Below are 115,045 nucleotides of genomic sequence, written 5' to 3'. Positions count from 1 at the left end.
TATTTCATGAATACAATTACAGGGCTGAGGAAGCCAATGATGGCTTGCCCATTGCGCGCACACACACACACACACACACACACACACTATCCTGGGGATATAGGTCAACCCGTTTGCACTGGAGCCAGCTTTCTAGACCTTCTCTCTCATGAGACTGACTGCCTCATCTCTCTCCATTGTCCATCAATTACTAGAAACCAGTTTTACCCAAATGGGCACATAAAACCCTTGATTGTTACAGCACATAAGTTACTGTAGCAGCTCCTGGGGCCAGGGGCCTTTGTGAGCCTTCGAAACGCAATACATATCTTTAATTATCGAGCTTACACTATCTCTCCCCGTCCCTCATAACAGTAAAACACAATTCACAAACGCAAACAGTAGCATCTGCTTCATAGAATAACAAAACATGCCTTGAAGCTAGCTACCCCTCAGCACAGCACAAATATGTCAGCTCATTATGATGCGCACACACACACACAAACACACACACAGGGGCTCTCTTTGGCAGCCGTCCCCCCTGTAATCTCCCCACAACGTGCCCCCCTCTCTCCCGCTTCACTGTTCTGTGTGATAGAATATCGATCGCTCGCCTCGGCGCGTCATTGAGGGGGGGAAAAGGGAGGGTATGGTCAGACATGCTCCAAGGTTGTTTCCTTGGCAACAGGAGGATGGGTCACAGTGTTGCCATGGCTCCTAGGTCGCCGGGGTCAGGTGGTGGGGGAGGGGTCAGTGGGTCGGCCAAATCTGTTTGGGTGTTAGTTAATGGGTAAGGGAGGTTGGGGTTGGGGAGAGCTCCTGCAATATTGCAGTGTTGGTAATGAATGTGTGGATACAGGGTGTGACACCGTCATGTACATATTACAGTGTAGGCACACACACACACACACACACACACACACACACACACACACACACACACACACACACACACACACACACAAACACAGGAAAATATAAACAGGATATGGATATGTCTGATTACATAGTTCAAAGTAGTCTGACGCATACAGATGTGGGATCTTAATTTGAGCCAGTTCGCTACAGCTGGAACATTTACCTGCAGCAACAGGAAGTTGCAATGGCCACACGTGATTTACAGTAAAAGCTTTGAGAGCAAGCATCGGAACAGTATACAAATATCCGTTTTTATTTTCACAATGTAGTATTACAATCTCATTTGCATGCACAAAGACTGAACCCCCCCCCCCCCCCTCCCGTCACTTTCGATGTTATGGTGCTGTTAATGAAGTATAAGGGACTCTCACTCTCACTTCTCGTCGCTGTGGATTTTGGCTGAAGAGCTCTCATCAGTGTATGAGGACCATTTTCAGACACAAATGTGAAAGTTCACCGTCTTCACTGTGACTTCTTCTATTTCTAAAAGGATGGTCCCGCTCCGTTCTATAGAGAGCACAGCACAGCGCAACCACTGCAAAATGGGATCCAAGTAAGGGTAACTGTTTGAGGATGTGAAAGAGACAAGAGACACAGATCAGATGTGGATACTCAAAGTGGTTTAATCCTGATATGTAATAAGGGTGTGTACAAATATTTTGTAGGTTTACAAAATCAGGATTGTGGTTTGTCTTATGAGTACGAAAGGACATTAAATGGCACAAGGTGGAACCCCTCATTTGGACAGTAGGTATAGCTGCACAATTATGTGCCCTCAATAATGACCCTGAGGATGGAAAAAAATGAATGTAAAAAAATAGCTATTTCTCTAAAGCTTTGATCATATACATACATAAGGTATAATTTGCTTAGACACAGCAGAGTTGAGGTTTTAGCATACCAACACGCGTGGAGATAAATTCTCTGAAAACGTATTCCATCCTAAAATGGTTAAAAAATAAATAATGTCAAATGCAACAGACAGAACCCTGGACAGCTACATTTTCTCGGATGACATCTAAGATTGAAGGGTGCTTTTTGTAGACTTTTAACGGAGGGGATAAATGAAAGCGCTCACTAATGTTGCCAGCCGTATGGGGTAAGTGAACCTACGAAATAGGACGATAAAGAAAGATAATTCATTCCATGCGTGAGGGAAAATGACAATCCATCTGTCGTCATACAATTAAACCCCGAACCATAGCAGTTCATAACTAGGACCTTATTCATTTAAAAAACAAGAACAGGTAACAAGTCGTGAAAAGTGTCCAGTTTCTCCAGCATCCTAAAGATCACGATGCCAAGCATCGACGCAGTTAGATTCGTCCAGTCAGATTGCAGAGAGGGTCTGCAGCCAGAAGAGGGCACTGACAGTCCTAATCCCAAACCTCCTCTTGCTTTGAGACTCCGAGTAAGAACCTTGAACATCACCTGTTCATTCTCAGTCCCCCCCCAAAAAGGCAGCGCTTTACATGATTCATTTTTCCAGGATAATAACAGAGGAGTCATTGATGGAACTACATCGTAACAAGTGAAAGTAGCGAGTTATATAGTAGGAAACGAACGGCTGTTCATTCCAAATGTAGGCTATAAGAGCTGCATAGTCGCTATTTAAATCATTGCACAAATATTGTTTTATTACCGAGAAATTATACAAGGTGTTCCTCTGATAGACTTACTATCAGACCCTACATTTTTATATACAAACCTGAATCGTATACGAAGTACATTCTAATCGCTTCTCCACAAATCAAGATAGAAACTAAATAAGATTAACCGTTCAAAACCAAGGTAATTTGAGCCTTGAAAGCAACAAAGCAAGTTTTATATTTTTTATAATAAACGTATTTAAGTTGTATAGCCTACCCAACAATAGTCATAATTCATTCATTGGTCGCGTTCCCCTGCTCAGACGTTGAATGCATCAACCAATGGATGCATGCCACATCATCGACTGTGTCATCAACTGACAGATTACTAAAGCATATGATAAGGTTAGCTGATATGTCAAATACCTATCTAGGCGTTGTAAGATCTGGCAGGCATCTGCCATGCCTGGGCAGAGGAACCCACCCATTGTTATCAATGCAGATATTGGGCATGTTCCTCTGACAAGGCGTTGCTTACGCATGCCAGATCTTACATCGCCTGGATAAGTATTTTACATATCATCTAGCCACATCATATGTTATAGCAATCAGGTGTCCGATGGCACAGTCAATGACATGGCACGCAACCATTGGCTGAGGCATACAAAGTCTGAGCAGGGGAACACGACCAATACCTGGCTGATTGCTCCAGATATGGTGATAGGATGTATATTTGAATGTCTCGAGCGCGCGGAGTGTCTCTTGAGCAACTTTTGCAAGGTGTCTGACTGCTGGACGTTGGTTCGTCGGGACAAAGTTTCTTCATTCAAAAAACGAGAAGAAAGGTAACATTGCCACAGATTTAACTTTCTTTGTGTTGTTAGACAATTGTTCATGACAGTTTGCCAAATGAATCACCAAACAATTTTACGTTTTCCCACCTCGGCAATCGCAGGCAATCTGTTCTACCAAAAGCTTAGTTTCCCCCTCAATTGACACCACAGACCAATTCAGATATATTTGACTTTTCTCTCAGTTGTGATGGTAGCCCAGCCCAAAATAATTTTCTGTCTCCATTTCAAATTGTGTTCCGTATTTCTGTCTGTAGGTATGCTCCTAATCAGGCTATCACAGGTGTAGTAGTCTACAGGTAATTGCACCACCATCTAACACTACATACTGTATATATACCACCATCTAACACTACATACTGTATATATACCACCATCTAACACTACATACTGTATATATACCACCATCTAACACTACATACTGTATATATACCACCATCTAACACTACATACTGTATATATACCACCATCTAACACTACATACTGTATATATACCACCATCTAACACTACATACTGTATATATACCACCATCTAACACTACATACTGTATATATACCACCATCTAACACTACATACTGTATATATACCACCATCAAACCATACATACTGTATATATACCACCATCAAACCATACATACTGTATATACCACCATCAAACCATACATACTGTATATATACCACCATCTAACCATACATACTGTATATATACCACCATCTAACCCTACACACTGTATATATGCTACCATCTAACCTTACACACTGTATATATACCACCATCTAACCCTACATATTGTATATATACCACCATCTAACCATACACACTGTATATATACCACCATCTAACACTACATACTGTATATATACCACCATCTAACCCTACATACTGTATATATACCACCATCTAACCATACATACTGTATATATACCACCATCTAACCATACATACTGTATATATACTACCATCTAACCCTACACACTGTATATATACCACCATCTAACCCTACACTATCCCCAACACACCCCACCACCCCTTCCCACTACTTTGGCCCTAAGAGATCCTAAACCAGGTCATTGGTCATCGGCCTGGGAGTCTGGAACCACTCCTCTAAACCCCCCTGTAGTTCATCCAAAAACTTTGCTGCTGCTGCTACCCATTCAATCCCCTGGGATTTCCTTTCCATCTGTGCAGTACAATTAATGACCTTGTTAATGAACGCCAAGAAGCCAACGTTACTAACGCACAAACTGTTCGGGTCACTCTGTACTGGTCTACTAATCACAGGGACCCTCTCAGGCTCCCTCACACTTAGCCCACCATCCTCTACTTTCCTAACTGTCTCAGCATATGACACTTTCTGTCACGCCCTGATCTGTTTCACCTATCTTTGTGATTGTCTCCACACCCTCCAGGTGTTGCTGATTTTCCCCAGTGTATTTATCCCTGTGTTTCCTGTCTCTCTATGCAAGTTTGTCTTGTATGTTTCCAAGTCAACCAGCGGTTTTCCCGTTCTCCTGCTATTTGCATTTTCCTTTTTCTAGTCCTCCCGGTTTGACTCGTGCCTTTCTGGATTTTGTACCCGCCTGCCTGACCATTCTGCCTGCCTGACCATTCTGCCTGCCTGACCATTCTGCCTGCCTTGACTACGAGGGTGTCTGCCACTCTGTACCTCCTAGACTCTGATCTGGTTTTGACCTTTTTGCTTGTCCACGACCATTCTCTTGCCTACCCCTTTGGATTAATAAACATTGTAAGACTCCAACCATCTGCTTCCTGTGTCTGCATCTGGGTCTCGCCTTGTGCCTTGAGAACTTTCTGCACTGTTCTTACTGTGGAAACTTCAATCTCTCTCACTCGCACAGGACATTTCTGATCCCCAGCATCTCCAGGTGTTGTGGAGGAGAGCTCACGACTCCTAACCGTGGCCCATCAGTCCGTTCGGGTTGAGCGACACTGTCTCTTACCACACCCACAACTGAAATAAAGCTACACACCTTTTCCCCCCATGCCCTCCTGCACACCTCAGAATCTCCCTCCTACATACTGCTGCAACATGACCATAAACTTGGCACCTGAAACACTGTAGTGGGTTAGGAACAAAAGCTCTCACAGGATAACGTATATTCCCTAACATGACCTTATCCAGCAAACACTCTGCATCAAAACTCAGGACAGACAGGTCTCCTCAGTCTCGCACTCGCCACTGGGTCTGCATCTTCAGTTGCTTCCTCAACTTCAGTTGCTCCAACTCAACACTACCCTAGTTATCACTCCTTTCAGTGGTGCTCTGCTCCGGAGAGCAATGCAGGACACAGCTCTCGTCCCGAGCGACGAAACGTGTAGCGCCTGAGGCTAGCCTTCACACAAGAATTTGGTTCTGGGGTTCGAGAAGATCACAGGTGTATCCTAGGGAAGGTTATCTACTGAGCTGAAACGTCTGTTTTTCATATAGTTTCTCTCGTGAACCTGGACATGGCAGAAATTAACAATCTATAAAATATGCATTTGGCTATAGTTTAACCTACCTAGGCTATTTCCTATCGCAGGCTTCATACTCCATTTTCAGTGGGCCTACCCCATCTTTTTGACGTTGAATTTCTGAAATGAAAAATAAACAATGTGTGAATGTCATATATTCAATTGGTACTGTCTCATATTCAATGCTGTAATAATTTGCTTATCTGGTTAAATGAATTCAAAGTAAATAAATAAAAAGTACTGTATTGACATTCACATTATATTCTAGTCTTGAACTTTCATTATCCAAGAACAATGCATGGTTATTGTTGAATGAAACCTTACTTTAAAGCTTAGGCCCACGTAATGGTTGGGTCATGAGCTGATGACCATCACCTGCTGCCCCGGCTTTAATCTCCCTCTGTCCACACACACACACACACACACACACACACGTGCCCCCTTTCCCCCTTTCTCTCTGCAGAGCCGGCAACTCAGTCGTCATGGAAACAGCCAAGATGCCGAGTAAGAGCGAGAGGGAGGACGAGGGCGAGATGGAGTACAAGAGCTGAAGTACATGTATATAATGTTTTTTTGAAGGCTACTTATGTATCTGGTGGTCCCTTTTAACCCACCGGATCTTAAACTGTGGCTGTTCAATGAAACTGCCTCAGTGGCTGTGCCCCCCTCACACACACACAGCAAAACTCAACTTTCCTACATCTGCTTTTCCCTCAAGGCTGCTTCTTTCTCTCTCAAACCCCTTCCACACTTTTGCACTGCTGTCTTATGTATTAGTTTCACCACTTTCCTCTCTCACCTGCTTTCTCTCTCTCTCTTTCTCTTTCTCTCTCTGAAAAAGCCAGATGGACAGAGGCCCTTTTATTCACAAGGGGCCTCATGCACGTGCCTCGGATAGAACACCTTAAAGCGTTTAATTCATGAGACAGCCCCCCCTCCTTCCTTCCTTACAAGAGAGGCCCCAAACATCCTCCCTCACTCTAACTCTCTTACACACTCTCTCCCTCTCCTTTGACAGTGCAAAAGGCTAGACCAATCACTGATTCGCCATGCTGTTAGCTGGGAGAGGAGGGTGGCCCGTGTGTGTGTAGGGGTTCTAGATGTATCCCTCCCACCAACATTGAATTGCAATCTGGCTATCTAAAAACTAAAAGTGAAGTTACTAGCTATATATACTCCCTCCCAAAGTGGAGCTCATATTTTACACCGTTGTACTGGAATAACTTCTTAATAACTTAGCTTTTTACTCTTTTTAACCTATTTGTAAGATTGTGCATTTTAACATTTTCATGAAGAGGTATTCCAAATACTGTTTGTTTTGTCTTTGTAGACCTATGTGGTGGTTGTATCAATCCATGTATTCACACAGCTCAGTTTCTGTGTGTACTTTACAAGGATTCAGGTTTTATATTATAAGATGAAGGTTAGCTACCACATAGCAAACTATGGTGAATGAAAAAGAACAGAATGCTCTCCTGTATTTGTTATGGATTCGATTTTATAGACTTTCAGGGGCGTCCAGTTGAATATAGAGACCTTCTCTGAAAATTGAAAGATCTATCAATAGGAGCATGTAGTTAGAAAACATATATCTTTTAGACCGTATGAAATAGGCTACACGTACAAGGTTCAGTTACTAGAACATTCCATTCCTATAACACAGAAAATGCTTGATAATGTCATCATTATCAACTGCTATCCATCAATATTGCAAAGAAGACCGACAATACGACAGAAGACCATGAGATATAAATGAGTTACCGCTATTTAGCTCAATGTGTATGCCTTTCTAACTATATATTTATCCTCATGCCACTCTGAGCTGACTTGTGACCTATGGCAACGCACAGAAGATGGTCAGTCAGACATAATGTTGGGGGTAAACTGCCGCTGTAGGCCACTCATTTGGACACTGCCCACGCCATAGGTTCTGACCTGCAGGTGATCCATGCCACCATGGAGAGAGCACATTCCTCCCTACATCAACAAGGTTTTGTAAAGCTTGACATTTCACGAGGAAGGCTACCTACATAATCGAAATGTATTCGATTGAAATAGATGCGGTTTTACTGGTAGAGAGAAGCTATTTAATGATGCCTCAAAGTCGCACTGACGGTCGAGGTGCCTTTGTCCGGGAAATTGGATTATTTACTGCCATTGAGACGTAATTGTTATCGAATGTGGCCAATATTTATTCGGGAGCACTCCAGATGACTTCGGTAAACATGAAAATAATAAGGCTCAACGAGCGGACCGGTGTGTTCGCGGATATCCAAGGCCGATACGCTGTCATGGGAAAATCAATGAACACACTGAGTTAATTATGAGAAATCAATTAAGAGGAGGGAATTGTCCCTTTAAAACAGCCGCAGCCATTTATACATTGACAAAGACAGAGGAGAGGAAGCGACTCACTTGGCTCGTCTGTCCGCATGCAGTTCAAAGCTCCTATATCCTTCTCACCCGCGCGTCTACTGTACGTTCTCTCGGCTAAGTGAAGCACAATGGGAGGAACATGGGAATCCTGTGTCTCTGTTGTATGACACTTGGCAGTTGATTGAAACCTAATTAAACTTGTTCATGGTATTATTTAATGTCAATTGTTTCGTGTTCATTTGTTGGCAATGTGAACGCCATTATATTCTCTCTATGTCTCTCACACACACACACACACGATCACATGCACAGTCATTACATTGTCGTAGGACTTGCATATTATCACGACAGCTGTGATGTCAGAGAGACTAACACATATCATCTGAAATGTGCAGTGACCATAAGCCACTACTGTGTGTTCTAACACAGGTAGAACACACAGTAGTGGCTTGTGGTCACTACACATTTCAGAATAATCTCATTTCAAGCAGAAGCTATAGGCGGATAATAAAATGGAAATCCTATCGGCCAAGGGTGTGCCCCACAAGGGCAATTGGATTTCACCCCTAATTAGAAACGGGGTAAATGTTTGCAGGGTTAACATAGCCAGAAACACATTAGCACTTTTCATTTTACTCGCAAAAAACAATGCAAAGATTGAAGTCACTAATTCACAAATTCTTCAGGCTGTTTTTGTTTCTATTATTATAATTATTGTTATTATTATTGTTATTAATACTACATGCCAAACATGTTTTATTTTAAAGGCCCATACATAAAGCATTATACCTTCAGGCTTTAATAAAGTAAAGAGTTACCATTATTAGTATTAACTTTTAACTCGTGTAAAAGCTACATGGTTGTAGATTAATTAACTGTGGACCTAATTTACATCCTTTGCTTCGATCTCAGTTTTATCCGGTTTCATCCATAGTCGGTGACGAGTTTGCGCCGCTATTCTATAGAAATTTGAAAAAGCTGACGTAAGTACACTTGGTTGGATATCAGTTATAGAAATACAAATAAACCCAATGTGAGCGTTTTTTTTAACCGACCCTATTGAAAGTTAGCCTGCTTCATGTATTTCGGCTGCTAAATTCATATTTGATAAACACATTTCAATGTTTCTGCATTTAAAATGTCTCAAGTAGATATGCCAAATTATGTTAATCTTCATATTCATATTGTAGGCTACCGAAGTGTGCATATGCTCACATGCAATTCATCTTAGTAGCCCTATGAATTCATTATTAAAGTTCTCTATAGCCAAGTATAAAGGCAATGCGGTTTTATTTAAACTATTATTCATTGTATGAAGTGGGCTCTATTTTATTATCTCCGATTCTTTTTTTTATTCCAGTAAATTGAAGATTCATTCTAAATAATATTGAATTAAAATGCAACGCAGTGTAGCTGTAGGCAACGGGCTATTTGTCATCGTGTATTCGTTCTGATCAATGAATAGACGATTTGAATAAACTTGTCATGCACTTGGAAATGCGCCTTCATTGGTCAAGAGTTTGGCTCATGCCTATGAACGAGAATGTCCTTCATGACTCAGTTAGACGGATATAGAAAGAGAATGAGCATGCTTCTCTTTTTACAAAGCAACACATGTAGTTAGTTGCTTCATGTTTTAACATTAATTTTGACACGGTTACATGTGGGAAAAGGTCAAACCTCATTGGATTTAGTTGGAAATGACTGTCAAAAAGCATTTTCGAATTTTGTTTACATTGCTAATTATTTGCATATGAATATTGCCTCTGAATTATGTGTATTAATATTCTGTGTAGGTATGGTCGTTACTTTTGTCTTCTTCTTCAGTGTTGTAACGGTCGGAATGAAATGACAGACTGTTTCATCATTCTGCTGGAAATATATGATTTTCCAATCCACAACTGTGTCAAATGCATATAAACCAATTAGTAATATATATAATAATAACAATCACCATATTAATAGTCATCATAATATACATATAATAATTAAAGAATAATATAATACTGTTATTTGAATGATCATATTGATGCGTTACGGACATTTCATTTATAGCTTTAACATGCATGAAAATAACGTGCGTGCCCTTTATACAAGCTGTGAACCAACATGTTCGTATCTTGAAGTAGCCTTGAAGTACTTCAAGTAGCCTTCCCACTGCAATAGAACTGCAGAAATAATGGGCCGACATGTACACAAGAAAACATCAAAACCAAACCGGTAAATCATTTCTGAAACTATTTTTCTCGATTGACAAGAATCTTTAAGCTTGCAGGAACCCACTAAATATCTAACTTGTCATGGTAGACGTGTTGTTATTCCCGAAAGAGGGTGTTTTTTATGAGTATTGCCTGCTTCATACATGTTGGGAGAGCGTCTGTCACCTACCGCAGCCAGACCCAGCCCATTAGAGGGACCCGGTGTCAAAGGGCAGGTGGTCACTCTCGCGATTGACGACAGACCGCAACTGCAACGTAGGCAGGCAGCCTCTATCGCGTCCCCATTGTGCTATAACGACGCTTTGTGCTATGTGGACACTATACATTTTTGTATGGATTTTGTATTGTAGATATATGGTAGTTGAGTCGTGGCCTGAGGGAACACATCATGTAATATTTGAAAATGTTTATAACTGCCTTAATGTTGCTGGACCCCAGGAAGATTAGCTGTTGCGGATCCTTAGTAAATACAAATGTAATTACTATCGGCACCACTAACGACTATAAATATTGACCTTGTTCAAGTTTATTTTACACGTAAATAAAATATTTGGGGAAAGCTATTGCTCTTCAGTAAAGGAATATCATACTGGAATAGTCAGCAAATGGGCAGCTTTTCCCAAAAGTATATGTTCGCCTACAAGGTAAATGTGTTTTGCTTTTATACATACACAAACTCTGCAGAATTTGAATCTTTGACATTTATTTTATACCATTTCATAATTTTATTTCTCATATACGCAAGGACTTATGTTTGATACGGGAGTTGTTATGTTTAATACGGGAGTTATCATGTTTAATAAGGGAGTTATCATGTTTAATAAGGGAGTGCTTTTGTTTAATAAGGGAGTTATTATGTTTAATACGGAGTCATTTTGTTTAAGGGAGTTATTACGTTTAATACGGGAGTTATTATGTTTAATACGGGAGTGATTTTGTTTAATAAGGGAGTTATTACGTTTAAAAATGAGTTATTATGCGTATAAACTCCCTAATAAACAGCTACATATAGCCTTAATTCTCGGCAGCATCCATATACTCAATGATTCTACAGTCGCTAGTGTTACTCGTTGAATCGTGGAAACACTATCAAGAGCAAAGTCAGATAAATGTTAATAACCCGATGGAAAGATTTTGACATGGGCATTGGTTGTCAGACCACGAGTGGACTGGACGTGAGATAGTAAGCCACATTGAGTAGTCAATGTCCCTATGTCATGACTATTAGTATTAGTAACCAGGGGGAAATAGTGAAGCACCAGATATGACTTCTGACCAAAGAAAATGGCTGCCGCTGATAATCCACAGTGAGGAAATAATTCCGAATGAGAAATGGAAAGTCAATATTGTGTTAAACATCGATTTTAACAAGTAGCCCCATCTATACAAAGTGGTGAATAAATAATGTAGTATCTTGTACACACACACTATCTCAAACCCATAGCCACCACTGTCTGCAGGGTTCATTGTCCAGGTGATCGGGATGCAAGCAGGCGATCAAGCAGAGAGGGGGGGGGGGGTCAAGGTTCAATTTCATCCCAGACGGCTGGCCTCATTCGACTGAGGCTGACCCCTGTGGTCAAGCTGCCGCTGGCAGGGGATGTGGAGTAGAGAGGGAGAGAGAGGGAGGAGGAAAGGGGTGAATATCTAACTTGCTCCCCCTGGACTGCTCCTGTAGCTCAGCCACTGGGGTGGTGGTCACCACTTCCTCTCCCTCCCTCATTCAGTCCTCTCCATACTACATCCCTCGATCCCTTTCTGTGTGGCGAATTAACACTTGACCTTGACTGGTGTACCCCGGCCTACTCCCTCAACCCCTGACCCTCCTCGCACCCCATACACCCTGTCTGAGAGAGCCTCAGCCCCTGACCCTTCTCACACTCCTTTTTTTAACATTTGAATCATTTAGCAGACGCTCTTATCAAGAATGACTTACAGTACATTTTTGTACCTTTTCACACTCCACACACTCTTCATCCCTCAGCCCCTGACCCTCCTCACTCCACACACTCCTCATCCCTCAGCCCCTGACCCTCCTCACTCCACACACTCCTCATCCCTCAGCCCCTGACCCTCCTCACTCCACATACTCCTCATCCCTCAGCCCCTGACCCTCCTCACTCCACATACTCCTCATCCCTCAGCCCCTGACCCTTCTCACTCCCCACACTCCTCAGCCCATGACCTTCCTCACTCCACACACTCCTCATCCCTCAGCCCCTGACCCTCCTCACGCCACACACTCCTCATCCCTCAGCCCCTGACCCTCCTCACTCCACACACTCCTCATCCCTCAGCCCCTGACCCTCCTCACTCCACACACTTCTCATCCCTCAGACCCTGACCCTTCTCACTCCACACACTCCTCAGCCCCTGACCCTCCTCACTCCACACACTCCTCACCCCTCAGCCCCTGACCCTCCTCACTCCACACACTCCTCAGTCCCTGACCCTCCTCACTCCACATACTCCTCATCCCTCAGCCCCTGACCCTCCTCACTCCACATACTCCTCATCCCTCAGCCCATGACCCTTCTCACTCCACATACTCCTCATCCCTCAGCCCCTGACCCTCCTCCCTCCACATACTCCTCATCCCTCAGCCCCTGACCCTCCTCACTCCACATACTCCTCAGCCCCTGACCCTCCTCACTCCACACACTCCTCATCTCTCAGCCCCTGACCCTCCTCACTCCACACACTCCTCATCCCTCAGCCCCTGACCCTCCTCACTCCACACACTCCTCATCCCTCAGCCCCTGACCCTCCTCACTCCACATACTCCTCAGCCCCTGACCCTCCTCACTCCACACACTCCTCATCTCTCAGCCCCTGACCCTCCTCACTCCACACACTTCTCATCCCTCAGACCCTGACCCTCCTCACTCCACACACTCATCATCCCTCAGCCCCTGACCCTTCTCCCTCCACACACTCCTCATCCCTCAGCCCCTGACCCTTCTCACTCCACACACTCCTCAGCCCCCGACCCTCCTCACTCCACACACTCCTCATCCCTCCGCCCCTGACCCTCCTCACTCCACACACTCCTCATCCCTCAGCCCATGACCCTTCTCACTCCACATACTCCTCATCCCTCAGCCCCTGACCCTCCTCACTCCACATACTCCTCATCCCTCAGCCCCTGACCCTCCTCACTCCACACACTCCTCATCCCTCAGCCCCTGACCCTTCTCACTCCACACACTCCTCAGCCCCTGACCCTCCTCACTCCACATACTCCTCATCCCTCAGCCCCTGACCCTCCTCACACACCCCACATCCCGCAGCCCCTGACCCACCTCACACCCCACATCCCTCAGTCCCTGACCCTCCTCACAACCCACACCCCTCATTCCTCAGCCCCTGACTCTCCTCACACCCCTCAGGCCCTGACCCTCCTCACACACCACACCCCTCATCCCTGACCCTCCTCACACCCCACACCCCCTCATCCCCTACTGCTTTAACACATTAATTCCATCTTTATGACACATGTTCACTCTGCAGTAAAACACACTCACATACACACACAGACACTTTTCAGACTGTTTTGATTCTGTGGCGATAATTGAATAGTGTAAAAACTCACAATTTTGCTAAACTCACAATTCTATTGGTTGCTCACTGTTGTTATATTATCCTTTCAAAATACTTTAAAAAATTTAAAAAATGTAAATTCACAATTACTCCCTTTACTGAAAAACTGTTAAGATTGAGCTGTTGAACACGTGCCCTGAGTCGAACACGTGCCCTCTAGACCCCCTTTGACACACCCACATCTCTGTAGTATACTAGTGGGGAGTCCCCTCCCAGTCACACCACTGGATGTAGAGGTTTTCCATTGTCGACACAGAAGGCCCAGACTCGTTTGTCTGTCAAAAGAGTTGACAAAGCCAGGATATTTTTGGGGGGCTGATTCCCTTGGCACGGGGACTGCAGTGCAGTGAGAGACCACCGTCAAATGGATGGCGCCAGCGAGCGCCTGCCTCTCTCTCTTAACGTCCCCACCAATCTCACCAGCCCAGGGGTTCAAATAGAAAGGTAAAGGGGGGGCGGTTTTGGAGGGGCGAGCCAATGATGAAAGGAGGGTGGAAATACGCCTCACGAAGCACTTGTCTCGATATCCCCCCCCCTCCCTCCCAAAACACCCCTCTCTCTTTTTCTACCTCAATTCTGACTAGAATCCCTTCCTACTCCCCTGCAAATGTTCCTTAATCCCAAATGTGTAGGACCCCCAGTCTCCCTTCTTTGTGCCTGTAATTCCGTAACCTCCCTTGATTCCTCTCTGGGCTGGACTCTGGCTCTCTCTCTTATCACTGCCCAACACTCTCAGCAAGTCCTGTCCATGCCTCTCCCCATTCCTCACAGCACCTCGTCATCTCTGCTTTTTTTTAAAATCTCTCTTTCTCTGACAAATGTCAGTTTCCTTCCATTTCTCTCTCACGCTGTTGTCGTTCTCTCTCGACGTTTTTGCGGTTGCTAGAACACGTTTGTACGCGCTGGTTCATGGTCGCACACACACACACACACACACACACACACACACACACTTTATCCCTCCCCTGTGCTTTCCTATTGTCGAACAGAATTCCCATAGCTTTTGTCAAGCGATGCTCGAACACGCTAAGTCATGTTATTTTAAAGCCCCTTGTCAATGGATTTACTTGGAAAGTATCTCGCCCTATCAAAGGAGAAAAGAAAATAACCGAATAAGCACCATAAATCTAAACATTTGTATTGTATACCGTTCCCTATACCCGGTTGGTGTACTGCCTCTCACCAACACTCTTAAAATACCTGCTTGCGTTCTAATTAATTATCCTCGTCCAAAAACAAATGAAGATGCTACGGTGCCTCAGCAGGGCCATTAAGTCCTGTGAGTGGATGTCTCTTAATCCGACGTACAGACATAATGTTCTGAGACTACCAGTCTGAGGTAGAAGCAATTGCACCCCATTTTCTCTCTGAACAGGGTGTTCGATGCTGAGTGCATTTATTTCTCCAGTGGAATGCTGACAGTGGAGATGCACTGGACGCTGGCCCTCTTCCGTTTTTTATAGCCGAAAATGATGTGCCCCTATGTTTGTCTATTATACATGCATTAATAGACATGAATAACAAGCAATATACATTTTACAAGTTGTATTCAAATAATACAGGTATAATACGCTATGGTGCGGTTATTATAGTGCGCTGTAAGACTTAATAATCCCATATAATGTTTTATTCATCTCCTAATGATCTTGACTAAATAACAACTATTTTGAATCTGTTGAAAATGTCATTTGACAACCATATTATAAACAATATAAAAGGTTTAACTAAGTGAATTTTATTGAACTGGCTTTTTTTATTGAAATGTTCTGGCCATTGGCGGTTAGTTGTCAATATCAGGATTCCATATAACACGTAAAACATTTTTTTTAACTAAGTGAATACATTCTAAACAGGCTGAACTCAATTTATGTCATTCGTATTACTCTTTAAAAAAAAATCTGAAATAGACTGTTTAGTCTGCACAAGGTGCAGTGTTTCCATGAAATTATGTATATAGTTGTTATTGAACCTTTTGCTCATGTGTTTGTGTTTGTATTTAGGCCTTTATTCGGTCTTTCTCTGTCTGTGTCTGTCTCTCTCTGTGTCTGTGTCTCTGTCTGTGTCTCTGTCTGTGTCTCTGTCTGTGTCTCTGTCTGTGTCTCTGTCTCTGGCTGTGTCTCTGTCTGTGTCTCTGTCTGTGTCTCTGTCTCTGGCTGTGTCTCTGTCTCTGTGTCTGTGTCTCTGTCTGTGTCTCTGTCTCTCTCTGTGTCTCTCTCTGTGTCTCTCTCTGTGTCTCTCTCTGTGTCTCTCTCTGTGTCTCTGTCTGTGTCTGTCTCTGTCTGTGTCTGTCTCTCTCTGTGTCTGTGTCTCTCTCTGTGTCTATGTCTGTGTCTCTGTCTGTGTCTCTGTCTGTGTCTCTGTCTCTGGCTGTGTCTCTGTGTCTCTGTCTCTGTGTCTGTGTCTCTGTCTGTGTCTCTGTCTCTCTCTGTGTCTCTCTCTGTGTCTCTCTCTGTGTCTCTCTCTGTGTCTCTCTCTGTGTCTCTGTCTGTGTCTCTCTCTGTGTCTCTGCCTGTGTCTCTCTCTGTGTCTCTCTCTGTGTCTCTCTCTGTGTCTCTGTCTGTGTCTCTGTCTGTGTCTCTGTCTGTGTCTATGTCTGTGTCTCTGTCTCTGGCTGTGTCTCTGTGTCTCTGTCTCTGTGTCTGTGTCTCTGTCTGTGTCTCTGTCTCTCTCTGTGTCTCTCTCTGTGTCTCTCTCTGTGTCTCTCTCTGTGTCTCTGCCTGTGTCTCTCTCTGTATCTCTCTCTGTGTCTCTCTCTGTGTCTCTGTCTGTGTCTCTCTCTGTGTCTCTCTCTGTGTCTCTGCCTGTGTCTCTGGCTCTGTCTTCTTTTCTCGCTTACTCTTTTCCTCTTTCTCTCTGTGTGTGGATCTGATTAAAATACCTATGGGTTCAGCTAGGTATCAGGGTATGGATGTGATTATGCAAGTGTGTGTGTGTGTGTATGGGGGCGAGTGTCATATCGATAGGTTAATAGCCCCAGTGTCAGATTCAATAACTCCCTGATTAGTTGTCAGTTCACTAATCCACCAACAAGTGAGGAGTTATTGGTCTCACCATTGATTTTTGCACCACAAGTAATGCCAGGGAAAGCTGGGGTTCGGCGAGGGGGTGTAACTATTGATTGACCCCAAATAAACCCTGCACGCCCCCCTCTCACCCACCCCGCGGCACCTCTCTCTACTTTCCTGATTGGATACTAGTAGATACTATGGCGGAAAGCCGGAACCCTATTGGTTGGTCATAGCGTTTGGGGTGTAATAACTGATGATGTATTAGTTGGACGTGTTGATTGACAGGTGGACTCACATGGTCACACATGGATGAGTGACCCTTTATTTGGCCATCTGATGGACCGTTGAGCCAACTGGCCATGCTGACCAAGCAACACTCAGCAGGCAGACGCCACTTTAATCACACAGTGACCGTTAATTAAAGGAGTGAACGACCACCATTTTGTTTTTGTTTTCTCTGAAGATCCCCTTGAGCAGCGGTACGCCATTTTTTTTTGTTTTCATTTGAGAGCCCAACGACTGCTACATGTTGTGAAACAACTTGAGTAAATTTAATCTCTCAGTCCTTAAAAGACGTCTCTTTTATGGACAATGTCCTCGTTTCTCTCATATGGATACTTCTGTTCTTCTCACCACCTATCTATTCTGTTCTTCTCACTACCTCTCTATTCTGTTCTTCTCTCCACCTCTCTTCTGTTCTTCTCACCATCTCTCCATTCTGTTCTTCTCACCACCTCTCTATTCTGTTCTTCTCACCATTCTCCATTCTGTTCTTCTCACCACCTCTCTATTCTGTTCTTCTCACTACCTCTCTATTCTGTTCTTCTCACTACCTCTCTATTCTGTTCTTCTCATTACCTCTCAATTCTGTTCTTCTCTCCACCTCTCTTCTGTTCTTCTCACCATCTCTCTTCTGTTCTTCTCTTCTCTCCATCTCTCTATTCTGTTCTTCTCTCCATCTCTCTATACTGTTCTTCTCACCATCTCGCTTCTGTTCTTCTCTTCTCTCCATCTCTCTATTCTGTTCTTCTCTCCATCTCTCTATTCTGTTCTTCTCACCACCTCTCTATACTGTTCTTCTCACCACCTCTCTTCTGTTCTTCTCACCACCTCTCTATTCTGTTCTTCTCACCACCTCTCTTCTGTTCTTCTCACCACCTCTCTATTCTGTTCTTCTCACCACCTCTCTATACTGTTCTTCTCACCACCTCTCTATTCTATTCTTCTCACCATTTCTCCAATCTGTTCTTCTCACCATTTCTCCAATCTGTTCTTCTCACCACCTCTCTATTCTGTTCTTCTCTCCATCTCTCTATTCTGTTCTTCTCACCACCTCTCTATTCTGTTCTTCTCTCCACCTCTCTATTCTGTTCTTCTCTCCACCTCTCTATTCTGTTCTTCTCTCCACCTCTCTATTCTGTTCTTCTCTCCATCTCTCTATTCTGTTCTTCTCACCACCTCTCTATACTGTTCTTCTCACCACCTCTCTATTCTGTTCTTCTCACCATCTCTCTATTCTGTTCTTCTCACCATCTCTCCATTCTGTTCTTCTCACCACCTCTCTATACTGTTCTTCTCACCACCTCTCTATTCTGTTCTTCTCACCACCTCTCTATTCTGTTCTTCTCACCACCTCTCTTCTGTTCTTCTCACCACTTCTCTATTCTGTTCTTCTCACCACCTCTCTATACTGTTCTTCTCACCACCTCTCTATTCTGTTCTTCTCACCATTTCTCCAATCTGTTCTTTTCACCATTTCTCCAATCTGTTCTTCTCACCACCTCTCTATTCTGTTCTTCTCTCCATCTCTCTATTCTGTTCTTCTCACCACCTCTCTATTCTGTTCTTTTCTCCACCTCTCTATTCTGTTCTTCTCTCCACCTCTCTATTCTGTTCTTCTCTCCACCTCTCTATTCTGTTCTTCTCTCCACCTCTCTATTCTGTTCTTCTCACCATCTCTCTATTCTGTTCTTCTCACCATCTCTCCATTCTGTTCTTCCCACCACCTCTCCATTCCGTTCTTCCCACCACCTCTCTATTCTGTTCTTCCCAACACCTCTCTATTCTGTTCTTCTCTCGATCTCTATTCTGTTCTTCTCACCACCTCTCTATTCTGTTCTTCTCACCACCTCTCTATTCTGTTCTTCTCACCACCTCTCTATTCTGTTCTTCTCACCACCTCTCTATTCTGTTCTTCTCTCCATCTCTCTATTCTGTTCTTTTCACCACCTCTCTATTCTGTTCTTCTCACCATCTCTCCATTCTGTTCTTCCCACCACCTCTCCATTCCGTTCTTCCCACCACCTCTCTATTCTGTTCTTCCCACCACCTCTCTATTCTGTTCTTCTCTCGATCTCTATTCTGTTCTTCTCACCACCTCTCTATTCTGTTCTTCTCACCACCTCTCTATTCTGTTCTTCTCACCACCTCTCTATTCTGTTCTTCTCACCACCTCTCTATTCTGTTCTTCTCTCCATCTCTCTATTCTGTTCTTCTCACCACCTCTCTATTCTGTTCTTCTCATCACCTCTCTATTCTGTTCTTCTCACCACCTCTCTATTCTGTTCTTCTCACCACCTCTCTATTCTGTTCTTCTCACCACCTCTCTATTCTGTTCTTCTCACCACCTCTCTATTCTGTTCTTCTCACCACCTCTCTATTCTGTTCTTCTCACCACCTCTCTATTATGTTCTTCTCACCATCTCTCTATTCTGTTCTTCTCTCCACCTCTCTATTCTGTTCTTCTCTCCACCTCTATTCTGTTCTTCTCTCCATCTCTCTATTCTGTTCTTCTCTCCATCTCTCTATTCTGTTCTTCTCTCTATTCTGTTCTTCTCTCCATTTCTCTATTATGTGCTTCTCTCCATCTCTCTATTCCCCCTCCTTCATTCCTCACTCAACATGTCCTTCCTCTCTCCTTTCACTCTAACAGATTCCCAACAGTACTCTCATCTTATCTCTCTCCCCCCTCGCTCTGTGTAAGCAAGAGAGAGGTTGTTAAACATTTTTCTTCTCTCTTAATTGTTTTGACTTGTGCCACTGGCATCCCGATTAGGGCTCATTGATTTCCCAGTGCTAAGTGCATTGATTCCTACATTTCTTATTGATCCTGGTTCTAAATCTACCCACACACACAGTCTCAGTGCACATGGCCACAGCACAGAGTGAATGAGAGTGAATGAGAGAGAGAGTGACAGAGAGAGAGAGAGAGAGAGTGAAACAGAGGGAGTGCAAGTGATAGAGGAGAGAGGTTAGAGAGAGTAGGTGACCCGATTACATACAGTAGAATGAAAATAACTTGTCTGTGTTTAAAGGAGATTCATGTTAAGAGTTTCAGATTTCAGAGGAAAATACCACACACACACACTTTCGCCCATAGCTACGGTCTCAGACCAGATTGAGCAATAGTGTCTCTAATGCCCTTATGCCCTATTTGGACCCCCGGCTCACAGGACTCGGCACAGGCTCCGGCAGCATAAAGGCTCCACCAGGTGTGGCCACAAAAAGTCCCTTTTGCATGTCTTCAATCCATTACACCCCAACACAGGGATGAAAAAGGATGCGGAATATGTGTGAAATGTAGACTGGGGTGGAGGGAAGCGTGAGAGAAAACAGGCTCAATAAGAATAAGAATGTGTGTGTGACTGTGAAATACGGATGTGCTCAGAATATGTATGAAATTACTTGGACAGTTAAGTTGGACAGTTTAAATTAAGGACAAGAACAGCAGGCTATGTGTGAAAGGAAGGCCGAGCCAAAGCCCACATTTGACACACATCCTTACTATGACTTTGCCATGTATTCCATTGCATCAGCTGAGCTTGCAACCTGTCAGTATGGGTGCTGGTGTGCTCATGGCGTTGCTGCGGCGATGGTCATGCTACTTGTCCCGTATTGACTGCTAACATTTTACGGCCATGTTTATTTTGTCTTCCCGCCGGTGTAGGTATAATAACGGACGCGTAGGGTGACTATTGGCAGGGGCCGGATGGGCTATTGACAACGTGTCAGCATTGATCATTTAGTCAAAGCTGCAAGGACAGCGAGACGGAGAGAGCGAGAGAGAGGGAGCGAGAGAGAGAGACAGCGAGGGAGCGAGATCCTGGTAGATAAAATGTCAAAAAGGACAGATAAGAAGGAAATGACGAGAGCTTGAGATGTATAATTGAATTGTTTTACTTAGAAACTGTGCGTGTGTGTGTGAGTCAGGGACAATAGAGCTCTGTTTCTCTGTGTTAGGGGCTTGTTAGAGTAGCGAACGATGTGGTGATATAATTGTAAGCTGGTATTGATTGGGGGCGCCTTGTTATTGATGAGAGAGAATTTAATTCGGCCAACTCGTTTGTCAACATGACATTGCCATTTAATAATGAACTCTCTCTCTCACACACAGGCATGAGGGGTGTGTGGGCCAAATCACTGGGGAAGCCAAGCCCCACAAAAAAAGCCATATTGCAACCTATATGCTGTGATAATTGTGTTGTTTTCTCTATAACCTGTTAGTTCATATGTCACGTGACCGTGATATATAGGCCTAAAGGCCGAGACAATAAGAAGACACAGTGGCAGAATAAATTCAACCACACCTTTGTTTCGTCACAAAACCGGAGAGCAACATCTGTCCAGTGAAGTCCACAAAGCATGTTGCCTGTAACAAACATGACCTACAGCACGGTCAAGTAAGTTAACGTTTCCCACATTTTCGGACTAATAAACAACTATTGATTTAGAACCACGGAGACTTACCACAAGTCGCAAAGTCAACAGGAGCTGCTTCCACTATTCCAGCACCATTTCAACTTCAACATCGTCAAATCACCTCATGCTTAATCTAATACAATTTTGTCCAATCAATGTAGGCTAAATATGATGCTAAATATGATGTGTGGGTGTGTGTGTGAGCAAGTAGAAAAAACATGTTGACTCACCCTACTTGTAGAGAAACGTCAACGCCATCCTCATCGATTTCATGTTGACGAAATGGTCTATCTCTGTCATAAAGTACACACTTTTATTTTTTGTTGTCTTAACAATGTAGGAATTAATGGTTGGAACAGAATCCACGTTATAATCAGTGGCCAGTACAGAGAATGAAGTAAAACCACAAGTCCAAATCCTTGTCTCCATCCATGGCTTATTTAGGAAAGGGACTATTTTAGCTAGCTAGCCACCGGAGGACAACAACACAACGAGATGCAACAATTCAAGTTGTTTCTGTCAATTATCTATTTCTCTTGATGCAATGTGATAGGAGTGAAGCCAAATCCAAACTGGCTTCCCTTGACACTGTTTTTTTGGTGCGCCAGGACCATTCACAGTTGAACTCACTCAGTCTCGCTCAGCTCAATACTGATGGGCTATTATGCCAAATGCTCGATGGCTTCCCTTGCGTTCAATGCTACGGGCGGGCTACAACGTCAACATATTTATGACCAGACAGCATCTGATAGATGGCCTACACATACAGAGGGGCTCTGTTTCGCTCGCTCGGATGCTTTCTCCGGTGAAATACATTTAGCCTCTTGCAAATTGATGGAAAACTATGAAAACACAGAGAGATGAAAGATATATTATTGGAGTGTTTTTCTTTCTTTCTTGGGGAAACTTGGCTTCCCCTGGCTTCACTTGCGTACGCACACACGCGTGCGCGCGCACACACACACACACACACACACACACACACACACACACACACACACATCGTCATTACATTCTCACAAGACTAACAAATATACAATTAACGTATATAAAATAGCTGCAAAAAGAGTAGCAAGTTTTTCTATGTGCCAAAATATTCATTCACAGATTTTTATATATTTTTTCATTTTAGTCATTTAGCAGACGCTCTTATCCAGAGCGACTTACAGGAGCAATTAGGGGGGAGTGCCTTGCTCAAAGGCACATTGACAGAGCCTTGGAATTCGAACCAGCAACCTTTCAGTTACTGGTCCAACGCTCTAACTGCTAGGCTACCTGCCGCCTATAATAAACATATATATTTTTTAATAATTTAAACCAGAATACTTATCATTGCATATTGGGATTCAGTGTCATATATCATATTGATATGATTTCAAATAAATAGATTATGGAGAAGAAGAGTCACATGGTGGTGATGAAGATGATGATTATGATGATAGGCTACACATGCCTATATGTTCACTCACCTTATACAATAGCATGCATTGTCTGCATTTCCCAAGTTCTTTCTTCCATGATGTGAAAATTATCTGGCACAAAAGCAGACGGTTTCCCCTGTGAGCAACCAGCGTTTACTGAGCCTGGGCCAGCTAGCCGACTCCGGGAGTGTGAAAGAGAAGGCTGAAGGCAGGCAACATACTGTGGTCTACTACTCTGCTGTAGCCTGTGTGTGTGTGTGTGTCTAGTTCAACCTGCTTTAGTTTGTATGATATTGATAGACCGTCAGTAGACAGGATTGTGTGTTACGTTTCATATGGTATGTATTGTATTATGTATTAATCCATCATCCATTTCGTATGACATGTTACAAATGACAATTTGTATGATATGTTACGAATGGCAATATGTACAATACAGTGCCTTCAGAAATTATTCATACCCCTTGACTTATTCCACATTTTGTTGTGTTACATTCTAAATGGATTAAATGGACTTTTGTCTACCCCATAATGACAAAGTGAAAACATGTTTTTAGAAATGTTTACAAATTGCTTGAAATACAGAAATATATAATTATGTTCACCCCTGAGTCAATACTTGCTAGAATCACCTTTGGCAGCGATTACAGCTTTGAACAACTGGATTGTACAATATTTGCACATTCTTCTTCTTAAAATTCTTCATGATCTCTCAAGTTGGTTGTGGATCATTGCTAGACAGCCATTTTCAAGTCTTGTTATAGATTTTCAAGCCGATTTAAGTCAAAATTGTAACTATGCCACTCAGGAACATTCAATGTTGTCTTGGTAAGCAACTCTTTTTGGCCTTTGTTTTAGATTATTGTCTTGCTGAAAGGTGAATTGTCTCCCAGTGTCCGTTGGAAAGTAGACTAAACCAGGTTTCCCTCTAGGATTTTTTTTGTGTGCTTAACTCTATCACGTTTCTTTTTATCTACAAAAAAAACTCCCTAGCATAACCAAAACATGATGCTGCCACCACCATGCTTAAAAATGATACGGTTGGTACTCAGTGATGTGTTGTTTTGGATTTGCCCTAAACATAACGCTTTGTATTCTGGACATAAAGTTCATTTCTTTGCCAATTTTGTTTGCAGTTTTACGTTAGTACCTTCTTCAAAACGTGCCTCCTGTTTGCAATAAGAAAAAACAAAGCTGTACTGGCTTCTTTCTTTTCAATATGTCATTTAGGTTAGCGTTGTGGAGTAACTACAATGTTGTTGATCTATCCTCAGTTTTATCCCGTCACATCCATTCAACTCTGTAACTGTTTTGAAGTTGCTATTGGCCTCATGGTGAAATCCCGAGCGGTTTCCTTCCTCTCCGGCAACTGAGTTAGGAAGGACGCCTGTATCTTTGTAGTGACTGGGTGTATTGATACACTATCCAAAGTATAATTAACAACTTCATCATGTTCAAAGGGATATTCAATGTATGCTTTTTTTTTACCAGTAGGTGATCTTCTTTGCGAGGCATTGGAAAATGTACCTGGTCTTCGTGGTCGAATCTGTGTTTGAATTTCACTGCTCGACTGAGGGACCTTACAGATATTTTTATGTGTTGGGGTACAGAGATGAGCTAGTCAAAAATTCAAAAATCATGTTAAACACTATTATTGCATACAGAAAGATTCCATGCAACTTATTATGTGACTTGTTAAGCACATTTCTACCCCTGGACTTATTTAGACTTACTAAAAAAAGGGGTTGAATATTTATTGATTCAAGATGTTTGAGCATTTCATTTTTATATTAAAAAATAAAAATAAAAACATAATTCCACGTTGACATCATGGGGTGTTGTGTATGCCAGTGATACATCTCAATGTCATCCATTTTAAATTCAGGCTGTGAATGTGGAAAAAGTCAAGGGGTGTGAATATTTTCCGAAGGTACTGTACGTTACGAATTGCATTTTGTACAATATGTTTACGAATATGTCAAATGTACAATATGTTACAAATTTGCTAAATTTATGATATGTTACAAATTCCAATTTCTTGTGGCTAATGCTAGTTAGGTGGCTAATGCTAATGTTCGTGTTAAGGTTTGGAGTTAGGTTTAAGGTTTGGGTTAGGGGAAGGGTTAGGCCACGGTTTCCCAAACTCGGTTCTCGGGACCCAACGAGGTGCACGTTTTGTTTTTTGCCCTAGCACTACATAGCTGATTCAAATCATCAAAGCTTGATGATTAGTTGATTATTTGAATCAGCTGTGTAGTACTAGGGCAAAAAACTAAACATTCCCCACTTGGGGTCCCGAGGACTGAGTTTGGGGAAACACTGCTTAGGGGAAGGGTTAGCTAACATGCTAGGTAGTTGCCAATTAGCTAAAATGCTAAAGTTGTCCAAGGAGATTCAAAAACGCAACCTTTGGATTTGCTAGACTTCGTGTTATATGCCCACCAATCCACCCTTCTTTAGTTTTTTTCCTAAAGTAACCTATCTTATGTAACCATTCCAAACATGACATATCATACTAATTTGAGTGTTTCGGTTTCAAGTTAACTATGTTATGTCTAGTCTGAGACCAGTCTGTTCAGGCCTGTGTGTGGGGGATGTTCTCTGTTATCAAATCAAATCAAATGTATTTGTCACATGTGCAGAATACAACAGGTTTAGACCTTACAGTGAAATGCTTACTTACAAGCCCTTCATCAACAATGTCGTTTTAAGAACACACCTAAAAAATAGAAAAAGTAAGAGTTAAGAATAACAAATCATTAAAGAGCAGCAATAAATAACAATAGCGGGGCTATATACAGGGGGTACCAGTACAGAGTCAATGTGCGGAGGCACCAGTGTCGAGGTAATAGAGGTAATACGTAGAGTTATTAAAGTGACTATGCATAGATAACAGTAGCGTAGAAGGGGAGGCAATGAAAATAGTCTGGGTAGCCATTTGATTAGATGTTCAGGAGTCTTATGACTTGGGGGTAAAAGCTGTCCAAGAAGCCTCTTGGACCTAGACTTGGCGCTCCGGTACCGCTTGCCATTCGGTAGCAGAGAGGACAGACTATGACTGGGGTGGCTGGAGTCTTTGACAATTTTTAGGGACTTCCTCTGACACTGCCTGGTATAGAGGTCCTGGATGGCAGGAAGCTTGGTCCCGGTAATGTACTGGGCCGTACGCACTACCCTCTGTAGTGCCTTGCGGTCGGAGCCCGAGCAGTTGCCATAACAGGCAGTGATGCAACCAGCTGAAAAACATTTTGAGAATCTGAGGACCCATGCCAAATCTTTTCAGTCTCCTGAGGGGGAATAGGTTTTGTCGTGCCCTCTTCACGACTGTCTTGGGGTGCTTGGACCATGTTAGTTTTTAGTGATGTGGACACCAAGGAACTTGAAGCTCTCATCCTGCTCCACTACAGCCCCTTCGATGAGAATGGGGGCGTGCTCGGTCCTCCTTTTCCCGTAGTCCACAGTCATCTCCTTTGTCTTGATCATGTTGAGTGAGAGGTTGTTGTCCTTGCACCACATGGTCAGCTCTCCGACCTCTTCCCTATAGGCTGTCTTTGGTCATGCAGTCATGAGTGAACAGGGAGTTCACATGTTTGGGACTGTTCACGCACCCCTGGGGGCCCCCGTGTTGAGGATCGTGTGGCAGATGTGTCAGGATGTCCAGGATCCAGTTGCAGAGGGAGGTGTTTAGTCCCAGGGTCCTTAGCTTAGTGATGCGCTTTGAGGGCACTATGGTGTTGAACGCTCAGCTGTAGTCAATGAATAGCATTCTCACATAGGTGTTCCTTTAGTCCATAGAGATTGCATAATCTGTGGATCTTTTGGGGCTGTATGCAAATTGGAGTGGGTCTTGGGTTTCTGGGATAATGGTGTTGATGTGAACCATGACCAGCCTTTCAAAGCATTTCATGGCTACAGACGGGAGTGCTACGGGTTGGTGGTCATTTAGGCAGGTTACCTTAGTGTTCTTGTGCACAGGGACTATGGTGGTCTGCTTGAAACATGTTGGTATTACAGACTCAAACAGGGAGAGGTTGAAAATGTCAGTGAAGACACTTGCCAGTTGGTCAGTGCATGCTCAGAGTACACGTCCTGGTAATCCGTCTGGCCCTGCGGCCTTGTGGCTATGGAGTGCGTGATCACACAGTCGTCCGGAACAGCTGATGCTCTCATGCATGTTTCAGTGTTACTTGGCTCGAAGTGATCATAGAAGTTATTTAGCTCGTCTGGTTGGCTTGTTCAACTGGGCAGCTCCTGGCTGTGCTTCCCTTTGTAATCTGTAATAGTTTGCAAGCCCTGCCACATCCGACGAGCGTCGGAGCCGGTGTAGTATGATTCTATCTTCGTCCAGTTTCTTAGTCCTGTATTATGTGCGCCAATGTTTGCCTTGGTAATGTTTGTGTAGCCTATGTTTGGCCATTGTTTCATTGGTGATTATGGCCAGGAGACTAAGATGGTGGCAAACCACATGCATGTTAAACAATGGTTATAACATTTCAGAAAATTAAAGGAATCCCTTGATGGGTCTACCAAAATGTTCCTCTCCTCTCCTTCAAATCCACACTCCTTCCTTACGCAGACGCACAAAACATACTATATTCTACCAGAAATAATTGCTTTTGTCTGGAAGGAGTTTGGTTGGGGGACCGGGGTTCTCAGCGCGTGCCCTCTCTGCAAGGGGGGTTCGTGAAGGACAACTAGTCGCTTCTTTTTTTCTCCCTCTCCCTTGTTCGTTGGACATGCGGATGTCATCTGTCAAATGGAGAGGGGCGTAAACGGGGGAGAGGGGGAGAACGGGGACAATAAACCTCACCGCACCATTGTGGTGTCTATGCGGAGATGAAATCAAAAGCACGTCCAGAACAGATCCCCGTCTCCATTCTTAGGCTTGATAACGATATATATAAAACTAGGAAATAGTAATTACGCTTTATCCACAACCGAGGTGATATACATTTTATGACTTTTTCACCCTCCAGTTTGGTTATTAGCATTGGCAATTCCTCAGGCTTTTTATGATATAGGCCCATAATTGATCGATAACTCATTAACAACAGCTCCCACCACAGAAGCACTGCGAGGGAGAGGGAGGGAGAGGGAGAGAGAGCGGGGGAAAGAGAGATCAGGCTCAGCGCTTTCGATTTTCCCGTATTGACTGCGATGTTTAGCGTATAGATTTTTCTATTTAAAAAAATCTATGTCGGCAATAATCTTGAGTGTAAGTGCGCGGCACAGATTGTGGTTTTATAAATGACAGCATACAATGTATCGGCGGAGGGATGGGAGGGGGTGTGGCTGTGGGAATGGATGCCTATCCTCGGATGTACACGCTGGGCTACAGCTGTAGAAGTTCACCATTAAACTGACCAAAACACATGCAGTCCCCCCGCCCCCCCCCCCCCCCCACCCCTAATTTAGCATCTCTATATCTCTAGTTCAATTACTCATACCATAACACGGTGTTGCTATGCTGGCAATGCTGACCGTAACCTTGCATTGCGTAGATATAGCATACGTACATGTCTGAGAAGTGCGAGAGAGAAAAAAAAATCACCTGCTGAAAAATATATCAAACACCAACTCAGTATACGTGTCTATTGTGTAACCTAATCGATTAGGTGACCACCACGATTATCGCCGTCCGTATGATGAAGTGTAATCAAGAGATCAATACAGAGAATAAGAAGTCGTATATGGGGTTACTAAGAAAAGGGAGAGAGCAGGGGTAGAAGGGAGCGGGGGGAGGAGAAGAGAGAGGGGGAGAGAAAGAGGGGTGGGGGAGTGTAGGCTGTACGGCGGGTGCTCTCTCGCCTCAATGTAGCGAGCAGCGGTGTCAGAGCGCTTTCAGACTGGAGAGAGTCGGACCGAACGAACTGGGGTTCCCAAATAACGGGAACATAGAGACAGACACACAGACGGATGGCGGGACAGAGCCAAAGAAAATATACCGCATAACGGGTACCGTGTTTGTTTTTCGTTCAGCTTTCGTTTAGTAAAAAAAAAGAAGAAGAAGGTTTATGTATTTATGTTTTATTTATCGATTGATTGCGTTTTAATTACCGACCTGTGAAATAGAGAGGGGGAGGAGCAAAAGCCAGATGGGGGTCCCTGTGTAGCCTTACTTATTATTTAATTATTTAAATGTATCAAATAATTTAATTGTAGGCTATATTTTATCATAATGCTGCTTTGTGTGCATGTATTCGTGAGCTGACCGATAGCAAGACTGCTAATAACCAAATATAAAGAACCCCAAATAACAACTTCACACTGAACAGTTGTTAAGCCTTTCTATTCCGACAATACACCTGCTATAACAGTAAGTTAAAAAAATAGTTTTTTAATGAAAGTAAAACTGGAGAGATATTTATTTAGAAGCTTAAACCAAAGCAAAGCCGATCGAGGAAAAGGAGGCCGCACACCTGTCTTGATAAGCAAAACATATGGAAATACCTTCAAGAATATAAGAAAATAAAATTCGATACAGTTGATATCTAGGATGTTTTGTAGCTACATACAGACCGAACTTTTACCAATGAGAAAATACCAGCGTTAGAGAGTCACACTACGTATTCTGTCAATGACTATCAACAGAAGCCTATTTTACATATAGCTGGCCTGGTGTCCCGACTGTCCGTCTGTGTGTTATTCTCAAGTGATGACCGTTGTCAGATCTATGAAGGGACCATACATCCACATCGATATGACAGAGGCACAAAACCAAAAATGTGAATGTAGCATAGGCTAGATACCAACTCAACCAAATATTCGTACCGCTAAACATATTTTGAAACGTCTACCTGGAAAGCATACGAAGAAAAGCAAAGAAGAACAGAAGACAAGCGCAATTCGAAGAAAACTGCAAATAAAAACCAAGACGACAGCGGATCATGTTTGTTCCCTTGCCGGTGCCGTTCGTCTTTCAGAGAACTGCTTCCGACTTCAGCGCCTGGCGTCTCAAGTCACCGCTGGCTCTACGCTCCAGCTCCGGTAAGACCTTTGCTTATTCCGCTATAGCTGTTTCATTGGCCATGCTCCTCTACATTCCACATGCATGAAAAAAACTGAGTCAGGAAATACCTGTCCACTGAACTAGCAAGTCCTTTAGATCACCTCTTGAATAATCAACAAGGATGAGAACATTTGGCTTGAATTGTTTATTCTCTCCGATTCGAATCACCCGCACTCCCCCCACCCAAAAGACGTTCGAATGTTTGTATAAAAATCCAAAGTGCAAAAAAACATATTATTCCCCAAAAAATTTCAAGGAAATGTGGTTCATTATTTACATCCTTTAAACAGTTGCCTATGTGAGGTGTCCCACGCTGTTCCAAGACCCTTTTCTCTCCCCACTTCCATCCCCATCTGTCTTCTCCGCTCCGTCTGCCTCTGTCTATGCACCCGTCTCTCCCGTTTTCGTCTCTTGGACGGTTAAGGGATTATTCATGTTAATTTATCGATCTGGCGGAGATCGATCCCAGGCCCGCGGAAAAAAAGAGGGACAGATGGTGAGAAATCTTGCGACAAGGCTGGGAGTGGAAAAGATTGAACGAATTACAGGCCATTCTACTTCAATTCTCATATTCTGCGTGAAGTTGATAGTCCTAGTCAACATATGTTATCAATTAATACAATTAGGATTTTTTTTGTTGTTGACTGTTTTGTTGTTGCAACAACATGTGGAGTATAATAACTATCTTGTCTTGAAGCATCTTTGACACTTTTTGGTGGTGGTGGTTCTATCTAACGACGAGAGCGAGGGAAGGGGGGCGGGAAGGTGATGCTGTCCCCGTCTCCATCCAAGTGGAAATTTCAAATGACAGATGGGACCGATTATATGCACTTCTCCCGGGTTGTGATGATCATGCAGGCTATCTCCTTAACTACATGTCACCAGGAGAAAAACGGTTGACATTTTTAATGAGTGCTGGTGGTGGAGGATGGCTTGACAGGTGCCCTGTATGTCCATTGCTTTTGCTGTGACCGAGAGGGGTGGGAAGAGGGGGACAGCCATCATAGGTCATTATTAAATTAAAGGAAAAGGTATAGGTTAGGAGGGAATAATAATGGACACATTTTGGAAGATGTTTAAAATTGAATAAAACAAATGGTGACATTAGTGATGCAGTTGAGGGGAGTTTGCATCTTTTTATTTTGTGAAAAGGGGTTATCCACTGATGATGCGAGATAATAATTGTATCCGCTTATGGGTTTACCCACGTATTTACCCCTAATGTTCAAGGTTGACCCACACATCCCTGGGTAACACGTTTCATAGCTTATTCCAGTATAGAGGTGTGAGTAGCATATAAAGTGAACATACTCCCATATGCATACTTGAATAGAAGGGTATAAGTCAATACTCATCTAAAACATGAGGGCTAGAAAAGTGAATATACCCCCTCTTTTTCTTCTGTCTTCTTTCATTCCTCCAAGTCCCATGAGGAAATGGGTAAAAACATAACACAAAGATGGTCGGTCAGCTAGTAAAGAGCATCTCTCTCTCTCGCTCTCTCTCTCTCTCTCTCTCTCTCTCTCTCTCTCTCTCTCTCGCTCTCTCTCTCACACACTCTCTCTCTCTCTTTCTCGCTCTCGCTCTCTCTCTCACACACTCTCTCGCTCTCTCTCGCTCTCTCTCGCTCTCTCTCGCTCTCTCTCGCTCTCTCTCTTACACACTCTCACACACTCTCTCGCTCTCTCTCGCTCTCTCTCAATCTCTCTCTCGCTCTCTCTCAATCTCTCTCTCGCTCTCTCTTGCTCTCTCTCAATCTCTCTCTCGCTCTCTCTGGCTCTCGGTCGAGTTGCCTGGCCTTCTGATCTAAAGATCAGATGATGGAGAGAGAGGGGGCTGCTGGGGGTTCAATCCCAGCATGCTTAGGGAGAGAGAGAGAGATGCCAAAGTGGGGGTGTTAAGGAGTGAAATAACTGGAGAAAGAGGGAGAGAGATTGGGCTACCAAGTGTATCTAAGCTAAGAACTCATGGGTTGCGTTGAATGCTGTATTTATGGCAAACCCACTAACCCCATAAAAGGGTTTTTCCGGACACCATTTCGACGGCAGTTTGTATTATCGTGGTGTTTTTGTTCGGATTTGCATGTCCAGTCAGAAAACACCGCATTAGGCAAAATGAGATTGGCTCAGATTTGGAGTTCAGATTTGGTTTGAAATGCATTTGGAATTGGTTTAAGGGTCAGTTTGCAAGTTTAGAAGAAGCTGAAGTATAGTATCAGAGGTATATGTGTAGAAGTAATAACATAGTAATACCCTATTAATAGTAATAGCATATGTTATTATATCCATAGAAAGATGAGGGAAATGTTACCGAAGTCTAATTGCAATAGATGGTTTTGGCAGAAATAAGTCAGGTACTTGACCTGCCATTACCCCGTTAGTGCCTTAGGCTTTGACGTTGGTCGAAGCCAGAACAAAGAAAACAAAATGCTTTTTTATTTAGCTTTAAAAGTTCCAGAGTTCTTTTTGCCCATGAAAAGCCATCAAATTCAGAGTGAGTCTGTCTGTCTGGTGAGAAACTGTGAATGTTTTGCAGCAGTGGTGATTCTTGCAGTCATCGAGTAAACTCCATGTTTTGACTGTCCAGGCAAATTTTCATCGAAATGACGTGGAAACAACGTTGGTTAAACCAGTGTGCGCCCAGTGGGTAGAGTTTATTTGAAGAGTTCACAGTTGCAGAGGCATAATATCTAACAGGATACATTTCTGCTCCAGCTATCCGACCACTCCACCACACACTGTTACCTCCATGCTGCTATAGAACTGCCTCCAGCCCACACCCCAACTCCTCACCTCTCTCTGTCCAGGAGGAGGCTGTGCACCTGGGCTTGGCGAGGGGAGAGAGGGGGGTGGATGGGTGAAGGCTTGGAGGCCTGCATTAACTGGTTAGTATTTGTGTGTGTGTGACAGCTCGGGTCTGCGAGAGAGGACGGACAGGTTGTGTACTTGATAACCTCACATTGAGGGAAATTATAGAGTTGTTTTATCTGAACCAGTAAGAATTCACAGTTTTTTTTAACCTTGCTCTGCTATTGATCAGGCTTCATTGACTACTCACTGTGTGTGTGTGTGTGTGTGTGTGTGTGTGTGTGTGTGTGTGTGTGTGTATAGATCGGATTTAAGCGGAACTTCAGCGAGTCCCAGTGCTAACATGATTGCGAATGACAATATGTCCACCAGGGTTTGTTAGGGACATAATGGGGAATCAATAAACACAACAGAGATGTCAATACAACATGCTTTATTGCATTAAGCCACCTCTCCCATCTCTGCCCCTAACACCGACCCACTCTATTTGTCTCTAGCTGCCTCTCTCTTAAACACACAGTCACACACACACTTGATTTTTTTACATTTTTTTTTAGGTCTGACGATAATGAACTCACTGCAGACCACTGATGTAGACTAGCTGTAGAGATGAGAAATATAAACGGACCTCTAGATCAGTGTTTCCCGACCCTGGTCCTCGAGTATCTCCATCATTACACATCTTCGTTGTAGCCCTGGACAAACACCCTATTGAGGGCTTGATGGTTAGTTAACAAGTTGAATCAGGTGTGCTTGTCCAGGGTTACAATACAAATGTGTGCTGTTGGGGATACTGGAGGACCAGGGTTGGGGAACACTGCTCTAGATATGGGAGGTAGATTTCGGCTCCCTAGCTTGGCTCCTACTGCCCATGTTACCATGGATACATTCATAGGCCATTAGATACATATAGTAATAAAGGTGAACACTGTCTCTCTTCTCTCTCTCCCTCCTCCACTCAGCTTCCCTTCAGAGCCTTGATGGTCACAAAGACCATTAGGAGCCAAATTGGCCTTATTCAGGACACAATGCTATATTTGACTAGCCTGAGTGAATTTGTGTACCGGTGTGTGCACGTCCTTGTACATCTTTGTGTGTGTCTATGTGTGTCTCCATGCAAGTGTCTTTGTGCATCTTTGCGTGCGTGTGTGGAATCTTTTGAGAGTGTGTGAGTGCCAGTGTCCATCGCACATTACCCAAAGGATCGGCAAGCACAGCAGGGCCTCCTTTTTCAATGCATAAACCTCTCAGTGTTCAATGGTCAGTGTCTGTACGCCCGTGGAATGGAACTCATTCTCAACCCTTAATCGAATGCACTTGGTCACAGGCCCCCTTTTCTCAAACAAACAAATAGCGTACAGCGTACAAGCAGGCACGTTGTAGTAAGTCATGTTTGTGCCCACATCTCATTCTACACTCCCCTCTCCCTCCCACAATACATTGCCTTGGCCCTGCAATAGTACTGGAGATGAATAGACTAGCGAGCTAGCCCGCCGACTACGCCATAGTAAAAAACCTGCAGGCTTTTCTGCTGATTAGCGGCTGATCTGGGGTCAGGGTTAGCCACCTCTTAATTAAACAGAATAATTTGGTTTCACACTGTACAGCAACATAACACTGGGAGAGAGGAGGGCGGTGCTTCGGCCCTTTGTGACACACGCCAGGCTGTTATCCCATCCCCTCTTGTGTGCTTCTCAATGAGGCCTGGAATGAAAAGAGGGAAAAGTGCCCTGAAGGAAAAAAGGGCCTGCTCTTTTGATTCCCGGGGGCTTATCATAACGAGGAAGAATGTGGGACTTTTTTCTGTTTTAGGAAGCGAATAGCGCCGGGGCTAAAGCACCTTGCTGATGAATTCAACTTTAGTTAGGGTGAGATTAAAAGGAAAAGAGAAGGATGCACAGTGTGTGTGTGTGTGTGTGTGTGTGTGTGTGTGTGTAGTGTAGCTCCACTCCTCTGCACACATGTTGGCAACAACAAACCGTATAGTTGGATTGAATAGACCCCAGAAACGTATCCTTTGTGTGGCCGGTTCATGTGTTTGTGTGGCCGGTTCATGTGTTTGTGTGGCCGGTTCATGTGTTTGTGTGGCCGGTTCATGTGCTTGTGTGGCCGGTTCATGTGCTTGTGTGGCCGGTTCATGTTTTTGTGTGGCCGGTTCATGTGCTTGTGTGGCCGGTTCATGTGCTTGTGTGGCCGGTTCATGTGCTTGTGTGGCCGGTTCATGTGCTTGTGTGGCCGGTTCATGTGCTTGTGTGGCCGGTTCATGTGCTTGTGTGGCCGGTTCATGTGCTTGTGTGGCCGGTTCATGTGCTTGTGTGGCCGGTTCATGTGCTTGTGTGGCCGGTTCATGTGCTTGTGTGGCCGGTTCATGTGCTTGTGTGGCCGGTTCATGTGCTTGTGTGGCCGGTTCATGTGTTTGTGTGGCCGGTTCATGTGTTTGTGTGGCCGGTTCATGTGTTTGTGTGCCTTGGCGGACAGACTGTTGCGCCGGTTGATACTTTTAGGTGATTAAAAGGGACTTGGTCCTGTTTGATTGAATGCCACCCCCCTCCCCCATTCCCCTCCACTGGTTAGGGCCGTTTTGGGAGAGATTTAGGCCCCCCCCCAATTTAATTTAGCGGATGGGAGTTATGATAATGAACGGATGGAAGAGGGGGGGGGGGGGGGGGGGGGTTGGAGGGATGGATGGATGGAGGGGGGGAAGGAGGGAGGGGAGGGTTCCCTTATTTACCTCAGGGACACTCTGTCCTTCCTTCCTCCCTCCTGCCGTTGCGAGTGCAAGGGGTGACTGCCAGGGGTTTGAGTGAAAAATGTAATATCATGCACCCACAAATGTATGCGTGCAGCAGACAGAAGTAACGTGACAACAATGGAGCGGAGGCTCTGCGTCCAGCTTTTAATAAATCGGAGTGGTCGGGCGCTTCAAACTCTTCTGCTGTGGGCTTTCACATCCCCCACCCCCCCATCCAACCCCACCCCAGCCCCTCCCATTCTCAAATGCAGATGCACTTTAGATACACGGCACACTCACATGTTTCCACTCACACATGCAGTATGTATGTCTGTACATACACAGGAATGTATTAACACTTGGTTGGACCAGAGTACCTGGAGGCTGTAGACAAGAGTACAGATACACAGATGCTACAGACACACCAAACTCATGCTCGTGTATGAACAATCAGATACCAATAGGCCATTGAGGAGTTTTAGTGTCTACTGAGTGTGCTCACAAAGGGTAGTCGGCCTTTAATACGGACACACATTTGCTTATCGGAAGGAAAAAGTCCTTTCCTCTGTTCCGTGCCCGCCGCCTTATCACAGTCCCCCTCTGTTCTTTTTCATCCTCTCGTTTTGCTCCAGGAGAGGAGTGCTCCGTCCTGAAATGAAATGAATCTGTTGTAGTACACCGCCACCTCCTCTCCCCCTAGCTCCCTCTCTCTCTCTCCCCCCTCTTTCCCCCTACCCCCAGCTCAATGTCATTCTCTCTTTACAGTATGGGGAGGGTTGAAGTCGTCACTTTAACCTCTCCATATTGGATATGAATCTTTTAGCCAGCCTCACTCTCGCAGTAATACTCCGAGAGCCCTAATCCACACACACATTTACACTTGCATGTTCTCACACACACACACACACACACGCACGCACGCACGCACACACACACACACACACACACACACACACACACACACACACACACACACACACACACACACACACACACACACACACACACACACACACACACACACACACACACACACACACACACACACACACACACACAAACCATCCTCTGGCCTTTTCTCCGGGGGGCTTCAATCAAACACATGGTTATAAATCTGTGTGCCTCACCAATGCAGCAGCAGCAACACTTTTTAAAGGCTACATCATTTTGAAGGCCCCTAGTGTGACAATAGGTATTTAGAGGCCTCTTTCCAGCCTTTCTTCTCCTCACAGCATATTGTTGTAGCCTATTTGGGCTGTGGCCTTGGTTGAAGCTACCCTTTATTAGGAGGAGTGTATTGAATGAGGAGGAGCCTGCATTGCAGAAAGAAGATAGAGAGCTACTTCTCCCTTCTCCCTAATTGCACCCCTCAGGGATTTGGGAGTGAAAGCATGCATGCATAGTGCTGAAGTAGGATAGGTAAAGCTGAAACCCCCATCACTACTCCACCGTATGAATATGGTAAATCTCCCGTCCGCTCGTGGCATAATTCTCTATAGAAAATGGGTCCTAGTATACCGGTATTCCTAAGGGGGATTTCCTAAGAAGATTCTGTTATTTAGGCTAGCTCTCCCTTCTCCTTTTTCTGGGGGGGGGGGGGGGGGTTAAAAGGCTAGCTAGCTGCTGCCCAATCCAACTATCACAGTGTCGCACACAGACCAGAACTGCTGTTGTAGACCCAATGTTCACTCACTAGCCCTATCGCTATCTTCTTCAGTCCGCGCATGGCTTTTTGCAGTCGTCGTTCCCCATCCCTACGCCTCTGTGTAGCTAGCTAGCCGGAGCAAGGTACATTTAGTCGCTGCCCTAAGGTAGTACAGACCGTGGTCAGGCACTGATGATTTTAAACAGATCATTTGCATTCTTAACATTTCCACTGGAATTAGCTTAGAGTTATTGCCTACTCCCCGTTGACCTTTAATAGATGGGCGAATCTGTGCTAGACTAAACGGGTCAATTCGAAGATGTCTCAATATAATGCATAATGAGTCTGACTATCTGTTTACGAATTCATATTTTATTGTGCCAAACATGCTAAATATTGAATGGAGAAATAACGTGTGTTGTCCGTACAGACGTCCCCTAAATAGGCTTCAATCCCCATGTCCCCCTGCTAGATATGCACAAATATTAGCGTTTGAATTTAGCCATGCTAAAATATGAATGCTAGTATCCTCAGATGCTACGTGCCTCAATCACGTGAGCTGAGGCGTGAGTATGCTTTTAGATGAAATGGGCTAAGTGTGTGTGTTTACCAGCCCCCCTCTTGGAGCAAAGTCTGTGGCCCTAACCCCTCTGCCCTCTTTTGTTTCGCTGTGAGGGGTGCAGGGGGGGTCCGGTGGGCTGACCTCTGACCTTTTTCCCCTCCTCACTGCCCCTCCCTCTGTTCTCCCTCCTTCTGCTAATTCATATGCAGCCGTCCCATCAACCCCCATTCTATTCTCCTCTTTCATCTGTCCACGCCTGGCCTATCTGTTGTGTCACGTCTCAAGTTCAAGGCCCGGAGCTTCGCAGTAGTTGGGCTATGCTGGCCATGACATTGAGTGAATTAGCTGTCTACTCTTTACATTAAAGACACCGATGAAGATATTTAGACATTGGGGTTAGAAGTGATTTTTTTATAAAGGGGGCTTGAAATGAAGAAATGGTGTTACATTTTTGTTATGGACTCAAAGTGCAATATAAGTGGAACGGATGTTGGAAAGGCTTTCTGAGCAGATAGAGAATGAGCAGATGGGATCCAGATTAGTTGGATATCCACTGAGACTAGTTTGTTTTGTGATACAATTCTTAGTCAGATCGTTAGTTTGATATTTTCTTTGTTACATTTGCTAGTGTTTCACGTACAGGCTTTCCAGTCCCGTGTGGCTCAGTTGGTAGAGCATGGCGCTTGCAACACCAAGGGTTGTGGATTTGATTCCCACGCGGGACCAGTATGAAGAAATAAAAAAGTTGGAAAATATATGCTCTCACTCTGCATAAAGAGCATTTGCTAAATGACAAAAATATAAACTCATGTGCACACACACACTGTTTGTGCAAATGCACACACTCCATTGCCAATGCTAGTACTTCTATGGTTCTCATTGACATTGAACATAACATGAGGACCAAATGTAAAATCACTATGAGAAAATGTCTCTATTGTGGACCCACACTGGAAGAAAAAGCCAAATGATCGCAATGAATGAAAATGGCCATTGGGTAAAACCCACATTCTGCGTTCTTTGTGGAAATTGCAGCTACACATCTCCCAAGGATGCCCGTCTGAATGCATTGTGGGAAGCAATTTGTGGCACCTCCGAGTGTTAGCAAATGACTGTGCTCATGGTATTCCTGGTCATAATGGAGCGCCGAGTAGCATAATTGAATGATTATTAAGGTGAACTCCAGGTGGTGCTCCTTTTTCACATTTTTTACTCTTTTTTTTTTTTAATGGTTCGTTGTAAACTATTTAAAGGGGGTGAGCGAGAGCAGTAGAGAAAGAAGGCGTAAGCAGGGATCAAACCCCCGCCGGCTGGGGGGCATATACAGTCCAGGGTCGGCAGCACTAATACCGTACGAGCCCCCGGCACTATACGACTGTATTTCAGGCACAAAGACCCTGTATTTCCCCGTAGTTTACCCTGTATTTCATCACATAGGAGAATATGATACTCTTTAGGTAACCTGTCAAATCTTTCTTTATGTCATGGCTTGGTAACAGCTGAGCCCCGCCCAGAGGAACTACTACGTAGGGGACCGGGAACTCTTGGCAGTCAAGAAGGCTCTGAAGGCGTAGAGGCACTGGCTGGAGGGGTCCAAGCACCCTTCCTGGTGTGGACGGACCACCGCAACCTGGAGTACATCAGGGCAGCGAAGAGGCTAAACCCGAGACAGGCCAGTTGGGCACTATTCTTCGCCAGGTTCCAATTCACGATTTCCTATAGGCCAGTCTCGAAGAATGTGAAGAAGGACGCCCTGTCTCGCCTCTATGACGCAGAGGAGAGGCAGGGAGAGAAGAACCCCATCATCCCTCCGTTCCGCATCATCACGCCAGTGGTATGGGATGTGGACGCCGACATACGGCAGGCCCTGCGTACAGAACCCGCACCTGTACAGTGCCCGGAGAACTGCGCCTACGTGCCCACAGGTGTGCTGGACCGCCTCCTTTCCTGTGTCGGGCCATCCTGGGATAGGCTGTACCATCGCCTGCCTGACAGAGAAGTACTGGTGGCCCACCTGGCTAGGGACGTCCAGGTTTACGTCTCTTCCTGCTCCATCAGTGCTCAGTCACGCAGACACCTCCTTTATGGAAAGCTCCTTCCCCTGCCGGTTCCACAACGACCCTGGTCTAACCTCTCGTGGACATTGTCACTAACATTTCCACCTCCCAGGGGAACACCACCTTTCTCGTCATTGTGGACCAATTTTCCAAAGCTTGTCGCCTCCGTCCTCTGCCTGGGCTTCCGTCGGCCATGCAAACCGTGCAGGCTCTTTTCACGCATGTCTTCTGGCACTATGGGATCCCAAAGAATATTGTGTCAGATCGTGGCCCTCAGTTCACCTCAGGGTATGGAAGGCGTTCATGGAACGCCTGGGGGTCACAGTCTCACCTCCAGGTATTGGGTGTGGAATTGACGAGAGACAGGGTGCTGAAATGACTAGAGAGGACAGGGTGCTGAAATGACTAGAGAGGACAGGGTGCTGAAATGACTAGAGAGACATGGTGCTGAAATTACTAGTCACATGGTGCTGAAATGACTAGAGAGAGGGTGCTGAAATGACAAGAGAGACATTGTGCTGAAATTACTAGTCACATGGTGCTGGAATTACTAAAGAGACAGGGTGCTGAAATGACCAGAGAGACAGGGTGCTGAAATGACCAGAGAGACAGGGTGCTGAAATGACCAGAGAGACAGGGTGCTGAAATGACCAGAGAGACATGGTGCTGAAATGACCAGAGAGACATGGTGCTGAAATGACCAGAGAGACATGGTGCTGAAATGACCAGAGAGACAGGGTGCTGAAATGACCAGAGAGACAGGGTGCTGAAATGACCAGAGAGACATGGTGCTGAAATGACCAGAGAGACAGGGTGCTGAAATGACCAGAGAGACATGGTGCTGAAATGACCAGAGAGACAGGGTGCTGGAATTACTAAAGAGACGGTGCTGAAATTACTAGAGAGACAGGGTGCTGAAATTACTAGAGAAACAGGGTGCTGAAATGACCAGAGAGATAGGGTGCTGAAATGACCAGAGAGACAGGGTGCTGGAATGACTAGAGAGACATGGTGCTGAAATGACCAGAGAGACAGGGTGCTGGAATTACTAAAGAGACAGGGTGCTGAAATGACCAGAGAGACAGGGTACTGAAATGACTAGAGAGACATGGTGCTGAAATGACCAGAGAGACAGGGTGCTGGAATTACTAAAGAGACAGGGTGCTGAAATGACTAGAGAGACAGGGTACAGGAAAAGAGCGAGTGTAAACCTCGTTGAACGACGCAGGACGATACCCGTAAAACACAATATATAAAGCCCACCGCATAACAGCTGCACCAACGCATAGGGACTCACACCACCAACAGACATGGGAACAATAACCGGCAAAGACAGCGAGAACAGAGGGCACATATATAACATACTAATCAGGGGAAATGGGAACCAGGTGTGTGTAATCAGACAAGACAGTCCGGGGTTGATGATAATGGATCCCGTTCAGTGAAGCCTAGAAAGCCAACGACGTAGACCTCCGGAACTGGTGAACAGAATGAGCAGCAGTACCGGGGGGGAGGGGGGGGGGGGGGTCCGTGTCAAATGATGTGCAGTTTTCCTTTACACTTCCATCTTATCACTCTATATTTATTGAATATGATGAATTATGTTTTTCACATGCATGTACATAATTATTAGCATCATTTGTAAATGAGTTTTAATTGATATACCGTACGTTATCAAATGATTGGGTAGACAATTGTTGTGCCAGTAAATCTGGAAGACAGACGTAATACATGAACAAGCTATTATTGGCTCTGAATACTTATGTAGATAAGGTATTTCTGTTTTGTTATTTTATGAATTCGTAAAAATGGCCAAAAACCTGTTTTTAATGGGGTATTGTGTGTAAATTGTTGAGGGAAAAAAATCTATTTAATACATTTTAGAATAAGGCTGTAAGGTAACAAAATTTGGAAAAAGTCAAGGGGTCTGAATACTTCCCGAATGCGCTGTACAAGCTGTTGTATATGTTTATATTTGGATACACCGCCTCACACCTTACAAGAAAACGTTCCTTTACTAATGAACCCAATTGTTTTTTAACAGTTTTGTTTCTCATTGAATTTTGGGGCAGCACCCAATAAACTCAATCAAACGACAGGAGTTTTATTTCACACATCATATCTCTCATTTCTCTTGCACACTCTCTCGCTCATGTAATGAGCACTACTGTACTTAAGAGGGGCTGTAGGTAGGATAGCAGGCTAGGAAATGAGAAATGACCCCCTCCAACACTCCTCTCCTTGATCCTTCCCCCAGGAAAGAATGAGAGAAAGAGAAGAGAGAGGTAGGAGGGATGGGTCGGATGAAGGGGGACAGACAGAAGGCATTAAAATTCATGGGCTTTTTATTTTCTGTGCTGAAAATCAATACTGTCTACTATGGATGAGGTGAACAGTGGACAAAAGTGGTTGCGGGGCCAGGGAGGGAGGGAGGAGTGGAGGAGAGGAGGGGGGGGGGGGGGGGGGGGGGGGGGGGTCGTCAATATTACCAGTGACACAGCCACTGCAGGCCAAGGTAAAAATAGGGCTGGACAGTGATGGGGGAGGGGAACCAAGGGTTCATTAAGTCTGACCAACGGTGTTGGCTGCACAACAGGCCCTATTGTCTGAGCATCAGGACACACCAAACAGCACCCCCACACACACCAGAAAAGTCCAGCCCTGACAGAGGACCATATAGGATTGTACATGTGCATACATATACCTGTCAGTCGGAATGCTTTGAAACAACACTCCTTGCCGTTCTATAGTGGTGGTAGTGGTGAGCTAGAGGGAAGATCTCCGCTGCACACACACACACACACACACACACACACACATATATATATATATATATATATATGTATATAGAATGAGGACCGGTGGTTACTATGGCGATAGGTGTGCGCTAGGGCCGGTGGTTTTGAGGCGTAAACCGTCATAAATAATGGATCCACATTGAAATGCAACAGGTTGCACCTCTGGCATGTTGGGTAAAATTGGCTTTTTGAAAATGTATTTTTCATAAGGATCGTCTCTGCACACGTGGGCTTTCCCATTTACATACGTTTGCATTTGAAATTTCCTCAACAGGTCAACGAGAATAGATAAGGGTTTATTAAATTCAGTCACTCACCAATTGGGTGCCAAAGCAATATCAAAGTGACAACTAGTAACTAGAATGTCTTGTGCGTAATATTTTCCAAACGGAATTGATTTTGCCGCAGTTAGAACGTTTTATGCCAAGTGAAAAGCTGGAAAATAAATTGTTACATCTTTACGTAATTATATTGAATCTCACATCATTCTGACTCTTTATCCCATTAATAGATATCAAATACATTTTAGAATGAGGCTGCAATGATGAACTTACAGTAACATTATTTATCAATTTTGATCAATATTGATCATTATTTATATATATTTTTTGCCAATACGGTGGTGTATTCTTCATACTCAGGTGTGTCCTCAGGAGAAACATGCCAACGTCAGCTGAAGAAATGAGCTGGATATTCAGTCAGAATATGGATGAGGCAGCTAACTCAATATGACTGAGAGAGAGTTGGTGTGTGGAGACTTTTTGAACATCATAGTATAAGAATATTTGAGTGAAGGTTGGACATATGAGTTTTTAGGGCACTTGGGAGTTGGAGTGAGTGAAATGTCATATAGGATGTATGCGGTGTGAATGCATGTGCCTGCATGCTTACATGTGGTGCATAACTGTGTGGGCACTATATTAGGAGAACAGTATCCACGGCTAGATAATGCCAATAGCATTGGTTATTTCTCTATGTACCAGAGTATGGTCCACTTAGCTCCCCGAGAAGGCAAAGTGCACAGAGTCAGAGTCTCGGACTCCGTCTGCGTATTGATAGGTAGGCTAATAAGTAGGCGTCCAGTCTAGGCAGGTGCAAGATGGATGTCGTGGATGGGAGGAACCATTTGAAGTGGCAATGTGTCTGGTTGGCAGTGGGCCAGGGCATCAATAAAGCCAACTAGAGTTTGAGAGCCAGTGAGAGCCATTGAAGGTCCATTTGTCTCAGGCGCAACAGCACTCCCCTGGACCCCGCAGTGACACAACCCCAAATTAGAACCACGGTGGTGGTATAGCACAGCCTCATTAACACTATACTGCAGGGGATGGTGCTCTGTGTGTGTGTGTGTGTGTGTGTGTGTGTGTGTGTGTGTGCGTACGTCTGTGTGTGTGTGCAACTAATGAATTGCATAGATAGAAGTGTCTCATTATGTGAAATAACATAGTAGTTATTGTTTGTGTTAACATGTAGTAGTTATTGTGCGTGTTAAAATATAGTAGTTATTGTGCGTGTTAAAATATAGTACTTATTGTTTGTGGTAACATATAGCAGTAATTGTGCGTGTTAACGTATAGTAGTTATTGTGTATGTTAATATATAATAGTTATTGTGCTTGTCAGCATATAGTAGTTATTGTTTGTGTTAACAAAGAGTAGTTATTGTGCGTTTTAACAAATAGTAGTTCTTGTTTGTGTCAACATATAGTAGACATAGTGTGTTAACACAAACTATATCTACTATATGTTAACATATAGTAGATATAGTTTGTGTTAACATATAGTAGTTATTGTTCTGGGTAACATATACTATTTATTGTTTTTGTTAACATATAATAGTTATTGTTTGTGTTAACATGTAGTAGTTATTGTGTATGTTAACATATAGTAGATATTGTGCATGTAAACACATGGTAGTTATTTTGTGTGTTAACATATAGTAGTTATTGTGTGTGTTAACATATAGTAGATATAGTTTGTGTTAACATATAGTAGTTATTGTTTGTGTTAACATATAGTAGTTATTGTTTGTGTTAACATATAGTAGTTATTGTTTGTGTTAACATGTAGTAGTTATTGTGCGTGTAAACACATAGTATTTATTTTGTGTGTTAACATATAGTAGTTATTATGTGTGTTAACATATAGTAGTTATGTTGCATGTTAACATATAGTAGTTATTATGTGTGTTAACATATAGTAGTTATTATGTGTGTTAACATATAGTAGTTATTATGTGTGTTAACATATAGTAGTTATGTTGCATGTTAACATATAGTAGTTATTATGTGTGTTAACATATAGTAGTTATTATGTGTGTTAACATATAGTAGTTATTATGTGTGTTAACATATAGTAGTTATGTTGCATGTTAACATATAGTAGTTATTATGTGTGTTAACACATAGTAGATATAGTTTGTTAACATATAGTAGTTATTGTTCGGGTTAACATATACTATTTATTGTTTGTGTTAATATATAGTAGTTATTGTATATTTTAACATATAGTAGTTATTGTGCTTGTTAACATATAATAATTATTGTTTGTGTTAACATGTACTAGTTTTTGTGCATTTTAACATGTAGTAGTAATTGTGAGTGTAAACACATTGTAGTTATGTTGCGTGGTAACATGTGGAAGTTATTGTTTGCGTTAACATATTGTAGATATTGTGCGTGTTAACATGTAGTTATTTTTTGTGTTAACATATAGTAGTTATTGTGTGTGTTAACATATAGTAGTTATTGTGTGTGTTAACATATAGTAGTTATTGTGTGTGTTAACATATAGTAGTTATTGTGTGTGTTAACATATAATAGTTATGTTGCATGTTAACATATAGTAGTTATTGTGTGTGTTAACATATAGTAGTTATTGTGTGTGTTAACATATAATAGTTATGTTGCGTATTAACATATAGTAGTTATTGTGTGTGTTAACATATAATAGTTATGTTGCATGTTAACATATAGTAGTTATTTTTTGTGTTAACATATAGTAGTTATTGTGTGTGTTAACATATAGTAGTTATTGTGTGTGTTAACATATAATAGTTATGTTGCATGTTAACATATAGTAGTTATTGTTTGTGGTAACATATAGTAGTTATTGTGTGTGTTAACATATAATAGTTATGTTGCATGTTAACATATAGTAGTTATTGTTTGTGGTAACATATAGTAGTTATTGTTTGTGTTAACATATAGTAGTTATTGTGCGTGTTAACATGTTGTTGTTTGGGTTAACACATAGTAGTAATTGTTTGTGTTAACATACAGTAGGTATTGTTTGTGTTAACATATAGTAGAAATTGTTTGTGTTAACATAAAGTAGTTGTGCGTGTTGACATGTAGTAGTTATTGTTCATGTTAACATAAAGTAGTTATTGTGAGTTTTACCATATAGTAGCCATTGTTTGTATTAACTTATAGTACTTATTTTTTGTGTTAACATACAGTAGGTATTGTTTGTGTTAACATCCAGTAGAAATTGTTTGTGTTAACATAAAGTAGTTGTGCGTGTTGACATGTAGTAGTTATTGTTCATGTTAACATAAAGTAGTTATTGTGAGTTTTACCATATAGTAGCCATTGTTTGTATTAACTTATAGTACTTATTTTTTGTGTTAACATATAGTAGTTATTGTTTGTGTTAACATATAGTAGTTATTGTTTGTGTTAACATATAGTAGTTATTGTTTGTGTTAACATATGGTAGTTATTGTTTGTGTTAACATATAGTAGTTATTGTTTGTGTTAACATATAGTAGTTATTGTTTGTGTTAACATATAGTAGTTATTGTTTGTGTTAACATATAGTAGTTATTGTTTGTGTTAACATATAGTAGTTATTGTTTGTTCTAACATATGGTATTTATTGTGAGTGTTAACATACAGGAGTTATGTTGCGTTTTAACATATAGTAGTTATTGTGCAAGTTAAGATATAGTAGGTATGTTCCGTTTTAATATATTGTAGTTATTGTTAACATATAGTACGTGATCAGCCCATGGCACTCTGGCAGGCCTCTGTTTGAATCAGCTCTCATTCGCCCCCACCTCACAGTAGAAGCCTCAAACAAGGTTTTAAAGACTGTTGACTTCAAGTGGAAACCTTCGGAAGTGCTATATGACCCCATAGACTCTGTATATTCGATAGGCAATGAGTTGAAAAACTACAAATCTCAGATTTCCCACTTCCTGGTTGGATTTTTCTCAGGTTTTTGCCTGCCATATGAGTTCTTTTATACTCACATACATCATTCACACAGTTTTAGAAACTTCACTATCCAATACTACTAATAATATGCATATATTAGCTTCTGGGCCTGAGGAGTAGGAAGTTTACTCTGGGCACGCTTTTTCACATTCACATCCGAATGTGAAAATGCTGCCCCCTATCCCAAACAGGTTTTAATGTGCGTTTTAACATATGGTAGTTATTGTTTGTGTTAACTTATAATAGTCATTGTGAGTGTTACCATGTAGTAGTTATTGTGCGTGTTAACATATAGTAATTATTGTGCGTGTTAACATGTAGTAGTTATTGTTTGTGTTAACATATAGTAGTTATTGTGTGTGTTAACATATAGTAGTTATGTTGCGTTTCATATATAGTAGTTATTGTTTGTGTTAACATATAGTAGTTATTGTTTGTGTTAACATGTAGTAGTTATTGTGCGTGTTAACATGTAGTATTATTGTGAGTGTTTCCATATAGTAGTTATTGTTTGTGTTAACATATAGTAGTTATTGTTTGTGTTAACATGTAGTAGTTATTGTGAGTGTTTCCATATAGTAGTTATTGTGAGTGTTTCCATATAATAGTTATTGTTTGTGTTAACATATAGTAGTTATTGTTTGTGTTAACATGTAGTAGTTATTGTGAGTGTTTCCATATAGTAGTTATTGTTTGTGTTAACATATAGTAGTTATTGTTTGTGTTAACATGTAGTAGTTATTGTGAGTGTTAACATATAGTAGTTATTGTGAGTGTTTCCATATAATAGTTATTGTTTGTGTTAACATATAGTAGTTATTGTTTGTGTTAACATGTAGTAGTTATTGTGAGTGTTTCCATATAGTAGTTATTGTGCGTGTTAACATATAGTAGTTATTGTTTGTGTTAACATGTAGTAGTTATTGTGAGTGTTTCCATTTGGTAGTTATTGTTTGTGTTAACATATAGTAGTTATTGTTTGTGTTAACATGTAGTAGTTATTGTTTGTGTTAACATGTAGTAGTTATTGTTTGTGTTAACGTATAGTAGTTATTGTTTGTGTTAACATGTAGTAGTTATTGTGAGTGTTTCCATATAGTAGTTATTGTGCGTGTTAACATATAGTAGTTATTGTTTGTGTTAACTTATAGTAGTTGTTGTGCGTGTTAACATAAAGTAGTTATTGTGCATGTGTCACGCCCTGACCTTAGAGAGCTTTTTATGTCTCTATTTTGGTTTGGTCAGGGTGTGATTTGGGTGGGCATTCTATGTTCTATTTTCTATGTTTTTGTATTTCCTTGTTTTGGCCAGGTATGGTCTCAATCAGGGACAGCTGTCATTTGTTGTCTCTGATTGGGAATCATACTTTGGTAGCTTTTTTCCCCTTTGTTATTTGTCGGAAGTTGACTTTTGTTAGTGGCACTATAGCCCTGTAAGCTTCACGTTTGTTTCTTCGTATGTTGTTTTGTAGGCGACATTTTAAATAAAAAGGAAAATGTACACTCAACACGCTGCAATATGGTACACTTCCTTCGACGGCCGTGACAGCATGGAAACATATAGTAGTTATTGTACATGGTAACATAGTAGTAATTGTGAGTGTTACCATATAGTAGTCATTTTTTGTGTTAACATATAGTAGTTATTGTTTGTGGTAACATATCGTTGTTATTGTGCGTGTTAACATATAGTAGTTATTTTTTTTGTTAACATATAGGAGTTATGTTGTGTGTTAATATATAGTAGTTATTGTTTATAATATAGTAGTCATTGTTTGTGTTACCATATAGTAGTCATTTTTTGCGTTAACATATAGTAGTTATTTTTTTTGTTAACATATAGGAGTTATGTTGTGTGTTAATATATAGTAGTTATTGTTTATAATATAGTAGTCATTGTTTGTGTTACCATATAGTAGTCATTTTTTGCGTTAACATATAGTAGTTATTGTTTTTGTTAACATATAGGAGTTATGTTGTGTGTTAATATATAGTAGTTATTGTTTATAATATAGTAGTTATTGTTTGTGTTAACATATAGTAGTTTTTTTGCGTGTTAACATATAGTAGTTATTGTTTGTGTTAACATGTAGTAGTTATGTTGCGTGTTAACATATAGTAGTTATTGTTTGTGTTAACATGTAGTAGTTATGTTGCATGTTAACATATAGTAGTTATGTTGCATGTTAACATATAGTAGTTATGTTGCATGTTAACATATAGTAGTTATTGTTTGTGTTAACATATAGTAGTTATTGTTTGTGTTAACATATAGTAGTTATGTTGCATGTTAACATATAGTAGTTATTGTTTGTGTTAACATATAGTAGTTATTGTTTGTGTTAACATATAGTAGTTATGTTGCATGTTAATATATAGTAGTTATTGTTTGTGTTAACATACAGGAGCAATTGTTTGTGTAATCATGTAGTAGTTATTGTGCATGTTAACATGTAGTAGTTATTGTGCGTGTTAACATATTGGAGTTATTGTTTCTATTAACATGCAGTAGTTATTGTTTGTGTTTACATGAAGTAGTTATTGTTTCTATTAACATGCAGTAGTTATTGTTTGTGTTTACATGAAGTAGTTATTGTTTCTATTAACATGCAGTAGTTATTGTTTGTGTTTACATGAAGTAGTTATTGTTTCTATTAACATGCAGTAGTTATTGTTTGTGTTTACATGAAGTAGTTATTGTTTGTGTTTACATGAAGTAGTTATTGTTTCTATTAACATGCAGTAGTTATTGTTTGTGTTTACATGAAGTAGTTATTGTGCGTGTTACCATATCGTAGTTATTGTGTGTGTTAACATATAGTAGTTATTGTGCATGTTAACATATAGTAGTTATTGTGCATGTTAACATATAGTAGTTATTGTGCATGTTTACAAATAGTAGTTATTGTTTGTGGTAACATATAGTAGTTATTGTGAGTGTTAACATATAGACATTATCTATTGTGTTAACATACAGTAGTTATTGTGCGTGTTAACGTATAGTAGCTTTTGTGCCTGTTAACATATGGTAGCTATTGTGCATGTTTACAAATAGTAGTTATTGTGCATGTTAACATATAGTAGTTATTGTGCATGTTTACAAATAGTAGTTATTTTGCACGTGAACATATTTTAGTTCTTGTTTGTGTTAACGTACATTAGGGACTGTTTGTGTTAAGATATAGTAGTTTTTGTGCAAGTTAACATATAGTAGTTATTGTGCTTGTTAACATATAGTACTTATTGTGTTTGTTAACATATAGTACTTATTGTGTTTGTTAACATATAGTAGTTATTTTGCATGTTAACATACAATAGGTATGGTTTGTGTTAAGATATAGTCGTTTTTGTGCATGTTAATAAATCCTCTTGAAACTAGGGGGCACTATTTATATTTTTGGAAAAATAACATTCCCAAAGTAAATCGCCTTTTTCTCAGGACCAGATGCTAGAATATGCATATAATTGACAGCTTAGGATAGAAAACACTATAAAGTTTCCAAAACTGTCAAAATATTGTCTGTGAGTATAACAGAACTGATATTGCAGGCGAAACCCTGAGGAAAAACCAATCAGGAAGTGCCTCTTGTTTTGAAACCGTTGTGTTCCTATGCAACCCTATTGGCCATTGAAAAGGATATCAACCAGATTCCTTTTTTCTACGTATTCCCTAAGGTGTCTACAGCATTTTGACGTAGTTTCACACCTTTATGTTGAAGAATGAGCGTAAACGACTACATTGCGTAAGTGGCCAGCTGAGGGCTCTCAGAGTGATTCTTGCGTAAAAGACAGAGGTAGTCATTTTTCCTCTCGCTCCTACTGAAAAGCCAATTGTCCCGGTTGATATATTATCGAATAGACATTTGAAAAACACCTTGAGGATTGATTATAAAAAACGTTTGCCATGTTTCTGTCGATATTATGGATATCATTTAGATTATTTTTTTTGCCGTTGTTGTGACTGCTATTTCCGGTGGATTTCTTAACATAACGTGACCAACAAATGGAGGTATTTTGGATATAAAAATAATGTTTCTTCGACTTGTAATATAACTTTTTGAAGTTTTTGTCCGACGTAACGCTGACCAGAATGAGCGTTTGGATATGTATACCAAACACGCTATCAAAAGAAGGTATTTGGACATAAATAACAGACATTTTCGAACAAAACAAACATTTATTGTGGACCTGAGATTCCTGGAGTGCTTTCTGATGTAGATTATCGAAGGTAAGGGAATATTTATCATGTCATTTCTTGTTTATGTTGACGCCATCAATGCGGCTATTGTGACTTTTACTTCTGAGCGCTGTCTCAGATTATTGCATGGTTTTCTTTTTCCGTAAAGTTTTTTTAAAAATCTGACACCGGCTGCATTAAGGAGAGGTATGTCTATAATTGTAAATGTGTATAACTTGTATTATCATCTACATTTATGATGAGTATTTCTGTTGAATGATGTGGCTATGCAAAATCACTGGATGTTTTTGGAACTAGTGAATGTGACGCGCCAATGTAAACTCATATTTTGATAAATATGAACTTTATCAAACAAAACATACATGTATTGTGTAACATGAAGTCCTATGAGTGTCATCTGATGAAGATGATCAAAGGTTAGTGATTAATTTGATCACTATTTGTGGTTTTTGTGACTCTGGCTGGAAAATCTTTGGCTGGAAAAATGGCTGTGTTTTTCTGTGGCTACCTAACATAATCGTTTGTGGTGCTTTTGTTGTAAGGCATACTTGAAATCGGACACTGTGGTGGGATTAACAACAAGATTAGCTTTAAAATGGTATGAGATACATGTATGTTTAAGGAATTTTAATTATGAGATTTTTGATGTTTTGAAAATGGCGCCCTGCACTTTCACTGGCTGTTGTCATATCGCTGCCGTTAACGGGATTGCAGCCATAAGAAGTTTTAACATATAGTAGTCATTGTTTGTTTTAACATGTAGTAGTTATTGTTTGTGGTAACATATAGTAGTTATTGTTTGTGGTAACATACAGTAGTTATTGTGCATGTTAACATATGGTAGTTATTGTGCGTTTTACCATATAGTAGTTACTATGCGTTTTAACATATAGTAGTTATTGTTTGTTAACTTATAGTAGTTATTGTTTGTGTTAACACACAGTAGTTATTGTTTGTGTTAACATATAGTAGTTATTGTTTGTGTTAACACACAGTAGTTATTGTTTGTGTTAACATATAGTAGTTATTGTTTGTGTTAACACACAGTAGTTATTGTTTGTGTTAACATATAGTAGTTATTATGCGTGTTAATATACATTTGTTTCTGTGCGTGTTTACATATAGTAGTTTTTGTGAGTGTTAACATATAGTACTTATTGTGTGTGTTAACATATAGTAGTTATGTTACATGTTAACATATAGTAGTTATTATGCGTGTTAACGTATAGTAGTTTTTGTGAGTGTTAACATATAATAGTTATTGTTTATGTTAACATTTAGTAGTTATGTTACATGTTAACATATAGTATGTATTGTTTGTGTTAACATATAGTAGTTATTATGCGTGTTAATGTATAATAGTTATTGTTTGTGTTAACATATAATATTTATTGTTTGTTTTAACATACTAGTTATTGTTTGTGTTAACATATAGTAGTTATTGTGCGTTTTAATATGTAGTAGTTATTGTTTGTGGTAATATATAGTAGTTATTGTGCGTTTTAATATGTAGTAGTTATTGTTTGTGTTAACATATAGTTGTTATTATCAAATCAAATCAAATGTATTTTGTATAGCCCTTCGTACATCAGCTGATATCTCAAAGTGCTGTACAGAAACCCAGCCTAAAACCCCAAACAGCAAGCACGATGGCTAGGAAAAACTCCCTAGAAAGGCCAAAACCTAGGAAGAAACCTAGAGAGGAACCAGGCTATGTGGGGTGGCCAGTCCTCTTCTGGCTGTGCCGGGTGGAGATTATAACAGAGCATGGCCAAGATGTTCAAATGTTCATAAATGACCAGCATGGTCCAATAATAATAAGGCAGAACAGTTGAAACTGGAGCAGCAGCACGGCCAGGTGGACTGGGGACAGCAAGGAGTCATCATGTAGTCCTGAGGCATGGTCCTAGGACTCAGGTCCTCCGAGAGAGAGAAAGAGAGAAAGAGAGAATCAGAGAGAGCACACTTAAATTCACACAGGACACCGAATAGGACAGGGGAAGTACTCCAGATATAACAAACTGACCCTAGCCCCCGGACACATAAACTACTGCAGCATAAATACTGGAGGCTGAGACAGGAGGGGTCAGGAGACACTGTGGCCCCATCCGAGGACACCCCCGGACAAGGCCAAACAGGAAGGATATAACCCCACCCACTTTGCCAAAGCACAGCCCCCACACCACTAGAGGGATATCTTCAACCACCAACTTACCATCCTGAGACAAGGCCGAGTATAGCCCACAAAGATCTCTGCCACGGCACAACCCAAGGGGGGGTGCCAACCCAGACAGGAAGATCACATCAGTGACTCAACCCACTCAAGTGACGCACCCCTCCCAGGGACGGTATGAAAGAGCCCCAGTAAGCCAGTGACTCAGCCCCTGTAATAGGGTTAGAGGCAGAGAATCCCAGTGGATTGGTTCGTTGGTTGGTTCGTTGCTTCAGAGCCTTTCCGTTCACCCTCCCACTCCTGGGCCAGACTACACTCAATCATATGACCCACTGAAGAGATGAGTCTTCAGTGAAGACTTAAAGGTTGAGACCGAGTTTGCGTCTCTTACATGGGTAGGCAGACCATTCCATAAAAATGGAGCTCTATAGGAGAAAGCCCTGCCTCCAGTTGTTTGCTTAGAAATTCTAGGGGCAATTAGGAGGCCTGCGTCTTGTGACCGTAGCGTACGTGTAGGTATGTACGGCAGGACCAAATCAGAGAGATAGGAGCAAGCCTATCTAATGCGTTGTAGGTTAGCAGTAAAACCTTAATCAGCCCTTGCCTTGACAGGAATCCAGTGTAGGGAGGCTAGCACTGGAGTAATATGATCCAATTGTTTGGTTCTAGTCAGGATTCTAGCAGCCGTATTTAGCACTAACTGAAGTTTATTTAGTGCTTTATCCGGGTAGCCAGAAAGTAGAGCATTGCAGTAGTCTAACCTAGAAGTGACAAAAGCATGGATACATTTTTCTGCATCATTTTTGGACAGAAAGTTTCTGATTTTTGCAATGTTACGTAGATGGTTAAAAGCTATGCTTGAAATGGTCTTGATATGTTCTTCAAAAGAGAGATCAGGGTCCAGAGTAACGCCGAGGTCCTTCACAGTTTTATTTGAGACGACTGTACAACCATTAAGATTAATTGTCAGATTCAACAGAAGATCTCTTTGTTTCTTGGGACCTAGAACAAGCATCTCTGTTTTCTCCGAGTTTAAAAGTAGAAAGTTTGCAGCCATCCACTTCCTCGTCTGAAACACATGCTTCTAGCGAGGGCAATTTTGGGGCTTCACCATGTTTCATTGAAATGTACAGCTGTGTGTCATCCGCATAGCAGTGAAAGTTAACATTATGTTTTCGGGTGACATCCCCAAGAGGTAAAATATATTGTGAAAACAATAGTGGTCCTAAAACGGAACCTTGAGGAACACCGAAATTTACAGTTGATTTGTCAGAGGACAAACCATTCACAGAGACAAACTGATATCTTTCCGACAGATAAGATCTAAACCAGGCCAGAACTTGTCCGTGTAGACCAATTTGGGTTTCCAATCTCTCCAAAAGAATGTGGTGATCGATGGTATCAAAAGCAGCACTAAGGTCTAGGAGCACGAGGACAGATGCAGAGCCTCGGTCTGATGCCATTAAAAGGTCATTTACCACCTTCACAAGTGCAGTCTCAGTGCTATGATGTGGTCTAAAACCAGACTGAAGCATTTTGTATACATTGTTTGTCTTCAGGAAGGCAGTGAGTTGCTGCGCAACAGCCTTTTCAAAAATTTTTGAGAGGAATGGAAGATTCGATATAGGCCGATAGTTTTTTATATTTTCTAGGTCAAGGTTTGGCTTTTTCAAGAGAGGCTTTATTACTGCCACTTTTAGTGAGTTTGGTACACATCCGGTGGATAGAGAGCCGTTTATTATGTTCAACATAGGAGGGCCAAGCACAGGAAGCAGCTCTTTCAGTAGTTTAGTTGGAATAGGGTCCAGTATGCAGCTTGAAGGTTTAGAGGCCATGATTATTTTCATCATTGTGTCAAGTGATATAGTACTAAAACACTTGAGCGTCTCCCTTGATCCTAGGTCCTGGCAGAGTTGTGCAGACTCAGGACAACTGAGCTTTGAAGGAATACGCAGATTTAAAGAGGAGTCCGTAATTTGCTTTCTAATAATCATGATCTTTTCCTCAAAGAAGTTCATGAATTTATCACTGCTGAAGTGAAAGCCATCCTCTCTTGGGGAATGCTGCTTTTTAGTTAGCTTTGCGACAGTATCAAAAAGGAATTTCGGATTGTTCTTATTTTCCTCAAATAAGTTAGAAAAATAGGATGATCGAGCAGCAGTAAGGGCTCTTCGGTACTGCACGGTACTGTCTTTCCAAGCTAGTCGGAAGACTTCCAGTTTGGTGTGGCGCCATTTCCGTTCCAATTTTCTGGAAGCTTGCTTCAGAGCTCGGGTATTTTCTGTGTACCAGGGAGCTAGTTTCTTATGAGAACTGTTTTTAGGGGTGCAACTGCATCTAGGGTATTGCGCAAGGTTAAATTGAGTTCCTCAGTTAGGTGGTTAACTGATTTTTGTCCTCTGGCGTCCTTGGGTAGACAGAGGGAATCTGGAAGGACATCAAGGAATCTTTGTGTTGTCTGTGAATTTATAGGACGACTTTTGATGTTCCTTGGTTGGGGTCTGAGCAGATTATTTGTTGCAATTGCAAACGTAATAAAATTGTGGTCCGATAGTCCAGGATTATGAGGAAAAACATTAAGATCCACAACATTTATTCCATGGGACAAAACTAGGTCCAGAGTATGACTGTGGCAGTGAGTGGGTCCAGAGACATGTTGGACAAAACCCACTGAGTCGATTGGAATCTTTTGGTGTGGGTCTGTGGACTTTTCCATGTGAATATAGAAGTCACCAAAGATTAGAATATTATCTGCTATGACTACAAGGTCCGATAGGAATTCAGGGAACTCAATGAGGTACGCTGTAAATGGCCCAGGAGGCCTGTAAACAGTAGCTATAAAAAGTGATTGAGTAGGCTGCATAGATTTCATGACTAGAAGCTCAAAAGACGAAAACATCATTTTTTTTTTTTGTAAATTGAAATTTGCTATCGTAAATGTTAGCAACACCTCCGCCTTTGCGGGATGCACGGGGGATATGGTCACTAGTGTAGCCAGGAGGTGAGGCCTCATTTAACACAGTAAATTCATCAGGCTTAAGCCATGTTTCAGAAAACAGTTTTCAACCAGCGATTGAGTTGTGAGACTGCTGTAGAGCTCATCACTCCCCCTAACTGGGAGGGGGCCAGAGACAATTACTTGATGCCGACACATCTTTCTAGCTGATTTACACGATGAAGCTATGTTGTATGTTATGCATGTTAACTTATAGTAGTTATTGTTTGTGTTAACATATAGTAGTTATGGTGCGTGTTAATATACATTTGTTTCTGTGCGTGTTTACATTAGTAGTTTTTGTGAGTGTTAACATATAGTAGCAATTGTTTGTGTTAACATATAGTAGCAATTGTTTGTGTTAACATGTAGTAGTTATTGTGATTGTTAGCACATAGTAGTTATTGTGCATGTTAACATGTAGTAGCTATTGTGCGTGGTAACATATAGTAGTTATTGTGCGTGTTAACATATAGTACTTATTGTGTGTGTTAACATTTAGTAGTTATGTTACATGTTAACATATAGTAGTTTTTGTTTCTGTTAACAAATAGTAGTTATTATGCATGTTAACGTATAGTAGTTATTGTGCGTGTTAACATACAATAGTTATTGTTTGTGTGAACATATAATATTTATTGTTTGTTTTAACATATACTAGTTATTGTTTGTGTTAACATATAGCAGTTATTGTGCATGTTAACATCTAGTAGTAATTGTGCATGTTAACATATAGGAGTTATGTTGCGTGTTAACATATAGTAGTTATTGTGAGTGTTAACATATAGTAGCAATTGTTTGTGTTAACATATAGTAGCAATTGTTTGTGTTAACATGTAGTAGTTATTGTGATTGTTAGCACATAGTAGTTATTGTGCATGTTAACATGTAGTAGCTATTGTGCGTGGTAACATAAATGTTGTTATTGTGCGTGTTAACATATAGTAGTTTTTGTTTATGTTAACATATAGTAGTTATTGTTTGTGTTGACATATAGTAGTTATTGTTTGTGTTAACATATAGTAGTTATTGTTTGTGTTGACATATAGTAGTTATTGTTTGTGTTAACATATAGTAGTTATTCTTTGTGTTAACATATAGTAGTTATTGTTTGTGTTGACATATAGTAGTTATTGTTTGTGTTAACATATAGTAGTTATTCTTTGTGTTAACATATAGTAGTAATTTGTTGTGTTTACATATAGTAGTTATTGTGCTAGTTAACATACAGTAGTTAATACAGGTGGAGAACAGGAGTGCTTCTTAAAGAAAAACTAACTGTCTGTGAGAGCCGGAATTCTTACTGGTTGGTAGGTGAACAAATACTTATGTCATGCAATAAAATGCTAATTAATTACTTAAAAATTAAACAATGTGATTTTCTGGATTTTTGTTTTAGATTCCGTCTCTCACAGTTGAAGTGTATATAGTAAAATGCACATTAACTGCACCTGTTTGAACTCGTCACCTGTATGAAAGACACCTGTCCACACACCCAATCACACAGACTCCAACCTCTCCACAATGACCAAGACCAGAACGATAAAATTGGATAAAATTGTAGACCTGCACAAGGCTGGGATGGGCTACAGGACAATAGGCAAGCAGCTTGGTGAGAAGGCAACAACTGTTGATGCAATTATTAGAAAATGGAAGAATTTCCAGATGACGGTCAATCACCCTCGGTCTGGCGCTCCATGCAAGATCTCACCTCGTGGGGCATCAATGATCATGAGGAAGGTGAGGGATCAGCCCAGAACTACACGGCAGGACCTGGTCAATGACCTGAAGAGAGCTGGGACCACAGTCTCAAAAAAAAACATTAGTAACACACTACGCCGTCATGGATTAAAATCCTGCAGCGCACGCAAGGTCCCCCTGCTCAAGCCAGCGCATGTCCAGGCCCGTCGGAAGTTTGCCAATGACCATCTGGATGATCCAGAGGAGGAATGGGAGGTCATGTGGTCTGATGAGACAAAAATAGAGCTTTTTGGTCTAAACTCCACTCTCCGTGTTTGGAGGAAGAAGAAGGATGAGTACCACCCCAAGAACACCATCCCAACCGTGAAGCATGGAGGTGGAAACATCATTCTTTGGGGATGCTTTTCTGCAAAGGGGACAGGACGACTGCACCGTATTGAGGGGAGGCTGGATGGGGCCATGTATCGCAAGATCTTGGCCAACAACCTCCTTCCCTCAGTAAGAGCATTGAAGATGGGTCATGGCTGGGTCTTCCAGCATGACAACGACCCGAAACACACAGCCAGGGCAACTAAGGAATGGCTCCGTAAGAAGCATCTCAAGGTCCTGGAGTGGCCTAGCCAGTCTCCAGACCTGAACCCAATAGAAAATCTTTGGAGGGAGCTGAAAGTCCATATTGCCCAGCGACAGCCCTGAAACCTGAAGGATCTGGAGAAGGTCTGTATGGAGCAGTGGGCCAAAATCCCTGCTGCAGTGTGTGCAAACCTGGTCAAGAACTACAGGAAACGTATGATCTCTGTAATTGCAAACAAAGGTTTCTGTACCAAATATTAAGTTCTGCTTTTCTGATGTATCAAATACTTATGTCATGCAATAAAATGCTAATTAATTACTTAAAAATCATACAATGTGATTTTCTGGATTTTTGTTTTAGATTCCATCTCTCACAGTTGAAGTGTACATATGATAAAAAGTACAGACTTACATGCTTTGTAAGTAGGAAAACCTGCAAAATTAACATATAGTAGTTATTGTTTGTGTTAACATATAGTAGTTATTGTGTATGTTAACATATAGAAGTTATGGTGAGTGGTAACGTATAGTAGTTATTGTGAGTGTTAAAATATAGTAGTCATTATGCGTGTTAACGTTTAGTTGTTATTGAGCGTGTTAACATATACTAGTTATGTTGCATTTTAAAATATTGTAGTTATTGTTTGTTAATATATTGTAGATATTGTTTGTGTTAACATATAGTAGTTATATTGCGTGTTAACATATAGTAGTTATTGTGTTTGTTAACATATAGTAGTTATTGTGTTTGTTAACATATTGTAGTTATTGTGAGTGTTAACATATTGTAGTTATTGTGAGTGTTAACATATTGTAGTTATTGTGAGTGTTAACATATTGTAGTTATTGTGAGTGTTAACATATAGGAGTTATGATGCACGTAAACATATAGTAGTTATTGTTAGTTTAACATATAGTAGTTATTGTGAGTGTTAACATATAGTAGTTATTGTGAGTGTTAACATATAGGAGTTATGATGCACGTAAACATATAGTAGTTATGGTGCGTGTTAACATATAGTAGTTATTGTTTGTGTTTACATTTAGTAGTTATTGTTTGTTTTTACATATAGTAGTTATTGTTTGTGTTAACATATAGTCGTTATTGTTTGTGTTAACATATAGTAGTTATTGTGTGTGTAACATATAGTAGTTATTGTTTGTGTTAACATAAAATAGTTATTGTGCGTGTTAGCATATTGTAGTTGTTTGTGTTAACATATAATAGTTATAGATTGTGTTAACATGTAGTAGTTATTGTGCATGTTAACATATAGTAGTTATTGTTCCTGGTAACATAGTAGTTATTGTTCCTGGTAACATATAGTAGTAATTGTTTGTCTTAACATATAGTAGTTATTGTTTGTGGTAACATATAGTAGTTATTGGTTGTGTTAACATATAGTAGTTATTGTGTGTTTTAAAATATAGTAGTTTTTGTGAGCGTTACCTTACAGTAGTCATGTTGAGTGGTAACAGATAGTTGTCATTGTGCGTGTCAACATATAGTAGTTAATGTTTGTGGTAACATATAGTAGTTATTGTGCGTGTTAACATATGCTAGTTATTGAGAGTGTTAACATATAATAGTTATTGCTTGTGGTAACATATAATAGTTATTGTTTGTGTTTTCCATCATGATGGAGCACCTTGCCATAAGGCAAAATTGATAACGAAGTGGCTCGGGGAACCAAACATCGATATTTTACTCTATATTTTGGGTCCATGGCCAGGAAACTCCCCAGACCTTAATCCCATTGAGAACTTGGGGTCAATACTCAAGAGGCGGGTGGACAAACAAAAACCAACAAATTCTGACAAACTCCAAGCATTGATTATTGAAGAATGGGCTCACGTTAGTCAAGGTTGTGGCCCAGAAGTTAATTGACAGCATTCCAGGGCAGATTGCAGAGGTCTTGAAAAAGAAGGGTGAACTCTTCAAATGTTGACTCTTTGCATCAACTTAATGTAATTGTCAATAAAAGCCTTGGAAACTTATGAAATGCTTGTAATTATACTTCAGTATTTCATAGTAACATCTGACACAAATATCTAAAGACACTGAACCACCAAACTTTGTGGAAATTAATATTTGTGTCATTGTTTGTGTTAACATATTGATGTTATTGTGAGTGTTAACATATAGTAGTTATTGTTTGTGTTATCATATATTAGTTATTGTTTGTGTTAACATACAGTGGTTATTGTTCGTGTTAACATATAGTAGTTATGTTGCGAGTTAACATATAGTAGTTATTGTTTGCATTAACATATAGTAGTTATTGTTTGCATTAACATATTGTTGTTATTGTTTGTGGTAACATATAGTAGTTATTGTTTGTGTTAACATATAGTAGTTATTGTTTGTGTTAACATGTAGTGTAGTTATTGTTTGTGGTAACATATAATAGTTACTGTTTGTTTTAACATATGGTAGTTACTGTTTGTTTTAACATATGGTAGTTATTGTGCGTGTTAAAATATAGTAGTTACGTTGCTTGTTAATATATAGTAGTTACTGTTTACATTAACATACTAGTTATAGTTTGTGGTAACATATAATAGTTACTGTTTGTTTTAACATATGGTAGTTATTGTGCGTGTTAAAATATAGTAGTTACGTTGCTTGTTAATATATAGTCGTTACTGTTTACATTAACATACTAGTTATTGTTTGTGGTAACATATAGTAGTTATTGTTTGTGTTAACATATAGTAGCTATTGTTAACATTAACATACTAGTTATTGTTTGTGGTAACATATACTAGTTATTGTTTGCATTAACAGATACTAGTTATTGTGAGTGTTTCCATATAGTAGTTATTGTTTGTGTTAACATATAGTAGTTATTTTATTATTAACATATAGTAGTTATTGTTTGCATTAACATATAGTAGTTATTGTTTGTGGTAACATATAGTAGTTATTGTTTGTGGTAACATATAGTAGTTATTGTTTGTGGTAACATATAGTAGTTATTGTTTGTGGTAACATATAGTAGTTATTGTTTGTGGTAACATATAGTAGTTATTGTTTGTGGTAACATATACTAGTTATTGTTTGTGTTAACATATAGTAGCTATTGTTTGCATTAACATATAGTAGTTATTGTTTGTGGTAACATATAGTAGTTATTGTGAGTGTTTCCATATAGTAGTTATTGTTTGTGTTAACATATAGTAGTTATTTTATTATTAACATATAGTAGTTATTGTTTGTGTTAACATATAGTAGCTATTGTTTGCATTAACATATACTAGTTATTGTTTGTGGTAACATATAGTAGTTATTGTTTGTGGTAACATATAGTAGTTATTGGTTGCATTAACATATACTAGTTATTGTTTGTGGTAACATATAGTAGTTATTGTTTGTTAACATATAGTAGCTATTGTTTGCATTAACATATAGTAGTTATTGTGAGTGTTAACATATACTAGTTATTGTTTGTGGTAACATATAGTAGTTATTGTTTGCGTTAACATATAGTAGTTATTGTTTGCATTAACATACTAGTTATTGTTTGTGGTAACATATAGTAGTTATTGTTTGTGTTAACATATAGTAGTTACTGTTTGTTTTAACATATAGTAGTTACTGTTTGTTTTAACATATGGTAGTTATTGTGCGTGTTAAAATATAGTTGTTATTGTGCTTGTAAATATATAGTAGTTACGTTGCTTGTTAGCATATGGTAGTTATTGTTTGTGGTAACATATAGTAGTTATTGTTTGCATTAACATATAGTAGTTATTGTTCGCATTAGGATATAGTAGTTGTTTGCATTAACATATACTAGTTATTGTTTTTGTTAACATATAGTAGCTTTTGTTCGCATTAACATATAGTAGTTATTGTGCGTGTTAACATATAGTAGTTACGTTGCTTGGTAATATATTGTAGTTATTGTGCGTGTTAACATATAGGAGTTACGTTGCTTGGTAATATATTGTAGTTATTGTGCGTGTTAACATATAGTAGTTATTGTTTTGTGGTAACATATAGTAGTTATTGTTTTGTGGTAACATATAGTAGTTATTGTTTTGTGGTAACATATAGTAGTTGTTTGCATTAACATAGATTAGTTATTGTTTCTGTTAACATATGGTAGTTATTGTGCGTGTTAAAATATAGTAGTTAGGTTGCGTGTGAACATATAGTAGTTATTGTTTTGTTAACATATAATAGTTTTTTTGCATGGTAACATATAGTAGTTATGTTGCGTGTTAACATATAGTAGTTATTGTTTGTGTTAACATATAGTAGTTATGTTGCGTGTTAACATATAGTAGTTATTGTTTGTGTTAACATATAGTAGTTATGTTGCTTATTAACATATAGTAGTTATTGTTTGTGTTAACATATAGTAGTTATGTTGCGTGTTAACTTATAGTAGTTATGTTGCGAGTTAACATATAGTAGTTATGTTGCGAGTTAACATATAGTAGTTATGTTGCGTGTTAACATATTGTTTATGGGTACACACAAACACATCACACACCCCATACACTTATGAGGTGTCTATGTCTTTTAGTTTCATCCTCGATAACACCTCCAAAAGCAAACCCTCCCACTCTCTCTCACACATACACACACACTCACAACTTGCTCTTAGGCCCGTCTGTTCCCTTAGCGACCGTTTCCAAGGTGCTCATTCCCCAGGGCCAGGGGAGGGGACTTGTGATGTTAGGCATGCCTAACGATACACCTGTAGCTGCTACTGCTTTCTTCCTCCTTCCCTTCATCCCTCCCTACCCGTATCCCTCCGCTTTGGTGCTCAGCCTCCTTTCCCACTTACAGCAGTCCATCTCATATAACCATAGAACATCAACTCAGCTCAAAGGAACTACTTTCTGTGGGCTAAATATTTTGTGTGCAGAGGATTAATTTTGGTCACATACTCCGTTGTCAATGTGTTTATTTATATGTATTTTATTGTGATAGTTTTGCCTTTTGGTTCGTTTCTAGGGTCCTCAGTAGGCAGTGACTGCATACTGGTAAGAAGATCCTACTTCTGAGCAGGTGGGACACCATTATTTTAGCTTAATCTTTTCTAAGGTAAAACCGGATATGTTGTCAGAGCATTATTGGTACTGTAGTACATCACGCTACATGTGTAACTACCCATGTCTTAAGGGATCAGCTTGACCCCTCACCCTGGGTCGTTGCCATGTTCTTTTTCTCTTACTACCCGAGAAAAATACCTCAATGTGTTAAGTTCACTGCTCTCTGATTCGCTGTGCTGGGATGGGTCTCGTAGTCTGAGATATTTAGCATCAACAAAGTCGAGGAGTGGAAGTAGGCCAGTTTGATGAACTCTGACATTCTGCTTCCCCCAGGCCCTCCCCTCTTTCGCTCCCATTTCTAATTGTTCTGCCTCTGCCGCCACAACTGTTGCACTTCAAATTGTTTTCAAACTCTCAACCTCCCGTTTCCAACTCCCCTGCCCTGTCTCTCTCCCCCTCATTCCCTCTCTCTCTCTCCCTCCCTCTCTCTATCTCTATTGATCGAGTCATAGTTTTCCGTCTTCAGTGTGCTGGCTGGCTGGCTTTAATCAATACAGATAATTGTCTGCTTTCTCCCGATGCCAAACAGTCTGTGTTTTTTCTCAATGAATCCAGGTCTTTCCCCTTCGCACCCCACCCCACTCCCCTCGCCCGGGAATCCCTCCTTTAATGACAGGAGATAACCTGCTTTCCTTACCGATTTTTCTCCCCCTCCCTCCTTCACCCCTGCTCCCTCGTTCATCGATCGGCGTGAGATATCACCCCTCGTGCCCCGTCTACGAATGTAAACACGGCGAACACGTGGCGTTTGTGAGTACAAACATACACTTGTATACACACACACACACACACTTCATATCAGCTAGGCCCAGGCCCCATCATACCTCACTCTTGCACGTACATCAAGCCTGGTACATGTTAATAGGCTACGTGACTGTTTAGGCAGTTAAGTGACTTTACTAAGTGCCAATGGACTCTGCTGGGATTAACATGTGTTTTGAGACTTCTGTTGGGCTTCACTCAACATTGTGCACTCCAATCAACTTTTGCCTGTCAGGTACACACATATTCACTGAAAGTGTTCTAGTTTTATTCACCTATTTTTTTTTTTTTACCTTGAATAATCAACATTGTCCAGAAACGGTCCTATTTATATTCGAGTTTGATGGTCAAAGTTCACTTTTATGATCATAAATAAAGTTGCACAAAATGATAGACTTGACGTGCTCTTTGCTAACTTGACAAACACAAAACCGATACTGTGATTGGGAAACACTCCACTAAGTCCAACTAAATGCACTTAATTCATTGACAGCATGGGCTCGATCATGCAATATAATTATTACCTAGGTAGCCTCATACGGGCAAGGCCACTCTTTAATGACATGGTCTATACGCAAAGCCCCTCAAATCATCTCAAAAGAACTAGACTTCACACTGAGCTGCAATGTGATCTGGCAGACCACATACAACACTCTGGAATGGAGAGCGTGAATAGCATGCAACGGGCATATGAATAGAAGGTGAAAGGTTATGAACATTCCAGACATACATTAAGGCATTGTATGCAAGGCCAACGTATACAGAACATAGAGGAACTAGAGCAAACAACATACGAACGTGCAAAGTGAAAATGTTACAAATGTATGCGCAAGGCCAACCATTTCAGCATATTTAGCAAGAGTAGGTCTATAGAAATGTCATATGAAACTACAACAAAAGCATGAATAGAAACTACCTCAAGGACCATTACAGAGTTCAATGTATTTTTACATGTATTTTTTACAGTACATGTATTTTACAGTACATATATTTTTTACAGTATATGTATTTTTTACAGTGCATGTATTTTTACAGGTTGTACCTCCTGTAAACAATACAAATGCAGTATATGCGTTAAGATTTTTCCCATAGTCCTTCGCCCCTTGAATTAAAGCACATCCTGTTATCTGTCCCCTAGCTGTTATGATCTGTGCTTCTTCTCACTCCGTTCAACAACTTGAGTGAAACAGAGAGACACAGTGAAGAGACATTGCGGCCATTTTGTTTCTCTTGTTTTGCCGCTTGCAATGTGAACGAGCCCTGATCCAATTTATACTGGTCAGTGGTGTGAAATGGCGGTCAGCCGGGGATAAGAAGGGCTCTCCAGCCACTCGGGCCTCGTTGCAGCTGTGTTTAACTGCCCATAGATGAACATGACACTGTGCTGGTCCAGTATGTAGCCTACCAGCATGCCTAGAGCCGCGGCACATGAACAGGACACACACACAGATCTCTCCAAACCTCTATACTCCTGTATTGTATGTGGCCCCTGTTGTTTTGTAACAAGTTCAATCCACCGTCCTATATATGGAATCATTTTTCCTTTTTCCCATCGAGGTTATCATTGTTATAGTCTCCCCTGCAGTTTCAACTAATTCAAAAAACGAACACACACACACACACACACACACACACACAATTACACACACAATTGCTGCTGCATTACACAGACTACCAGTATATAAGGAAACATTTTTGACCAGTACAATCAGTAATTGTATGATTGTATGATTGCTCCAATGGGCAGTTGCTATGTTCTTACACAGTTATGTTCCACTTTGACAATTTCTATTCCTCACAAAATGGATTTCCAGGGATATGAGCTGAAGGGATGACAATACAAACATGGATTTGCTTGAAAAACCACGGGAACACTTGATTTACCTTATCTTACAGTACCTTACTTACCCTGCAGGTATAATGGTTTACATCTGGTAAGTGTTGAAGCCTTGATAATAATGCTTATAAAATATATGTTTTTTTTGTTTCAAGCTATAAGTAGTAATTGTTTAGAACATCTGATTGATAGATAGCTAGATTGTTCCTACATCATCTCCTATTGTGCTAGTCATTACAGATGTGGGATTTTAATTTGAGCCAGTTCTCTACCGCAGGAATATAATCCTGCAGCAACAGGAAATGTTAATTATTATGTGGATTATAATTAAGGGACATTTTTGTAGGGGTTGATCCATTTTTTTTGTTGTAAGGGAAAATCAAGTCTGAAATTTCAGTGTGGAATTTTTCAAACTTCAGAAGGCTTTTCAAACCTCAAATACACTACATGTTTTATATGTCCTGCATTGCAGGAAAGTTCTCCTGCAACAAGGGGGATCAAATTAAGCTCCTACATCCTGCTTTTTTTAGGTTACTCTGTAAAAACCTGAATCTGCAGAAATCATTTAATCAATTTGTATTATGTTTGATCATTCAAACAGATTTTATTTGTCTGAGACACTTGCATTTGACCTCGTGTGATTATGAATGTAGTCAAAACTTAAGAAGTATACAAGCCTGCTCTCTAAACAATTGGCCAGTTTGAGCATTTTACCAAACGGAACAGAGCAGGACAAAGAACAGCAATGTATTTTCCATAGGACTTTCGGCCAACTCCAATCCTTGCCAACACACACGCACGCTCATTCAAACCTGTTTTTTTTTTTGTCCTTGGCGACAATTGCCGTGCTTGACGACCATACAGTGCGGGCATGGCAACACAACGTTCACCATCTGAGAGAGGAGAAGGACCGTTGTGTGTGCCATTTGGTGAGTGAAATAAGTGGTGGTGAGATGGTCAGAGGGTCCGCTGATGGAGGGAAGGTAAAAATAGAGAGAGAAGAGACACTTTTGACTGGGGGGGGGGGGCGGGGGGGCCCTCGGAATCAGCCATCCCGCCAACCCAAAATGGAGTTTGTTAACTGAACGACGAGACAGTGTTATAAGACAAGGCAGTCTTCTGTCTGTAGCCTGCGTAACTCGGGCTGGAGTCTGCCTCGGGGGAATTGTGGGTGCGGATCACAGGCCCAAGGGCGACACACTGCGATGTTGCAAGAAAACCGATCGTCCAATCGCACTCGCCGTGGAATTTGTTGTACGCCCGTTTGATTCCCCTGTTATCCCCCAAATTCTGAATCGGCCCCTCTTATCCCTAGTCCTACAGTGAGCGGTCACGCTTCAAACTCAGGGATTTCTGGGCCGAATCCAGCAGCTTTCATAATAAATAAATGCATCTGTTTCATACTTGTAAAAAAATATATTCATTCAGTGTTGGAACAGACTTTTCTACATAAAAAAAAAAAATATATATATATATTGTGCTTTTGCTGAGGGTCATTTTTACTGGCAATTGCTAGAATAACAAAAATATGAGGGGAGGGAATGACAAAGGAGGAAGGAATATGGAAGACCAGTGGGGGTGAATATATGGACACTTATGCTCATGTTTTCATTCACATTTATATTCTCTGGCCTCTGGGATTTATGTGTGTGACTCGGGCATTGTGTTTGGAGTGCGGTTAGGTAAATAAAAAGCTAGGCGGTCTGCCTCTTAACCTCTGAAAACAGGGAGATGCAAATTTGAATCCCCCAGCGAGCCGAGCCAGAGAGCGAGGAGATAGGGGTGAGGGAAAGAAAGGGGGGAGCGGGGAAGAGGAGGAGGGTGCAGAGTGGAGGCAGTGGACGTTGTGAAAGTGCCTCCGAAGCCCGCGGGTCGCTGCAACCCCTGTGAGGGGCCCCGATCGATACAAACTCAGAGCAATAAAGCTTTCTCCCTGTCATCTCCGCAGAATACAAAGCAGAATGGGGAAGGAAGGGAGAAGGGGGGGGGTGAAAAGCTGTTCCGCTAGCCAGACCAATTTCCTAACCCCCACCCCCCCACCCCCCCTCCATCCCCAACCCCAAACCACCACCTTCTTTCTTTCGCTCTCTCTTTCAGACCCTTCTTTTCCCCTCAGTTTTTCCACAGCTCTTCATGCCCACTTACATCACGTGTTATATAATTAATGGTGTTTGAATAAATAGACTCAATAATTCATCACTGTGATTTTAAAGAGATTGATAGAGCAGAAGACTGAACTGAACAAGTGTGGGTCCAAAGGAAAGGTGAAACGCTGAAAAAAATGGAAGGTTGAAGGGAAAGAGGGAGGGGGGGGGGTGAGAGGTTTGAAGGGAGGTGATGGCCTGAGAGAGAGAGAGAGAGAGAGCGAGAGAGAATTTAACAGGACAGAGAGAAAGACTGGAAGAGGTCAAATAATAAAGAGGTCAAATAACCTTTCTCTTTAATTCAGAGCCAATTTATGTCTAGGACAATCGATACCCCTATAAACCGAGCAATCTAACGCAGACCATAACCCATACCGTAGATCACATTGTTTTGTTGGTTAGGAGGCGCTGTCATGTCGAATGACTGTCTGTCTGCGCTTTCATCACACTTTTGATGCTGATGGATATTCACAGCAGTTTAGCCCTGTTTATGTCCATAGAAATAGAATCTATTCTATTCATTTAAGTCATTCTATTTCTACGTTTATCGCCCCTTGTTGTTCAAGACAAGAGTGTCGCTCGACATTATTATATCTGAAGCCTTTACACTTTCATTTTGGCCACATCCACATCTCTTTTTCTCCCTCTCTCTCTCTCTCTGGACTGTATGACCGTCGGCCTGTCTGTCTTGTCATTTCATTCTCTTGAGTCCTATCTGTTCCCTCTCTATTCTGAAGAGGCACTGTGTCTTTGTTACCCTCATTGTCACCCCCTCTTCCTTCTGTCAGTCCTCCTTTTATTGGAAAAGCCCAATACACTACTGCCACTACTGTCCTTTCCCTCCATCTTTGTGAATTGATCCCTTTATCCCAAGTCTCCTACACTCTCTCTCTCCTCCTCTTTCTCTCTTTCTCCATCTCTCCCCCCCCCCCCTCTCCCTCTAATACTCTGGTCATCCCTCTTTCCATTCTCTCTGCCACTGTCCCAACACCAGCTTTCCTCCCTCCCTCTCTCCACCTCTTCCTCCATCTTTTTGCGTCCAGGCGTCCACCCCAACGGAGGAAAGGATGAAGGGAGGAAAGTAACACGCAGAGGCTATTTCCCCTTCTCCTCCCCCCTCTCCTTCCATTTCTTTGTTTATCTTCATCCCTCCGTCCCGCTCCCTGGGGAGGTCAGTAATAATGTTGGAGACGGAGTGAGGGAGGGAGGTGCGATTATTGTCTTGTTGGGAGTCAGAGGGATCGATCGGGGCTAGAAATATGTGGTGCGAGAAAGAGGTACTGTATCGGATATAATAAACACTCCAGAGAGATGCATTCGCACACACACACACACACACACACACACGACACATACATCTGCACAAATAATTGCCTACCTGCACACACTCACTCTTGAGAGCCACTGAAAGACTCTGAAAGAAACTCAACATTGCTGTAAGAGACAAGCAAAAGAAAGACACAGTCCTTAAGGATTTTTTTCAAAGTCATCCAAATATGTGAAGACACCTTGCAATGGTTTCAGAATGTCTAAACAACCTTTGCGTCATTCAGAGTTGTGTTTTCTTCCTATTCAAGCTTATCAATGAGTTGGGCTAATGGATTGAAAAACATACTTATACTTAATGATTAACACGCACCGAAACACACACTTACACACTTCTACACACACACACAGGCACATACACACACAGGCCATACACAGTGATCTTTCACTGCTGTTGCCTGGCAACGTGCCTATGTGTCCTGTTGGAGCACAGAGCTGTCCAGTGATGTCACGACCAACGCTGCTGACCAGTGATGTCACGACCAACGCTGCTGACCAGTGATGTCACCAGCAACGCTGCTGACCAGTGATGTCATGACCAACGCTGCTGACCAGTGATGTCACGACCAACGCTGCTGACCAGTGATGTCACCAGCAACGCTGCTGACCAGTGATGTCACCAGCAACGCTGCTGACCAGTGATGTCATGACCAATGCTGCTGACCAGTGATGTCATGAGCAACGCTGCTGACCAGTGATGTCATGACCAACGCTGCTGACCAGTGCTGCTGCACCATGTAGCTCTGTGAACCGGGGACAAATAGGAAAGGAGATAAGGTACGCGGTATAGAGAAAGATAGACGGATAGAGAGATAATGAAAGAGAGAGCGGAGTAGAGGAGAGCAGTGATAGGTGCAGAATGAGAGGGGGAAAAGTGATAGATGAGCAGCTTTCAATGTTGCTTTACAATCCAAGCTTCTCCGATGAATCTTATTAAGTCTACAAAGAAGTGGCCTAACGCTGCATCAATCCTTGTCAAGTAGTATATCCTCAGAAATGCACTGTTTTTTCATATATATTTTTCCAGAGATTAATCTATTTACAGAAATGTGTAACTTTTTTATTTTCTTTTATATAAAACATCCAGAACAGTCTACATCTGAAGTTGTGAAAAGCAGTGGTAGAAATTGCTGAATGTGTGCGCGTGTGGTCATCGACTCCTAACAACTCCGCTTACGATCAACTCCCCGTGAAAGACCGTGCGGTCGGTCGCATGCAAAAGGTCACGTCTTCTTCTCCATCTCCTCAGTGGGCCTGCTCAGATGCAATTCAGCAAGCCTTTACACTGATTTACCTATCTCTCTGACTGTTGGGATTCTTAGAACACAGATCCTATATGTTGGTCCTCAGGACAATGATAGCGCATACATGGGGAATAGCAGTCAGCAGTAACATTGGATCCTGTGGGGGCAGAGCACAAGTGAGCCCCATAGACCACAGGGTCCCCAGATGACTCCTCTGTGTGTGTGTGTGTGTGTGTGTGTGTGTGTGTGTGTGTGTGTGTGTGTGTGTGTGCGTGCATGCGCGAGAGAGAACGAGAGATGGCGGGGTTGGGGCCAGGTCAGAATGAGGCAGGAGGTGCGGGGTGAATAGGTTGTTTGCTGTTGGTCGGGGCCATGTGGCTGACCTCTTGACATCCACACGCCTGCCTGGACCCTCCGCTCTCCCCAAAAAGGCCCCCCCTGAACCCCCTCACACTGCCCCCTCCACACACAACAAACACGTCGTCTGTCACGGTCCCCAGACAGGCGTGAACGAGGGGGAGCAAGACCCCTTCAGCCATCCTCCCTCCTAACCACTCCCACTCTCCTCCTAATTCCCTGTCAGTGACCCTGAGCATCCCTCCCAACCCCCTTCTCGGCCCCAGTCAGCGTCCCGCGCCGCCCAAAGACAGATACATCATCTGCCGAGAGGCCCCCAACTCCCATTAGCACTGATAGACTGGGGGCCCTCGCAGCCTGCTGGCCGAGGTATATAGGGATGGGCTGGGGGGGTTGGGATGGGCTAGGGGGAAATTGGACCCCTGGTCAGAGGGGTGATGATGGGGGAAGTGGGGGGTAACAGTATGACTGTTAAAAACACTTTTTACATGACTATTTTCATGTATTGTGTGGATGAGGTGATTGTGTGATTGTGTGAGTGTGTGTGTGTGTGTGTGTGTGTGTGTGTGTGTGTGTGTTAAAGCAGTTTTATAACTTTCATCTTCCAGTATTTCCATCTCATCTTTTTAAATACATATTGTGGAGATGCAATGGACTTGAACCATATACTTGACAGCATACACTTTGAGCAGTGTTTTGGTGGTTTTGTGATTTTCAAAGAGTTACAGACTGTCCGAGCTCTTACCAGGCCAGAAGCAGGCAATACTGTCTATGTAATAAAACATAATCTAAGGTAGTTGAATTGTGAGCGTTTATGTGCTGCTGTTATGAGAAAATACAGTGTGATATGATGTGTCCTACAGCAGTCAGTGACCTCCCTCAGAATCAGCAGGTTAGTGCTGCCACCATGTGGTGGTATTTAGCTACTGCAATTTCCTCTACCTGTTAATCTGATCCAACTGATTCTCAAACGAAACGGAATTTCTGGTCGAAATTTTTATTACACACAATATGTAATGATAAGAAAGTACTGTATCTGCCTACATAGGCGACTGTGAAGAAGTGAGAGTAAGAAATTGGAAAAGAAGAGCCGCATGGGCTGAGTGAATGTGAGCGGAAGGATATTTCTCCTCGTATGACCAGTAGTTTCCATCAGCCACCCAAGCACTTTCCAACTGCGACACTTTCAGTCGTTCACTCGTTCTTTCCTTTTCGTCTTTGGGCTTGCTGTTTTCTCTTCTTCTGCCCAGCCTGTCATGTTCTTTCTCCCACTCTGTACGTTCTGAAACCACCTCTCCTTTCTTCCTCCTCCACCTTCTCAGACATTGAACTTGATACTGACCCTAATACCCATTTTTTTCAATTACTTTGCTGCAATTTGTATGTGGTACTTTTTCACAACTCTAAGCACAAAAATCTAAACAGATCATCAAAATGTCTCATGTTTCAAAACTCGAAGTACATTTTCAATTGACTGAGTACAAGAAACAAATTCACAAAGTAACTTGTTCACTGCACCAAATCACTCTTTGAATGTGTATACATATTCAATAAAGGTATCTGCTTTTCAAAATGCAAAATTCACTTTACTTTGGATTTTCTTGTAATTTGTTTACAATACAATTAACTATCATACTGCTCAAAACTCATAACTACTGAAGCAAAAGTATGTTGTGCTAGTTAACGTACACCACAGGTCAAAAGTTTTAGAACACCTACTCATTCAAGGGTTTTTCTTTATTTTTTTACTATTTTCAACATTTTAGAATAATAGTGAAGACATCAAGACAATGAAATAACACATAGCACAAGTGTTAAACAAATCAAAATATATTTGAGATTCTTCAAATAGCCACACTTTGCCTTGATGACAGCTGTGCACACTCTCGGCATTATCTCAACCAGCTTCATCTGCAATGTTTTTCCAACAGTCTTGAAGGAGTTCCCACATATGCTTAGCACTTGTTGGCTGCTTTTCCTTCACTCTGCGGTCTGACTCATCCCAAACCATCTCAATTTGGTTGAGGTGGGGATTGTGGAGGCCAGGTCATCTGACGCAGCATTCCATCACTCTCCTTCTTGGTAAAATAGCCCTTACATAGCCTGGAGGTATGTTGGGTCATTGTTCTGTTGAAAAACAAATGATTGTCCCACTAAGCCCAAACCAGATGGGATGGTGCATCTCTGCTGAATGATGTGGTAACCATGTTGGTTAAGTGTGCCTTGAATTCAGACAGTGTCACCAGCAAAGCACCCTCACCCCATAACACCTCTTCCTCCATGCTTTCCGGCGGGAAATACACATGCGGAGATCATCCGATCACCCACACCGAGTCTCACAAAGACACGGTGGTTGGAACCAAAAATCTCCAATTTGGACTCCAGACCAAAGGACAGATTTCCACCGGTCTAACGTCCATTGCACGTGTTTCTTGGCCCAAGCAAGTCTCTTCTTCTTATTGGTGTCCTTTAGCAGTGGTTTCTTTGCCACAATTCGACCATGAAGGCCTGATTCACAGTCTCCTCTGAACAATTGATGTTGAGATGTGTCTGTTACTTGAACTCCGTGAAGCATTTATTTGGGCTGCAATTTCTGAGGCTGGTAACTTTAATGAACTTATCCTCTGCAGCAGAGGTGACTCTGGGTCTTCCATTCCTGTGGCGGTCCTCATGAGAGCCAGTTTCATCATAGTGCTTGATGGTTTTTGCGACTGCACTTGAAGAAACTATCAAAGTTCTTGAACTTTTCCGTACTGACTGACCTTCATGTCTTAAAGTAATGATGGACTGTCGTTTCTCCATGGTTATTTGAGCTGTTCTTGCCATAATATGGACTTGGTATTTGACCAAATAGGGCTATCTTCTGTATACCCCCCTAACTTGTCACAACACAACTGATTGGCTCAAATGCACTAAGGAAAGAAATTCCACAAATTAACTTTTACGAAGGCACACCTGCATTCCATGTGACTACCTCATGAAGCTGGTTGAGAGAATGCGAAGAGTGTGAAATGCTGTCATCAAGGCAAAGGGTGGCTATTTGAAGAATCTCAAATATAAAATACATTTTGATTTGTTTAACACTTTTTTGGTTACTACATGATTCCATATGTGTTATTTCGTAGTTTTGATGTCTTCACTATTATTCTACAATGTAGAAAATAGTACAAATAAAGAAAAACCCTTGAATGAGTAGGTGTTCTAAAACTTTTGACAGGTAGTGTATATAGTTTGGTCATTTTGTTATTTTATTTAACTTTTATTTAACCAGGCAAGTCAGTTAATAACAAATTCTTATTTACAATGACCGCCTACCCCGGGCCAAACCCTAACCTGGATGATGCTGGGCCAATTGTGTGCCGCCCTGTGGGACTCCCAATCACGGCCGGTTGTGATACAGCCTGGAATCGAACCAGGGTCTGTAGTGACACCTCTAGCACTGAGATGCAGTGCCTTAGACCGCTGCGCCACTCAGTAGCCACAAACATGTGTCAGAAGTGGGATAGGAACCCACGCCTTCATTCGGAGTCCAGAACTGCTGATAACTGCTGAACACTGTATCAATTTGACATCAATTTATGTTGGAAGGTAAAACCAAATCATATATACAGTGCATTTGGAAAGTATTCAGACCCCTTGACTTTTTCCACATTTTGTTACCTTACAGCCTTATTCTAAAATTGATTAAATACATGTTTTCCCTCATCAATCTACACACAATACCCAATAACGACAACGCAAAAACAGGTTTTTTGAAATATTTGCAAATGTATTCAAAATAAAAAACAGAAATACATTATTTACACAAGTATGATGACCCTTTACTATAAGACTCTAAATTGAGCTCAGGTGTATCCTGTTTCTATTGATCATCATTGAGATGTTTCTACAACTTGACGGAGTCCCACCTGGGGTAAATTCAATTGATTGGACATGACTTGGAAAGGCACCCACCTGTCTAAGGTCCCACAGTTGACAGTAAATGTCAGAGCAAAAACCAAGCCATGAGGTCGAAGGAATTGCCCGTAGAGCTCCGAGACAGGATTGTGTCGAGGCACACATCTGGGGAAGGGTGTCAAAAAATGTCTGCAGCATTGAGGGTCCCCAAGAACACAGTGGCATCTATCATTCTTAAATGGAAGAAGTTTGGAACCACCAAACTCTTCCTAGAGCTGGCCACCCAGCCAAACTGAGCAATCGGGGGAGAAGGGCCTTGGTCAGGGAGATGACAAAGAACCCGATGGTCACTCTGACAGAGCTGCAGAGTTCCTTTATGGAGATAGAATAACCTTCCAGAAGGACAACCATCTCTGCAGCACTCCACCAATCAGGCGTTTATGGTAGAGTGGCCAGACGGAAGCCACTCCTCAGTAAAAGGCACATGATAGCCCGCTTGGAGTTTGCACCTAAAGTCTCTCAGACCATGAGAAACAAGAACTCTTTGGCCTGGATGCCAAGCGTCACGTCTGGAGGAAGCCTGTCACCATCCCTACGGTGAAGCATGGTGGTGGCAGCATCATGCTGTGGGGATGTTTTTCAGTGGCAGGGACTGGAAGACTAGTCAGGATTGAGGGAAAGATGAACGGAGCAAAGTACAGAGAGATCCTTGATGAAAACCTGCACCAGAGCGCTCAGGACCTCAGACTGGGGGCGAAGGTTCACCTTCCAAAAGGACAATGATCCTAAGCACATAGCCAAAGACAACGCAGGAGTGGCTTCAGGACAAGTCTCTGAATGTCTTTGAGTGGCCCAGCCACTCGAACCCGATCAAACATCTCTGGAGAGAGCTGAAATTAGCAACGCTCCCCAACGTGACAACACTTGAGAGGATCTGCAGAGAAGAATGGGAGAAACTCCCCAAATACAGGTGTGCCAAGCTTGTAGCGTCATACCCAAGAAGACTCAAGGCTGTAATCGCAGCCAAAGGTGCTTCAACAAAGTACTGAGTAACTAATGTAAATACTAAAGTAAATGTGATATTTCTGTTTTGTATTTTTAATAAATCTGCAAAAAATGAAATTATAAATGTTTTGTCCAACATACGGAGCAAAGTACAGAGAGATCCTTGATGAAAACCTGCACCAGAGCGCTCAGGACCTCAGACTGGGGGCGAAGGTTCACCTTCCAAAAAGACAATGATCCTAAGCACATAGCCAAAGACAACGCAGGAGTGGCTTCAGGACAAGTCTCTGAATGGATAAGGAAACTGTAAGACTGGCATATTTCTCAACATGTTCACAACCTGCCAATGGATACAAATGATAAAAAATGGTGCATGTCAAGTTATAGTCAAATACTGTATGTAAATTATATTAACCATCTACTATTCTTTACATTCAGCACTTCAAAAAGGAGAGTTGTATATTGTATTTTTTGCTATTGGATGAAATGCTATTTAAAATGACTAAATGGTGAGCCTATGAGCAATTTGTATTTCACGGAAAAAAACTTGTATTATGCATGAATGACTCAGGCTGAAAGATGTCTTAAACCCAAATGAATGCAGGATCAATGGTTCTGAACATATGATAGGGGTATTACAAGTGCTATCAGTTCAGTGTTTTGTAATTAGGGTTTTAAAAATGTACCACTTACAATCAGAAAAATATGCCGAAGAGATTGAAAAAAAAAACGGTCATAAAATTGCCCCCCCCCCACACACACACACACATACTCCACTCCTCCCACTCTTATTTATACCAATATCCCCCTCTTTCTAGTGTTTTTTTCCTTCGCTCATGCACTACATATGTTTACAGGATGTGGCGGGAGGAGGATGGGGGTGTAGAGGGGGACGGTGAAAGAGTCGTAGTGGGAGGAGGAAGGATTAAGAGTGAGGTGATAAGGTGGTGTTCATCATCACCATCTCTTTAAACTCACATATTAGCATGTAGAACAGAGCCTGAACCATAAGAGGCCTAATATTAACATTTATGATTTTTTATTGCTCTAATTGTACTGTTCAGGCTCAGCAATAGCTATTTTCATATATACTACATTTTAGGCCTTGCGTGAAAGAGTGAATGTGGAAAGAAAGACAATAAAAAGAGAGGAAAGGCAAAAAAGAGAAAAAAAGCAGTAAGGTCAGTACTGAAGAAAGACTTTCTTCCCTTAAGATGGTGGCTATGGTGAACAATAATGTCTGATTCGCAGGTAAGTACTCCACTCTTCGTCTTGTACCAATTACTGGTTAATGGTCTCTCATGGGGTGGAGGCTTTGGGGGTTAATTAGCGTTGCCGTCAGTAACAAGCACTGCTAATTAGTGAACATCAAAACGAGCTTTGCCGGTCATAATGGAATGTCAGGTCATCTCTCCCGAGAAGTACCAACGTGTGTGTGTGTGTGTGCGTTTGCGCGCGTAAAGTATAGGCTCACGTACAGGCTACCATGGTAACATTTTACCGCTACTTCTAGTGTATAACCATTGTTAGGCAGTGTGTATTTGCATGTCTTTGTGTTACTCTATAACACCGCCTCTCTTTCTGGGGATGGAGGTGATGCAATGTGAAGACTAGTGATGGAAAGTCAAGTGTGTAAAGTAGTAGGCTATTCCATAAAAATGAATCACAGGACAGAGGCAGGGACTGACATTAAGGTCAGAAAGACACAAGCTAGGACTATGTTTTGGTTGTCCGAAGATTATCATCACTTTTCTGAAAATGTGAATGAGCTGTTAACACGCAGTCATATACAGTAGGCCTAATGCCTGCCTTTCCCCTACACATAGGGGAGGAATAACAAAGATAACCAGGCTTCTGACTTTTATTGATTTTGGTTGTTGTCAGTACAAAAAATTCAGAGCAGGCTCAATTTGCCCACCTGCCATAATTGCCCCAAAAATTGCCTGCTTTTCACGTTAACAATGGGGAGGGGGGGGGGGGGGGATTAGAATTCTTTGCAGTTTGGTTGTTTTCACTCAGAGCAGCAGGCTCAACTTTCGCGGCATATAATTAAAGGATAATTAGAGCCATTCGAATTGTAACACATTTAAACCAGTGACTCACCATGGTGTCAGTGTTGAAGGTGGAAGAATTTAGGCATCCAAAAATAGCTAACTGAAATGGTAAGCCTATGGATGCTGGGTGTAAGATGCTCAGAGTTTCGCTCATAAGCATTGAGGCTTATTACGGTAGACAACCTATTTGACCTTGTCTTCAAGTAGGCTTTGTTGGTCACTAATGTAATAAAACAGTGTATTCACTTTATTATTTTGCAAACTATTTAGGCACATTGATTGGTAAAATACATGGCTCGAAAATAATCATTGCTCTTGAGGAAATCTACACGCGCAAATATGCAACCAGAACTTGATAGTAGGAAGGACACCGCCAAAACCAAATCTTCCGATATATATTTGTATTTTCTCATGAATGTCGATAACCCAGGTAACTCTTGAATTATGTCAATGTTTGAAAATGTGAAGTTTGTAGGTTTTAATAACAGCTAGGGTAAATGTTTATCTATTCAAATGTTGCTAATTAGTGTACATCAAAACGAGCTCTGTCCGTGATAGTTGTAATGAAATGTCAGGTCATCTCTCCTGAAGAAGACCAACGTCTCTCTGTGTGTGTGTGTGTGTGCGTAAAGTATAGGCTCATGTACAAGTTACCAGGGTAACATTTTACCGCTACTTCTAGTGTATAACTATTGTTAGGCGGTGTGTATTTGGCAGTGTGTATTTGCATGTCTTTGTGTTACTCTATAACACCGCCTCTCTTTCTGGGGATGGAGGCAATGCAATATGAAGACTAGTGATGGAAAGTCAAGTGTGTAAAGTAGTAGGCTATTCCATAAAAATGAATCACAGGACAGAGGCAGGGACTGACATTAAGGTCAGAAAGACACAAGCTAGGACTATGTTTTGGTTGTCCGAAGATTATCATCACTTTCCTGAAAATGTGAATGAGCTGTTAACACGCAGTCATATTCAGTAGGCCTAAAGCCTGCCTACACATAGGGGAGGAATAACAAAGATAACTAGGCTACTGGATTTTATTGATTTTGGTTGTTGTCAGTAAAAAAATCTCAGAGCAGGCTCAATTTGCCCACCTGCCATAAATTGCGTGTCTTTCACGTTATCAATGGAGAGGAACCAGACGTCAGTTTTAGGATAGGCTATTGGAAAATGTGAAATTCTTTGCAGTTTGGTTGTTTTCCCTCAGAGCAGCAGGCTCAACATTTGCTGCATATAATTATAGGCCTATTAGTCTATAGTTAGAGCCATTTATAATTGTAACAAAGCTAAACCAGTGACTCACCGTGATGTCAGTATTGAGGGTGGAAGAATTTAGGCATCCAAGAATAGCTCATAGAAACCGTAGACCTATAGAGGCTGAAAGGGTGGGTGGAAGATCCTCAAAAGTTTCGCTTATGTGCATAGAGACTTATTACTGTAGACAGTCTATTTGATCTCGTCTTCAAGTAGATTTTGTTGGTCACTAATGTAATAAAACCGTGCGTTCACTTGATCCTTTCGCAAACGATTTAGGCAAATTGATTGGCCAAAATAAATGGCGCGAAAATAATCATTGCTCTTGAGGAAATCTGCAGGTATGCACAATTAGTCACGCGCAAATATGCAACCATAGCTTGATAGTAGGAAGGACACCGCCAAAACCAAAGCTTTCGATAGATATTTGTATTTTCTCACGAATGTCGATAACCCAGGTAACTGATATCATTGTTTGAAAATGTGACGTTTTTAGGCTTTCGTAACAGCTAGGCTAAACGTGTATACATTCAAATGTGAATATTTAGATTAGAGGTAAACACAACGAATGGAAAATGTCGGAGTTGTTTTTGATGACACGACGTTCATTTCAGGTTCACAAGGCCTAAAAATGTATTATTATTTGAAATGTAATTTTTGCAGGTAATACACTGCAATTAAAACAACTGTAGACTGTTATACGATTTTGTAAGACATGCATGTAAATAGCTTAGCCTATTAGCTTGTTAAATGGCATGCGCTCCATCATACATCGTTATTTGTGTCTTAATTAACCGTTTTTTATTACTATTCAAGACGGATTATGAAAAATAGTTTTGATTTAAAAAAGGCTATATTTGGAGCTTAATACATTTCTGTCAAAAACGTGTGTGCAGAAATGAATTCATTTGCATTTGAACTTCTAATCTATTGTAGAAAAATTACCTGTTGTAAATCATTTGTCTAGGCCTATGCAATTAAATTCTCGAGGTTTTTGACACAGGTTCCCAAAAATATAGACTTACCCTATATAAAATGAGTTAGTCTCCAATTATGTGAAATATGTATTATAATTTGTATTGTGTATGTATTTGGAAATCTTGAATACCACTTTCACATTTATGTTTTACGTTAATTATTTTATTAACGATTCTGTAAAAACATATGACAGCGTTATTCATGCTGCAATTTCCCCTCCAGAAAATCACATTCCTTTACCAACGCTGACTTTATTACAAATAGATTAGTTGGATTTATGGTGGGGAGATTTGAAAAGACATGATCTGTGCCGCCAGGTTTCATAACCATTTCACTTGCGTTCATTAAGCCAGCCTGATGGAAATATAGTGTGTGGCCTCTCTCTCAATCCTTGTGTGCATAGCATGCGTTACGGCATAACATTGAACATGTCCCTGTGACACTCATAAGCGGGGAAGCCACTGTGCGAGCCAAGGAGGATTGGAGATGGAGGGCAGGGGAAGAAAGGGTGAGGGAGCTTTTCTCCCTGTGAATCTCTCATCCTCATCCCTCCATATACGCTGGGCGGGCTGGGGATGTTTGTCAGTTGGAAACATGTTATATTTAACCTGCTTCCTTCTCTCCCCTGCAGATATCAGGATGTCAAAACCAGCAGAGGATGAGAAGCCTGGGGCAGACTTTCCAGGGGAGAGCACAGGTAACCATTTTGAGACTGCATTATGTGTTGCTTTGATATCAGTTATCGTCATGTGCCATCATTAGGCCTGTTTCATGTTTGAATGAAAGGATGATGTGTGTGTCCACATCTGTTTATGTTGTCGTATTGATTGGGGAGAGTGGGCAAATCTGGTGTGTTGTTTTTGGATGTATTTACATTTTAGTCATTTAGCAGGCGCTCTTATCCAGAGCGACTTACAGCAGCAATTAAGGTTTAAGTGCCTTGCTCAAGGGCACATTGACAGATGTTTCACGCAGTTAGGGATTCAAACCAGCGACCTTTCAGATACTGGCCCAACGCGCTTAACTGCTAGGCTACCTGCCGCTCTATGACACAACACATCCACAATAAGAGACCTGAAATCTTCTTCTTTGGTCACGTTTCTCACATTTTCCGAACAGAAAGTGAGAATGTTTTTGTCAGACTTGTTTGTATGACTTATGCACGTGACACTATACCACCATATAAGTCACTGCTCAGAGTCATGTTGTCACACACCTATGTGTTTTAACTAGACAGCTTGGGCTGTGTTAGTAATTGAAATTTGAAGTAACCTGTTTAAGGTTTTGCTGCAGCCCGAGGTATTTACAGTCGATCATGACGGGGTTATTAGAATTCCATCTTATACTTTTCTCCTCTCTCTTTCTCACCCTCTTTTTATTTTATTTTATCTTACAGACTCTGAGAGGAACAGTCCTGATGCCAATGATCAGGTATGTCATTTCAATTGAATTAATTGTAAAATTACATTTGTTGTTGATTTATTGTTATTCGTGTTTTTATTTATTGCTGTCGTTTGCTCTAAGGTTGTAATAAGATTATCTGTGCATATAGTAGAACCTCAAAGATCCAAAAAGTTAAGGACTAACCAGTCAACCCAACGGGCAATATTAAACCGGGACATAAATGCAAAAAAACTCATCTTAGGCTACAGACAAACATAAATGTTGCTTAGATTTGGTAAAAACATACCAGATATGTACAGTATCTGGCTAAATTATTTTTTTGAACATACGCAATCATAATTTTGTATAAAGGTTTGATGCTGTTTTAAGGTGAATTTCAAAGTGTTATAGACATTTCCGTGTTCAGAACCACCTCGATTCCCAAATTTGTCCTGAGGTCCTACTGCTGTACTTTTTTTGGATAGGTTTGAATTAATGTGAAAATGATTAGGAAACACATGGATTCAATTGATATTCTGTCAATCTGGAATGGCACCTGTGTTTATGGCTTCGCAGTTGAATAGATTTAAAGTTCTGTGTCTGAATGGATTCTATTGTTGCCATTCGTCTCATCACAGGTTCAGCCAATGAAAACGAGTCCCTTCAGTCTTTCTCCTACCTTGAGCAGCATCAAGGTGAGTGAATTAGTGCACTCACATGCGAGAGAGACGGTGTGTGTGTGTTTGCACAGCCCACTTTATAAAGACATGCTGCAGAAGAGGGGGGGAAATGAGCTTTTCCTTTCTCTTCAGAAAGACAGACTATGGACATTGATGTATAGAAATTGAGGGAGATCGAGGAAAAAAAGAGTGATGGGCAGATGGATGGATAGGACAGGTCAGAAATCCTCAGCTAACTTGGAATATTCTAAAATTATTTAGACAAAAGAGCTCAACATTTTATGCATGGTAATATATTTTGTACTGTGTGTTGTGCCATTAGGGCTAAAATGCTGATCAAATGTATAAATACTGAACAAAAATATAAACACAACAATAGGAGAACCTTCCTGAACAACAACCATCTCTGTAGCACTCCACCAATCAGGCCTTTTGTTTTAACCTTTATTTAACTAGGCAAGTCAGTTAAAACCTTTTGTGACAGTATTTTCATTTTTGGAAAAATAACGTTCCCGTAGTAAACAGGATATTTTGTCAGGACAAGATGCTAGAATATGCATATAATTAACAGCTTAGGATAGAAAACACTCTAAAGTTTCCAAAACTGTAAAAAATATTGTCTGTGAGTATAACAGAACTGATATTGCAGGCGAAAGCCTGAGAAAAATCCAATCCGGAAGTGCCTCATGTTTTGAAAGCGTTGCGTTCCAATTCATCCCTATTGAGCAGTGAATGGGCTATCAACCAGATTACTTTTTCTCCGTATTTCCCAAGGTGTCTACAGCATTGTGACGTAGTTTTACGCATTTATGTCGGGTAAAATACAGAGGTAGCCATTATTCCAATCGGTCCTACTGAAAAAACAATTGTCCCGGTGGATATATTATCGAATAGATATTTGAAAAACACCTTGAGGATTGATTATAAACAACGTTTGCCATGTTTCTGTCGATATTATGGAGCTAATTTGGAATATTTTTCGGCGTTTTCGTGACTGCAATTTCCGGGTGATTTCTCAGCCAAACGTGAAGAACAAACGGAGCTATTTCGCCTACAAAAATAAATTTTTTGGAAAAAAGGAACATTGGCTATCTAACTGGGAGTCTCGGGAGTGAAAACATCCGAAGCTCATCAAAGGTAAACTATTTAATTTGATTGCTTTTCTGATTTCCGTGACCAAGTTACCTGCAGCTAGCTGGACAAAATGCTATGCTAGGCTATCGATAAACTTACACAAATGCTTGTCTAGCTTTGGCTGTAAAGCATATTTTGAAAATCTGAGATGACAGGGTGATTAAGAAAAGGCTAAGCTGTGTCTCAATATATTTCACTTGTGATTTTCATGAATGGGAATATTTTCTAGGAATATTTATGTCCGTTGCGTTATGCTAATTAGTATCAGTTTACGCTCTCTCATGCGGGATGGGGAGTCATTAGAGGTTAAGAAGAAATTCTTATTTATAATGACAGCCTACTGGGGAAATTTGGTTTAACTGCCTTGTTCAGGGGCAGAACAACAGATTTTTACCTTGTCAGCTTGGGGATTCGATCCAGCACCTTTTGGTTACTGGCCCAATGCTCTAACCACTAGGATACCTGCCGCCCCTCAGTAAAAGGCACATTTCAGCCCGCTTGGAGTTTACCAAAAGGCACCTAAAGACTCTCAGACCGTGATAAACAAGATTCTCTGGTCTGATGAAACCAAGATTGAACTCTTTGGCCGAATTCCAAGCGTCACGTCTAGAGGAAACCTGGCACCATCCCTACGGTGAAGCATGGTGGTGACGGCATCATGCTGTTGGGATGTTTTTCAGTGGCAGGGACTGGGAGACTAGTCAGGATTGAGGGGAAGATGAACTGAGCAAAGTACAGAGAGATCCTTGATGAAAACCTGCATCAGAACACTCAGGACCTCAGACTGGGGGCGAAGGTTCACCTTCCAACAGGACAATGTCCGTAAGCACACAGCCAAGACAACGCAGGAGTGGCTTCAGGACAAGTCTCTGAATATCCTTGAGTGGCCCAGCCAGAGCCCGTACTTGAACCCGATCGAACATCTCTGGAGAAACCTGAAAATAGATTTGCAGCAACGCTCCCAATCCAATGTGACAGCACTTGAGAGGATCTGCAGAGAAGAATGGGAGAAACTCCCCAAATAGAGGTGTGCCAAGCTTGTAGTGTCATACCCAAGAAGACTCAAGGCTGTAAACGCTGCCAAAGGTGCTTCAAGAAAGTACTGAGTAAAGGGTTTGAATACTAATGTAAATGTGATATTTCTGTTTTTTATTTTGAAGAAATCAGCCAAAAAATTTAATTGAACTGTTTTTGCTAAAAAAAAATATATTTTACAATAAGGCAACCTAACAAAATGTGGAAAAAGCCAAGGGGTCTTAATACTTTCCGAAGGCACTGTTTATGTGACCCACTGGCTTGATTCGGTCTTATGTAGCAAAATTTGAAATTATGTTTTTTACATTGGATAAAAGTAGAGACTCCAGAGCTAGACAATGGTATATCATACACTACAGTTGAGGAACAATGGGAAAGTAATTATCAGTGATGCGATATCCAACATTTTCCTTGCCAAAAATAACCGATATAAAAAATGTGCAGCCTTTTAAGAATTATAGTACAATTAAATAGCTAACACACCACATGAATGCAGCGGTCTAAAGGCACTGCATCTCAGTGCAAGAGGCGTCACTACAGTCCCTGGTTCTAATCCAGGCTGTATCACATCCGGCCGTGATTGGGAGTCCCATAGGGCGGCGCACAATTGGCCCAGCGTCGTCCGGGCCGTCATTGTAAATAGAATTTGTTCTTAACTGACTTGCCTAGTTACTGTAAATCAAGGTTACACACACACACACACACACACACACATCACACTGACCAAAAAGTTATTTTGTTGGCATTTACGATGTCCCCATTACCAGTCAAACATAATTAAAACCTATTTCTTTCACTTACTTGCTGTGCCGTTTTGTTGTTCATTTGTTCAGTCGTTTCATTCTCAACCAGGATTTCTGTAGAATGCCGTTTGGGTCTTTGCGTGTCAAAAAAGAAACATGTCAAATAACACTAGATAGCTAGGTATCCTCATCTAAAATAACCCAAATTTATAAGACCGTTCTTATTTGATGAATGGTTGTCGGACCCATCTACGTGAAGCTGGCCACAATAAGGATTAGCCACAATAGTGGACTTTGCGGGTAGCCTTCAAAATAAAAGTATGGCATAATTCTACTATTTGTATTCATTTGGATCACTGTCAATCACATATGCTTATTTTGAAGGCAAACCACAAACTCCACTATTGTGCCTAAATCTTATTGTGGCTAGCTTCACAACACTTAAACCGGTCCGGTCGAGCGTCACTAGACAGATGACGCTATCTGGCTGCTAATATCTTTAGCTTTGGGCAACAGGGTTAAGTAGCTGGCAAGCTATTTATTTTCATGAACTGAAGTTCATTTCAATAGGTGAACAACAAGTGGCAACCTAGCTAATACTTACTCACAAGGATTCTTAAATCATTGCTAAGAATAATGAAAATGACTGCAGTTGCTAAGAATAATGAAAATGACTGCAGTTTCTACTGGTCATTGTTTGCAGGCTGGTTGTATTTGTGCTAGCTAGGTACCAAGCTAAAGCTAGCTATCCCAGAAGTTGCTGTCGAACAAATTATGCTTTATTACCAACTCAGTATTGTAAAGACATTGTTTTGTACAGCTTTGACAGTGCTACTGTATCTTTTTTGACACGCAAATACCTGAACGGCGTTCCATAGTATGTATGTCGTGAAGCTAATAGCAGTGACACTATTACTTTGTAACTCCGGTAGGGCAACATCTGAAAAATAGCGCACTTGGTAGTGTGTACCGGTGCTCGACCAGTCGGCGAAGCCAACATTACCCACGACAGAGTACGGTTGATTGTCAAGGGCAACGAATTCCATTATCTTGGCTTTAATGGATTTCGTCTTTGAGTTGTCTCGCTGAAATGTTCTTACTCTTTCAAATGACTTGTTGGCTGCTCGATCCACACAGCAGACATTGTGTGGGCTAGGTTAGGAATGCTGTTGCATGTGTAGCGCAAAATTCTATTTGCCGTTATTACGTTATATAAGTTATATAGGTATGCGCTGTAACTTTGACATCGGTTTTTAACATTGGCGTTAAACTAAACTAGACATATTGATTCTGATATGCTTGCCGATATATCGTGCATCCCTAGTAATTATGCTTTGTAAGTTGATAAACTTGTAACACCACCTTTGAGACTCCGCCTGCATATTTGCAATCAAACGCCAGAATTTTCTCCATCTCGTTAGCTATCATACTCTGCTTCCACCGGACATTCCACTGATTTCAAAACTCGGTCCATTAGCAACACTTTTGCAGTTCTTTGTGATATCTTTAAAAAAAATCTGCGTTAGAAAGGATTACCTACACATACTAAGCAGCTCATGTTATAGACCGAAGCATGCTACATGGCAGACCAATCCGAACTCATCTCTTGACATGTTCAGCCCATCCATTGTCTCAGCCAATCATGGCTAGCGGGAAGATTCCTGACTTTCTCTGTGGCTAAACTAATTCGGCTCATCATTTAACAATTTTATTTGTATTTCCAGATGACATACACATTTGTTAAGGCAAATAAAAGTTCACATGTTCCAGAAGGCATTTCTTTTTTTAACAAACAAATTCATGTTTATGTTCAAATTCCTCTCCTGTGAAGTAATGAAGCGGGACCTACGCCTAGTTTCCTGAAACGAGTCACATATCCACTAAACAAAAATATAAATGCAACATCAGGGCCTAAAATTCACTGCCACTGTGTCATGTAGATGGAAAAAAACCTGCCAGGCCCTCAGATTTTTTACCAGCCTGAATATATTTTTGCTATAATTACATACAAAAAACTGATGACCATGCTTTGTAATGTTTCTAAAACAAGAAATGTATTATTAAGAAGTAATGTGGTATTTTGCTAAAAAAAAATAATGTTTGTGACCTGTGTCTTTTACCCCAAATATCAGATGATTAAAAAAATTCAACTGCCCATTTAAGGGAGGGAGGTTACCGTGGTAAGATTTGGGATGTGACTAGTAATAGAACGCTTCTCTTCGCTATCAGTTGAAGCAGAAGATTCAAACTAACATTTGAAAACAGCCAAGCTTGTGAACAAAACAATGTATTAAGCCAAGAAACCGGAGGACTTTGCTGACTTGAGTAAATTATACCAACTATTATGCTTGTGCAAGCTCCTTGTATCTATCAGCGCTTCACTCACAGTGCACAAAGCTGTTGCTGCGCAAGGTGGGATCTAGGATTTGTATTTCTTTGTGCGATTAGCAGATATGGAACAAAACAGCAGAAATACTTTGCACATATTCTAATACTTGACTTTTGACTATTTTGTGTAATGTAATGCGCCCACTCTAGAGCCCTGAAAATGTACCACCTGCCAACGTGGCTGGTGAAATAGCCATTCTTACCCGCTAATACCTAAATCTACCCGCATTTGGCGGGTGTTAATTTTAGTGAGCATTTTTCTTTGCCAAGATAATCCATCCACCTGACAGGTGTGCATTATCAAGAAGCTGGTTAAGCAGCCTCATTACAGAGGTGCACCTTGTGCTGGGGACAATAAAAGTCCACTCTAAAATGTGCAGTTTTGTCACACAACACAATGCCACAGATGTCTCAAGTGTTGAGTGAGAGTGGAATTGCTATGCTGATTGCAGGAATGGCCACCAGAGCTGTTGCCAGGAAATTTGATCTTCATTTCTCTTCCATAAGCCACCTCCAACCTTGTTTTAGAGAACTTGGCAATACATCCGTCCGGCCTCACAACCGCAGACCACGTGTATGGCGTCGTGTGGGCGAGTGGTTTGCTGATGTCAATGAACAGAGTGCCCCATTGTGGCGGTGGGGTTATGGTATGTGCAGGCATAAGCTACGGACACCGAGCAACATTGCATTTTATCGATGGCAATTTGAATGCACAGAGATACTGTGACGAGATCCTGAGCCCATTGTCGTGTCATTCATCCACCGCCATCACCTAATGTTTCAGCATGATAATGCACGGCCCCATGTCGCAAGGATCTGTACACTATTCCTGGAAGCTGAAAATGTCCCAGTTCTTCCACGGCCTGCATACTCACCAGACATGTCATCCATTGAGCATGTTTGGAATACTCTGGATTGACGTGTTCAAGTACCCACCAATATCCAGCAACTTCGCACAGCCATTGAAAAGGAGTGGGACAACATTTAATCAGGAGTGGGACAACAGTTCACAGGCCACAATCAATTGAGTGGCCCAGCCAGAGCCCGGACTGGAACCCGATTGAACATCTCTGGAGAGACCTGAAAATAGCTGTGCAGCAACACTACCTATCCAACCCGACAGAGCTTGAGAGGATCTGCAGAGAAGAATGGGAGAAACTCCCCAAATACAGGTGTACCAAGCTTGTAGCGTCATACCTGTCACGATCGTCGAAATGAGCGGACCAAGGCACAGCGTGAGTTGAGTTCCACATATTTAATACAAAGTTAAACCTCAAACAACGAACGTTAAAGCCGTGGTGCAACATGCACACACACAAAACAATATCCCACAAAACAGGTGGGAACAAAGGACAACTTAAGTATGATCCCCAATTAGAGACAACGATAATCAGCTGGGAACCATACACAAAAACAAACGTACAAATACAAATACTAGAAAACTCCCCTAATCACGCCCTGACCTAAAACACCATATAGAACCCAGAGGGCTCTCTATGGTCAGGGCGTGACATCGGTGCAGAGGAAGGCTCCTGCCATGGAGCGGGACTGGACACCGTGCCTGGACTGGGCATAGGCGCAGAGGAAGGCTTCAGCCTAGGAGCGGTACTGGACACCGTGCCTGAACTGATGACACACTCCTCAGGTCGAGGGTGTGGAGCCGGCACAGGGCGTACCGGGCTGGGAGGCGCACTGAAGGCCTAGTGCGTGGAGCCGGCACAGGTTTCACCGGACTGATGACGCACTTCAGGGCGAGTGCGGGGAGCCGGCACAGGACGTACCGGGCTGGGAAGGCGCATTGGAGGCCTGGTGCGTGTTGCCGGCACAGATGGCACCGGACTGATGACACGCTCTTCAGCATGCCTGCGCTGCAGCATACTCCTCGCCAACACCTCTCTCCGGGATCCCTCATTAAACTCCTCCACCGACTCCCAGACGGGCTCTGGCACTCTCCGCTGCTCAGCCGACTGCCCCTTGTGGTGCAACATGCACACACACAAAACAATATCCCACAAAACAGGTGGGAACAAAGGACAACTTAAGTATGATCCCCAATTAGAGACAACGGTAATCATTGGGAACCATACGCAAAAACAAACATAGAAATACAAATACTAGAAAACCCCCCTAATCACACCCTGACCTAAAACACCACAGAGAACTCTGAGGGCTCAGGGCGTGACAATACCCAAGACTCGAGGCTGTAATCGCTGCCAAAGGTGCTTCATCAAAGTACTGAGTAAAAGGTCTGAATACTTATGTAAATGTAAAATGTTTAGTTTTTTTTATTTTAATACATTTGCAACAATTTCTAAAAAGCTGTTTTTGCTTTGTCATTATGGGGTATTGTGTGTAGATTGATCAATTTTAGAATAAGGCTGTAACGTAACAAAATGTGGAAAAACTCTAAATATATGTTTTTGCTCCAATCAGGTTATTTCTGGACCGTATTTCTGTCTATTTAAGGGACCCATTTTGGCAACTAAAATGAGGCTTGTGTACCAGATCCCCAAAAACATTTTTATGATTATTCTTTTGAGCTTTAACCTTATTCAATGTTTTGATATTATTCACCCTGCAGAGTAAAAGTGAGGCAGTACCTGAGATGATCTCCACCCATGTGCCGCCTCCTTCCCAGCAGCAGACGCCTCACCCTCACACACAACTCATGTTGGCAGGGAGTCAGCTGGCAGGGGTAAGCACTGGCACAGATGTAATGTGTAGGCGGTTAGGGTGATGGACAGTAAGCATTTTCTGCTTCGCTCATGCTCTTGCTTGCATCTCACCAAGGTTGGAGTGAATTCCATTTTCATTCAATTCTGTCAATTAAGAAAGTAAACGGAAATTCAAATTCCAATCTTCCTCATTCCTGAATTGACTGAATTAAAATGGAATTCATCCCTTCTGCCTCTTACTGCCTGCTCAAACGCTGGGTGACACTATTCTTTTTCTCTATCTCTTCTGCTTTTTCACCTCCTCTCTTTGGGCAAACCCTACCCTCTCCTCCACCACCTCCTCTTCTTCCCGCCTCTTCCTCAGCTGGCTGCCCTCTTGCCTGCGCAGCAGCAGCTGTTGCTTCAGCAGGCCCAGGCTCAGCTCCTGGCCGCTGCGGTGCAGCAGTCCAACGCGGCTCATGCTGCTCATGCCGCTCACGCAGCCGCCCAAGCCAATCAGCAGCAGCAGCAACAACAGCTGACCAAACAGGAGCAAGCCCCACCCCAGCTCACCCTCTCTCAGCCTATCCAGCTCACCGCCCAGGTAGGAGCGGCCAGTCACGGATCAGATATGACCAGCTTTAAGCCAATCTAACTCACTAACCAACACTTCTCTGTCAGAAGTGTTTCTCTATATACTCTTAGGTGTTATTACTTTGAAGGTTGGGGCTGTGCACATTTGGGTTGTTTGCTAATTTCTTTGCATTGTATTGTGTGTATGTTGCTCTGTTCAGAAATCATACATGACTCGTTGACCCTTTTCTCTCTCTCGCTTCCTCCTGTAGGATATCCAGCAGCTGTTGCAGCTGCAGCAGTTAGTCCTGATGCCCGGCCACCACCTGCAGTCTCCTCAGTTCCTCCTGCCTCAGGCCCAGGGACAACAGGGGCAGCAGGGTAAGTGGGACCTACTAAGTAAGTGGGAACCACCATCATCAACACTGTCACTTCCTCTTGGCACAAAACATCATGTATAGCTTGGGTGTTCTGATCTAACTGCTTAGTTCTAAAACAAGTTAGAATAAAGTTGTAACAATACAGTTAAAAAACAATAAAGTAGTGTTCATTGAATTACAATACTTTAATAGTGTTAACGGCTTCTCCGTTGTGTTCCTTAGGTTTGCTCTCGACACCTAATTTAATTCCGCTACCTCAACATCAGCAAAGCCAGGGGAGTCTTCTAACTATTCCACCCAGGCTGGGACTGCAAGCACAGGTATAGTATTATTGAAAACCACCACACCACATATGTGTGTGTGTGTGTTGAGACTGGACTTTATAACATACTGTACTACATACTTGTAAGTAGGGTAGGGATCTGCCTCTACAAGCAGAAAACAAAGAGCTCTGTGGAATCAGTGCTGGTGCATTGATCCAAACGCTGATCTAATCAAACACCAAACCCGTAACCCAGAGTGTGTTTGAATTGATCCACAGTTTAAACATGGCTAATGTCAGTGTGCCAGCCACCCCTCGCCATTCCGCAGGAATGATATGGGTTTATGTCTCCCGTACTGTAGCGTCGCCATGGTGATGGCCTCTCATCTTTACAGAGGGACAAGAGCGGGGATGTCGGGGTGACCTCCGGGGCCTCGGCAGCCCCCATGACCTCAGTGACCTCTGGCCCTCACGGCGAGGAGCCCAGTGACCTGGAGGAGCTGGAGCAGTTCGCCCGCACCTTCAAACAGAGACGCATCAAACTGGGCTTCACACAGGTACGTTTGTATGCGTGCGTGGGTGTGTGCGTGTGTGTATTGTGATAAAAGGGCAAGAGAACCATGAGCAATTTGATCAAGCTAGACTACATATGGGTCAGAGTGTGTGTTGGTGTGTGTGTGCGTGGGTCAGAGTGTGTATGTGTGTTTGCAGTGAGGGGGGGCAGGAGGAGCTAGAGGCCAGAATGAAGATGACTGTTTAACACAAATTCTCTCTTCCCTCAGGGTGACGTAGGCATGGCGATGGGGAAACTGTATGGGAATGACTTCAGCCAGACCACCATCTCTCGCTTCGAGGCCCTAAACCTGAGCTTTAAGAACATGTGCAAGCTCAAGCCTCTGCTTGAGAAGTGGCTAAACGATGCGGAGACCATGGCGATAGACAGCATGCTTCCCAGCCCGAACTCTCTCTCCTCCCCCATGATGGGGTTTGAGGGCATGCCGGGGCGTCGCAGGAAGAAACGCACCAGCATCGAGACCAACGTCCGCGTGGCCTTAGAGCGCAATTTCATCTTGGTGAGAAAGAGATACGTCCCACAACAGACTCCTAAGGAACACACTCAAATGACATTCTACTCCCTACCCTGCACTCACAGTGGAGTACATAAAACAATGACTCTGTTCACAACAGTTTATTTCACTTTTGGATGAACATTTCATTTAACGTAAATAAATATTTACCCTTGCTTGGTATTTTCTAAATATTGCTGAAACTGTTGAATGTAACATTGACAACATGTCAGCTTTATGCGATATAAAATGTTTGTGGCCTCTGACAACATGATTGACCATGATTTTTGACTGTGTTCCCTCCAGAACCAGAAGCCTAACTCAGAGGAGATTCTCCTGATGGGCCAGCAGCTCAACATGGAGAAGGAGGTGATTCGGGTCTGGTTCTGCAACCGGCGCCAGAAAGAGAAGCGCATCAACCCTTGCAGTGCCACCCCTCCCCTGCCCAGCCAGCCCCCCTCCATGACGCACAAAACCCCCTGCTACAGCCCGCACATGGTATGACCCCGCACTCACCCCATCCCCACTCTCCCCACCATGCCTCTCATTGGCAGGCCTTTGGTCCTTTGCCTCCCTGTTCCTTAGTTTGGAAACAAACTGTATAAATACAAGTCAGGCATCATGAGAGGAATAGATCTTTGACTCTCTGGATCTATGGACTTGCCCCCCTCCCTCTGCATGACCCCATGTGTGACCCTGTGGCCTAACCCATCCTGCACTGCTCCACTCTCAGCACCGTGCAAATGACTACACTGTTGTATGAGGTGCCAAATGTTACAGACCAACCCACACGTCATCACAGTTACACCATGAGAGCATGTTTCTTCTCTCTCTCCTCCTCACGGCCTATCCACCGCTCCTTTTCTTTCTTTCTTTCTTTCTTTCTTTCTTTCTTTCTTTCTTTCTTTCTTTCTTTCTTTCTTTCTTTCTTTCTTTATTTCTTTCTTTCTTTCTTTCTTTCTTTCTTTCTTTCTTTCTTTCTGTTCCTCTCCCTCCAGGTGTCCAGTCAGGGGCTGCACCAGGCTGCCACCAGCCTCAGCACAACAGGTGAGGAAATAGATTTTTGGATACATTTGTGTTTTTGTGAAGCTAGGCCATAAGTGCCAGAGGTCTAAATTCCCTTTAGTGGATTAAGACATAGAGACGAGTGCAGATGCCCAGTACCATGGACATTGGGAAAACCTAGCAATGTAACCAAATGTACTGTATACCATTCATATTACCACTGATGGTTCGCGCTCTCTTTCTCAGTGACCAGTCCATTACCCTCGGTGACCTGCCCTCTGACCCACTGTGGCTCTGCATCCACCAGCTCCACCCCCTCCTCTAGGACTCCGCCTCCACACAGCACAGCCAGCCCCGCTCCTTCCACCCTCAGTACCCACAGCCTGAACGCTGGGTGAGTGTCTTGTTTGTCTCTCTCTCTCTCTCTCTCTCTCTCTCTCTATCTCTCTATCTACTACTCTACACTTACTCAATCTAACACTGAACAATCCCTCATACTCAACAAACACACTTTCATATTCGCTGGGTTAGTGTCCCCTAATTATATAATTATACTCTATCCTCTCTGTCCCTTGCACACTCAACGACTACTGCTCAATAGAACACTGACTCCTAACACTGAATCCTCAATATCTGCTAAACTGTGTCCGCAGCCAATAAAGTCAACTTTGAGACTGGATGAGGTGATATTTACTGACTTGCTGGGAATTCGTGGTATGGGGCTACATGGGGAATGTCATGTCACCCCACCTGTTTAGCAGCAAATCTGAAAGTTCTCACACATATGAAGAAACATGAATATTTGTCAACCCAGAGTCAGACCCAGGCCAATGCATGAATTGAAAACATGTTGTGTATCCTTAATAGAAAAACCTGAGGGTGTTTGATTAATGAGCTTTCACTTAACCCTCTTGGTCCTTTTCTCTATCTCTGCATGTGTGAATGTGTGTGTATGTGCACATGGGGGAATATGGATCCATACATATTCCAGGAACACAATGATGGGAGTAAGCACAGGGATGAACCAGGCTCTCGTCAGCAGCAATCACCTGGCCACAATGCAAGGTGTGTTTGTCTGACAAAATCGGTGTGTATCCAGATTATGGACTGTATTCTGACTTCTGATAAGCACGCGCAACACTGCCTGGCGTAAATCGTGACTTGGTGTCAATAGGATCCAATTTTGACTTAAGCGTGCAGATCTCAAGTCAGAAAAGAGGATGTCCCTCCATTTGCCATCATTTCAACATGCGAATTCAGATCAGTTGAAATTGCATGTCTTCACACCATCCCATTCCATCCATATCACCACCAAGTAGATCATGGGAGTGTCGTGTGTGTCTGTGTGTATGTGCCAGGCGTTTTACTGTAAGCTCTGACTGGCTAAGCTCTCCTTGCTCTACTCATACCACGTTCTCTCATCTGTTGCAATGTCTCACCTTCATCATCACCATCCTTCATCTCACCATGTCATCAGTTACAGTGTCACCCAAATCGATGCCGATGTATCTCTGGTAGGTGTATTCACTTATTCTTTCTCCTCTACCTTTCTCTTCCCCCACCAATCCTTCCACCTGCCTCTCTCACCCCGTCCCCTGTAACTCTATCATGGTTCAGCTCTGGCTGCCAGTGGTGGGCAGCTGCCCATTTCCAGTCTTGAGGCCAGAGGTCAGATGATCCTGGGCGGGGCGGGGGTTCGCCCCTCCCTATTCCTCAACCGCCACACCCTCCTGCCTATGGCGTCCCACCAAGCCGGCGTGGGTTTGGTCGGCGGTCCCAGGGGAGCCTCTCCACCCCCCGGCGCCAGTGGCATGGACGTCGACTCCTGCTCTGCCTCTCCCTGCTCCAGCCCCGCCTCCTTCGGCTCGTTCAGCGAAGCCTCACCGCCGCCGCTTGGCGGGGCCATGGCCGAGTGACGACGACACAACCCAAAGGATCCTATCAGAAGGAGGAGGAGGAGTTTTAGTGGAGCTTTACAGAAACACCTCACCTTTCAACCAAAGCCATCTCTCTCTCCCTCCATTTGTCGCCTCCTCTCACTCTCCCGGAGTCTTTCAAAGCCAAAAAAAAATACACAGATTGAAAGAGGAAGAAGAGAGCGAGGAAGAATGGAGAGGAGGAGAGAACAGGAGAACGGTGGAGATTTAAACCAAAAAATATATATATCTATACAGTTGGAGAGGTGGCATTGTGGAACACAGTGAATGCTAATGTTCATTTACTCCTTTCTCTGGAAAAGAACAAATGAGCTGAAAAACCTGATGAAAAAGAGGGCAGGGATGAGAACTGAACTAAGACTGAGAGAGAGATGGGTGGCAAGGACAGGAAAAGAAGGAAAGAAAAGACTTTCAACAAGCTTCAGCAGATGGATGGAAAGAGAACCACATTTTTAAAAAACCTACAGGGGAAAAACACACAAAGACAAAAATGACAAACATGCCAAAATCTCCAAAACCGAAATACCAAAAACTGAAACCAAAAAAACGGAGAGAAAAGCTTTACTTAAAAGACTTATGATTCTGATCTGTCCAGGATCAGCACATCAACCACACTTAACAAGGCCAAAAACATGTATCATTTCATCATAATATATTATTTTAAAGTTTTGTTTTCAACACTTTTACAACGCTTACTTTTAGTATTTTATATGATTTGAGCTTTGGGTTATGTCATAGCAAATGATTTGATATAGATATCTTAGTAGTGTCAGTCCTCCCACATATCTCTACCTACCTCTCTAGTGGCTCTACAGTTTTAACCTAGTTACAGTATTAAACTGTGTTGTGGATTTAGCAGTCAGACTAATAACAATTAGTAACTTTCCAACTTATTTTGTGGTTTATTTTCTTATTTCTGATTTTTCTAATGATCATCGTAATTATCATCATCATCATTAGGGTTATTATCTTCAATATTTGTTTAATATGATGAGATATTTTTATTTTTCTAGGCAGGTCAGTTAAGAACAACATCTTATTTACAATGACGGCCTACCCCGACCAAACCCGGATGACGCTTGACCAATTGTGCGCCGCCCTATGGGACTCCCAATCACGGCCGGTTGTGATACAGCCTGGATATTATTGCCTCCTTTGTTTCATAACTTATTTTATACAGTGGACTCAAATTATTGACACCCTTGATAAAGATGAGCAATAATTACTCTGTAAAATGAATTATTAAAATACTGGGCTATATTGTATGCAACAAAAAAATGGGAAGTTATGTTATACGAATAATTGCTCAGAGAAAGAGATTCTGTTTAACTAGCAATACAAAAAAATACAAATAAAGATAGGGGTCAAAATTATTGGCACCCCTGTTTTCAATACTCCAGCATCCTCCCCTTGTAAGGACGCTGAGCCTTTTTCTAAAATGTTTTATGATATTGGAGAACACGTTGGGAGGGATCTTTGACCATTTCTCCATACAGAATCTCTCCAGATCCTTGATATAATTTGTCTGCGCTTATGGCCTTCCATCTTCAATTCAAACCACAGGTTTTCAATGGGGTTCAAGTCTGGAGACTGAGATGGCCATAGCAAAATGTGGATGTGTGGTCAATTAACCATTTCTTTATGGATTTAGTGGTTGGGGTGGTTGGGGTTATTGTGTTGCTGGAATAGTCCCTTAACATCAATGATCCACCACCCTATTTTACCGTATGAGGAACGTTTTCACCACTGGTGTGCGTGGCCAAAGAGATCCATTTTCATGTTATCTGAACATAGAGCTCTTTGGCCAAGCACACCAGTGGTGGGTTTGGTGTTGAAAAACCGAAGCATATGCGTAAAAGTACCTCATACCAATGGTAAAATATGGTGGTGGATCTTTGATGTTATGGGGCTATTTTGCTTCCACTGGTCCTGGGGCCCTTGTTAAGGTCAACGGCATCATGAACTTTACCCAGTACCAGGGCATTTTTACCGAAAACCCGGTTGCCTCTGCCAGGAGGCTGACACTTGGCAGCAAGTGGAACTTCCAGCAAGACAATAACCCCAAGCACTAATCAAAATCCACATAGAAATGGTTAATTGACCACAAAATCAACATTTTGCAATGGCCATCTCAGTCTCCGGACTTGAATCCCATTGAAAAATTGTTGTTTGAAGGCTCAGTGTAGTTATCCTCGCAACGTGAGGGTGCTAGAGTATTTTAAACAATAATTCTGACCACTATCTTTTTTAGATTTTCTTGTATTACATGTTAAAAAATATATATTTCTCTGAGCAATTGTATTAGTGTAAAATATAATTTCTCCTTGTTTAAAGAAAACAACAAAATAGCTCAGTATTTTTATAATTTATTTTATACCATTTTTTTTATCACCTTTATCAAGGGTGCCAATAAGGATGGACCTGACTGTATATGAACACCAAAATGTACTCTACTGCCTGTTGCTTCAAGCACACACACACACACACACACACACACACACACACACACACACACACACACACACTACACTACACTACACTACACTACACTAGAATGTATTGAGATGTTGAACTAAAATAATCCTTTATGCCTTTCATTATATTTGTTTGCCTGTTTTTTTTAAATACACTACCATTCAAAAGTTTGGGGTCACTTAGAAATGTCCTTGTTTTTGAAAGAAAAGCTATTTTTGTCTATTAAAATAACACCAAATTGATCAGAAATACAGTGTAGACATTGTTAATGTTGTAAATGACTATTGTAGGAAACGGCTGATTTTTAATGGAATATCTACATAGGCGTACAGAGGCCCATTATCAGCAACCATCACTCCAGTGTTCCAATGGCACCTTGTGTTAGCTAATCCAAGTTTATCATTTTAAAAGGCTGATTGATCATTAGAAAACCCTTTTGCAATTATGTTAGCACTGCTGAAAACTTGTTTTGATATAAGAAGCAATAAAACGGGCCTTCTTTAGACTAGTTCAGTATCTGGAGTATCGGCATTTGTGGGTTCGATTACAGGCTCAAAATGGCCAGAAACAAAGCACTTTCTTCTGAAACTCATCAGTCTATTCTTGTTCTGAGAAATGAAGGCTATTCCATGCAAGAAATTGCCAAGAAACTGAAGATTTAGTACAACGCTGTATACTACTGTGTACTACTACTTCTGATCAATTTGATGTTCATTTAAATGGATAAAAAAACAAATACATTTCTAAGTGACCCCAAACTTTTGAACGGTAGTGTATATCATTTCCATATAATTCCACCAACTTCATATCATTCACTTCCAGTCAGTCACTCTTGGATACCAAAGCATTGTTTCTCCCGACTGGAAGAGCCGGGAAACAAGTGTTCAGACAGAAACCTCAGCAGTGTCAAAAACCAAATACCCAATAACAGGACGACTCCACACCAAAAAAAAGTGACAGCATCCCTCCCAGTCCCCAACCCCCTGCCCTCCATCCCTTCTGTCCCTCTCCTTTGCCTCGAAAGATGGGGTGAAAGGGCCAAAAAAGAAGAGAAGAAAACAAGAAGACTACCCAGAGAAGTCAAAGGCAAAAAAAGGATCTGTTGAAAACTGCAGGGGAAAACCGAGGAGAAAGCTGGAACGGAGGACCCAAACCAAAAAAAAAACTAACCAAAACCTCCGTATGAGCAACTAAACTGAACAGATAAGAAACCAAAAACCAAATACAACACGTTGTAGACGAAGAGGAGGAGGAAGAGAGAGGGAGGGGTCAAGCCCTGTCTGTCACAGTCTGAGACAGAGGCTTTCCCTCTCATTCTCTCCTCCCTCCTCCATTTGTGACCTCCTTTGTTCAGCCTTTTCCTGGACGGAATAGCTAATGACCTCGCGGAACTGAATTTTAAAATATATATTTTTTGTTTTTGCTTTTCATGGTCTGTCTATCGATTGCTGTATGACTTTGTCTCATTGCTTTCTACTTGACGGGGTGATTTATTGCCTATTTTCATATCTTGTCTGGGTTCTTTTTTGTTGTAGTGCTTTTTTCATTAGGTTGTTGGAAAGAATACTGTGAAAATGTAGCTTCCAAACTTTTCTTTGATCAAGAATGTCGTGAAAAAGCCAAAACTGAATACCAAAAGCGAAACTTTTTGACACAGACATACCAAATACCAACCAAACCAATGCACAATTGTCAGAGAGGAACAGTTGGATAACTGTGTTTGTGCTAGGTTTTCTGGATAGATATATAGAAAGACTGGTAGAGCAAGAAAGGTACTGTGCGAGCGTGTGCATTCAGGCATGCTTCCATACATGATTGCCCGTATACCTGTGTGTGAGATATGGATGGTGTGTATGTGACAGGAGAGGAAAAGTGAGATCGAATGAGTGTGGGGAAAGATTTATTCTCTTGCATATTAACCAACCCATAAAGATTCAGTACACACTGTTCTGTCTAGTGTACCACAGAATAGTGTTTGATAAAGGCATGGAACTTCACGAGTGAAATGAAGCATACTTGGGCACATATAGGCAGATATTAAAGGCAACCAATGATAATATTGTGGGGAGGGGCGGGCGGAAATCAACTGAAAACCAGTTGACAGACACTTTTAGAGGGGATGTATCTGTTAGTGCTTCAATAGATTTTGTAGGAAAAAATATATATGTTCTACTGCTTATTTATTGCTAATGTATAAAAGGCTGTGAAGTGATCCTTGATACAAATGTTGATGATAACAATGACTTGATTTTAGACCAAAAGCTTTAAACTATCTCTCTGGGGATCTTTGTTTGAAGATGTGTATTTATTCATGTTCAGGGGAGGATACATTTCTTTGCAAATGATTTGTACGTTATGAACTCCCACCTGTTTATTTATTGATTCATTTGTTTATGTAATTTATTTGTTCTATTTCTGGATTGGGACCTTTGAGGTTCTATTTTGGGGAGAGGTGATCTTGAGATTAAGACAAGAAGACAAAATGCTTTAAAACACAAAGAAAAAGGCAGAGCTTTAAAACAAAAACTGAAACCAAATGTAAAGACTGTGGGTGTCATCTCATTGCCCATGTCAACTGATTAAAACCCTAACCTAACGGAGAGGAAGAGAGGGAGAGCCTATCAAACTGATCCATGAAATGGGTACATTTTAGAGTTATAGTGGACCCTGAATTTTCTCCTTTCTCTTTTCTGCTTACACCTGTGAGCGTCAATAGGAGTTCAGACACGTCTAGATGCCTCTAGATGTTCACACTTTCTCCAGCTCGCCCTTTCTCTCTCTCTCTCTCGCTGTCTGGTCCCGTCTTTCATTTCAAGGCGAGGGCGACGTCATATATATACCTCATATTCTTTGATGAAAAACCAAATAGACAGAAGCTTTAATAAGACATGTGACCCTGGTCGTCTTGGCTCAGGAGAGGGATACAAGAAGTGGCCTGGCTATTGAGTTTGATGAACAAGCCTTTAGAACACTTTATTTTTAAACGGTTAAAGAAAAGACGTTTGTAAGCAGTTTCCTCTGTTTTATAGGTCACTCCTCAGAAGTAGATGCACCACTCCTCTCTCCTTCAGTGGGTCTTTGATTTCTGTTGACAATGTTGTGAGGGTACTGGAGGTGTTTATGGCAATGTTTCTTCTGAGAAGGTGTGTGTGTGGGATATTAACATGATGCTAATACTGTACAGTATGTGTGCCTGTGTAGGGCTCTCCTGTGGTGGACCGAGAATGATACCAAAGTCAAACCACCACAGTGAGACCACACACACAAAACACGCGCACACACACAGTTAATCCATGTGTATATAAACATTCAGGAGTCTTCATAAAGACTGTAAATGCTACATAATGGTGTATATTACCCATCATTGACATCAAAAGACATACCACTGTCTTCAAGAGCACTTAATGCTATGAAGCAATGCGCCTTGAATTGTGACCATTTTATACTGTAGTTATAAGTGGCTATGAATGTTTGTTTTATGTGCTTATTAAGAATATCCTCAATTTATAGGTCTCCATGAACTAAGATATTTCTTTGGCCTTGAGAACACAAATATGTCTGAACGTCACATCAAATCAAAGTGCATATAGTAAAAGAGAGAACAAACAGTGAATTTGGCACATATTCTTTGTTTATTTTTTAAACATATTTTTTTCTACAGTACAGCTTAAATCCAAAGGTAATTTCATTAGTACGGCAAAGAAAGATTTTACTAATGAAAACCTCAATAGTGAAAACCAAAGAACTCCACCAACCTTTTTTATTTTACACATAAAAAATTCCCATTTTTCTTTTTGATGGTAAAAACTCAAAGTTCTCTTTAATACAATGTTTGGTGATGATGATGATAACTATGATGCTGATGATGATAACTAAAACACTGCTCTCTAACTTTGTATCTGTTACGACCCATTTCATTTCTGTTTGTGAGTAACCTGCTTTTACCTCAAGTCTCTCTCTGAGTTAGTAACCTGTTTTTTTTATTTTGTTCCCAACTGTTAGCCTGTCCCTTATTCATCGCTATGGGTGTGCCTGTTGTTTGGGGGGGAGGGGGACAAATGAAACAGTAAGTGTTAGGAATAAAGTGCGAATTTAGACCAATCTGTCCATGTCTTTTATTTATTTGCCCTCTTGGTGTTCAAAACCAGTTATTGAATGTCTTGCATATGACTAAAGAGATATTTTTGCAGTGCCGCCAGTATGTAGATTTAAAGTAGGATTTTGAACTCAATTTGAAGCTGAGTTAAATCAGTTAACAGTTAACATTGTTTTATTGAAAAAAAGGGATCCAAATGGGTATTTCTGCATCAGGAGAAGAATAAAGTATATTGTCTTCTCCCTGAAACCCTATTACCGGTTTTGGTCAAGAAAGCCTTAAGTCGGTGAATTGATGAATAACTGTCTATATGCAAAATAGAGTCCTTGATAAGAGTAGATACACAAAGAAAAGTAGGTTAGAGGTCCAATGTCTCTAGTCTAGATACACTACATGACCAACAGTATGTGGACACCTGCCTCTCCGAACATCTCATTACAAAATCATGGGCATTAATATGGCGTTTGTCCCCTCTTTGCTGCGATAATACCCTCCATTCTTCTGGGAAAGCTGTTGGAACATTGTTGCGGGCACTTGCTTCCATTCAGCCACACGAGCATTAGTGAGGTCCGGCAATTACGCCTGGCTCACTATTCATCCCAAAGGTGTTCGATGGGGGCTCCGTGCAGCCCAGTCAAGTTCTTCCGCACCAATCTCAACAAACCATTTCTGTATGGACCTTTCTTTGTGAACGGGGGCATTGTCATGCTGAAACAGGAAAGGGCCTTCCCCAAACTGTTGCCACAAAGTTGGAAGCACAGTATCGTCTAGAATGTCATACAGTATGCTGTAGCGTTAAGATTTCCCTTCACTGGAACTAAGGGGCCTAGCACCGAACCATGGAAAACAGCCTCAGACCATTATTCCTCCTCCACCAAACTGTACAGTTAGCACTATGCTTTGGGGCAGGAAGTGTTCTCTTGGTTATCCACCAAACCCAGATTCGTCCATCAGATTGCCAAATGGTGATGTGTGATTCGTCACGCCAGAGAAAGTGTTTCCACTGCTCCAGATTCCAATGATGGCAAGCTTTACACCACTCCAGCCGATGCTTAGCATTGCGCATGTTGATCATAGGCTTGTGTGTAGCTGCTCGGCCATGAAGCTCCCAATGAAGCTCCCGACAAACAGTTATTGTGCTGACGTTGCTTCCAGAGGCAGTGTGGAACTCTGTAGTGAGTTGCGCGCTTCAGCACTCGGCAGTCCTGTTCTGTGAGCTTGTGTGGCCTACCACTTCGCGGCTGAGCCGGTGTTGCTCCTAGACGTTTCCACTTCACAATACCAGTACTTATAATTGACTGGGGCAGCTCTAGCAGGGCAGAAATGTGAATAACTGACTTGTTGGAAAGGTGGCATCCTATGACGGTGCCACGTTGAAAGTCACTGAGCTCTTCAGTAAGGCCATTCTACTGCCAATGTTTGTCTATTGAGATTGCATGGCCGTGTGCTCGTTTTTCTACACCTGTCAGCAACAGGTGTGGCTGAAATAGCTGAATCCACTAATTTGAAGGGGTGTCCACATACTTTGTGTATATATATATATATTATATAAATAATCAGTGCCATTTAAGATGAGGGAGGACAATATTTTTTCATGAACATGGCCTTATTTCTATTACATTGGATGACTGTCATTCATATTGCATTCACTCAGTTCAATGTAACATGGATAGGTTTAGGCTACTACAGGATACTCACATTTTCCCTATACTCATCGTGAGGTTGCTACAAACTAGCCTATGAATGAAAGTTTGCAACATAGGTGCACACAGGTCGAGAGACAAATTTGAGGTGACAGACAGTGACACATGGACTGATGGTGACATTCAATACCACCGTGCACACACTTGCCTGCATCTAGCTGATCTATGGTGTAATCGTTGGTCCAACAGTTGCAAACAAGAACTTCTATTGGACAAATTCAGGTATGTTTATTCTCGTTTTGTCCCGTTTAGGAAACATTTTTCAACAGAATCAGCGGAATAAATACATCCCTGATCACGCGTAAACACAGTTCACTTTCATAGTAGTCAAGTTGTATTCCTTCTCGCATCTATGCGCTCTCACCTCTTCCCATTGCTTGTGTACTTTAATGCACTTCACATCAACTGTATGTCACCAAGCAAAAAAAACTTTCCAAGCCTAACCGCTACACACAGTCTACTTCGCTGTCACCATCTAAAGTAACGTCATAGTCAGCATAGCTAATAGAATTAATGCTTTAGTAAACCCGCTACAAACATGCAGTAATGTTACAGTAAACAGTCAGTATAGTCATAGCCAGCTAGCTAACATAGCATCCCTCTGTAGGCTGAACCAGCTAGCTGCATTTTCTAGCTAAGTAAGTGCAACTGAAAGTGAGAAGAAAAAAAATGACACTCTATTTCTCAAAACTCTTCAACTGTTGTCTTTCTTTCTCTTTGAGTCAACTACTCACCACATTGTATGCACTGCAGTGCTAGCTAGCTGTAGCTTATGCTTTCAGTACTAGATTAGTTATCTGATCCTTTGATTGGGTGGACAACATGTTAGTTCGTGCTGCAAGAGCTCTGATAGGTTGGAGGACATCCTTTGGAAGTTGTCATTTATTACTGTGTAAGTCTATGGAAGGGGGTGAGAACCATGAGCCTCCTAGGTTTTGTATTGAAGTTAATGTACCCAGAGGAGGATGGAAGCTAGCTGTCCTCCGACTACACCATGGTGCTACCCTACAGAGTGCTGTTGAGGATCCTGTAGATCTTCATTGCAAAACAGTGTGTTTAAATACATTTTTTGGTGACGTGATTATATTTAGTATAGTTTTATCTAAAAAGGATAACTTTTTAAATGTTTTAAAACATTTATTTTTATGAAATTCACTGAAAAGGATGGTCCTCCCCTTCCTCCTCTGAGTAGCCTCCACGTATGTATATATACTTTTAACCTCTTTCCACTGTTCAGTCATGCACGCTATTCTTACTTTATTTTGAAATAGGTGTAAGTTATTCAGGTATAATTTTATAATATCATCATGATTAACCCAAATTCAGCTATAGTATGCTATACCTACACTGTGGTTTAGAGTTTGGTCAGACTTTGTGCAGTCTTTCTAGTAAATTAGTGGGTGGCATAGTGTTTTTCAGTTTTAATCGAGGATATCGTGGATCGTCTGGGATTGATATACAATACTCATCCTACATGATGGATACATTAATTAATTGAGATTAGACTGTTGCTGCTTCCCAGAATCATGGAAGAAGCCTTACGGCTCACACATGACATGAATTGGAAAATATCATCCTTCTTTTCAGTATATGACAATAACAGGGGTAGATCCCACAGAGGGCGATTACCAAGTAACCAAAACCAAACAGACTTGCGTCATCTTAATCGAGTGACAAAACTCACTTTAAATCATCCTTTCACAAGACTGCGTAGTGTCTGTCTGAGAGTTAATGCGGGTAACAATCTCCCGATGCTTTTGGTCTGGTGTGGTGAATGGTAACAAACTCCTGATGCTTTTGGTCTGGTGTGGTGGATCTGGGTGGCCTAGTAGTGTAGGAGGGAGGGAGGGAGGGAGAACCGACGAGGGATCTTTCCAGTCAGTCCCAGTCCTTCTTCCTCTCTTCTGGGAAGTCTTGTTTATCCTACATGTGTTAGCCGAGGAATCCATCAAGGGCTAGTAACGAATGGAGAGCCTGCCGGGCTGTTGTAGAGGGCGTCTGTGTGTGTTGGGCATGCACACACGTTCCACTGCCTAGTGAGGTGAGAGAGTGTCGTCCCCCCCCCCCCCCCCCCCCCGTAATACACAGTTGAGACTATTGGCTATTTCTCTACTAATGTTTATTGCCAGTGTGTCTCAAATTCACCAACAGACACCACATAGACTGGTGTGGGCTTAGTGAAATGCCACATTCATGCCCACACTGGCCCATTTAAATGTATAATGGAGCGTGGCATGGCCCAACACATTCTGCGTTGTTATTGGCAATTGCTCTGACGTCTGATACATCGGCCTACTAATAAGAGCCACCACTAGATGGACACCTACACAAGAATGAGAAAACATGCTTTGAGAAGGCCTGGCTGAGCTATGTGTAGGAACAGTCAATCATGGCACCCATGTACTGCTGCCGATTTAACATATACAAAAGTGTTTTTCATGTATGATTTTGAAGGGGACCTAATCTTTTATTCAGACCAATATAGAACGGAGTATAAAACTTTTCCTTGAAAATCAGAGCAGGGCATTCTGAATGACAAATAAAACAAATGTACTGGAAGTTGAGTACTTTGCATTCCTGACTTGAGAATAACTGGTAGCGTCAACCTGTACAGACGCGTCATGCGGGTTTAAGCTCATTTGAATACATATTTGAATTAGAGGTAAACACAAGTATTTGTGCAGGAAACACTGTGTACTGAGGAGGAACAATTCACTTCTTTAAATGTTATGCCTAAACGTGCAAATGTGTACGGTTTGGTTCGATTCTGACGTGAATAAGAAAGGGCCAGTTTGACTTCTTCCTGTTTGAAAGATATCCTGCAGCTGCATGATAAATGCCATATACCGGTAAGTGTATTCCGGTGGGAACTAACAAAGGATTTCCACTGTGTTAATGGATGAATCACACATTTATGTGTAGGAAGTTTCATTGTGATAATGAATGAATCACATGCAGAGGACCTATATTGACCTGTAGTCTACTTAATTTCTGCCTGTCACAAATAACTATCACAACAAATACCACTGTAATCATTTACACAGTTGAGTCAGCTAGTTACAGAGAAGACTTCCTCTCTTAACATGACCTGACCCAGAATAAAATCAAATAAGACTGCTACACTTCCGGGAAAAGCTCAGGGCCCTAGTATAAACTACGGCTATAACTATCCTCCTGATTCTTTCCTGATCAGGATGATCACATTTGGGACCCGAGGATGAGCTGCTCTATGTCTTTTGACGACTGCCACCCTCTCCATGTGTCATCTCTTGTAGACACGCGTAGTCCCGGATGACGCAACTGTCTGTCTGCTCAGTGTGCGACCACACATGGTTGAAGTTGGCGCTCGCCCCTGGACCGCCGGCTGGCTGGTTCTCCGCTCAGTAGTCCTGGCACTCTGTGCCAACCGCCATGCTTATTTTCCTTATGTGCCCAAAGGGAGCCATCGCATGTAGACTCCACCCTAGCCGAAAAACGACGAAACCTCCCAGAGCTGCAATTTAAGGTTGAGGCAGAAGTTTCTGTTCCCCAGTCCAGGTTTTTTTTATCCTATGTAAATAGTGGGTGTGTTGAAATTCAGTCTGATTTCAGACCTAGTTTACAGAAAGCAAGAGATGGCAGGCGTAAAACGACGATAGAGTAAGGGTAGAGAGAGAGGGTAGAGAAAGAGCGAGGGCAGAGAGAGAGAGAGAGAAGTGGGAAGTGGTGTGCATGTTGCCAATCGGAATAGGAAGGGGAAGTTCCTCGTGAGATACAGGAGACCCTGTCCTCACATACACACTGAACTCAATATAGACTGACATCGTTCCACGCATACCTCTGACTTCTGCCTCTCTCACTCTCCCTCCCCCTTTCTCCAGCCCTCTCACACTGTCATATACACACACACACACTTTCCCGTAACTTTTCCCCCCCACTCTCCCCTCCTATTCCTCTCGTAAACTTTCCCTCTCCCATACTGTTAATCTCTCTCTCTCTCTCTCTCTCTCTCTACACTTCTGTACATTATAGATTTGGCGCACAGCCGGAAAAATAGGTCAACTATCTCTCTCACATTCCTCTCTGCAGTTTCTCTTCCTCAAGGATTCAGTGTGGCCTGTCTCTCTCTTTGAGGTTCCACAGTACTTTATTTAAACTTCCTTGGGAGGGTACGTGTTTGAGTTATTTTATATGTGTGCCGCTTTAGAAATGCTTACTATAGCCAAACAATTTGAATAGAAATTGTAATTATATGCATAGAGCAGCTTCACAGAGACGTGTTTGTTTGCAATGTGCAGATATCGTGCATATTAGAACCTCTAAAATGTAAAGCTGGGCTAGAAATTCATTTGTGAAACTATCCGATTTCCTCCAATGAACTTCCAACAGTCTAATAACGGGATCATTTGAGGGTCTTTCTTGCCCCTCTGTCTTTGTATTCTCCTTCTAGAATCTAGACCTTTGTTTGCCTTTTCATAAACCCCTCTCTCCCCCTCCTGAACCGTCCCCTTTATAACCTCCCTTGCCTCTTCCGCCCCCGGCTCTTATCTTCCATGGCCTCGTCATCCCCTCTTCTTCCATTTCGGTCCCCTCTTTCCCCAGGGCAAGAGCGTAGTAATCCCATTACACATGTGTGAATACCAGCTGGGAAGGAGCGGGAAGAGGAGAAAATGAACCATGTGTGTGTCTATATAGTACGGGTGTCTGTCTCCCCTTTCTCCAGTCTAAAGTATGTAATCTACGGTTGGAAGTATTTCAGTGCTGGTAAGAGACGACAGGGCACAGGCAGGCACAGTAGAGGTTAGCTTGGGAAGGGTTTGTAAGGTGAGGACGCCAGACAGCAGAGACAGACCCAATGTGTTTCCTGAAGAGTTCAAGCGCCAAGAAAATAAACAAGCCTTTTGATCACAAAGGCCCTATTCACTCCGTCTCCCTCTCTCGCTCTCTGCTTCTCCCCCTCCCCCCTCCGTCCTAGGCCTTCCACTTACCCTTGCTACTCTCGCCATTAAATCTCCACTTTCCCTCTCTCCCCCGGACCCTTCTCTTTCTTAATCCCCTTTCCTCCTTTAAAACCCTTCCTCCCTCTCTTCCCTCCATCTCACCCCTCTTTTCCTAAGGAGCTGTGCCTCAGCTGTGTGTCTGTCACTTGTATGACTTGAGGGCCTCAGTTCATATTGTCTTTGGGCTTTGAAAAAGCCTTGAAGATATGTGTGCCCCCTATCATCTCGTGGGGGAAGGAGAGCTGTAGAGTGTTGAGGAGACTGTGACACTGAAAATATCTTCATCGTCATAACATCATTGACACTCAAATGGTAGTGAGTGACAAATGCCATCCTCACTTAACTCTCCTTCATCCCCTACTCAATGGCTCTTTTGTGTATGCCTATTTGTTTTTTAAATGAATGCAGATGTGTTGGTGTGAACTGGTCTCTCCCCATATCAGTGTCGGCACTTGTGTGTTCTGTTGTTCATTGTGATTCCCTCAGCACCACTTAGAAAAGGAAAAGAGATCACCTCATTACAATACTGTGGTTTAAAATAATACATTTGATGTAACCTCTGGTCAGATTATATAACCTTAGCTAATCATCAGGTTGCTTACCCTATATTTCAAATCTCACAATATGGATAGACTAACATTGATTAACCGTTGTGAACTATTTTGTTGTGTTACAGCCTGAATTTAAAATGGCTTTTTTTTTTAAATGTGTCACTGGCATCGAGCACAACAGGTTTAGAGACCTTACAGTGAAATGCTTACTTACAAGCCCTTAACCAACAATGCAGTTTTAAGAAAAATAAGTGTTTACTAAAGTATTTACTAAAATGGTGACTTTAAAACAGTTTCAGAGTTTAATGGCTGTGATAGGAGAAAACTGAGGATGGATCAACAACATTGTCAATTCAAGGTCCTTCACAATACTAACCTAAATGAAAGAGTGAAAATATATTTTAAAAAATATTCCAAAACATGCATCCTGCTTGCAACAAGGCACTTAAGTAATACTGCAAAAAGTGTGGCAAAGCTTTTAGTCCTGAATACAAAGTGTTATGTTTGGGACAAATCCAGAGTAACACTCTCCATATTTTCAAGCATAGCGGTGATGCATCATGTTATGGGTATGCTTGTAATCGTTAAGGACTGGGGAGTTGTTCAGGATAAAAAAGAAATGGAATGGAGCTAAACACAGGCAAAATCCCAGAGGAAAAGCTGGTTTAGCCGCTTTTCACCAGACACTGGGAGATTAATTCACCTTTCAGCAGGACAATAATCTAAAACACAAAGCCAAATCTACACTGGAGTTGCTTACCAAGAAGACAGTGAATGTCCATGAGTTTTGACTTAAATCTACTTGAAAATCTATGGCTAGACATGACATTTTTTATCTAGCAATGATTAACAACTAATTAGACAAAGCTTGAATGATTTTGAAAAGAATAATGACAAGTGTTGCCCAATCCAGGTGTGGAAAGCTCTTTTGTATTTAACTAGGCAAGTCAGTTAAGAACCAATTCTAATTTACAATGACGGCCTACTCCGGCCAAACCAGAACGACACTGGGCCAATTGTGCGCCGCCCTATGAGACTCCCAATAACGTCTGGATGTGATACAGCCTGGATTCAACCCATGGACTGTAGTGATGCCTCTTGCACTGAGATGCAGTGCCTGAGACCACTCTTAGAGACATACCCAGAAGGATTCACAGCTGTAATTGCTGAAAAAGGTGATTCTACAAAGTATTGACTCAGGGGTGTGAATACTCATGTAAATTAGATATTTCTGTATTTCATTTTCAATAAATTTGCTAACATTTCTAAAAACATGTTTTCACTTTGTCATTATGAGGTAATGTGTGTAGATGGGTGAGATTAGTTGTATATATATATATATATATATATATATATATATATATATATATATATATATATATATATACAAACACATTTTTAATTCAGGCTGTAAAACAACAAAAATGTGAAATAAGTCAAGGGGTATGAATAGTTTCTGAAGGCGCTGTTGGTCCTGAAAATATGCCCCGTCTCTCTGTCCCCCCCCCCCCCCCCCGCCCCCCCAGCGTCTGTCTGTCACTCTGATTAGGGACGCCAAGGTCACCCCACAAAGGAGGAGAAGAACCCTTAACGTTCTTCTAACGTTCTGATTAATCGTCTCAAACTCAACCAGGGCTTATCATTGCACTAAGGTTCAGAAAAGGTTTTATGGAAGGACAAGTCCAAACATGACTATCAATGGCTCAAGATCAGGGGAAAATGAGTGCTCCCTCTCGTTGAAGCCGTGGCATATCAAGGCAGACCGCGGTACTGCAGTCATTGTTTGCAGAAAACAGGAGTGATCCCCTATTAAAGTGAATGGGAAAATGGCAATCTTTGAGGTCAGTCTTCATGTAAATAAAAAAAACATTAAAATCCAAGACAATCGTGGTACCAATAATTCATTCTATATACCAGATGTATGTCGTTGAACTATTATTTTAAAATCACACAAAGAAAACGTTCTAAGGATAATTTAGTTGCTAATGGCATCCTTTAGTATCCCAGTGGGCCTTCAACTTGAATTAAGACGTCCGCATGCTTCGCAGTTCATGCATATATCATGAGGACATTTTGTGACGTTTATCTCTCTCGTTATTTTGGCTGTTCGGCCACACAACATTTTATCTTGATGTATGCCGAAGTTGGTAAACTGTTGTCATTCAACGAGAGACAACTCGTCCTCGTGCACATTTGTTCACTTGAGAAATACTGCACCAAACATCCTAGTCAGATGCAAATTTGCGTGACTGAGATCTTCTCTGCAAAAACGTCAAAATTAATGACAGATTTCTTTAGTTGTCTTTTTGAGGTGCATACTGCCTATGGCGTCTCAAAATGGCCACGAACTGAAGCACGCTGAGGCCTTTAATCAATGAGAGGGGGCAACACTGAGCTAGCCTGCAATGTCACTTCCTGGAGTACCTAAAACTGTGCATGTTATGCAAAGATGGTGGATAAATAAAGATAGTTTACTCAGGCCATTTACCATTTTTTTTTTTTATTGTCAGTTCCGGTCTACTTAACAGCGTGGGTGACCCACAGACATCAATAAAATAGTAGCTGGGTCTGGTCTACTTAGTTAATTGACTTTCATTGAACCATAAAAAAAAAAACAGCTAGTGGGGTGTCTGGCTTCCTCTTCAGTCTCTGATGTTGTGTCCGTGAGACTCCATTTTAACCGACTTAATTTGGCTTCGTTGCTCCTTGAGTCTTTACACAGGAATGAATGGTGTCATGTGATTGATGGCTTTGTCAGTCATTGTTGAAGATCAATGAGACAGGAGCTAGAGCATTGCAGAGCTGTTACCTCACCCTAGACAAGTTGGCTACTGGGGGTCACAGTCTCTTCACACTCTTTGGAGAAAGAATGGGAGTGAGGGATGAAAAGAATAAAGGAATATGGATTGAGGTTTGGTTTGGTAGAAGGGTGGTATTAAAACTGTTCTGTTACTCGGGTCCCTGTGTGTGACAGCTTATGAAATGTCATCTACTTCCCTTCAGTATCCACACACAACCAATTAGAGGAAACAAGAGCAGGGGAGGGAGAGACAGAGGAAGAGTTGGATGAAAAGAAAGAGAATGCCACATACAGAATAAGGCTGTAACGTAACAAAATATGGTAAAAAGTGAAGGGATCTGAATACTTTCCGAATGCACTACACGATCCCCTCATGTTCCCCACTTCAATTTCCCTCCATCCGTTTCTTCAACTCTGCATATTTAATCTGCTCTCCAACCCTCCCCTTGGGCCTCATCAACTTCTAATTTCTCTTGTAACTTCATTTACAGTATGTTCTCTCCTGGATCTTTAAAGAAATACTCTTATAACAAAAAGGTTGAAAGGATAGACTGAATAAAAAGGAGTGCAATTAAAAACAACTTATTTGGTAGAAAACAGCCAATGTGGCATCAATATCAGTCCGAAGAATGTATTCGTGTCAATTGAGTACAAAGTATAAATAAGATCATTTTGGTCATAAAGTCAGTCTTGTTCAAAACTGAGATTCGTGAGATAATTAGGAAAAAATGGTATGTCACAAAATGAAGGGTAGCGTAACAGTTTTCCTTGGTTTGGGTTTATTTCAAAACTGCTGGCAGCACTCAAGTAATCGTCAATTCGAAGCACATGGTCAATTTGGTTTGACATTTGATATCCCTATGGGGCTAGTTAGGGACTATCAGTATATTACACAATGTACATTTTAAAAATGTCAAAAGCTCCAAATTTCAATGACTTAAAAACAGACTATAAATTGTAGTAATTAATATACAAATATTGAACACATTTAATGAGACAACTAAAAGTCGTGCAACATTCCCAGAGATAGGCTATCCAAAGTTAAACCAATTTTGCCATGGTTGCTCATTGGCAGCTGAAGCTAATTAGTGAAGGAAGTTGGCTAGCTTGCTAGCTAGTGTAGGCTACTTCAAGACACAAGATTTGTTTAGACTTTCAAGTTATCTAGGGTGAGTGACTAACTGTGTACTGTTTTGGCAGAGTGAAAGTACAAACTGTTCACACGTTCAAACCAGAGGAGGCTGGAATGGAATTAACGGAAGGGTATCTATCAAACATATGGAAACTACATGTATGATTCTGTTCCATCATTCCATTCCTGCCATCACAATGAGTCTGTCCTCCTATAGCTCATCCCACCAGCCTCCTCTTCTTTGAACACACACCTACACACACACAAAAGCACGCCTCCAAGACCCAAATCTCATTCTCAGTTGCATTTCCTAATGAGGAGAATTGAAACCAAGGCTAAATCGGGAAGTTCCCCTTTAAGAGAAAGACCCATCAGCAATGTTATATCAAATTTTTGTCGGCACTGAGCAAATTTCAGGTCTGCTGAGCGCAAACAGTTTTAACAGTGGCCAATGTAGGCCTACCAGAGTGGCCTACCATCAAAAACAATGGAGAAAATGCATTGCATAACATTCTAACATGGAAATAGCTGTTCTATCATTCAGCCTACAGTAGCTGCCAATGTGTGGGACTCAATGTGGGCCTACATTCCATGAGACTTTTGAAAAAAAAAACATGCAGGGCTTGACATTAACCTGTTTATCTACTTGTCCTTCAAGAGGTGACTGAAAATGTTGTTTTGTTGTTTGATGCAAGAAATCACTTTACAAAATAAAATGTATTATTATTATTATTATTATACCATTATTACAGAAAAATCAGACAAATTATTCTACCCTCTGCCTATTTTCTACTATGTTATTCAAGCCGGTCTCAAAATACAACACTGCCCCTTTAAGACAAAAAAAACTCTTTACCTGACTTGCTTTTTAAAGATGTCTAGAAATGTGGACGTTTCATGCTCTTGTAGGAAGCAATCACTCCCCTATTGACGACTACAAATGATCTATGACTGGGATAATAACTTACTAACTAGTAAAGGATATGAACAAAATGTGGCTTCATGCAGATCTTGCTTTGATCTCAAAACAAGTGCATCTACTCACGGCCACAATTGTAAGGGTCTATTTGCATATTGGCCTACTGCAGCTCTGATTGGTTATGCCGCACCGATCTGTGTAGAGTCGTGCCCAATAGAATCCTGCTCCGATGCGGTCTGCCTACAACAAAATCTCTTGCATAGTTTGTTTTGTTTTGGTATGTGGAAAGTGGAACGTGGCTAATATTGCGTTGACTCAATCACAATAGAGAATGCTATTCATTGACTACAGCTCATTGTTCAACACCAAAGTTTAACACCGAAGCTCGTCACTAAGTTAAGGACCCTGGGACTAAACACCTCCCTCTGCAACTGGATCCGGGACTTCCTGACGGGCTGCCCCCAGGTGGTAAGGGTAGGTAAGAACACATCCGCCACTGATCCTCAACACGGGGGCCCCTCAGGGGTGCGTACTCTGTCCCCTCCTGTACTCCCTGTTCACTCATGACTGCATGCCCAGGCACGACTCCAACACCATCATTAAGTTTGGGCTCCCGAGTGGCGC

At 41.7% G+C, this 115,045-nt stretch overlaps 1 protein-coding gene across 4 annotated transcripts; it reads left to right on the top strand.

Annotated features, from left to right (window-relative positions):
- The first annotated feature begins 28,951 nt into the window (after positions 1 to 28,951).
- On the top strand, positions 28,952 to 98,501 carry LOC110496210 (POU domain, class 2, transcription factor 2-like). 4 transcript variants are annotated; one of them, XM_021571981.2, is made up of 15 exons: positions 28,952 to 30,123; positions 81,157 to 81,222; positions 81,922 to 81,956; positions 82,547 to 82,603; positions 90,470 to 90,583; positions 90,928 to 91,146; positions 91,388 to 91,496; positions 91,718 to 91,815; positions 92,120 to 92,314; positions 92,540 to 92,830; positions 93,131 to 93,322; positions 93,823 to 93,871; positions 94,076 to 94,223; positions 94,821 to 94,894; positions 95,447 to 98,501. In XM_021571981.2, exons 1-15 carry the CDS (start codon positions 30,024 to 30,026, stop codon positions 95,743 to 95,745), a joined length of 2,046 nt encoding a protein of 681 aa, XP_021427656.2. In that variant the 5' UTR covers positions 28,952 to 30,023; the 3' UTR covers positions 95,746 to 98,501. The 4 variants fall into 4 exon arrangements, with proteins under 4 accessions (XP_021427656.2, XP_036808663.1, XP_036808664.1 ...); XM_036952768.1 differs by having other exon boundaries at positions 91,388 to 91,514; XM_036952769.1 differs by lacking the exon at positions 28,952 to 30,123 and adding an exon at positions 63,579 to 64,417 and having other exon boundaries at positions 91,388 to 91,514.
- Positions 98,502 to 115,045: the final 16,544 nt, after the last annotated feature.

Source organism: Oncorhynchus mykiss, chromosome 18, assembly GCF_013265735.2.
Source record: "Oncorhynchus mykiss isolate Arlee chromosome 18, USDA_OmykA_1.1, whole genome shotgun sequence".
Classification (NCBI taxonomy): domain Eukaryota; kingdom Metazoa; phylum Chordata; class Actinopteri; order Salmoniformes; family Salmonidae; genus Oncorhynchus; species Oncorhynchus mykiss.
The sequence above is the reverse complement of the archived record's forward strand: the minus strand, read 5'-3'. Positions and strand labels throughout refer to the sequence as shown.

Coding starts and splice junctions, on each gene's coding strand:
- LOC110496210 (XM_036952768.1), top strand. CDS start 30,024: ATGTTTGTTCCCTTGCCGGTGCCGTTCGTCTTTCAGAGAACTGCTTCC. Junction 91,515..91,717: donor GGGTAAGTGGGACCTACTAA/GTAAGTGGGAAC, acceptor TGTGTTCCTTAG/GTTTGCTCTCGACACCTAAT. Junction 93,323..93,822: donor CCTGCTACAGCCCGCACATG/GTATGACCCCGC, acceptor CTCTCCCTCCAG/GTGTCCAGTCAGGGGCTGCA.